Consider the following 142,387-nt stretch of genomic DNA (forward strand, 5'->3'; position numbering starts at 1 on the left):
ATAGCACTGAGGAACATGTTTCAGACACCAGTGCACTGTTATTACAGTTAATGAAACAAATTGGACAAAGGCTACAAAAGTTAGACACAACGCTTGAACAAAATCAGAAACAAATGGGACAAAACCTTCAAAAGTTAGACACCTTGGAACAAAATCAGAGACAAACACAGCAAAAGCTTCAAAAGTTAGACACAATGGAACAAAATCTTCGGAAGTTAGACACCACACTTGAACAAACACGTGAAGATTTAACTACTGAGTTACATAACATTGAATCGAAATGTGTTACATAACATTGAATCGAAATGTCAAAAAATCTGTAATAACGTAATAACACAAATTTGTGAGTATTTTCAACCTATTTTTTCGCGGCATGAAAATGCATTACAGTATTACGAAGCAGCCATAAAACAACTGCAAACTATTGTTTGTGAAAATCACGACACCTTGCAAGCTAAAATGGACTCAGTTGCATCCACCGATTGGGTTACGCAACTTGCAAGAACTCAGGAAAACTTAAAGGACACAGTAGATTAGATTTAAACACAAATGGACACTCTGAAACTTGGTTTAGAAAACACACTGAGGAAATGTGTTCACTATCGGAGAAAGTAGCCGAACTTTCGGATCAGTTCATTAACTTATCTGCCAAGGTAGATGATGATCTGAATGACACAGAGTGTGAACAAATTAGGAAATTCAAACAAAATCAGAATCAAATAAATACCCAACACCAAAGAGAAATCCGGAAGTACAAGATCAGCTGACACAGGTAATACAAAAATTACATATTTTAGAGGACACTCGCGCTCCAACATGGGAAGAGGAACTTAGAAATACGGAAAAGCCACAAAATAGTAACACAGGGCATTTCGGAAATCATGAAAGTAATTGGCAAGGTGCACCGAATTTTGAGATGGAACCGCCGACACGACGTAACAATGATCGATATGCTACTAGCCGACACGATGATTTTGACTAAGCTGTTCATTACTGCACGTAAATTCAAAACATTTAAGAATTCTGCAAACGACATTCATCCACAAGCGTGGCTCCATCAATTCTCTCATTGTTTTCCTCCCAACTGGCCATTGGAGCACAGGTTAGAATTTGTGTCGCTACTTAGAGAATGAACCAGCTGTAAGAATGCGATCGGTCATTCACGATTGTCACAGTGAAGGAGAATTTTATCATGCCTTCCTCTCAGCATATTGGTCTCAAGCTACACAAGACCGAATAAAACATAGCATCATAAAGATGAAACATTTCGAACTATCTGAATTTTCCAGTCTTGTGAAATATTTTGAAGACATGTTGCACAAGAATCAGTACCTGTCAAACGCATACAGCCCCTCAGAACTCATCCGCATTTGCTTAACTAAATTACCTGAACATTTAAGACATATTATTTTGGCAGGACGTTGCAAATACGACATTGAAGCTTTTCAGGGACTGTTAAAAGAACTGGAAATTGACACTGACAATCGCGGAACGCGAAAGCAGGAACACAAAAATTACAGGTCACACCTGTCACAATTCCACGATGACAGACATAATACACAAGGCTGTTCGTACAACGTAAATCGTGACCAAAACAGACACCAACCGTATGACAACCGTTGGCAGAGTAGTAATAATTACAGGGAAAGATCACCTCTCCGCGGTAATGACTATCACAGAGACAATCAGAGAAACAGACAATATGGAAACCAAAATAAATATTATCAGGGGAGACAGAATAACTTTAGACGCAACGGATACTGGCAGAGGTAAAGCTGTGAGTACCGGGCGTGAGTCGTGCTTCGGTAGCTCAGATGGTAGAGCACTTGCCCGCGAAAGGCAAAGGTCCCGAGTTCGAGTCTCGGTCGGGCACACAGTTTTAATCTGCCAGGAAGTTTCACGTTTGAGGGAGATGACACTATTGAAATGAGCAGAGAATTTTTTAGGTTTTGAAATTATTGCAGAAAGCTAAAACTTTAAGATTTGGTTGGGTTTTTGTGATATTATAATGATGACAATGTGTATTATGCTGTTGAGGTATGTTTATGATCAATAAGCTGATGCTATATGAGGAATTTTATTGTGCTACATATTTATTATGATGAAATATTGAAGTGTCGACGAATATGTATATGTGTAATAAGGTAAGGAACAATGAGTAGTGGTTAGGGACTCTGACTCGTGAGAAAGGATGTTGGAAACCAAGAATCGTACTTTAAGAGTTATGAAATGTGTGTAAATGCGTGAATATACCACAGTGCCGACGAAAATTTTTGGACACTGTTATACATATACAGGCTTTTGTTTCTACACATTTGTAACGCAAATTCTCGACCTGTGAAATTTTTATATGAGACTGTCACTGTAGCGCAAACTGCTATCGTAAATATTTCGGTAGGAAATTTAAGTGACCTTCACGTAATGCGTGGTGGGCATCCAGCTGCGCGATAGTCGCCTGGGAAAAAGCCATTAGTGTGTGCCTTTCAGAGGCACAGGTGGAGGAAGAAAAAGACCATTAACCTCGCTATTGACATTCCTTTGTAGAAAGCATCGCAAATATGACACGCTCATTACTTGAAAACATATAATTACTCGTACTTTGCGGAACTTACTGAAATGCTTATGAACTGATGGTAAATATTCGTACATCTGCACATCTGATTATGACAAGTGTCTTTCTACGAGAATTGAGAGAATTTCTACTAACTTATGAAATGCCTCATGACTACTGAATGATTAATTTATGCTTTACTTTGTACATAGTTGATTAATTTATTTGATATCTGTTTTCCAGGTGTGTTGCATCATTGCTTTTATAAAATAAAATTAATTGCATTTGCTAATGTGAACACTTTGTCAACAGATCTGTTAGATAATAATTTTATGATCCACATTCTTCAAAAAAATAAAAAATAAAACGAGCACTTGGAAAGGAAAGAATAGTAAGAAGGGACTAATAACAGTAACTGCATACATAACTTACTTTTCAAGTACTTGGTAATTTTTATGGTAGAATAAGTTGTGGTGCACCACTTCAATTATATAGACATTAAGAAGTGAATATACATCTCCCTTATCTGCATTGTTGTCTTTAGTGTACTATTTTTTCTGCTTCAGCTTTGTCATGTTTAGATATAAGTTATTGCATGTGCTGCTGCTATTTGCCAGGCATAATGTTACTGAATTTGACTTTGTATTACTCTGTTAAACCAGTTTTACTACGGATTTATTTTTCTTGTTTGCTGTGCATTGCCTTATATTAGTTTTAATATTGCTGCTTGCTTTGACAACTTCCATTTTTTTCATTGCTCTTTGTATTAATTGTTTTGTGCTGCTGCATTGCCTCGTCCCTTAGTTTAGCATCTGAGCTCAGTAGCTTTAAGTTAGCTTAAGATGGGGTAGGCTATTAAAGAGAACGAGTTGTGACGAATTGGAAGAAATGCATTGAGAAGCTATAAGAAAATGATTTGGCCAAAAAAGTAGTGTACAGTGGAGAAAAACTACTTTTGAAAGAGGATGTGAACAAAATACAGAAAGCATGCTTGGATAGGATATTTTTGGTGGAAACAAATGTTGAGATATGACGAAAGATAGACAGAATGAAGTTTTGGGTTTGACTGCAGTACCAAATGTCACACTGAAAACAAACCCTGTCCTGTATTTTGTGTTATTACGCTATGTGAATCTGTGTTTGTCCTTTTTTGTGTTTAGGTAATAAGATTTCCTTTATATAATTTTTCTGATAATATGTTATTTTCTTTGTAAAGATGTATAGACATTATTTATTTTGTTCTGTTTTAATGCTCATGTGTGAAGCTGATGTTTCAAGTTATTCTGATGTATATGGATGTACTTATGTCATAATTATTGTAACACTGATGTGCATGTTTATTTCTATTCTTTTGTAAAGCCTGTTTTACTACAAATGTTATCTGTATTATCTTTTAATGATGTATTTTGTACCTTTATTATTGTATTCTCATGTTATAAAATTATAATTGACACCAGTCCATCAAATTAAGTAACTTATAAGTTACATTTCACCGCACACATTTCTGTTGGTCATAGTATATGAACAATGTGTAAGAAGTAGGGACTGATAGTGCTCCCACGTGTGTTAATAATTCAGCAAGAGACTGGATAACAGCATTGCTGATTCTAAGGACATTCCAAAAAAAATTTTTTTTTTGTGCTCAGGTGGTGGTTCATGTACTTGTTATATTCTCCGCAAGACTCTTCGATGGTAATTGTGCACTTGCACAGCCGCAACAGATGGCTGCTGGCCGTCGCTACAAGGACTACAGTGGGTCTGCAACTTTGATGGCCCACCAGTACCATTATTTCTACAAGGACTGCACTGGGTCTGCACCTCTGGTGGCCCAACAATACCATTATTTCTATAAGGACTGCAGTGGGTCTGCACCTCTGGTGGCCCACCAATACCATACTCTCTACCAGGACTACAGTGGGTGTGATGACCTACTTAACAATATTCTTCAAAATGTAAACTGACTCTTCTGTGGGTTTGCTCTATTGTGGCATATTACCTGTGTGCATGTCAAGAGAGCACTGTCTTTCCATTGGAAGGACAACACTACTTCTTCAAGACTGCATGGAAATCCACTACTTCCATGTGCATTTTCTTTTACTGCTCAGACATTGAGCAAAAACACTATTTTACTGTGATGAACGATCAGGACTGTCTTTATAGGCTGTGAGAAAATTTTAGCTTTTGACCAACATTGTATTAATAAGTGTGTGCATTTCATATCTTTGTCAGTGTAATTATGAAAAATTTTATCCATTTTGTATTGGGCACTGCCCAAAACAATTTGTAAATTTTTTTGTGGGGAGCATGGGGGCTATGTAAGTAGGCTGTTTAGGTTTTTTATTGGTAACGCCACATAGCGTTCTGCATGAAAAATCACTGGCTGTGGTGTGTGCAGTCAGTGGCTGGTTGGCATTGTTGTAATACTCGCCATTGTAGCGTTGGGCAGCTGGATGTTAAAAGCGCGTAGCGTTGCGCAGTTGGAGGTGAGCCGCCAGCAGTGGTGGATGTGGGGAGAGAGATGACGGAGTTTTGAAATTTGTAAGAAAGGATGTCATGAACTGATATATATATATATATATTATGACTATTAAGGTAAATAGATTGTTTGTTCTCTATTAAAATCTTTCATCTGCTAACTATCTCTATCAGTAGTTAGTGCCTTCCATAGTTTGAATCTTTTATTTAGCTGGCAGTAGTGGCGCTCGCTGTATTGCAGTAGTTCGAGTAACGAAGATTTTTGGTGAAGTAAGTGATTTGTGAAAGGTATAGGTTAATGTCAGTCAGGGCCATTCTTTTGTAGGGATTTTTGAAAGTCAGATTGCGTTGCGCTAAATATTGTCAGTTTAAGCACATTCGTGTATAATTGTTCAAAGGGGTTTTGAGATTTTTTGTAACAATGTTTTCCTATTATTCTATATATATAAATTTATGTATGACATATATTTAAAAACAAATGAAAACACTATGTATACCCGTTAAACATTGCCCCAAAATTTCATGCAATCAGTCGAAAACTTTCGAAGATTTGCAATTAGGAAAATCTACATTTTCGATATACATTATGTGTTCAAAAGTATCCGCACACTTGGCCAAAAATGACTTACAAATTCGTAGTGCCCTCCATCGGTGGTGTTGGTCCAAAGTTAGCCTTGAAGACAGCTTCCACTCTCGAAGGCATACCTTCAGTCACGTTGTGGAAGGTTTCTTGAAAAATGGTAGCCCATTCTTCATGGAGTGCAGCACTGAGGACAGGTATCGATGTCTATCGGTAAGGCCTGGCACGAAGTCTACGTCAGAAAACATCCCAAAGGTGTTCTATAGGATTCAGGTCATGACTCTGTGCAGGCCTGTGCATTGCAGAGATGTAAATGTCATATAACCATTCCGCCACAGGCCGTGACTTATGAACAGGTGATCGACCGTGTTGAAAGATGCAATCACCATTCCCGAATTGGTCTTCAACAGTGGGAAGCAATAAGGTGCTTAAATATGAATGTAGGCCTGTGCTGTGATAGTGCCACGCAAAACAAGAGGTTCAAGTCCCCTCCACGAGAAACACGACCACACCATAACACCACCGCCTCCGAAGTTTACTGTTGGCACTGTACACGCTGGCAGATGACGTTCACCAGGCATTCGCCATACCCACACCATGCCATCGGATTGTCACATTGTGTACCGTGGTTCGTCATTCCACATAACGTTTTTCCACTGTTCAATCGTCTAGTGTTTACGCTCATCACACCAAGAGAGGCGTCGTTTGGCATTCAACGACGTGATGTGTGGCTTATGAGAAGCCCCTCGACCATGAAATCCAAGTTTTCTCACCTCCCGCCTAACTGTCACAGTACTTGCAGTGGATCCTGATGCAGTTTGGATTTCATGTGTGATGGTGTGGATAGATGTCTGCCTATTACACACTGCAACCCTCTTCAACTGTCCGCGGTCTCTGTTAAGCAACAGACAAGGTCTGTCTGTGCGCTTTTGTGCTGTACATGTCCCTTCACGTTTCCACTGCGCTATGACATTGGAAACAGTGGACGTAGGGATGTTTAGGAATGTGGAAATCTCGCGTACAGACGTACGACACAAGTGACACCCAATCACCTGACGACTTCCGAATTCTGTGAGTTCCGCGGAGCGCCCCTTTCTGCTCTTTCACGATGTCTAATGGCTACTGAGGTCGCTGATATGGAGAACTGGCAGTAAGTGGCAGCACAAAGCACCTAATATGAAAAACGTATTCTTTGGGGGGTGCCCGGAAACTTTTGATCGCACAGTGTAAGGACAAATCTCGTGTCTTTAAAATCTCAAATCTCCAAAAATTCTCCATATACTGCTTTGCAATTTTGAAACAACGTTTCGTTCGAATACTCAAGTGTTTTGATACCTCTTGCAGTGATATGTAATATATACATAAAAGCTATAAAAATATAAATTTGGTTTGTTCAAAATCTTTAATTTCCGAAAGTTCTTGACCAATTTGTTTGAAATTTCTATAGAACATTCAACTGTTGAACATTGTTACCAAAATTCTCAAAATATATCATTCGATCGCCTTCAAAATTTTACAAGTTACTGTAATAAATGTTTAGACATATACAGTCTACAACACTTTGTAATGAAGTGTTGTTAACAAACAAGAAAGTTGTATTTATGTGAAACCTGGTAGTCAAGGGAAGGCAGGATTCGGTTACGATTGTGGACGGATCGTAATCAGTTACTACAGGTTGCCTTTTACAGTTACACACAGTTTATTTTAAACCAGTAATTCCAGACTCAACAATAAATGAAAATAACAAACGTTATTAATGAAGGAATAAACAACTGTGTAAATAACATTGTTTTCAGTGAGATACAATTTAGCAAGTCACCATTAAATACAGATACAGCAGATAATGTTTTGAAAGCAAGCCATTGTGATTTGGGCAGAAGGCCTTATGCACCAGGAATGGCAATAAATTAAGAATTGCTTAAAACTCGCTGCAACTTACAAATTGCAGGTATTGAAATATTAAAGGCAAGTCGCCGCAAACACAGCAGAAGGCATCGGACGCCAAGAATGGCAATAAATAAGGTTTTAAATGATTACTGCGTAAATACAAATACCAAATTATAATTTTAAGGGAAGTGACCACAAACACGGCTGAAGGCCTTCTATGCCAAGAATGGCAAAAATTTAGAAACCTGCTGTAAAACAGCAAGTACAGTAGCAAAGGTTAATTTGAAAAAAGCAACTGATCATCTAACGGGTGAAATAAGATGATGGTAAACTTTGTAACACAATCCTTAACATCCACTGGCGGATAACTGGGGTAGGTTGGGGACACGAAGGTCGCCGAAATGCCATCCAATAGGAAAGCTTGTACCAGGCTGTTGAGCCAGACGAAGTTTATTATATATTCTTCATTATATATTCTTTGTGCCCATACTCCTCCCATTCATTTGCTGTGGGCTTCTTTTCTTTCTTGAGACAACTTTGTTCCAGTCTTCTTCTTTGGTTTCTCCTCTTGGTCAACTTGCCACTCGTGAATTTTGGATCTGAAGATTTCCCTGTTTTGGATATCCTCTAGTGTAATTCCTGCTTGTTTCAGATCTCAAAAATGGTTCAAATGGCTCTAGGGCACTTTGGGATTCAACATTTGAGGTTATCAGTCCCCTAGACTTAGAACTACTTAAACCTAACTAATCTAAGGACATCACACACATCCATGCCCGAGGCAGGTCTAGAACCTGCGATCGTAGCAGCAGCGCGGTTCCGGACTGAAGCGCCTAGAACCGCTCGGCCACAGGGGCCGGCTGTTTCAGATCTGTTTTTATTTCGCAAATCCATTTCATTGGATTTGTGTTAGACTTACTCCTGGTTTGTTTTAGATTTACTCCTGGTTTCATACAATTCAACTATTTGCTTTGTGAGTTTGTCTGCATTCATTCTTTTGATGTGTCCATAGAATCTTAAGTTGCGTTTTCTAATGTCACTACGAATATCTTGTCCATTATAATTATCCGGGCTGTTCTGCCGTGGTCGGTTGATGAATTCTGTGGTGATTCCCAACGCTTCGTCTCCGACTGCGGGAGACATCTTCAAGGGGGTCCGTAGCTCGATGGAAAGTCTAACACACACACTGGCTCGCTACTGTGTGTTGGACCTTCCATCGAGCTACGGACCCCCTTGAAGATGTCTCCCGCAGTCGGAGACGAAACGTTGGGAATCACCACAGAATTCGCCAACCGACCACGGCAGAACAGCCCGGATAATTATCATGGACATGATATTTCCAGCCGTGAAAGTCTACATTTTAGTATGTGAATATTATTGTTTGATTTCCTATTTGCCTCTAAGTCGATACTGTTCATCTACAAGTTTTGCCATATTTTGTCTCCATGAATTTTGCCGCTTGTTTGTTTCAAGTCATATATTCCGTCTTTTCAAAAGATACTTACAGGCCGAAGTTTTCCGCAGTTTCTTTCAGGAGTTCAATCTGTTTTTTAGCTGTTGAAACATGGCGAGTTAAGATGGATAGAACGTCTGCAAATGCTTAGCAATCTACTGTTAATTTTCCTCTTCCGAGAGTAATTGGTTGGTCAATCTTGAGGACTGATTTCAGTTTGCGCCAGTCTTGCACCACCTTTACAAGGACGCTGTTGAACTGTAATGGAGAGAGTTCATCTCCTTGTCTTACTCCTGTTTTGATCAGAAAAGGTCCAGAGATTTCCCTCATAAATTTGACTTTAGATTTTCTGTCTATCAATGTCTGTTGCATGATTGCAAGTGTTTTCAGATCTTAACCCTGTTCATTTAATATTTGGAATAATGATTGACGATCAACAGAATCGTAGGCTTTTTAAAGTCAACAAATGTGCAAACTACACCTTTGCCACTTATTATCTGCTGTCTTAAGATTAGTTTTAAGTTCAGAATTTGCTCTGGACATGAACGGCCTGGTCTGAATCCTGCCTGATATTCTCCAATTTTTGTTTCTAGTTATTGTTGTGCTCTATCTAGAAGTCACTGGGATAGAATTTTGTAAGCTACTGATATCAATGAGACTCCCCTATAGTTGTTTACATCCGATCGATCTCCTTTCTTGTGTAGAGTGTAAATTAATGAATTTTTTCAGTCGTCGGGAATTCGTACTGTTTGCCAAATGTCTTGTATTATTTCGGTGATTTCTTTTATAGTATTTGGGCCTGCTGACACGAGGATTTCAGGTACATGGAAATTGCTACATGGTCAATTTGGAATTCACCAATGAGTGAGTTGGGTGATCTCCATGTCATTTGTTTTGATAGTTTCTTCTTGAAATACGTTAACATGTTTTTAAGGTTGAATATCCTGCTGAATTCGACAAAGTTATTATTATTATCATTATTTATTATTATTATTATTATTATTCATAAACATAATTAAGTTCGTACAGAACCCTCAAAGAGCGAGTCCTGCTCGCATGTTTCTGGGTATTTCTTTATTCTGTCCAGAAAGAGTCTGTTAATAAGTAGGTAATAGTTCATCGTGTGACTGACCCGTCAGGTTATCTGACAGCGCTAATATGCTGGGTAGGAGCGACGGCCCTGGATCGAATCCGCCTGGCGGATTACCGACGAAGGCCGGTGTGCCAGGCAGCCTGGATGTGGTTTTTAGGTGGTTTTCCACATACTACTAGGTGAATACCAGTCTGGTCCCGCGTCCCGACTCAGTTACACAACTCGCAGACATTTGAACACATTCTCACTATTCCCTTGATTACACTAGAGGCAGACAGGTGGGGTACACAAATTCTGTCCCAAGGGGGAGGGGGGGGGGATATAGGGTAGCGGTGAGAAGAACATCTGGCCACCCCTTAACATTAACCTTGCTAAATCTGAACCTAACTGTGCAAACCCTGTGACACCACAGGATAAAGGCACAAACAGAAGTGGTTCATTGTGCAACTAAACTTTTCATGTGGAATAATTAAAAAACCATTGGATATAGCTTATAAAGAACGGGAACATTCATAGTAAAACAAAAATAATTAATTTATCTCTTGCATACAGTTTAAATTTCCTCATGTAAATCGTCGAGTTTAATTATGGCTTCATTAAGCCTCGCAGTGGACTAATGCATTAAGAGTATGATGGCTTCTTTCTGTTTCCTCCAGTTCAGCGATAATGCACACATCAAATTAATATAGCTCGTTCGTAGGCATTACCTTTAATTCCTTACGATTTACTTAAACTTATGGAATGTTTGATGACATAGTAATATAAAAATTTCTAATTAATCTCGTGTACAATTTTGCTGTGGACGAATTTTGAAATGTCTGATTGCTCACTGTCAAACACATACATAACTGACTTGTAAAATGGTCTGTGATACTTACAATACTTACCTTTTCGAAATATCTCTCACATCACACAAATAGAGATTTTAATGAATAGGGATTTTTAAATTTATTAACAACATATGAGAAATGAAGAACAGAAGTCTCAGCAATCGACGATTGATAGTCCTCGAGAATAATAATCGCTCAATTAGAATAGATTATCAGATGAAACCCACTTCTGCGTATCTAGATGATGATGATGATGATGATGATGAGTTTGTGCTTAGGCGAAGCTCTGTCGTTATATTTTCAAATACCTTCTACTTAATGCTGAATAGTTAACTTAAGTACTTCCGTCAGATATCAGTGTACAACGCTGCTTGAAATTAGCGTTACATTAAAGTTGTAAGAATATTCTATTGTCACCTTGTTCATCTCTTAGTACCTTTTGCAGGCTTCCAGTTATTACTTACATTTGCGTACATGCCTAATTGTTATTCATCATAGACATCTTAGCAATCAAAATCTTGATGAAACAGTGTACCTGTATGGTGATTCTGAGATAGTGACGGCAAAACTTATTTGAGTGTATATTGAAACAGTATTATCATCACTTGCTTCAAAGTTCGCTGACGAGCTATCCATCTGTTAGGTCGTTTAACGTAAAATATCCATGTCCACTATTTAGACTTTATGGACTGTTAAGGATTTCACTCAGAAGAGTACTAAAATATAAAAAGTTTACCCAAAGGAAACATAAAGAAAACGAGAGAACTAAATTGTGTCGTTTCATTATAAATGTATTTGCTCTCACATTTACGACCATCGAAATATCTCGCAGATATCGCTCATACCAGGCTTTTCCACAAAACAGGGAAAGTGACAAGATAAAACACGTCCCATTACCTTGTTTCTTCTGACAATGCTTGAAAATTAATAACGAGTCAAGGATATAGTCGTACGAAAACAATACAGTGTTTTGTAATTCGGCGTGTTTTAATCTATTATTATACATATAAAATGGATACACAAAGTGCCACCACACTGAAAACGGTGTTGGTCGATATACTTTCAGATAGTTACGCAAATTAGCCACGCAGATTGGACGCCTCCATTCTAGCGATCTTCGGGTAAGAAGATTCTTCAGGATACCATAAGCTGAAACAGGAAAAGGTAATGTTATCAAATTGCAGGAAATTGAGTGAAACTGAATTGAACATCATTAACTGACTCTCTATGGACACAGCCACTAGCTGTTCCCTAATTCAAGTGCAAATGGTTCAAATGGCTCTGAGCACTATGGGACTTAACTTCTGAGATCATCAGTCCCCTAGAACTTAGAACTACTTAAACCTAACTAACCTAAGGACATCACACACATCCATGTCCGGGGCAGGATTCGAACCTGTGACCGTAGCGGTCGCGCGGTTCCAGACTGAAGTGCCTAGAATCGCTCGGCAACCCCTTTGAGTGTACGTTAAAGACGGTGTTAACATCAGTTGCATCTAAGTTCACTGACATAACACTCCATATGTTAGACCTTTTAATATAAAATATTCGTGTCCATTATTTAGACCTTAGACAACCCAACAAAAGTGAAGTTGACGTTAAGTGAAGTCCGTCCTTGTTTTTACAAATTATTTGCACTGCCGCGAAATCTTACGAAGTACTAGGTGAAACGCCATCTGCATTGTTTATATAAGGAAAGATTACGAAACGATTTCCTAATTCAATACCTGCGTTTTAATGTTGTCTGCTTGTGAGAAGGTTGTGGTGCGCTTCGTGTATGAAGCAAAACGCCTACCACTACCTATACCAACCCTGTAGCGACAGCATCATCGCCTATTGAGAGTGCGCTTCACCGTTCTGCGATGTTGCCTGGAACCCACAACTGTCGTGCAAATCTGAAATCTACGGGTTCAAGAGAGTCATAACGTCATCCATGGTCTCAACAGCACGATGCGTCTAGCGTCCGAAATGACAGAAATACACTGACGGAAAAAAAATCGCAACGCCAAGAAAGAGTTGTACGACATAAACGAAAGCCGGTAAGCGTCTTTCTACATCTGTTCCAATTTCTTATCAGTCGCGTAAGAGCGGTGGATGCAAATCAGGTTTGCTTTAAATACACTTTGTAACGGTCGTGAGCGTTAGTTACCTTTGAGTCTGGACTTAGTGAGTTTACGTTAAGAGTGCGTTAAGGCGACCAAGACCCCATTGTCAGGTACCTCACTTAGCTTGAACAAGTTAATGTAATTGGGCTACGAGAAGCTGGACGTTTCTTCTGCGACATTGTAGAAAGCCTTCGCAGGAATGCAACCGCTGTATCTGATTGCTGGCTACGGTGTTCACGGGAATGTACGGTCTCAAGAAGGCCGTGCTCCGGACTGCCAAGTAGAGAGGGAAGCTCATCGTGTTCGGCGTCTGGCTCTGGCGCTTCGTGCTGCATTTGCAGCAGCAATAGGGGCAGCAGTGGGCACCACACTGAGTCAACGAACTCTTACAAATCGGGTACTTCAAGGACAGCTCCGATCCAGCCTTGTATCGTGCATCCTACTAACCCCAGACCACCGCCATTTGAGACCTACTAACCCCAGACCACCGCCATTTGAGACTTCAGTGGTGTCAAACGATAGTTCTTTGGAGGGCAGAGTGGAGGTCTGTCGTGTTTTCTGATGGAAGCTGGTTCAGCCTCGGTGCCAGTTATGGCTCAGTGGTGGTTAAGAGGAGGCAATTTCAAGGCCTGCGACCAATTTATCTGCGTGCTAGACAAACTGGACCTACACCTGGACTTATAGTCTTGGGTGTGATTTCGCGTGACACCAGTGGTTATTCCACGCACCCAGACTGCAAATTACTATATGCGATTCCACCAGTTGCGCTACCACTTATGAAGAGCGTTCCCGGGGCTGTTTTCCAAAATGACAGCGCTCGCCCACAATCAGCTGTTGTAACCCAACATGTTCTACAGAGTGTCAGCATGTAGCTTTCGGCTGCTTGATGACCAGATCTGTCTCCAATCGAACACATATGGCACATCATCGGACGACAACTGCAGCATCATCCACAAACAGCATTAACCGTCCCTGTTAACCGACTAACAAGGGAATGGTCAGACTTGTCCTGCTGAAACATGTATTTTTTTTTTTTAGCACTGTTATTTAACTGTGCAAAAGGTCAGTATGCAAAATTTTAGCTGCTGACATGAACTGGAAGTCACCTAAAAAAATCACGAACGAGGCTGTTTTTCCTGCTTGGCGCTTGCAGTGACGGCTGGCCACCCCTGGAAATGGCGAGTCGCGAGCGTTGGGCGCATGGCCGGGAAGTGCGGCCGTCTTACCGCGGCGTTCACTGAAGAGGAATACCGCTGCACGGTTTTGGTGGAAAGAGGAAACGAATATTCGTTTCTGTGGCATGCACGTGCTTTTAATTTCTGGTACGTATTTCGAAACATACCGTCCTGAGACTGGTTAGAGGTGTGAAAGATGTTCTGTACATGTTCATCTATACTCCGCAAGCCACTTTACGGTGAACATTCAATCTCCGCTCACAGGTGATGGTGAACCCTGTAAATGTTTTGCTGCTTGCCATTGAGATATACCACAGACGCCAAATGAAGCAATCAACAGAAAACGCGTGAAGACTATGTGTTGGGCGACATGGTTGTTAAACTTCTAGACGAGCATGTAAATGGCGCAGACATGTGGCTAGAAACAACTGAAACACTCGATATAGCAGACTGTGAATCTACAGACGGCGAAGACATCTACGAAAGTTGCACTCATGAAGACTTTTCGAGTGATAGTGCCACGTACCATCATCAATTATCTCCGAAGGTGACACCCGCAACTACAATTACCTTATCAGACAAAGAAAAAGTGGTGACGTATTGGTTGAAAGAAAGTGGTAAGAAACGCCTACGTGTCAGTACTGTTAAAAATAAGTATCGCTTTGTCCGTTCTGAACGTGAATTGTATAGATGGAAAAAGGAAGTCGCTGGACGACGTAAGAGTCGACTGGAAATTGCGACGGAGATAAATGCGCGATTTCTTGAGCAATTTACCGACGCCTGACAACAGTCATTTAGTGTCAGCGATACAACTTTGCATGATTGGGCGTTAGAGATTGCCAACGCGATAGGCGCTAAAGAATTTACAGCTTCTCAAAGTTGAATTAGTCGCTTCAAAAGATCACACAAAATTGTGGCAAGAAAAATAACAAAATTTGTATCGAGAATCAGGTCGGAAAATGAAGTGACACAGATCGAAATGATAGAAGCTTTTCTTACGAATTCAAAAAAATAAGATCGTTAGTTTTAGTGAATAGTACGTGTACAGTGCAGATCAGTCAGGTTTTCAAAAAGAAATGCGTGCGAAAAGAACACTCGTTCAAAGGGGAAAAATATATTGAGGCGACTGCGCAGTCCACTCACCCATTCATACACTATAATGCCCATAATTAGTCTGGATGGTTCATTGCTGCCTAAACTATATGTGTGTCTTCAAGAACCAACTGGACGTTTTGGACCAGGGGTCAACAATGTTATACGCAAACAATCTTGTGGTAGACGCATCGAAGTCTGGAAAAATGGGAAATGAAAACGTTACACTTTTCATGTCATGCTTTTCTTCCGTTCTGCGGGAACAAATCTCTTCGCCTCCTAGATTCGTGGTCAGGTCATAAAAGGTCTGATTCATTAAAACCTGTATTTCGAGCCCACCCAACAAAGAAGTAGAGATACTTAAGATTCCACCCGGTACGACGAACGTAATTCAACCTTTACACAGAGAATTTTTCCGTCAGTGGAAGGCATTTTACACAAAACTAACAAGGAAAATTATTGTGTGCAGATCACTGCAATTTCCTGTCTATCACCGTGACAATATTCTCAAGCTGCAATCAGTAGTACATTATCAATTTTCCTCCCCACGGTTTCGGAATTTGTTTAAATATGCGTGGCACTCCTCGAAATATACTCATACTAAGCCTGATTCATTCCTAACACCAGCCCAGTTTTGTCTACGGACATGTAACAAAGTCTGTGATTCGCAGGGCTGTCATATATCGTCTTTGCTTGTATGTTCTTGGTGCATAAAAGACCTATGTTTTGAACATTGTATCAATATTTCGCTTTTTTTCGGTAATTACAAGAAATAAAATTTGGACGTGTTCTCAACCGTATATTTATTTGTGTCTATTTCATAGCTATTTGGAAAGAATGTTGTAGATAACATATCAGCCATATTTGTCAACGAATGTTTGATTATCATACGATCGCTTTCACTGGGGAATCAGCTCTCTCACTGCTGTGGCAAGAGACTGGCGCGTAGCTAACGCCACCTTGTCCGTAGATGGCGTTGGTATAAAGTAGCGAGAGAGGCCAGGGTTGTACAAGAGGCAGTTATAAGCGCGGAAACCATGCGACAATTATGTCTTACTTCATAAAATTGTTTACAGACTTCCAGGTCACGTCAGCAGCTAAAATTCTGCATACAGACTTTTTGCATTGTTTACTCACAGTGGTAAAAAAAGCAACACAGGTTTCGACAGCACAAGTCTGACCATTCCCTTGTAAGTGCATCAGGCACATAATTTCCCCCCCCAAAACTGGTATCCGGCACCCACACAACGTAATGCATGCACATTTGCATGCTTGCACTCAACATTCTGACTGTTCATCGGTTATTAATGTACCAGCATTTTACATTTGCAATGACTTACCTCGTGTTTACAATAACCTGTGTTCTTGAATATGTTACCTGGACAAATGTATTCCCGAAATTTCGTTACAATACATTAATATTTAATGTTGCGAGTTTTTCATTCAGTGCATTGTCTCGGCCATGCAGCATCGTTCAGCCACGTCATGTACCTTGAGTCAATAAATGGGCTTCTTTGGTACTGGATGTCATGTCCTTTAGCCAGGAAACGTATTATTAAAAGCTTTTATATTTTTCACTATTCCTATTTACAAATTTGTCACCTGGATTTTAAAGAATAAAGAACGTGCAAATGAAAGGTCTGTATAATGAATTACAGACAATTGGAAGGTATGTTTGACGTGGGATACTTTTCACTTCCTTGTCCATGCGGATGGGTCTGTATCAAGACATCCTTATCAAGACTTCATAAAGACGATATGCCTATCAGGTAAAGGTGCATATCCACAGACAGACTGAAAAAATTCGACAGCCCATTGCTGGAACTCGAAAACCACAGGAAGGCAGAGGGGCCTCTAAGAATCGAAATATGACGGTACAACTATTTATGCCGACCGTTAAATTCAACTTCATACGAGGGTTGGAACTTTCATAGTGGCATCTATTCATTTACAGATCGTACAAAATAGACACGTGTTTCAAAGTTTTACTGACCTCAAACTAGTCACCAGCACTGTGTATAACCCGTTGCCAGCGATGTGGAAGTCGTAGGATTCTCTTAGCAGTGCCAGTTGTGTTGGCAGTTCGAGTTGCGCGGTTTATTGCCCAACGAATTTGTAGCAGTTCTGAAGCGAATGCCGTGAAGAGTTTCCTTCAGTGTAGAAGTCGAGTTGAACTGACGAGGGCTTAAGTCAGGGGAGTGCAGTAGGTGGTATAGCACTTAGCAACCACATAAGTCAAACAAATCAGTAACAGCTTGCACTGTACGTGCTTCAGCATTGTCCTGGAAAATGATGGTCAGGTCCTGCCGAAAGTGTCATCACTATTCTCTCTACGCTGTTCATTTTTGGAACACAACCTGCGACCAGCTTAGAGACGAGCTGTAAATAAATCGTTGCCACTATTAATGTTCCAACCCTCGTATATACCAAAAGTATTTTATTTATAATAATGTGTTGTGTTACACAATAAAAAAATCGGCAAGAAAAGAATTTGAGTACTGTTGAATGAACATCTTGTTTCCTGATTTACCAACCTGTGTTTCTTATGTTACAATGAAGAGCCAAAGAAACTGGTACACGTGTCTAATATCGCATAGGGTCCCCGCGAGCACGCAGAAGTGCCGCAATAGGACGTGGCATGGATTCGACTAATGTCTGACGTAGTGGTCGAGGAATGGGCACCAAGAATCCCGCACGGCTGTCCATAAATCCATAAGAGTACGAAAGGGTGGAGATCTCTTCTCAAAAGCACATTGCAAGGCATCCCAGATACGCTCAATAACGTTCATGTCTGGGGAGTTTGGTGGCCAACGGAAGTGTTTAAACTCAGAGGTGTGTTCCTGGAGCCACTCTGTGGCAATTCTGGGCGTGTGGCATTGTCCTGCCGGAATTGCTCAAGTCCGTTGGGATGCACAATGGACATGAATGGATGCAGGTCATCAGACAGGATGCTTACATACGTGTCACATGTCAGAGTCGTATGTAGACGTGTCTGTCCAACTGCACATGCCCCATAACAGAGCCTTCAGCAGCTTGAACAGTCCCTTGCTGACATTCGAGGTCCATGGATTCATCAGGTTGTATCCATACCCGTACACGTCCATCCCCTCAATACAATTTGAAACGAGTCTCTTCCGACCAGGCAACGTATTTACTTCCATTCATCAACAGTGCAACGTAGGTGTTGACGGGTTCAGGCGAGGCGTAAAGCTTTGTGTCTTGCAGTCATCAAGAACACACGAGTGGGCCTCCGGCTCTGAAAGACAATATTGATGATGTTTCGTTGAAGGGTTCTCACGCTGACACTTGTTGATGGCCCAGCATTGAAATATGTAGCGATTTGCGGAAGGATTGCACTTCTGTCACATTGAACGACTCTCTTCAGTCGTCATTGGTCCCGTTCTTGCAGGATGTTTCAGAGATACGATATTTTACAAGGTTCCTGACATTCACAGTACACTCATGAAATGGTCGTACGGGAAAATCTCCACTCATCACTACCCCGGAGATTCTGTGTCTCATCGCTCGTGCACGAACACCATGTTCAAATTCACTTAGATCTTGATAACCCGCCAGTGTAGCAGCAGTGACCGATCTAACAATTGTGCCAGACACTTGTTGTCTTACATAGGTGTCTGTTTACAAATCTCTTTACCAGTTTCTTTGGAGCTTCAGTGTATTTTGGTTATTTTCTATTTGGATTACCTATTTCTTGTGGCAATGATCTTATAGTATACTGATGTTACTTGGATGATTATTATTAAGTGAAAGTTTTTATATATGTCAATTCAGTTCCTGTAACATTTCACGCTCCTGCAACCAGATAACCAAACTAGTGAGAACAGAGCGATTAGCATTTGGCTCAAAATTCTACACTTTGTGCAGGCATTTGAACTCAGTGATTTTAAGTAAGATACGTCGATATTTACTTGTACACCTATCATCGACCTGCCGAACTAACAATGTCTTATTACGCGCTTAAACGAAACTGGTGTCATGGCCAGCATATTGAGATATTGTCGTGTGGCTCTGTGTCTTCCCGTGTAGAGGAAGCTTTTGTTGTACACACGATACCAAAGAGTGGGCATTAATTAATAATGTTACCTACCGTATAGTGGGCCTGACTTCCTTTTCTACAAGTAAATTACTGGTACGTTATGATCACTGGAGAAGCTTACCAGCCATTATTGAGTAGTTAAGGAGGCGGCGAGGAGTAACGTCCGGCGAAGAGAACCAGTCGCGTCTGCTCGTGCAGTATGAAGAACAGGAAGGGGTGGTCAGCCTTAAACACGATCTGCTCCGAACGTCTAGCTCCCACGGAAGTGATTGATGAGTAACTAACAACTGCAGACAAAAGAATAGAGGAATTAAACAATCTCATACGTATAGGATACAATGGTAAATAAGAATCACATGGCGGCTGCATCAAATGGTTCCATGGCTCTGAGTACTATGGGACTTAACATCTGAGGTCATCAGTCCTCTAGAACTTAGAACTAGTTAAACCTAATTAACCTAAGGACATCACACACATCCATGCCCGAGGCAGGATTCGAACGTGGGATAGTAGCAGTCGCGCGGTTCCGGACTGAAGCGCCTAGAACCGCTCGGCCACCGCGGCCGGGAGAGGCTGCATCACACAAGTAGGCCGCCTCAAATGCTTTACAAGTATCGACGCCGATGTTATGTTTTATATCGTTACAATGAGTGCTTGCTTGTAATATTTTCTGCATTTCTTTTCTAAACATATATATCGTGATTTCTGCCGGTCATGATAGGGAGTGAGCAGTGAACCACTGCACAACTCGATGAGTGGTTTTAAAGAATTATGTTAGGTCTTGTGAGCCGTATTTTTTTAAATTTTTCCTACTAAGTAGATATTCCAATACTGTTGTACCCCAAGAAACATCTAATGAATGCATGAGAAAGGGAAACCCTTAATGTACTGCCAAAGATGCCGAATTTTTCGGAGTGGTGTGCTGATCAGTTCATGTGCTATAAAATTGTTTGCTAAAAATATCACTAACTTCTAACGTATTGCCCCAGTCGTTATGACCCGTCCTTTCCACTTGCCATGCACGGAGATATCTGACAGATTAACGTGCCTATGAACCCAGGCCCTGCAAGGAAGGGAGATCCTGGATGAAGTCACAGAATAACAGTCGTCATAAATGCCCTCAAATATTTCAGTAAGGAAGGGGTAGTCTCTACTCTAGTATACACAAAAACTATTACCTGTACCAAATCTTTTTATTACAGAATCACCGTACACATTGGGTTCAAGTTTGTAGTTGGTGACGTTGGAAAATCCTCTATAAGTAGGAAGATCGTGACAATGAATTCACAAACTAAACGAAAGTAATAGTGATAAACATGAACACGTAACAAACTTTCAAAAGTGTTCCAACATGAGAAAAGAACCCCTAGTGTAATTGTAATCTGGTAGTCAGGAAGAGGCAGGATAAGGCAACGATTGTGGATGGGGCCGTAACCAGCTACCGTTGGTTACAGTAAACACATACACTTTATTTGAAGAAATAACTTTCAACAGTCATTTTAACAGATTTTGCTACACTGACGGCTGAAGGCCTTACTAAGAAAGAATTCACTTTTTTTTTCAGGTGACGGCCACAAGCAACTTCAGAATAGTCAATAACTGAAGGTCTGAATTACAAGTGAGGAAGAAAGTTAAATACGAACATTTACTAGACATTTTCTCCTTAAACAATCAAAAAACTGTAACAAGCTATAGTAATGGCCTTATTAATAAAGAATTGCATATTTTTTGCCGACTGAAGGCCACAAGCAATGTTACACACAATCAACGGCTGAAGGCCTGATTAAGAAAAAACTTCAAAATTATTCGTCGCCTGAAGGCGACAAGCAATTTCAGAATAGTCAACGGCTTGAAGGTCTGTATTACAAGTAAGGAAGGCAATAACATGTTAAAAACACTAAAATCTTCTTTAAACAATCTTAAGCAACTGTAACAGGTGTAAGTAGGCTGTTTAGGTTCTTATATTGGTAACGCCACCGCTACGTAGCGCTCTGTATGAAAATCACTGGCTGTGCTGTGTGCAGTCAGTGGCTGGGTGGCATTGTTGTAATTTGCTATTGTAGTGTTGGGCAGTTGGCTGTTAGGAGCGCGTAGCGTTGCGCAGTTAGAGGTGAGCCGTCAGTAGTGGTGGATGTGGGGAGAGAAATGGTGGACTTTTGAGAGCGAATGATCTGGACGTCTGTCCATCAGAGACAGTAAATTTTTAAGACTGGATGCCATGAACTGCTATATATATTATGACTTTTGAACACTTTTAAGGTAAATACATTGTTTTTTCTGTATCAAAATCTTTCATTTGCTAACTATGCCTATCAATAGTTAGAATCTTTATTTAGCTGGCAGTAGTGGCGCTCGCTGTATTGCAGTAGTTCGAGTAATGAAGATTTTTGTGAGGTAAGTGATTTGTGAAACGTATAGGTTAATGTTAGTCAGGGCCATTCTCTTGTAGGAATTATTGAAAGTCAGATTGCGTTGCGCTAAAAATATTGTGAGTCAGTTTAGTGATGATCAGAATAAGTCTGAGTACGTGAAGTTTTGCTCTGCTGTTTGAAAATCAAATAACGTAAGGGCTTAATCAGCACAGCAATTCATGAATTTTTCCAAGGGGACGTTTCACTGGCTACAGTGAAGGCTGAAGGCCTTATTAAGACAGAATTGAAAACTATTTGTCGGCTGAAAGCCACAAGCAATGTTACAAACAATTAACAGCTGAAGGCGTGAATTACCAGTGAGAAAGGCAATTACATGTTATAAAATTAGGGTAAATTTTAAACAATTATGACAACTTGACCAAGTAAGATGGAGTGATCCACAGACAGTGCTCCCTGAATCGACCTGAGGAAGATCACTACAGCTGCGTAAGCGGTGAGACAGGGAGCCAAGAGTAATGTTCCCCTAAGGACTCAAACTAGAGACGGTTTAAACGCCGATCAACCTTCTTAGCAAATCCACCTAACGCCAGATAACCATCACAACAGTGCAATAATTCAGGCGAGAGCGAAGCTAAAGACAGCACTGCATCTCCAGAATCCGGTGTTTAAAACATCAAAAGGTAGAAGGAACCACTATAACACAGGTAGACAAGGAAAACAACTATCCATACCCCAATCAAGGAAGCTGTCAAATTACATGCCATGGCGGAGAGCATCGGCAACACGAGGAAAAGTGCACTGCCGCAAAATACGCTAGCCTCCAGGGCAGGTAACTGAGGCGTTAGCGACCACTAGGCAGTAAGATACCGCTGGTTGCACTGCAGTAATAACACTAAATCCAAACTAACACCAAGTAGTAGAAGGCGGCTAACAGCTTCTGCCAGCCTGACAGACTCCACGTGCTGCAATTGGTCTCACCGACCCTGGGAACAACAACATGCAAACAACAGTGAGATCTCCAACAGTGGAGGTTTCGCCACTGGATAAGGTTCACTCGACTTGAAACGTCCTGGGTTCGGTTGTCGGCTGCAGCCCCTCGATCCGACAGTACCCGTACGGCGCCAGCGGTCCCGGCCTGCCCTCGCACTAAAGACTAGAGGCGGTTTAAAAGCCAATGAACCTTCTTAGAAAATCCACCTAACGCCAGATAAACAGTACAACAGTGCAATAATACAGGCGAGAGCGAAGTGATAGACAGCACTGCATCTCCAGAATGCTGCTCCGTCTGATGCCGAACTGCCTGACACACATGATGACCTGGAAATACTGGCTGTGACACCAAAGATAGTGCCACACTGCTGGCTATCGATAACTGTTGCTGCTGCCACTCACAGAGAAACAATACTAGCAAACTCAGTGGCGCCATTAACACGAGAAGGAAACAAGATGCCACTATCGCTATTTTAAGACACCAAGTTACGAACGGCATGTGCACGAACCGCATATGGCTCAGTAACTTACAGTACAATGATCACAAAAGCAATTAACCCTCCAAAGTATTACACTCACAATACTCCAATGTACCCTATTGTCTATGCTATTTTAGCTGGACAATAATGTATACACTACTGGCCATTAAAAGTACTACACCAAGAAGAAACGCAGATGATAATGGGTATTCATTGGACAAAAATATTACACTAGAACTGACATGTGATTACATTTTTACGCCATTTGGGTGCATAGATCCTGAGAAATCAGTACCCAGAAGAACCACCTCTGGCCATAATAGCGGTCTTGGTATACCTGGGCATTGAGTCAAACTGAGCTTGGGTGGCGTATACAGGTACAGCTGCCCATGCAACTTCAACACGATACCGCAGTTCATCAAGAGTAGTGACTGGCGTATTGTGACGAGCCAGTTGCTGAGCTACCATTGACCTGACGTTTTCAGTTGGTGAGAGATCTGGAGAATGTGCTGGCCAGGGCAGCAGTCGAACATTTTCTGTATCCAGAAAGGACCATATAGGACCTGCAACATGCGGTAGTGCATTATACTGCTGAAATGTAGGGTTTCGCAGGGATCAAATGAAAGGTAGAGCCACAGGTCGTAACACATCTGAAATGTAACGTCCACTGTTCAAAGTACCGTCAATGCGAACAAGAGTTGACCGAGACGTGTACCCAATGACACCCTATACCATCACGCCAGTATGGCGATGACGAATACATACTTCCAATGTGCGTTCACCGCGATGCGACCATCATGATGCTGTAAACAGAACCTGGATTCATCCAAAAAATGACGTTTTGCAATTCGTGCACCCAGGTTCGTCGTTGAGTACACCATCGCAGGCGCTCCTGTCTGTCATGTAGCGTCAAGGATAACCGCAGCCATGGTCTCCGAGCTGATAGTCCATGCTGCTGCAAACGTCGTCGAACTGTTCGTGCACATGGTTGTTGTCTTGCAAACGTCCCCATCTGTTGACTCAGGGATCGAGACGTGGATGCACGATCCGTTACAGCCATGTGGATAAGATGGCTGTGTTCTCGACTGCTAGTGATACGAGGCCGTTGGTATCCAGCACTGCGTTGCGTATTACCCTCCTGAACCCACCTATTCCATATTCTGCTAACAGTCATTGGATCTCGACTAACGCGAGCAGGAATGTCGCGATACGATAAACTGCAATCGCGATAGGCTACAATCCGACCTTTATGAAAGTCGCAAACGTGATGGTACGCATTTCTCCTCCTTACACGAGGCATCACAACAGCGTTTCACCAGGCAATGCCGGTCAACTGCTGTTTGTGTATGAGAAATCGATTGGGAACTTTTCTCGTGTCAGCACGTTGTAGGTGTCGCCACCGGCGCCAACGTTGTGTGAATGCTCTAAAAAGCCTATCATTTGCATATCACAGCATCTTCTTCCTGATGGACACGAGGGAATGAGAAGAAAATACGTAACACAACTCCAATGGAACTGAAGTGCACACACACAAGCTAGCGACTCCCTTATTGAGCGCCTGAGCAAACACGGTATTTACAGTGCTTTACGGCGGCTGCTGTGCTCGGCAGTGGAGGATGGTGACGGCGGCGAGTCGACGGTGTGCGGACCTGTAAACCTCAATACTATTCTGGCCTTGACTGTATCAGCTGTCGGAAACTGCCCTGAGTTTTCGTAAGCTAAACTATTGGCAATCCCCACTCGCTCTGGCTTAGCGACGTGTGCACCTCTGACCTCTTCAACTGTTCGACAGGATGTACCTAACCCGGGTCGAAAACCGACCGTTGTGGTCGATCGGTTCTAGGAGCTTCATTCCGGAACCTAGCTGCTGCTATGGTCGCAGGCTCGAATCCTGAATCGGGCATCGATGTTTGTGATGTCCTTAGGTTAGGTAACTGATGACCTCAGATGTTAAGTCCCATAGTGCACAGAGCCATTTGAACCATTTGAACTCGGATCGAAATCCGTAATCTCCACTCCAGCGATGTTACCAGATTTTCGAGCCCTGTCAACGCAAGTGTTTACTAAAAAGCTCTTCTAGACCCACAGAACAGTAAGTGTTTCGTCTACCATGGCCCTGGTCTGAAGAGGCCTCTCTCCCTTCTACTCAAGGCCCCAGTCTGTATACATTTTTTGTTCCCCCCACTGTACCTTTCGTTCATCCCCTACCACAAGACGTAGCGGCCAATGTTGATTGTGGTGAGACTTGCATCGTTTCTTGGCCCAATGAAGCTTGAGAAGCGTATTGGGGGTGGAAACTACTTTCCTTCTGGCCTATAGCATTCATATTTCGCTCGTATACCCTGAGACTCCGCCCATACGAAAGCTATCCATGTGCAACCTCGTGTTCTCCACGCTTTCATTAAGTGGTATCCGAGTATTTGTTAAAAACAGCAGTGCCTTCCACTCTGGCCTGTTTTCCGTTTTGAGAAAAAAGAAACATAGCGACAATATTTTTCGTGCTTTTCAGAGACCTCCTGATGTTATTCTGAAAGCATTCCTTTCCTAGAAGCTTCCCCAGGCATCAGGTGTGGTCTTTCTACGCATGTTCTGTCTCGTCGTCTCTGCCCCGCCGTTAACTTCATTCTGTGCGACTCAGCATGTTTGATAAACGCGAATTCCGTTACGGGTCCTGTAAGAGCGGCTACTCGGGCCCCCTGCTATGCTGAGATGTTTCTTTCCGTTCGACACAGGCGTGAATCAGAGAAGCTCGCTTAATGGGTTATTGTTAGCTAATGGTGCCTGCCTGCCCGTTGCAAGGGCTCGGCTTTTTTATGTCCCCTCTCGAAATGCGTTCCGTGTTCTACTTCTCTCGACGGCTACGAACTCCCTGCGTCCTCTTCAGTTCAAAGTGATTGCGATACTACGTGACTATTAAACTGCAAGGTAGGGAATGCTTCTTAGTATCGAGTTCATGTCGGGCACTATAGTGTCCCTTTTGAAATATTCAAGCCGATATATTTGAGGTAACTAATAAAAGGACTCTGAATAATATTATATGGACATAAACGACAAATTAATTATGAAAATGTATTAAATTAGCTTCAAAGAAAGACTATATCGATTGCAATGTAATAAAAAGACATTATTCATACTAAATGAGATCGTAGTGCATAACTTTCTCGAAAATAACATTATTATCTCTGTCATTATATATCAGAGAAAAAAGATATTTAAAATCACTTCGAGTCAGATCATTTCTTCTGCTGTATGTAAGGTATGCTTGCTATTGTAAAGCGGTAGCTTTTGTTCTATTTGTTCTCGTACGTAGCGAATAATTCAAGTGTGTATTCTGTGCTTAGTGGAAATATATTTACAAATAGTGAGCGCATTGTGTTGCTTAAAGAACCCATGCAAACAATTCTTCCTGAATTAATAGTTGCAAGAAGTCATTTAGCATTTTTTCAGTCTCTGCGAAGCAAGCAGCAGTGATCTTTGACTGGCAACAATTGGCCGCCATTACGCGGCGTATTTAAATTTATGTTTTTGTGTAACGTATCACCACAGACGGAGCACAAAGAACCATTTCAAGTTATTCAATTAACTAAAGTGCAAAGCTTCACTAATTTTATTTCGTCAAAAAATGCGTACTTTCAAAGATACGATTTATTCTAGGTCAGTGACCTTAGCCTGCATTACATTTCGCCAAAAGCATTTGAAATATATATATATATATATATATATATATATATATATATATATATATATATATATATATAATCCCTTTCTTGTATTTTACTTAATAATAATTATTATTAATAAAGGAAGGGATAACATACCATATATGAATGGTTACTCTCTGTACTATGTAAATTTGTATCACTTTATTTGAACTGGAGCATGCGTAGTATCAAACTGTTTGACTTCATTAGTAGATTACGTATCTATATTTAAAATGTGTTAAGGGCAAAATTATACCGCCATCTTACAAACTTAACGTTAGATGAATTGAAATTATTGGTGATCTAGGGTATTTGAATCTTCTCGCTTACCATATTTTCTTCCTGCGCAGCAGGATCATAGTGGGTCAGACCAGAATCTTAAAAAAATATGTAATATATGGTTTAGCGTAGCCCTTTTTCCGAAAATTGAAATTTTACTGCCCCCACCCGCTAATCCTGTTCCAATTAAGAAAACACAAGTCTGCCAAATTTCTACTCAGTCGAACAACGACTAGGTGATCCACAAACGCCGTGCAACTGAAAAACTATATAAGCATCTATTAATTTTGTTCAAACAGTGCCTCCGTTGGCAGTGCTCATACGTTCGACCACCAGCTTGGGTAGTTAAAGGTGTGTGCTTCGCTAGGTTCCTCGCCGCCTAATGGAAGACCATAAAGACCAACGAAGAGCTATATGTCCGTAATTACTTGCTCGTTACGAGGATGATCATGACATTTTTTGTCGATTATCATCACAGGTGATAAGATATGGGTTCACCAGTTCGAACCGAAAACAAAACAGAAGTCCATGTAGTGGCTCCAAACCACTTCTCCTTCGAAGAAAAAGGTCCAAAGCCCTGCTCTGTCAGCTGGGAGAGTCATGGCGACGCTCTTGTAGGGTAATGAAGGTGTTATACTGTTTCATATCCTCCCTCATGGTGCAACAAGCAACTCTGAAATGTCTTCTGCTATCCTCAGGAAATAGAAGAAACGACTTCATTGTGTTCATCGCCACAAAAATGCAGACGAACGTCTTCTTCTCCATGATTACGCAAGGCCTCGCACACGTCTGCGCAACTTAGAGGAGCTCACAGTACCTCACTGAACAATTCTTACGAGTCGGCACGTGGAATGTCAGGAGCTTGAACGTGACAGGGAAGCTAGAAAATCTGGAAAGGGCAATGCAACTGCTCAATTTAGATACAGTAGGGGCCAGTATATGAAATGGAAAGAAAATAAGGATTTAAGGTCAGATGAGTATAGGGTAATATCATAGCAGCAGAAAATGATATAATGGGATAAGGATTCGTTATGAACAGGAAGGTAAGGTGTAAGGTGTCAGGCAAATCCAACACCTTCCATGAAAACCCTGACATGATAAGCAAATCGAGTAGTATGTCACATAGCTCCGAATAAATCGTGACATTAAATTAACCAAAGTAATACGAGTAACGAGTGAGCAAATGGAATACCACAGACTAACACAAGAATGTCTAAATGCATGTCGTACCTTCCCACCGGGAGGCAGACGCAGTTCCGAGGGGAGAAAGAACAGAAGCCGAGAGCAGAACCGTGTTAAGCTAGAATGCCCTACGATAAGGGACGGACTGGACACCCATGTCGCCAGCTAACCACTAGGGCACACAACCTGCACATTTTAGCGTGAGACTGTTTCGCGTCTCTGTTACGTCAAGGACCACCCCCCAGCCCGTGTTAAAAGATAGAGCCCTCCAGAACAACGGTATAGATCTTACGATAACGCTAAAAGGACCACACCAGCTGCAAGTTTTAGCGTGAGACTTTTTCGCTTCTCTGTTACGTTGCAAACTTTAAAAACATTGCCCCACCACGAAAAGTATAACGTTTCTCATTGGATAGACAGAATTTTTGTAGGCGGAGCTTAACGTTAAGATTGAGACCCTGATTGGTCAGATGAAAACACAGCCAGATAGTTTTTTTAAACCAACTTCGGTAAACTGTAGTAAGGAGAAGTTAGGAGAGGAGAGTTAGTTCCGAGACGGCGAGCTGGATGGCTGCTGCGCCGTCGCCGCCCCCCTGACGAACACCGACAAGGTAATGAACGCACGCGATGCCGCATAACAGCGCATAAAGCTTCACTCAGAACTGCAGAAGTCTCATCTGTTACACCCCCTTTTTGCATAATACTAGTGTCGATCGTAAATTAAAGCTCATGGTGTTAACATTTGCCACTTGAAGTAAAAGTCTGAAACGCGATGATTTCTCTGTTATATAGTTATTGAGAAGCCACATCAGCCACTGTAATTTACGACAAGTTAGATAAGTAATTAAAGATAATTGAGGGTCGCTGTAGACCATTTTGATAGTTTTTCTCTTTTGTAAAACTTAATTTAAACCTAGATTATAGATGTGACATGGCATAGGTCATCCTTAAATCCATTGTAGAACTTGGAAACCCATTCAGGGAATATTCGTTCACATTTTTGTTGAACGCAGTTGGTTTTTACCATCCTGTATTAAAACACTTCCTTTTATCAACAGTGCAATTTATGAACAATGTTTTCTGAGTAGAATAAAATTTCCAATGGTAAACTTAACTGCTTTTTCGACGTTATTTTACCAGCTAACTAAAAATAGGAAAGCCTTGAACCCCTTCCACTAAATTTAGTTAGTATTAAGATTCTTTTACAGGGAGTGCAGTGGAGCTGACGCTGAGATCATTTAGTATTTGGTTATATCATCGCTAGTCTCACTGAACTCTTCTGAATTCTACATGTCATGTGTGGTCTGGCGTCTCCTTACAAACAACAGGTCCCAGGTTCAAACTAGTCAATTCCCTAAAATAAGAAAAAACGCTCAGAGCGTCGTTGCGCGGAAGTGGTAGGGAGACACGATATAGAACAAACAGACACCACCATGAATGTTTAGAAAGGGCTCAAACTCTGACGTGCTGAGAAAAGAGAAATCATGGAAGTAAAACTCGTTAAAAGGCAAGATAATTTAATAACAAAATACCATAGGAACGCAAAGAAAAATAGAGGGCATAATTCAGTTACCAAAAACCTTAGGCTAAGCTGTAACAACAGCCTACTCCGTACATGAGAATTAATTATAATATTAGATGTCAAGGATGCCGGGGACTCTAATCATCAAGAAATATTTATTACAAAACTGATAACTGTGAGGAACGACTACAGGGATGTAGAGTTACAAAGTCTAGAATAAGACATATGGGAAGGACTTGAAATACAGGCCCAATATTCCAGTGAATATTTTAATGAACCACTTGAGTCAGATTCAGTTTACTTGGGTCGAACTTGTAGAAACTTTGTCTCCAGGTTTCGTGAACACACTTACAAATATGATTCTGCCCTTGGTTGGCATTTATCACAGGAGGTGCTTCTTTAAACGAACAGCTGTCTACTAGACGCAAGTGGTTCTCCAAAATATTCAGTGAAATATTGGGCCTTTAGTCTCAAGCATTCCATATGTATTATTCCAGTCTTTCTATCTTTATCTCCGTGCTGCTGCTGCCCATACGTATCGTTTTGTTATACGTATTTCTTCAGGAATCGAGTCTCCGACGTCCTTGATATCTAATATTATAACTACTCCTGATGTAGCGAATTGGTTGTTGTTACCACGTAGCCTAATGCATTTGTAAACTTTACTATGCACCCTTTTTTCTTTGCTTTTCTATTGTTTTTTATTATTAAATTGTTGTATCTTTTAACGAGTTTCACTTGCACGATCTTCTTCGCCTAATCTAGCGAAAGTTTGAGTCCTTACCCTATCTTAAGACTAACAATTGGTTCAAATGGCTCTGAGGTCATCAGTCCCCTAGAACTGAGAACTACTTAAATCTAACTAACCTAAGTACATCACATACATCCATGCCCGAGGCAGGATTCGAACCTCCGATCGTAGCAGTCTCGCGGTTCCGAACTAAAGCGCCTAAACCCGCAAGGCCACTGCGGCCGGATAAGACTAACACTTTGCTAACATTTGCAAAAGTTTCATTTTGTATGCTACATTTCTTATGGAAAAGAACAAAAGGGGTTCTGTTTAGTCATTACGTGGCACTACTTTTGTATTCATCACCGCCCTCTGGTGGCCTAAGTCGTCTTCCTGGTTATCAGGTTGTAGCTAGTCAGTTAATTTGCTTTGTTTGTTAGATACTGTCTTTACAGATCTGATGACCAAGATGTACATGGTGTGCGTTTCAGCTGTTTGATTTCGACGATATTTGCTGTGAATTTGTGGTTTGCAGACAATCTGAGGATGGGTTCTATCCGAAACGCATCAAATGAAGTCATTGGTTTATCAGCTAGTGGCTTCTTGTTTAGTGGCAATACAGCAGTTGTACAGTTCTACTATTGATTTGTTGTACTGTGGCTTCCCACAGTCTAGAGGTGTTAGGTTACATGGTTATTTCCGTTCTTACGCAAATGGAATAGGTGTTCATCTTGGCTTAACAGTTGCATACCAATGGATGAGGTCAGCAACTGACCCCAACAAACTTTTAGGCTAAAACTCTTGCCGTGTTCAGAAGTTTATTTAATAAATTAGTGACGTTTATCGTAATTATAATTGCTATAATTGACAATAAGAACAGCTTTTGGTTTACACTTATTGTTGAGTTATAGCGATTGTTATAACTGAAGGTGTAGCAGCTCAACGATCACCACTCGCAGTCAACCGGTAAACAATTGTGGAGAGTGGAAGGTAATATCTTTGTGGCATTTGACAGAATGTACAAGAAGATGAAATTGACAGATGGCGAAATTAGAAATTTGCTTGAGAGTTCAGACAATGAATGTAATGGTGAACTATCCGAAAGCTCAAAGAGTTCAGGGAGAAAGAAGTACCTGAAAGATCTTGCTCGTGAACTTTGTGACGTCAACATGAAAAGACGCGCTCAAATTGCTGAAGGCCTACACTCAAAATACACTACAGCGTTATCAACCTTTGGGTATGAGTGTAATCAAAATCAAGGTGCTGTGAGCAGAGGAAACAACGTTACGGAGCCGCGATGGAAAGTAACAAACGCAGCTGTGCATAATATGCCAAAGAAAGGACGCTGTTACTTATGCGCCAGAAGCAGAGATCGTAAGTACATTAAGGCTTGCACTTCTTGCAGGACGTATATCTGCCCTGCACACACCAAGAAAGAAGTATTTCGTATTGTAAAGTGTTCTGAATGTGAATCTGAGTAATCCTTGTAATTGTGAAATTAATACAAATAAATGTAACTATTTACTTTTTACTAAAAATGTCCCAGAAACCCTTTCCCAGTAATAATAATCAACATTTTAATCTTCTAATCTCCTAAAATAATGGAAATACATAAGTGATTTATCCTAGATAGAGAATGTGTGATGGTTGTGGGGTCAGTTGCTGGCCCCTTCCACTAGCGTAGGCCAGTGCAACATACAGCATTGGTATGCAACTGTTAAGGGACAATGCTCGATGGTAAATATTTCTTCTCGTTGGTGAAGGTAAAAGAAACATGTTCAGTGCATGGACATATATTAAACGTCACGTGGTCCGGACTCGTGCTACAGGGCGTAACTGTGGTGAGTCATCCCATGCAGCACAAATTAGTCCCCACCACCATTCACCAGTGACTCAGACCAGTGAATTCACTCACCTGTAGCAGCCGCTGCCTCCGTTCCTTCTTCGCCGACCTCGATGAAAGCCTTGTGCAAGACCATGTCCACGTGTAACGGCTCACTTTTCGTAATTCCAGTGAAGTTCGCCTTGAGCCCGCTGAACATGTCGGTCATACCAAGCTGAAAAGCGAGATGTGCAATATTACCTATATAGCCGTAACGAAAATGTACCCTGCAAATATCAATCGCTAACCTGTTGTATGGGAGGAAAACTTCTTGTCTGATACTTAAAATGTGGTAGAGTTATTTCATTTTCCGTCTCAATCTCATTCCGGAATGTAAATTTTTATAGTAACTTAAGATTATGCAGTAAATGAAGTGCCTTAGGGCTGATAAGTAACATAAAATTTTACATTTATTACTGCAGTCAGCCTCAAAATCAGACCAATAGTTTCAGTTCTAACCAGTTTTAAAGGTAGTGCAGCAGCGAAATTTAGAAACTAACAAAGGAGCCATTGTTGAAGGGTCACGAACAAAATAGGCTATCGAAGTTACATAGAGCCCACAGAGAAAATTTTTCTAGAGAATCGGCATTTCATTTGGCGCCACTCCCTCCCTCCCCCCCCCTCTCCCCCCTCCCATCCTTTTCCCTCCTACACTTTCATTCATTCCAGTTTTCGCTGCTAATTGTGGTACGCATTGTACAGGGGGCGTTGAAAAAGAAAAATGTCCAGACACTCTGTGACCAAAATGGTACTGAAACAGAGGATGACAGACTAAAGGCCGAAATACTAAAAGTCTTCTTCCAAAGCTGTTTCACAGAGGAAGACTGCACTGGGCTTCCTTCTCTAGATTGTCGCACGGTTGACAAAATGGTAGATATCGAAGTAGACGACAGAGGGATAGAGAAACAATTAAAATCGCTCAAAAGAGGAAAGGCCGCTAGTCCTGATGGGATACCAGTTCGATTGTACACAGAGTACGCGAAGGAACTTGCCCCCCTTCTTGCAGCGGTGTACCGTAGGTCTCTAGAAGAGCGAAGCGTTCCAAAGGATTGGAAAAGGGCGCAGGTCATCCCCGTTCTCAAGAAGGGACGTCGAACAGATGTGCAGAACTATAGACCTATATCTCTAACGTCGATCAGTTGTAGAATTTTGGAACACGTATTATGTTCGAGTATAATGTCTTTTCTGGAGACTAGAAATCTACTCTGTAGGAATCAGCATGGGTTTCGAAAAAGACGGTCGTGTGAAACCCAGCACGCGCTATTCGTCCACGAGACTCAGAGGGCCTTAGACACGGGTTCACAGGTAGATGCCGTGTTTCTTGACTTCCGCAAGGCGTTTGACACAGTTCCCCACAGTCGTTTAATGAACAAAGTAAGAGCATACGGACTATCAGATCAATTGTGTGATTGGATTGAGGAGTTCCTAGATAACGGGACGCAGCATGTCATTCTCAATGGAGAGAAGTCTTCCGAAGTAAGAGTGATTTCAGGTGCGCCGCAGGGGAGTGTCATAGGACCGTTGCTATTCACAATATACATAAATGACCTGGTGGATGACATCGGAAGTTCACTGAGGCTTTTTGCAGATGATGCTGTGGTGTATCGAGAGGTTGCAACAATGGAAAATTGTACTGAAATGCAGGAGGATCTGCAGCGAATTGACGCATGGTGCACGGAATGGCAATTGAATCTCAATGTAGACAAGTGTAATGTGATGCGAATACATAGAAAGATAGGTCCCTTATCATTTAGCTACAAAATAGCAGGTCAGCAACTGGAAGCAGTTAATTCCATAAATTATCTGGGAGTACGCATTAGGAGTGATTTAAAATGGAATGATCATATAAAGTTGATCGTCGGTAAAGCAGATGCCAGACTGAGATTCATTGGAAGAATCCTAAGGAAATGCAATCCGACAACAAAGGAAGTAGGTTACAGTACGCTTGTTCGCCCAATGCTTGAATACTGCTCAGCAGTGTGGGATCCGCACCAGGTAGGGTTGATAGAAGAGATAGAGAAGATCCAACGGAGAGCAGCGCGCTTCGTTACAGGATCATTTAGTAATTGCGAAAGCGTTACGGAGATGATAGATAAACTCCAGTGGAAGACTCTGCAGGAGAGACGATCAGTAGCTCGTTAAGGGCTTTTGTTAAAGTTCCGAGAACCTACCTTCACCGAAGGGTCAAGCAGTATATTGCTCCCTCCTACGTATATCTCGCGAAGAGACCATGAGGATAAAATCAGAGATTAGAGCCCACACAGAAGCATACCGACAATCCTTCTTTCCACGTACAATACGAGACTGGAATAGAAGGGAGAACCGATAGAGGTACTCAGGGTACCTTCCGCCACACACTGTCAGGTGGCTTGCGGAGTATGGATGTAGATGTAGATGTAGAATAATTACAGAAAGCACTACCTATATGTCAGAAGTATTGACTCTGGCTGTTGAGACACTTATCCCACTGTCACACAAGGCAGTGAATGGTTGTCTGATAAAATTCTCGGAGTTGCGATGTGAACCAGTTCTGCACATACAGCTTGAAGTCGTCGTCCGAGGTGAATCGTTTGCCCCTATGCTGACGTTCTTCTTTGACCAAGCCCCCTCCTGATTCACATATTGCAGCACGGGGCAACAGTGAATGCCTAGCGTTACTCGCAAACCTTGACCACCATGCGCCAAGCGATGATATCAAGCGAGGTCATGCTGCTCCACGGCAATGCAAAGCCTCATACGGACAACACAGTCGCGGCACTCTTGCAGAAATTCAAATTGGAGGTCCTCGGCCACCGTACATACAGTCCGAACCTCTCTCCTTGTGATTATGCCATTTTCGGTCCCCTTAAAAAGGCTCTGAGAGGCAAAGGATTCACCTCGGACGACGACGTACAGCTCTACGTGCGGAACTGGTTCACATCGCAACACCCCGAGAATTTTATGAGACAGCCATTCGCCGCCTTGTGCCACAGTGGGACAATTGTCTCAACAGCCAGGGTCAATTCTTCTGACGTACATGTACTGGTTTCTGTAATTATGCCTCCAGCACGTTTCATTTTGAACGGCCCTTACATAAAAAAAAGTACACTTCTCAGTTCGGCGCGTTATGACTCTACTGGTCATTCAAATTGCTACACCAAGAAGAAACGGAGATGATAAACGTGTATTCGCTAGACAAATATATTATACTATAACTGACATGTGATACGCCAGTATGACGATGACGAATACACGCTTCCAATGTGCGTTCACCGCGATGTCGCCAAACACGGATACTACCATAATGATGCAGTAAACAGAACCTAGATTCATTACATTTCGGTGCATAGATCCTGAGAAATCAGTACGCAGAACAACCACCTCTGGCCTTAATAACGGCCTTGAAACGCCTGGGCATGCATGGCGTATACAGCTACAGCTGCCTATACAGCTTCAACACGATACCATAGTTCATCAAGAGTAGTGATTGGCGTATTGTGACGTGCCAGTTTCTTGGCCACCATTGACCAGACGTTTTCAGTTGGTGAGAGATCTGCAGAATGTGTTGGCAAGGGCAGCAGTCGAACATTTTCTGTATCCAGAAAGGCCCGTACAGGACCTGCAACATGCGGTCGTGTGTTATACTGCTGAAATGTAGGGTTTCGCAGGGATCGAGTGAGAGGTAGATCCACGGGTCGTAACACATCTGAAACGTAACGTCCACTGTTCAAAGTGCCGTCAATGCGAACAAGAGGTGACCGAGACGTGTAACCAATGCCACCCCATACTATCGCGCCGGGTGATACGCCAGTATGACGATGACGAATACACGCTTCCAATGTGCGTTCACCGCGATGTCGCAAACACGGATGCGACCATCATGATGCTGTAAACAAAACCTGGATTCATCCGAAAAAATGACGTTTTGCCATTCGTGCACCCAGGTTCGTTGTTGAGTGCACCATCACAGGCGCTCCTGCCTGTGATGCAGCGTCAATGGTAACCACAGCCATGGTCTCCGAGCCAATAGTCCATGCTGCTGCAAACGTCGTCGAATTGTTCGTGCAAATGGTTGTTGTCTTGCAAACTCCCACATCTGTTAACTCAGGGATCGAGACATGGTTGCACGATCCGTTACAGCCATGCGGATAAGATGCCTGTCATCTCGACTGCTAGTGATACGAGGCCGTTGGGATCCAGCACGGCGTTCCGTATTACCCTCCTGAACCCACCGATTCCATATTCTGCTAACAGTCATTGGATCTAGACCAACGCGAGCAGGAATGTCGCGATACGATAAACCGCAATTGCGGCAGGCTGCAATCCGACCTTTATGAAATTCGGAAACGTGATCGTACGCATTTCTCCTCCTTACACGAGGCATCAAAACAACGTTTCACCAGGCAACGCCGGTCAACTGCTGTTTGTATATGAGAAATCGGTTGGAAACTTTCCTCATGTCAGCATGTTGTAGGTGTCGCCACCGGCGCCAACGTTGTATGCTCGCTCTGAGAAGCTAATCATTTGCATATCACAGCTTCCTCTTCCTGTCGGTTAAATTTCGCATCTGTAGCACGTCATCTTCGTGGTGTAGCAATTTTAATGGCCAGTAGTGTAATTGTGAACGCCCTGTATACAACTTTTACAGATATGGTGAATCTGGCGACGCTCTCAGCTTGACTGCCCCAAATGGTGGCTTGTGTCGCTCGTGCCTTAAAGTGGCCCTGACTGGCCAGTATAATTTGCACTCACATAATAAGCTGTCGAGATGATTGACACTCTTGCCTTATCCACTGTCAGAGATCAGAGGCCTAGTCAAATTTTCCTGGTGTTTATGGTTTCTACTTGGTTCAAACGGCTCTGAGCGCTGTGGGACTTAACATCTGAGGTCGTCAGTCCTCTAGAACTTAGAACTACTTAAACCTAACTAACCTAAGGAAATCACACATATCCATGCCTGAGGAAGGATTCGAACCTGCGACTGTAGCTGTCGTGCAGTTCCAGACTGAAGCGCCTAGAACCGCTCGGCCATTACGGCTGGGTATGGCTGCTAGTACCTTGGGTTTCTGTACTTTATCTCATAAATGTGTACTTCCTTTTTGTGTGTGCGCTCACAAAGAGTAAATAAAATGGGTGTTAATTTTGTGGTATCATGTATTGATACCAACCTACCAGAGTATCGCAGTTGGCAACAGAATTGCACGTTTCTGTCCAAAGCTGATACTGAATGTAACTCCATCCTCTGTCTGGAGTGTGGGATAACGGGTGATCAAAATCCAGTAACACAATACCACTCGCCGTTATTTAGGTTTTATTTTTTAGGCTACCAGTTTCGACGATATATTACGTCACTTCAGGCCTCCTTAAATCGAGTAACTTTCGTGTTACAAAATATATGGTCCTAGGACAGCCGTCAGTAACTGATGACTGCTAACGGCTGTTATAGGTGCCGTATGCCGGTGATATTCTTCACAAGAGCAGTTAAAAGTGCTGCTGTATTTTTTAACACGAAGGTTACTCGATTGAAGCAGGCCTGAAGATGGCGTAATGTATCGTCGAACTGGTAGGCTAAAAGTAAAACGTAAATAACGGCAACTAGTTTTGTTTATTGGAAAGCTAGTACTGGTCCTGCGAATCCAATGGAACAGACCTGCTTAGCCACTTCCACTGCCTCTGGACTACGAGCACCATCTGCTGTTGCAATATAACACGTCTGGTGGCAACGATGTAGCACAGTCGCACTTCGAACCACTTCACTACGGGACGCTACAGAGAAGCTACGTAGTCACTGCTTCGACTCCATCGTTGTTGTTGTTTTTGTCGCAGCTGGACTCTATTTCCTACTGCGTTATTTTTGATATTCTCAATCGTTTGGAGAATTACGGGATAAGTAAATCTTCTGTTTCATGTGTTACCTTGTTTACTAATCATTTCTGTTCCTGTCCAGCCTTCCTATGACGACAATTCCAGCACCAATCTCCAATCAGCCTCTCCTTATCGTTGTATATAAAAGTTCTCTTCTTGAGAAACGCTTTCCTTGCCATTGCCAGTCTACATTTTATATCCTCTCTATTTCGACCATCATCAGTTATTTTACTTGCTAAATAGCAAAACTCCTTTACTACTTTAAGTGTCTCATTTCCTAATCTAATTCCCTCAGCATCACCCGATTTAATTTGACTACATTCCATTATCCTCGTTTTGCTTTTGTTGATGTTCATCTTATATCCTCTTTTCAAGACACTGTCCATTCCGTTCAACTGCTCTTCCAAGTCCTGTGCCGTCTCTGACAGAATTACAATGTCATCGGCGAACCTCAAAGTTTTTATTTCTTCTCCATGACTTTTAATATCTGCTCCAAATTTTTCTTTTGTTTCCTTTACTGCTTGCTCAGTATACAGATTGAATAACATCGGGGATAGGCTACAACCCTGTCTCTCTCCTTTCCCAACCACTGCTTCCCTTTCATGCTCCTCGACTCTTATGACTGCCATCTGGTTTCTGTACAAATTGTAAATAGCCTTTCGCTCCCTGTATTTTACCCTTGCCACCTTCAGAATTTGAAAGAGAGTATTACAGTCAACATTGTCAAAAGCTTTCTCTAAGTCTACAAATGCTAGAAACGTAGGTTTGCCTTTTCTTAATCTTTCTTCTAAGATAAGTCGTAATTTCAGTATTGCCTCACGTGTTCCAACATTCCTACGGAATCCAAACTGATCCTCCCCGAGGTCCGCATCTACCAGTTTTTCCATTCGTCTGTAATGAATTCGCGTTAGTATTTTGCAGCTGTGACTTGTTAAACTGATAGTTCGGTAATTTTCACATCTGTCAGCACCTGCTTTCTTTGGGATTGGAATTATTATATTCTTCTTGAAGTCTGAGGGTATTTCACCTGTCTCATACATCTTGCTCACCAGCTGGTAGAGTTTTGTCAGGACTGGCTCTCCCAAGACAGTCAGTAGTTCTAATGGAATGATGTCTACTCCGGGGGCCTTGTTTCGACTCAGGTCTTTCAGTGCTCTGTCAAACTCTCCACGCAGTATCTTACCTCCCATTTCGTCTTCATCTACATCCTCTTCCATTTCCATAATATTGTCCTCAAGTACATCGCCCTTGTATAAACCTTCTATATACTCCTTCCACCTTTCTGCCTTCCCTTCTTTGCTTAGAACTGGGTTGCCATCTGAGCTCTTGATATTCATACAAGTGGTTCTCTTCTGTCCAAAGGTCTCTTTAATTTTGCTGTAGGCAGTATCTATCTTACCCCTAGTGAGATACGCTTCTACATCCTTACATTTGTCCTCTAGCCATCCCTGCTTAGCCATTTTGCACTTCCTGTCGATCTCATTTTTGAGACGTTTGTATTTCTTTTTGCCTGCTTCATTTACTGCATTTTTATATTTTCTCCTTTCATCAGTTAAATTCAATATTTCTTCTGTTGTCCAAGGATTTCTAGCAGCCCTCGTCTTTTTACCTACTTTATCCTCTGCTGCCTTCACTACTTCATCCCTCAGAGCTACCCATTCTTCTTCAACTGTATTTCTTTCACCCATTCCTGCCATTTGTTCCCTTATGCTCTCCTTGAAACTCTGTACAACCTCTGGTTCTTTCAGCTTATCCAGATCCCATGTCCTTACATTCCCACCTTTTTGCAGTTTCTTCAGTTTTAACCTACAGGTCATAACCAATAGATTGTGGTCAGAGTCCACATTTGCCCCTGGAAATGTCCTACAATTTAAAACCTGATTCCTAAATCTCTGTCTTACCATTATATAATCTATCTGATACCTTTTAGTGTCTCAAGGATTCTTCCATGTATACAACCTTCTTTTATGATTCTTGAACCAAGTGTTAGCTATGATTAGGTTATGCTCTGTGCAAAATTCTACCAGACGGCTTCCTCTTTCATTTCTTAGCCCCAATCCATAATCACCTACTATGTTTCCTTCTCTCCCTTGTCCTACTGACGAATTCCAGTCACCCATGACTATTAAATTTTCGTCTCGCTTCACTACCTGAATAATTTCTTTTATCTCATCATACATTTCATCAATTTCTTCATCATCTGCAGAGCTAGTTGGCATATAAACTTGTACTACTGTAGTAGGCATGGGCTTTGTGTCTATCTTGGCCACAATAATGCGTTCACTATGCTGTTTGTAGTAGCTTACCCGCATTCCTACTTTCCTATTCATTATTAAACCTATTCCTGCATTACCCCTATTTGATTTTGTATTTATAACCCTGTATTCACCTGACCAAAAGTCTTGTTCCTCCTGCCACCGAACTTCACTAATTCCCACTATATCTAACTTTAACCTATCCATTTCCCTTTTTAAATTTTCTAACCTACCTGCCCGATTAAGGGATCTGACATTCCACGCTCCGATCCGTAGAATGCCAGTTTTCTTTCTCCTGATAACGACGTCCTCCTGAGTAGTCCCCGCCCGGAGATCCGAATGGGGGACTATTTTACCTCCGGAATATTTTCCCCAAGAGGACTTCATCATCATTTAATCATACAGTAAAGCTGCATGTCCTCGGGATAAATTACGGCTGTAGTTTCCCCTTGCTTTCAGCCGTTCGCAGTACTAGCACAGCAAGGCCGTTTTGTTTAATGTTGCAAGGCCAGATCAGTCAGTCATCCAGACTGTGGCCCCTGCAACTACTGAAAAGGCTGCTGCCCCTCTTCAGGAACCACATGTTTGTTTGGCCTTTCAACAGATACCCCTCTGTTGTGGTTGCACCTACGGTACGGCCATCTGTATCGCTGAGGCACGCAAGCCTCCCCACCAACAGCAAGGTCCATGGTTCATGGGGGGTAACTTGGGTTACACCTAATTCGCACTTTTATTATTTAACAGCATAGCAATAATCCGTGGTCTGGAGATACTGTCCTTGACTGCTAAATAAAAACCCGCCCCCGCTTAAATTTTTGATGAAGATCATCAACAACTGCTACCGAAGACATCCAGAATAAGAAGTCGCTCTCATTCTTATGACGGCCTTTTTAAAGAGTTCGGAGGAGCAGACAGAGGCTCAGGGCACTCCGTTGACATTGGCGTGGGGAACTGTGTCTGAAGGTGGAAGAATCAACAGTGATCAAGAGCATGAGGATGCAGAAGGCAATGGAAACCACTGCGACACATATTGTGTATCCATGGGATATATGGCCTGTAACTGATAATTATCAAGATGATCTCTCCATTGGGAAAAAGATTCCTGAACAGTCTCCCGTTCGGATTTTCAGGAGGAGACTGCCCAGGTCGAGGAGACCATGAGAAAAAGACTGAACAGCCAACGAAAGGATAACGTAATACGAGATGGGGCGAGGAATGTCAAAAGTTTGAACGTGCTACGGAAACTAGAAAATCTGAAAAATGGAGATGCTAAAGTTCAATGTAGATATAGTGGTGGTCATTGAAGCCAAATGAAAAGAAGACAAGGATTTCTTATCAGACGAGTGTAAGGTAACACCAGCATCATCAGAAAACGGTATAAGAGGAATAGGTTTCGTTATGATGACCTCTCCATTGCCATAAGATTTGACGTAACTTCGGCGACTTGCGCGTAGATGAGGATGCAATTATGATGATTAGGACTACATAATACCCAGTACTTGAGTGGAGAAAATCTCCGATCCAGCCGGGAATCGAACCCGGACCGCGAGGATTCACATTCTGCCGCGCTGACCACTCACCTACCTGGGGCGGACGCTGTAGAGGGTAAAAACGATACAGGAAAACAGGAAAGCTGGTGACTGAGGGTGTAGGTCGCACGTGCTACTCTGGGATGAAGACATTGGCACAGGACAGGAATTCGTGGTGTGCAGCATCAAACCAGTGAGAAGACTGATAACCCAAAAAGCAAAACGATAACTGAACTTCACACAATTTTTTACAATGATCCACATGGGAATACTTTGTGACATCTTTTATCATTGTCTCTCTCCCCAGAAAAGTTTTTATTTACAGTTTCGTAAACAACGGTATCTTCGAGATAAACCCTGAATATATATAACTGTACACGAGAAATATCACGCGAGTTCTCTATGTCAAACGGTTCTGTACAGTGTTCAATAACAACGTATGACTACGTTTTCTGTTTGACCCTAAGTTTTATTGTATTCGTTTTGAAGACTTTCAGCCTTGCCTTGTCTGTTTGTGTTTCCTACATTTTGTTAAACAATCAAGGTGCAAAAAAAAGTATATCGTTTACGTTACGTCCATATCAATTATTTTGTCCCAGTGTTGAAATTTTGTGTGTGTTAGAATGAGAAGTGCTTGCAGCAGACCATTCCATGTTAGGTGAAAAGTGAATCGGGTGCCTAAAGTGTGATTCAGTATGTGACTGGTTGACAAAGAAGTCAGATTGTACAATTAGTAAATGATTTTGCAATTTATTACGCCAAATTTTCAATGTTTGCTTCTGACTTCGCGTTTCCGACATTTCCAGGAACCGTGGTATAATCTTGTAATCGAAGCAACCGAGAGACCGTTGTGTAGTAGATATCTGTAGATCAACTACAGATTCTGCCGTTTCGAGAGCTCAGGATCGTCTGCGATGCCTTCATCGTGCTCTCGAACGGGGTCACAGAGTTGGGAGAAGGGGATAGCAGTAAACGCATTAGTGAATGAATGGAATAAATTTTTAATTGTAATAACAATAACGGTAGAATTTGGAAGTCAATGGAACATTTACAAGGCTGTTGAGGGTGTCTACATAGTAACTGTGGAATTCAAATGTTCAGGATTGTAAAGTGTGAAAGAGTGACGGTGAAATAAAATGACTACATTTATAAAGCTTCTTTAAAAGAGTCAATGGGATGTCCTAGATGGTTTCTGTTTTGTAAATGGGAATAAAGCCTTTATGTAAACACATCAGCAGTAAGGGTGAGTAAGTGTTGGTAGCTCTTGGATTAAGTGAGAGGTTTTTGTTAAGCTAATGATGCTTCGGCATGGCTATTCTCCCAGTTTCCAAACTATTCCGTTGTCTTGGGGTATGGAGGTCCTATACAAACGTGATTAGTCATTTCCCACCATGGTCTACCTAAGTATGCCACCACCCATACATCTAGTTTTTTTTTTTTAACGCCTGAAAATCATTAGCCACGTTTTATATTTCAGTTTTGTTGCACCAATCTGTGTGATGATTGAGTCAGTTTATAAAATTCTGTATTTGTGTCATGAGTAATGATTGTGAGGATCGAGACGCTGACGCCTATCATATTTCATTTTTTAACTAATTATCTAGTTGCCTGTATCTTTAGTTAACGAGTTGCACATCTCCGCACAAGAAATGGATGAGCGTTGGAACTGGTGGAAACCCATTTATGTGGAGCAGGTGTGTTCCTAGGAATAGGGTGAATTGTAAAAGCAGGACCATCTGAGAATAGAGCAGTGCTCTGACCAGTACTCGGCAGCTAGGATCTGTCAGCCACGCCACTTTATCTCAGTGGTGCTGGCAGGTCGCATATAACTCCAGGTCCTTAGAATTGCGAACGTCCTCTGGTACAACTGTGGTGACTCCCTTAGAGACTTGGTTTGGGAACTATGTTGTGCGTCCAGAAAAAGCAAAATAAAATTTTTATGAAAAAGTTTGACGGAGGCATCCTGGGCAAAAGAAAGAGACCTCGCTGTTCTCTTGTGGGAAAGCTACATTGTGGTAGTTCCCTCGTCCTGCCCCTCCCCCCCCCCCCCCCCCCCTCACACCCGCTGAGTGGATTGAGTGGGTCGCTGACCCATCTCACAGTGTGTGTACACACTTAGAGTACATGGTGGACCCTATCTGCTCCCAGTCGAACAGCTTTTCCCATGCCAAAACAGAAGGGAAACGTCGGAATATAGGGGTTATAGGTAACAGGTAGCGCAGACGACGCACCCAAACTACCGACCCAGCCACTAACAAATCGCCTACATGCTGGGGCAGACCTACTCAACAGGGGCAGTTGGTCGATTGATTGGCCCATGAGTGGATGCCTTCAAAATTTTTCTTCCTTTTGCAGGAGGGGGAATAGCGCAATCCAGACTCTGAATAATGTGAACAACATGTTTCTCTCCCAAAACTTGAGAAAGCACCTCACTGGGTGGCTTAAAAAGTACCTGCTAGGTGGGATGTTCGAGTTTTGTAAAATTTCACTGGAGAATCTTTCACCGAGCTTTCCCACCGGTGAAGCATAGTCTGCACGGACTATAGTGAGAGACTCTGTAGCAGAGAGGTATAGAACATTTTTAGAGAGACTTGTTTATGGGATGTGGAGGAAGACACTCGACTGAAAGACGCGGGTGAGAGATACGGAACTGCATTGGATAATCAGATCATCATCCATGACTGATGAGTTGTTGCTGCCAGTTGGGCATGGGGGATGCAGCTATTTTCGCTCTGAACTGTCGATTCTGGTGAGAGCAGCTCATAGTGTGGGAGTAGAATGATTAGGGGTTTCGATTTGTTTCTTTTCACCTTCATTGGAAGTCACTTTATATTTCGTTTAGCAGCAGAGTGATCATCCATGAGCGGTTTAGATGTCTGCTTGTGGAACCAATACCTTGTTTCCTGCTAGGACCGGAGTAATTACGGCCCAAGGAGTGATTATGTGTCTTAGGGGGACAACCTGTTGGGGTGATTGCCACTCTTGTTATCCATGCCTTGGTGCCTTGTGGGCCCTTCAAGCGTATCACCGACTCTATTACAGTGTCCTGATGTTCACGGCTTGTATTCCCACTGGCTTTTGTATTTTATCAATCTCATTAATGTATGCTTCCTTTTTGTCTGTGCGAACCGAAACAATAAATAAAATTGTTGTTAATCTGGACCAGTGTTGTCAATTTAGTAGATAGGTAAGTAACCCCTATCAACAGTAACTCATTTACAAGTACATATCTTTTCTCATTGCGTGCTCCAGTGTGCGACAAATTCAGTTATATATCGGAGTTCATGGGGAGTGATCTGATTCTGGGTCGGTGCAGCTGGAACAGATCACAAAAAGAATCAAGAAATTTCTAAGTCGCGTCGGCGCCCTCCACATTTTGCATAAATGTTTGAAGGTTATCGAATCTAAAGATCCACAAGTCTCTGATATGACAATGCCGTGTAGTAGACAAACAGCAGATTCATGATAATTATAAACGGGATATTATTTAGCAAAATGCTAAACAGTTACTTGGAAAACATGAAGTACTTATATTTTCATAGTTCCCTAAACAAAGCTTGCTTTCTTGTTGTACTTTATTCCGTTATTTATCATCAAAGTGGAAAAAAATGGTTCAAATGGCTCTGAGCACTATGCGACTTAACTTCTGAGGTCATCAGCGCCTAGATCTTAGAACTAATTAAACCTACCTAACCTAAGGACATCACACACGTCCATGCCCGAGGCAGGATTCGAACCTGCGACCGTAGTGGTCGCTCGATTCCAGACTGTAGCACCTAGAACCGCACGGTCACTCCGGCCGGCTCAAAGTGGAAAAGCTGAATTTCAGTCAAGCAGCATGCAGCAGTTTGTGTCAAAGATTTGCAAAAAGTGGTCACTATGGATATTGACATTGGGCTACAGTGTAGTATATCCAGATCTTGCGTTCGACAAGTCTACGTTACTTTTCCATTCCATTGTATTCTAATCCACTTCATTGGGATTCCACATTTACGCTTAGTAAAAGAATAAGGAAAAATGTACAACTTCTATTAAGGGAAATGTATGAACCTTATGACGCTTATATTTTCGAGCAAATATTTAGAAGTTTGCTAAATAATACCTCATTTATGACTCTTATTAATCGACTGGTCATAATTGCCTGTTATGTAGCATTGTTTCTTCAGCGACTTCTACTTTCGTAGCCTTCATAGCCATGAACCTTTAGGTGACCTGCTTGGTCACCTGTTCCACCTCTTCTGTTTCTGATACACTGACGTAGTTGGAAACGCCGAAAATTATTGCCGGAATGCTCGTAAGTTCCGCAGTTTACGCCATGGCTACACGCAATACTTTATTTAGGTCAGTGGCTATACACAGTGGTTTCTTTAGACCTTACATGATTCGCTGCCAGTTCAGAGGAATGTGGACAAATCACAGGTGTTACCATTTTAGAAACAGTATTCTCCTTAATCCGAAAGCTGAAGATTACCGTTTGCTGCGACTCAGATAACTAGCTTTCTTCATCCTTTACAGCAATGCACACTGGTACACTCTCAAACGTTTAATAATACCTGGTCTGCAACTGTTCAATTGTGACATGCATCACTAGCTACAATCAGAAAAATAACAGATAAGGTGTCGTCCTACGTGATTCTACAGCGCATGTCCAGTGCTTCTGCAGCAGACTGCTTCATATTAGTGTCATTTCATGACTGTTTTGGATAATTGTAGGTGACGGACACTCCTCAAGATCCCGAACAAAGTACACTACATTCTAAATCCCCTCAGACGAATATTCCATCTACAGATGTGACACCATATAACGAACGACCTTGACAGCTTACATTCCTTCACAGCTGCATTTTCACCTTCCAGCCCCGATAGGTTCGTGTTGCAACCAACATAATATGTTCCCATTTTACATAAGCAATAAACTAAGATGACCTGTGCTTTCGCAACTTCCTGGATGGCTAACGCAATTGACGATGTGATGTCGGCATAGGTATGCACTAAATTTCCTACTCATCATCATCATCATCATCATCATCATCATCATTTAAGACTGATTATGCCTTTCAGCTTTCAGTCTGGAGCATAGCCCCCCTTATAAAATTCCGCCATGATCCCCTATTCAGTGCTAACATTTGTGCCTCTTCTGATGTTAAACTCATTACTTCAAAATCATTCTTAACCGAATCCAGGTACCTTCTCCTTGGCCTGCTCCGACTCCTCCTACCCTCTACTGCTGAACGCATGAGTCTCTTGGGTAACCTTGCTTCTCCCATGCGTGTAACATGACCCCACCATCTAAGCCTGTTCGCCCTGACTGCTACATCTATAGAGTTCATTCCCAGTTTTTCTTTTATTTCCTCATTGTGGACACCCTCCTGCCATTGTTCCCATCTACTAGTACCTGCAATCCTCGTAGCTACTTTCATATCCGTAACCTCAACCTTATTGATAAGGTAACCTGAATTCACTCAACTTTCGCTCCCATACAACAAAGTTGGACGAAAGATTGAACGGTGCACAGATAACTTAGTCTTGGTACTGACTTCCTTCTTGCAGAAAAGAGTAGATCGTAGCTGAGCGCTCACTGCATTAGCTTTGCTACAACTCGCTTCCAGTTCTTTCACTATGTTGCCATCCTGTGAGAATATGCATCCTAAGTACTTCAAACCATCCATCTGTTCCAACTTTGTTCCTCCTATTTGGCACTCAATCCGTTTATAATTCTTTCCCACTGACATTACTTTCGTTTTGGAGATGCTAATCTTCATACCATAGACCTTACATTTCTGATCTAGCTCTGAAATATTACTTTGCAAACTTTCAATCGAATCTTCCATCACAACTAAGTCATCCACATATGCAAGACTGCTTATTTTGTGTTCATATATCTTAATCTCACCCAGCCAGTCTATTGTTTTCAACATATGATCAAAAAATAATATGAACAACAGTGGAGACAGGTTGCAGCCTTGTCTTACCCCTGAAACTACTCTGAACCGTGAACTCAATTTACCGTCAACTCAAACTGCTGCCTGACTATCCATGTAAAAACCTTTAATTGCTTGCAAAAGTTTGCCTCCTATTCCATAATCTCGTAGAACAGACAATAACGTCCTCCTAGGAACCCGGTCATATGCCGTTTCTAGATCTATAAAGTATAGATACAATTCCCTGTTCCACTCATAACACTTCTTCATTATTTGCCGTAAGCTAAAGATCTGGTCCTGACAACCTCTAAGAGGCATAAAACCCACACTGATTTTCATCCAATTGGTCCTCAACTAATACTCGCACTTTCCTTTCAACAATACCTGAAAGATTTTACCCACAACGCTGATTAAAGGGATACCTCTGTGGTTGTTACAATCTTTTCTGTTTCCATGTTTAAAGATTGGTGTGATTACTGCTTTTGTCCAGTCTGATGGAACCTGTCCCGACTCCGACGCCATTCCAATTATCCTGTGTTGCCATTTAAGACCTGACATTCCACTGTATTTGATGAGTTCCGACTTAATTTCATCCACCCCAACTGCTTTATTGCACTGAAATCCATTGACCACTTTCTCCACTTCCTCAAATGTGATCCTATTTCCATCATCATTCCTATCCCATTCTACCTCGAAATCTGAAACATTACTGATCGTATTTCTGCCCAAGGCATCCACCGGATTCACCAGCAGTTTTCCTGACCTGTCCAACATATTTGTCATTTCCTTCTTACCTCCCTTTCGAAGACTGCTAATTATATTCCAGAATGGTTTTCCAGCAGCTTGACCCAATGTCTCCAACCTGTTTCCAAACTCTTCCCAAGATTTCTTCTTGGATGCTGCAATTATGAGTTTGGCTTTGTTTCTTTCTTCAACATAACTTTCTCTTTCTACCTGAGTTCTAGTAGGTAGCTGTTTTTGATACGCCTTCTTTTTCCTTTTGCAGGCTGCCTTGACTGTGTCATTCCACTGTTCCAAGAATTTCCTACTGCCATTATAAAATTAACTTATGAATTGACATATTCTCTTCAGTTTTACTATGTCGTTCATAGTAGTTCCTTGGTGTTCAACACAACAACCTTGCTCATATGTTGAAAGCAACACGCAATACTCAGAAGAAAAAAAATCTGGTTATACGTACCTGTTGCAATGGTCCATTAAGCTCTTTGTTATACTCCATTTTGAACTTAGGTAAAAAGACAAGTACATCATTTTCGTACATATTACTGGTGACATCTCTCAGATTTAACTCTGCAAGTTTAGTCTCAAGGTTCCTCAGACCGTCTGCTTGTCTTGGTAGTAATACAAGCATGATGAATTTGTTTCCCTGTTTAGAACAAGACGAGAGGAATGTGAAATAATTTAGCAGGAGATGCATACGTTCGACAGTGCAAAAAGCAAATACATTGTTACTAAAATAACATCATTAACGATAAAGGGTTTTGGACAGCGTATAAAAAATAGTTACAGTAGTTAAAAAAAGTTTTAAAATTACTCTCGACATTTTTCTTAGCAGAGGCTACTCAATCTGTTTCAGATATTTTACAAACAGAGTTTCCCATGACGCAAGGTAATAAGGTCCTAATTCAGAAACATTGCATTTAATAGCAGGTTTAAAGTCACAAAACGTTACCCCCCAAAATAATATTTTCAGAACATCATAGGTTCACATTTTGTCTGAACATAAATGATTACTTCCGCACAATACCTTGTAAGGAAGGGCGAGGACCTGTGCATCCAGATCGTACCTCATTGCGTACTTAAAATTGCTCTGCATCTGCATCATATCAACATTTTTCGCGGGGCCAGCATCCGAGAAGAAACGTCTGGGCGCAGTGTTCATTTTATTGAACTGTTTCTGCCACTCTGCTTTGAAGTAGACTGCATTCACTAGCACCATCCGGGTCTGACCATCCAGAATTCCTAGAAGAAAGCACAGACTTAGTGTAGCCACATTTTGTTTCCTCCATTCTATGAAATGTCAGCAAAAAACAAAAACTAACTTGCACGAGTCTCTTCTCCGTTCTCCAGTTAGATAATGTGTGCGAGATATTGCCAACCGTAACTGATTTCTGACATTTCTTCCAACTATATGGTTGGGTACGGCTACCTGTATCGCTGAGGCACGCAAGCCTCCCCACCAACAGCAAGGTCCACAACGGAGGGGTATCTGTTGAGAGACCAGACAAACGTGTGGTTCCTGAAGAGGGGCAGCAGTGCAGCCCCTCCAGTAGATGCAGGGGCAACAGTCTGGATGACTGACTGATCTGGCCTTGCAACATTAACCAAAACGGCGTTGCTGTGCTGCTACTGCGAACGGCTGAAAGCAAGGGGAAACTACAGCCGTAATTTTTCCCGAGGGCATGCAGCTTTACTGTAGTCACGGTTGTAGCCTCTCCCCGATGTTATTCAATCTGTATATTGAGCAAGCAGTGAAGGAAACAAAAGTAAATTTCGGAGTAGGTATTGAAGTCCATGGAGAAGAAATAAAAACTTTGAGGTTCGCCGATGACATTGTAATTCTGTCAGAGACAGCAAAGGACTTAGAAGAGCAGTTGAACGGAATGGACAGTGTCTTGAAAGGAGAATATAAAATGAACATCAACAAAAGCAAAACTACTATAATGGAATGTAGTCGAATTAAGTCGGGTGATGCTGAGGGAATTAGATTAGGAAATGAGACACTTAAATTAGTGAAGGAGTTTTGCTATTTGGGGAGCAAAATAACTGATGATGTCGAAATAGAGAGGATATAAAGTGTAGACTGGCAATGGCAAGGAAAGCGCTTCTGAAGAAGAGAAATTTGTTGACATCGAGTATAGATTTAAGTGTCAGGAAGTCGTTTCTGAAAGTATTTGTATGGAGCGTAGCCATGTATGGAAGTGAAACATGGACGATAACTAGTTTGGATAACAAGCGAATAGAAGCTTTCGAAATGTGGTGCTACAGAAGAATGATGAAGATTAGGTGGGTAGACCATATAACTCATGAGGAGGTAGTGAATAGGATTGGGAGAAGAGAAGTTTGTGGCATAACTTGACTAGAAGAAGGGATTGTTGGTAGGACATATTCTGAGGCATCAAGGGATCACCAATGTAGTATTGGAGGGCAGCGTGGAGGGTAATACTCGCAGAGGGAGACCAAGAGATGAATACACTAAACAGATTCAGAAGGATGTAGGTTGCAGTAAGTACTGGGAGATGAAGAAGCTTGCACAAGATAGATTAGCATGGAGAGCTGCATCAAACCAGTCTCAGGGCTGAAAACAACAACAACATATGGTTGGGTCAACTGTGTCACCTCGCAATTTGATATGCTGAAAGGTACTGTAGCCTAGAGTGCTGTGACGATGAATTCACAAGTCTGTGTGCGGTGTTTAGCTTTTTATTCGCTCATTTTGATCATGTTTGAGGAATCCACAAGGCTGGGTAGTTATGGAGGAAGGTTGCGGTTTACCGTGAAGGAAAGCGTGTGGGCGTGTAAAGATCCCTGAGTGATCCTAGGAGGTTTGTCACAAACACTCTGGTGGAAGAAGACCGGACTCATTGGTATTGCTTTTCGCGGAATGCGGCTGGTCCCGGAGGAGGTTCGAGTCCTCCCTCGGGCATGGGTGTGTGTGTTTGTCCTTAGGATAATTTAGGTTAAGTTGTGTGTAAGCTTAGGGAGTCCCATAATATTTCACACATATTTGAAATATTTTTTTTCTTTTTTTTTTCGCGGAAGCGTCTGTAGTAATTCCCCGGCCGTACATTAAGGCTACGAATGCGGTTTTCTCCTTTCAAAGCAGTTGCCGACTAGGCCCCAGAGAATTGCCATACCCAAAGAATTCACCTTCCGGTCTACAGAAAACAGATGGCGCCGCTAGCCTACTGTGGGAAAACTCGTTGTCTTTCTTCCAAGCCGGCCGCGGTGGCCGTGCGGTTCTAGGAGCTCCGGTCCGGAGCCGCGCTGCTGCTACAGTCGCAGGTTCGAATCCTGCTTCGGGCATGGGTGTGTGTGATGTCCTTAGGTTAGTTAGGTTTGAGTAGTTCTAAGTTCTAGGGGACTGATGACCACAGCAGTTGAGTCCCATAGTGCTCAGAGCCATCTGAACTATCTTTCTTCCAAAATCCGATTATCCAATCATGTGAATCTTGTCCGACACCGTGATTTGGTGCGGAGGACTTGGCCAAAGAGTAGAACCTGACAGGGAGTCAGTACAAACCTTCTGCATACTAAAATGCATTAAGTTAGCCAAGAATGGTAAATTTGTGCAGGGTTCCCGTGTGTTCTAGAGAAGAACTCAAGGTTATCGTTGATCACACTGGCAATTCCTGGAGATCCTCCCCTCCGGATTGAATCGTTCGAGATTTAGAGAGGCAGTTGGAAATGAGGATTGCGTTTCGGGACCTGCTGTGGAGAGGACCTCTGGACCTGTCCCAAGGTCTGTGGCCGCTATTTCCGGTCGCCATCTCACCCATTTTGCATCCAGTGCTGACTGCATTGGGGCACATGTTCGCTGAGTTCTAAATAAGTTTCGCATTTCGCATTTAGAGATGTCCATTATCTGAGCAGCTCACAATTTGCGGGTTTTGCAGCGCAGACTGGGTTGCTTGATTACTTATTTGACGAGTCTTGCACTCGATTACTTTGCAGTTTGTGAGATGTGCAGATTGCGAAAGTTCGCTGCGTTTCCCAAATAGTCTTCCAGTTAAATACGATGTAGCCACGGATGTGTCGGGGATACATTAAGATGTAAATAAGCTTCTAGCGGTGTTCTCCGTTAGTGTTCAGAGAACTGATTATTCACTACAGTAACTGCTTATTACTCATTCTGTTTGGTTCGTGTAGGACTTTTTTCACAATAAACCGATATTGTTCACTGAATCCCTGCTTTGCAGTTATAAACCCGACATCACTACAACTAATCATAAGTAGGCAAGTCGTAAACAATAAATACAGTTAGTTACTTGCGTAACTAATTTGACGTCTCACTGTGACGGTGTGCTCATGCTTTGGAGATTTTGATTAAGTTGTTTAAATTAATGTACAATGAGCATTGAACCCACTCGCCTAACATCGCTGAAGTCGTAAGTGAAATAGGCGGAGAGCACATACAGCTGCCGAGACCGAGCACAATTTCGACATAATGTCTCAGCCGGATGCTAAAAATTTAACACCGTAATAGTGGTAAATTTCAATGTTCAGAAAGTCACTACTTTTCGCCATTTCCGATAACTTTCTGATTTCTCCACTGATCATCCTAAGTATTAGTACGCTTCTGGCCATCAAAATTGCAACTGTATGAGGAATGCTAAACGCTTTGATATGGAGGTGCGTGGAATTTCCTCGTAACTACAGTTATGCCGTCTGCACTGTCTCTGAAAGAATGGTTTTTCAGCGAGCTGTCCTGAACCACCTCAACACAGAGGCTGTTCGACTATTGCCGTGACCAGCACGCTCTCCAAGTCTCTGGCCCACTGACAAAACATCTGGTCATGGGCTTCTGTGAGACTGGCCACAGCTGTTGATGAGTTGAAAAATGCCGTATCCGTTCCTGTCATCTAAGCTCATTTTGACCCAAACCCCAGCTGGGGTTAGGGCATTCTGCTGTCAGAGACAGCGTTTCTGACGATTAATTGTCGCACTCTGTATGCCAAATGACTTGCAGATTTAAGATCGTATTTTTCCTGCTACACAGTATGCGCACAATAAATAATATTTCGTGATTTGTTATCCTTCCCAGTGATTTAGTTTCAGTGGCCAATAGTGTATGTGTAAAGATTACCTTGGCGTCTCAAAATTTTTTTTCGTTGAGAACACATCTCAGCCAATGAACATCGTGTCTCTAAGAGTCGTTGTACACTCACTGGACAACAAAAGTACAAAGTTAATCTGTGCTGGGCCCACAGCTTGCATCAAGTCACAATATGACATCTTCTTTGCACTTTTGACAGAATTAGTTGCTAATTGTTTATTTCTTATTGATTACATAGGTTAACGACAAGCTTATTTCGGCGTATCTTCCATTTTCTGCTGAAATTAAATTTATATAACATTTTATTCTACGTCTATGCGACTATTAATCAAATTGCGTGCATATGGAGTATCGTCTCAGTTGTGTGACAGGATTCGTGATTTCCTCTCAGAGAGGTCACAGTTCGTAGTGATAGATGGTAAATCATCGAGTAGGACAGAAGTGATATCTGGCGTTCCGTAAGGTACTGTCATAGGCCCTCTGCTGTTCCTAATCTACTTAAATGATCTAGGTGATAACCTGAGCAGTACCCTTAGATTTTTTGCAGATGACGCTGTAATTTACCGTCAAGTAAAATCATCAGACGATCAATTCCAATTACAAAATGATCTGGAGAGAATTTCTGTATGGTGCGAAAAGTGACAATTGGCACTGAAAAAAGAAAAGTGCGAGGTCATCCATATCGGCACTCAAAGACATCCGATAAATTTTGGGTATATGATAAATCGCACAAATATAAGGGCTGTCAATTCGACTGAGTACCTAGGAATTACAATTACGAACAACTTAAACTGGAAAGACCACATAGATAACATTGAGGGAGAGGCGAAACAACGTCTGCGCTTTGTTGGCAGAACACTTAGAAGATGCGACAAACCCACTAAAGAGACAGCCTACATTACACTTGTCTGTCCTCTGCTGGAATATTGCTGCGCGGTGTGGGATCCTTACCAGGTGGGATTGACGGAGGACATCGAAAAAGTGCAAAGAAGGGCTTCTCGTTTGGTTTTATCGTGCAATAGGGGTGGGAGTGTCACTGATATGATACGCAAGTTAGGGTGGCAGTCACTGAAAGAAAGGCGGTTTTCTTTGCGGCAAGGTCTATTTACGAAATTCCAGTCACCAACTTTCTCTTCCGAATGCGAAAATATTTTGTAAACATCAACCTACGTGGGGATAAATGATCATCATAATAAAATAAGATAAATCAAAGCTCGAACGGAAAGATTTAGGTGTTCCTTTTTCCCACGCGTCATTCGAGAGTGGAACGGTAGAGAAGTAGTAGGTAAACGGTTCGATGAACCCTTTGCCAGGCAGTTGCTTCTGGATGCCGTGAAGAGCACAGGGCGCAGCCAACTCACACGGTGGCTCGTATCAGATATAATGATGAGCCGTGGTAAAAATTGCTGTTTTGAAGAGCGCGCTGTAGCACGTAGTGTGAAGCAGTCGCCCTCCGTTTCTGGCGGTGGCGCCGCTGTGGCAATCGCAGCTTTGGTGTCTCCCTCTGATGGGAAAGGTGAAAGGTTTCTTGTTCACGTGCATTTAAGGGGTGCTATCAGTTGGTCAGTCTCTCCGCCTCGCCTATCGCATCCGTCTACCCTCCCCCACGCGGATCCTGTATGATCTCATCCCATTCCCCCACCTCCTCCTTTTCCTTGAGAGGCTACGGATCCAGTTCACCTCACACAAACTCGATCCTCCTCACCCGCTTGTCTCGCCCATCCTCTCCCGCCCGCGCCCGCTGCCTTGCCTGTATTCCCACTTCCCACCCGGTCTCCATCTCTCTACCCTCCTTACCGTCTCCCAAGGTGGCTTCCGCCAGCTCCCCCTCCCAGATGATGTCCTCCTTCCCTCCATATACCCCTCCTACCAACTTTGATCCTCCTTCCCTCTTCCTGTCTCTGTTCCTTTGGGCATCCTCCCTCCCTCATCCCTTTCTCCCCACTCCTCCCCCGGGCTTCCCCTCCCCTGTCCCTCTACTCCTCCTCCTATGTCCTCAGCCATTGGCGTCTTTGTTCTCCCCTCTCCACCCCCCCCCCCCCCCCGCCCTTCTTCCCCTCTTGGCAGGTCCCCGGACTCGCACACGCTACGGCTACATGGAGTTTCGCGCGCCGGAGATAATCGCCATCAGTGTCTCGTGTGTGCCGTCGTGTTTAGTGTTCAGTGTTCACCGTCGCACTCCATCGTTCACCTGTGCGACTTCCGTCTTCCGTGTTTGTGCGTCGTGTCACCAGTTTTAAGTGTGGACTATCGTCAAGTGTTTGCCTTTCTGTGTCAACTGTTTTCTTGCCCACCGTTCTGTAACCTATGTGTAATCTTTCTGTTTTATCTCATCTTGTATCCTCTGGCTGAAGAGCGTCATAGAACGCTGCTGACAGCCTGCCTGTGGTACAGGTTTTAAAATTACAATAAAGAAAAAAAAGTTGGTCAGTCGGGGTGAGTCGGGAGTCAGTCTGGGCCTGTTTCTCGTCCGCATTTGTTAGGCGGTTAGTATCTGTCTGTCGTTCGGAGTCAACCCGACTGGTCGGTAGCGCACATCTGTGTCTGCGCGTTAGGCCACCAGTCTGCTCGAATTTGCCCATGCAATGGACATTGGCGGTTGGACCGATCGGTTCTTCGGTCGCGCACTGACACACAAGATGACTTGTCCGTCTTAGAGCGTCGGCGCATGTGAGGTCGCCACGTGAGGTCACCAGTGGGCCGCGCCGTATAGCGAGCGGTAGTGGCTTCGCGGTCGACACGAGAGCAACAGGAGTCAACCCATCACATCAGTCTGGCCTGTGCGAGCTGCGACGCCGTGGTGTAACTGGTTCTCCCAACGCTTCTGGGCCCGCTCAGTACCATCTTGTGGAGCTTGGCTCGGTCCTTTCCTGGTGCAGGGATGTCGTTTTGCCAGTGGGCGTGTTTCCTCTGCATGGTTGGGTCCGAGCCAGTATTTCCACTGTCGTGTGTCTGGAAGTGAGTGGGAGATGCACCAGTAGTGCAGTCGCGACGGAGCAGCAGTCGCGGACGGAGCAGTGGGCAATCGGTCGGTTGGTGCGGACCAGGAAAGACGGGAGATCGGCGCGCCTTCCTGCGTCCGTTGAAGCAGCTGGCAGCGGACGGTTCGGGAGAGCGATTTGGGGTGCTGCGCCAGGTCTACTCGAGAAATCGCTGTTTATTAGAAGTTAAGTGACTGGTGATATGTTCTGTGATTTACTCCTGTTAACTTCTTCTTGTTTTATTGGTCAGTCTCCCGTCCCCAGCTTGCTCGTCTGTCTCTCGTCCTCATTTGTTGGGCAGTTAGTGTCTGTCGGTCGTTCGGAGCTGCCTCTGTCGTGTTTGTCGGATTTGGTGTGTTAACGAATTTATTGCTTGGAGTGTAACGGCTGAATTCCTGAAACATGTTTTGATCTTGCCTACCATCTTGAGAGGCGGTATCTGTGTACTGTAGAGCATTTTAGCTTGTTTGGCCGAACCTGTAGTATTTTATATAAAGTTGCCACTCTTTCACCGTAAGACTTTTCTTAGAAGTTAAAATCAAGTTGCAGCTTTGGTGCAATTTTAGTGTTTTGCACCACTTCCATATCTCATAAGGGGTGCATAGATTGTGTGCTTACGTGAATTGTTTAAACTTTAACTTTAAGGTAATCTGGTGTGTTGCAGATTTGCACCAGTGTAGTCTTTCAGAGGTTGTTGTGAGCAGTCGTGACTACGGCCGTGTCAAAAGGGAGCGGCAATGTTCTCAGCTCGAAAGCTCATACACTGAAAAAATTTCTTTCTGCCTCTGAATAAATTGTAACTTGATATTTAGAGGGTGCTTTCTGCTCATAATTTTAAATCTGTTTCTTAAAAAAACGGCTTTTAGGAATAAAATTCCCATTTGTTAAAAGAAATTTGATTTTAATTTCATCAGTTACTCCCTGGCAAGTACTTCCACGCTCACATAGTGTGATTAAATGTGTTAATGTTCTTGGTGAATCGCTAGTAAATAAAGTAAATTCTTAAGAAAAGGTTTTGAAAGTAAGTACACGGTTCAAACGATGTTAACGAAGTGTGCCGCCTTGAATCGGAAGAGATTCTCTCTGGTGTCAGGTGGCTAGATGAAGTGGTAAATACTGCCAGTCTTGCTTGCGAGATGAAGGCAGAGCTCACCGTCCATAGCGTCGTCGGCAGCACCAGCTGTGTAACTTATAGAACCGAGTGTGGGGTGTCTGCATCAGTGGCTCAGAGGGTTCTGCCGCCATGTCCTCGACTTGCGCCGTTGTGTGGTGGGTTTCCATGTTCCGCTTAGTAGATTAGAGGTCAAATACACAGAGGAACTGGTTGTTACACGGTATTGGGGGCAGTGTGAAGGTGGCTTGCGGCGGAGGGTGGTGGGCTTCTATTTCCCCTTAATAGGTCAGGGGTCCGCTACACAGGGGAAGCGGCTACATGGGTAATGGGCGCTGCGTGGAGACGAGGATATTTAGGTCAGAGGGTCTCGGGAAATTAAAGAAAGATCGTCGGTTTAAAAGCGTGCAGTGCATACACAGGAAGGTAGACACAGAAACAATCAGTACTGAAGTTGTAAACGGTCATAGCTGTTTTGGAAAAGAACCAGAGCTCAAAGCACTAATAGACACTCAAATCGTTGTAAGTATGGAAAGCTGACTAAATCCGGAAATACATCTACATCATACTCCGCAAGCCACCTAATGGTGTGTGGCGGAGGGTACTTTCGGTACCACTATCTGATCCCTCCAATCCTGTTCCACTCGCGAATAGTGCGTGGGAAGAATGATTGTCGGTAAGCCGCTGTATTGGCTGTAATTTCTCGAGTTTTCTCCTCGTGGTCAATAAACGAGATGTATGTGGAGGGAAGTAATATGTTGTCCGACTCCTCCTGAAAAGTTCAAAAATGGTTCAAATGGCTCTGAGCACTATGCGACTTAATTACTGAGGTCATCAGTCGCCTAGAACTTAGAAATAATTAAATCTAATCAACCTAAGGACATCACACACATCCATGCCCGAGGCAGGGCCTCGACCGTAGCGGTCGAACCTGCGACCGTAGCGGTCGCTCGGCTTCAGACTGTAGCGCCTAGAACCGCACGGCCAGTCCGGCTGGCTCCTGAAAAATGCTGGACCGAAATTTCAGTAGTAAATCTCTTCGTGATGCACAACTCCTCTCTCATAACGTCTGCCAGTGGATTTTGTTTAGCACCTCCGCAACGCTCTTTCGCCAGCTAAACGATAATGTGACGGAACGTGCTGCTCCTCGTTGGATCTTCTCTATGTGCTCTATCAGTCCTACCTATCCCAAATGGATGTACAATACTCAAGAATCGGGCGGGCAAGCGCCTTATAAGCCACCTGTTTCGTGGATGAGTTACATTTCCTTAAGATTCTTCCGATGAATCTGAGTCTGGTGTCTGCTTTTACCACTATCTGTTTTATATGGTCGTTCCACTTAAGGTCGCTCTGGATAGTTACGCCTAAATCTTTCAAGGCAGACGCGGTATCTAGCTGTTTGTCATCAATAGTCTAGCTGTACTGTAGTGGATTTCTTTTTTCAACCGAATTTTTTACAAAAAACCTAACAGTTTCCAGTAAGGCTAGATTGAATTCAGTTAGCGATGAAGTGTTTATTGGTGTTAGAAGTTGATTCCCATGCAGGGAAATTGAAGTAGATAGTTCCTATGACTTAGTATGGGCAGCGCTTAAGGTTGTCAACTGGAATAAATCAATACACTCACGGAAAAATAAACACAACAGCAAAAGACAATTAATGTAGAGTAATGATATGTTGGGAATATATTTATCTAGGTAACATGTTTAGGTGATTGACATTGTAAGATCACTGGGAATGTAAGCGCGAGATGAACCATTGCAAATGCGAAACGCTGGTACATTAACAACCGGTGTAACAGGCAGAATGTTGAATGCAAACATGCAGACTTGCACGAACTGCGTTGTTCAGGTGCCGGATGTCAGTTTGTGCGGTGAAGTTCCATGCGTATGGCACTTGGTAAGTCAATATAGGGACGGTTAATGCTTTTAGTGGATGACGCTGGAGACGCCCGATGATGTCCATACGTGCTCGATTGGAGAGAGATCTGGAGAACGAGTAGTCCCAGGCAACACGTCGGCACTATGTAGAGCATTTTAGGTTAAATCAGCGGTAGGTAGGCCAGCGCTAAGCTGTTGGAAAATGCCCCATAGAATGATGTTCGTAAATGATAACACAGCAGGTAGAATCACCAGAGTCATGTACAGATTTGCAGTCATGGTGTGTGGGATAGCAACGAGAGTGCTCCAGCTGTCATTTGAAATCGCACCCCAGACCATAACTACAGGTGTAGGTCCAGTGTGTCGAACACGAAGACTGGTTGGTAGGACGCCCTCATCTGGCCCCCCTAACCAACAAGCGGCCTTCACTGGGACCGAGCAGAACCAGATTTCGTGAGAAAATGCAACAGAACTCAGCTCTGCCCTTCGAAGAGCTCTCGCTTGACATTAATGAAGTTGCAAATAGCTGTGGTTTGGGGTCGGTAGAATGGACGCTACAGGGTGTCTGCCTCGAAGCTGACATTTTCATGAGAAAATGCAACGGAACTCCACCCTCCCCTTCGAAGAGCTCTCGCTTGATATCGCTGAAGTTGCAAATAGCTGTGGTTTGGGGTCAGTAGAATAGACGGTACGTGGTGTCTGCCTCGGGGCTGACCTTGAAGTAACCTGTTTGTGACGCTCCATTGTCACTGTTGTATCAACTGCTGCTCAAATTGCTGATACAGATGCCCTTACAATGCGCCAGAGCAATACGTCAAACACTATGGTCTTCTCTTTCTGTAATGCCATGTGGCCGTACAGCGCCTGGTTTTCTGGCGATCGTGTATTCTCGCGACGATTGCTGCCAGCAATCATGTACAGTGGGTACATTCCTGTCAAGTCTTTTTACGATACTGCAGAAAGAACACCCTGAATGTCGTCGGCGTACCAAGGACCTCGTTCAAACTTAGTGAGACGTTGATAATGGCATCTTTGCCACGGTAAGGCAGTCTTGATTAACGTCAACTCTCCACGTCCGATCTCAAAGGTAACAAATGTTTACGACCGTTTTACGATAACCAGATTGTGCCATGCTAATTGTGACTAGTGTGAAATTTTGGGGGGTTGTTCTGAGGGAGGAGACCAGACAGCGAGGTCATTGGTCTCATCGGATTAGGGAAGGACGGAGAAGCAATTCGGCCGTGCCCTTTCAAAGGAACCATCCCGGTATTTGCCTGGAGCGATTTAGGGAAATCACGGAAAATCTAAATCAGGATGGCCGGACGCGGGATTGAACCATCGTCCTCCCGAATCCGAGTCCAGTGTGCTAACCACTGCGCCACCTCGCTCGGTGTGAAATTTGAATAGATATTATCTTTCAGATATAGAAACAGCCAACCAACGTTCGCTTCTGTCGCACAACTCCTTCGTAGTGTTCTGAGTTTTTATCCGTCAGCCTAACTGGCTAACTGGTTCGTTTCACGCACCCCCCCTCCACCGATTCACATAATACAGTTGCAGAACTGTTCAAAGAGTGTCATTTCAAGTAGGTACCCCATTCATACGACTATAGCTGGCGGTGACCTCAATTTACCCTCGATATGTTGGCGCAAATACACGTTTAAAGTCGGTGGTAGGCACTGAACTCGTCCGAAATCGTACTTATCAGAAAATTACATTGAACAGTTAGTCCAGCAGCTCACTCGAAGTGTAAATAGTTGGGAGAACATACTTGACCACTTTAGCAACACATAATACGGAGCAAATAGTGAGCATCATGACAGGTACAAGAACTATTTTTTATTTTTGTTTACACGCCAAGTTCCTTAGGACCAAATTGAGGAGCAAATCTCCAAGGTCGTGGAACGTGTCAGTATATGAAATTAAAACATAAAAGTAATAACAGATAAAAATAAAATTTTTATGAACCGGAAAAAATTTATTCTATAATTTAAGTAAACGCGATCAGCAATACAACAAGAATCAGGTTAATTTTTGAAGCAACTCCTCGACAGAGTAGAGAGTAACCCATGAGTAAACTCCTCAGTTTCGATTTGAAAGCGCGTGGATTACTGCTAAGATTTTTGAATAAGAGTGGTTGCTTATTGAAAATGGATGCAGCAGTATACTGCACACCTTTCTGCACAAGAGTTAAGGAAGTACGATCCAAATGCAGGTTTTATTTCTGCAGAGTGTTAAGTGAATGAAAGCTGCTTATTCTTGGGAATAAGCTAATATTGTTAACAAGAAATGACAATAAGGAATATATACATTGAGAGGCCAATGTCAAAATACCCAGACTCTTGATCAGGGGTCGACAAGAGGTTCGCTAACTTACTCCACTTACTGCCCGAACCGCCCGTTTCTGAGCCAAAAATATCTTTTTAGAGTAGGAAGTGTTACCCAAAAAAATATCATACGACAAAAGGGAATGAAAATAAGCAAAGTAGACTAATTTTCGTATCGAACGATCACCGTTCGAGTGCTAAAAATGGCAGCATTAAACCTTTGAACAAGATCCTGAACGTGGGCTTTCCACGACAGTTCAGTTTCACTAATCATATGCCCATTATGTGAAATTAAAACGTGAGGTTTTGTTGAATTGTGTGTTAGAAGCTCTAAAAACTTAGTCTTACTGTGATTTAGCGTTAGTTTATTTTCTACAAGTCATGAACTTAAGTCCCCGTAATACTAGAGGGCATATCATTTACATAAGACGGCCGGGGTGGCCGAGCGGTTATAGAGGCTTCAGTCTGGAACCGCGCGACCGCTACGGTCGCAGGTTCGAATCCTGCGTCGGGCATGGTTGTATGTGATGTCCTTAGGTTAGTTAGGTTTAAATAGTTCTAAGTTCTAGGGGACTGATGGCCTCAGATGTTGAGTCCCATAGGGCACAGAGCCAGCCATTTATACAAATAAGGAACACGAGTAGCCCCAACTTTCATCCCTGGGGCACCCCCCCCCCCCGCCCCCCCCCCCACTTGACTGTACCCCACTGAGACCCCACATCACAGCCATTCTCGTCATTGTGAATAATGACCTTTTGCTGTCCGTTGCTGGAGTGACAGGTGAACCAATTGTGAGCTACTCCCCGTATTCCATAATGGTTCTACTTCTGGTTCGAAACCTTTTGTTCAACCCATCTAGTACTTAACAGAGAAAAGAGAATATAGCATTTTCAGCTGTTAAACGTCTTCTAAAGCCGAACTGTACATTTGATAGTAGATCGTATGATATAAAACGATCAATTATCCTAAAATACACAGCCTCTTCAATAACTTTAGCAAACAATGATGGCATAGAAATAGGTCTAAAATTATCGACATTATCTCTTTATTCCCTTTTATAAAGCGGTTTTACTACTGGGTACTTTAATCGTTCAGGATACTGACTATTCCTAAAGGAAAAATTACAAACGTTGTTGTAGAGAGACAGAATACCGTAACGTCCAAATCCATGAAAAATTAAAACAATCTATATCTTTTTTTAAAAAAAGCAGATAAAACTTCGCAAGACGCCTTTCGAAGAGAATATCTCTACTCTTTTAGAACAGACTATGTAACCAGATGTGGTTTAAATTCAAAGAAATGGTATCGATAGTAATTCAGAGACATGTACGCAATAAATTAGTAAGAGATGCTGCTGATTCCCCAAGATACGCACAACAGGTCAGAAAACAGCTGCAGAAGCAACTAAAAAGCGTGCAAAATGTAAAAGAAAACAAAATCCCAAGATTGCAGAAGTTTTAAACAAGCTCGGAATTTATCACGAGATGCTCTTAATATCTTGCAGAAAATCCGAACAGATTCTGGTCGCATGTAAAGAACACCAGGAGCAAGACGTAGTCAATACCCTCACTGCATGATATAAATTTTGGTGTTACTGATGACAGTGCCGCAAAAACAAAGTTACAGAATACTGTTTATGGAAATTACTTCACCAAAGAAGGCGAAGTAATTATTCCAGAATACGAGTCAAGAACAACTGCCAACACGATTAACTTAAAAGTACATATCCTCGTTGTAACGAAGGAGCTTAGAACACTTAATAAAAGCAGGGCCTACGGACCAAATTGTATACGAGTCAGCTTTCTTTCAGAGTATGCTGATATAATAGCTCCATACTTAGCAATCACATAAGACTGGGGGGGACTGATGACCTTAGCTGTTTAGTCCCCCTTAAGCATCCCAACAACAACAACAACATAAGACTGCTCGCTAGTTGAAAGATCCGTAGATAAAGACTGGAAAGTGATACAAGTCACCCCAACACCGTAAAAAAGGAAATAGGAGTGGTCCGTTGAATTACAGACTCATAACGCTAACGTCGATTTGCAGTAGGCTTTTGGAACACACACTGAGGTGATAAGTCGTGGAATACCTCCTGATATCGTGTCGGATCGCTTTTTGTCCAAACTAGTCCTATATTTCGACGTAACATTGACTCAACAAGTCGCTGGAATTCCCCTGCAGAAATACTGAGCCATGCTGCCTCTATAGCTGTCCGTAATTGAGAAAGTGTTAACAGCGCGAACTAAGCGCTCGATTATGTCCCATAATTATTCTGTGGGATTCTTGTCGGACGATCTAGGTAGCCAAATTATTCACTCAAACTGTCCAGAACGTTCTTCTGATTGCGAGTGATTAGGGCCCGGTGACATGACGCATTGTCATCCATAAAAATTCCATCTTTCTTTGGGAATGGGAAGTTCGTGAATGGCAGCAAATGGTCTCCAAGTAGCAGACATAACTAGTTCCAGCCAATGATAGGTTCAGTTGGACAGGAGCACCAAGTCCTTTCTATGGAAACCCAGACCACACCATTACGAACCCACCACCTGCTTGTGCAACGTCCTGTTGACAACTTGGGTCTATGGCTTCGTGGGGTCTGCACCATACTCGAACCTTACCATCAGCTGTTAAAAAACTGAAATCGGGTTTCTAATCAGCCCATGGTTTTCCAGTCCTCTAGGGTCCAAGCGATATGGTCACAAGCCCAGAAGACGTACTGCTGGCGATGTCATGCTGTCATCAAGGACACTAGCGCCTCTCGTCTACTACTGTAGCACATTAACGCCAGATTTCGCCCCTCTGACCTAACAGATACGTTCGCCGTACTTCCAGCACTGATTTCTGGGGTCACGAAATGAAATGAGCGTGTGGCATTGTTGGCCGGGAGGCCCCATCTGGGAAAGTTCGGCCGCCAAGTGGAAGTCTTATTTCAGTCGACGCTACAGTGGGCGACTTGCACGCCGGTGATGAGGGTGAGATGATGATGACGACAACACAACAACCAGTCCACCAGTGGAGAAAATATCCCATACAGTCGGGAATCGAACCCGGTCCCGCTGCATGGTCCCCAAGCACGTTAGTACTCAGTTAAGCAGGCGGACACTTCAAACAGTATTGCTTATCTTCTAGCACTTGCAACTACCCACAAACATCGTTGCTTTCAGTCGTTAAGTAAAGGCCATTGGCCACTGCATTGCGCGTGGTGAGACACTATGGACCTCAGGATACTGAGTTCCCTAACTTTTTCCGAAATGAAATGTCCCTGCGTCCAGCTCCAACTCCCATTTCGCGTTCTATGTTTATTAACTCCCGTCATGTGGCCATAGTGACCTCGGAAACCTTTCCACATGATTCATCTAAATACAAATGACAGCTCCGCCGATGCACTGCCTTTGAGTAGGCGATCTACCCCCATCTATAAGTGTGTATTTCGCTATCCCATGAATTTTGTCACCTCATACAGACTGTGTTCCAAAATCATGAATTACCTCAAAGACAATGATTTATTGAGCAAACGCCAACACGGATTCAGAAAATATCATCCTTCAGAAACATAACTGGCTCTTTTTCCTCACTGTTGCATGGCAACCATGTATAGCACAGAAAACGTGTAAAACTTTCAAAGTGCCAGAGCGAAGCTGTATGACTGTATTATGACAGGAGGCGTCCGCCTGCGTAGATGGGTGGTAACATCTACATCTACACTACGCAAGCCAGCCAAAGGTGTGTGGCGGAGGGCATTTTACGTGCCACTGTCATTACCTCCCTTTCCTGTTCCAGTCGCGTATGGTTCGCGGGAAGAACGACTGTCTGAAAGCTTCCGTGCGCGCCCGAGTCTCTCTAATTTTACATTCGTTATCTCCTCGGGAGGTATAACTAGGGGGAAGCAACATATTCGATACCTCATCCAGAAACGCACCCTCTCGAAACCTGGACAGCAAGCTACACCGCGATGCAGAGTGCCTCTCTTGCAGAGTCTGCCACTTGAGTTTCCTAAACATCTCCGTAACGCTATCACGGTTACCAAATAACCAAGTGACGAAACGCGTCGCTCTTCTTTGGATCTTCTCTATCTCCTCTGTCAACCCGACCTGGTACAGATCCCACACTGATGAACAATACTCAAGTATAGGCCGAACGAGTGTTTTGTAAGCCACCTCCTTTGTTGATGGACTACATTTTCTAAGGACTCTCCCAATGAATCTCAACCTGGTGCCCGCCTTACGAACAATTAATTTTATGTGGTCATTCCACCTCAAATCGTTATACTCCCAGATATTTTACAGAAGTAACTGCTACCAGTGTTTGTTCCGCTATCATATTATCATACAATAAAGGATCCTTCTTTCTGTGTATTCGCAATACATTACATTAGTCTATGTTAAGGGTCAGTTGGCACTCCCTACGGCAAGTGCCTGTTCGCTGCAGATCTTCCTGCATTTTGTTGCAAATTTCTAATGGTACAACTTCTCTTTATACTACAGCATCATCCGTGAAAAACTGCATGCAACTTTCGACACTGCTTGCCTTCCATGCGCTGGGCCCGGGTTCGATTCCCGGCCGGGTTGGAGATTTTCTCCGTTCGGGGACTGGGTAATATGTTGTCCTCACCAAACTTTCATCCTCGTCATCAGTGCAAGTTACCCAATGTGGCGCCGAATGAAATAAGACTTGCAGTTGGCGGCCGAACCCGAGTAGGACATCCCGACCCACAACGCCATACGATCATTTCATTTTCAGACACGAGGTGGCTGTAATGACAACATTTCTCCACCGACACTGGGTCAGGTTAAAACACAAGATCGGTGTTTCTGGTGAGCCAGGAAGCAGTTTCGAGCGGAATGTAATGGGGTTAGAGCAACTAAACAGGGTCGCGTCACCTTCGTTGTGTGACTAAAGAAATGCTAAGGCAAATGCAGCGAACGTTACCAAGAGCTCTTTTTCTATAACAAACTCGTTAAGCAAGTACAGCAGAAAGGAAACTGCTGATACCTACGTAATAACAAGCCCTATGCGGTCATGACGAATAATGTCGGTAAAACCCTAGCGCTCCGTTAATACCACAGCAGTTCACCTCTTAAGGCAGTCACTCGGATGGGGCGAAAGCGTACGTGACAGTCTCAGTCGATAACCTGATCGCAAAGAAATAGTGTCTGGCACAAGCCCGTTGTAGATTTCCTACACGCTACGGACAACAACAGCCACTGCTGGGAGAGATGGCTACCTCGCCGTGATCACCAGTAGCAGAGTTCAGCACCACAGTCTGCCTCTGTCGCTGATGGGAGTCCCTGGTGGTCTTTCTCTCCCACCACCATCAGAACACCAGCAGACTGAACAGGGACAAAATCGTCAAAGTTCACAGCTTCGCGGGAACCGTCAGCGTGGTTAGACGGATGACGAAGAAGGGTGGTGAGAGGGAGGGTACAGAGTACCTGCCAATACACGCGCCGCAGCCACTCACCGCCGCGGCGTCACAGTCCAGCCGGCGGGAACGAAGTGTGCGGTGTCAGCTGCCGTGAGCGGGCTGAAGGCCGCTTTCAGCACGATTTCTCATCGGGCATTGACAGACGATGAAAACCACGAGTCACGACGCTACATCTACACAAATAACTAATTCTGAATCTTCCTTCACTACGCCTACCGGCAACCACAGCTCACTACCATCCTTCCGAGGAAAACTGACGAAGAATTGACGGTAGAGTGCTTCCCGACAAAGAACCAAATCTGCTCATTCCCTCCCGATAGTCATATCACGAAATAATGAGTGCTGTCGACAGAGAATGTGAAACTGGTTCCATATTTTTAGATTTCCAGTTGGCTTTCGACACCGTGCCTCACAAGTTGCTTCTGATCCAATTGTCTGCTTAAGGTGTTCCGTCTCAGTTGTGCGCTGGGTTCGTGATTTCTGTGAGAAGGGTCACGATTCGCAGTAATGGACAGAAAATCGTTGAGTAAAACAGAAGTAATGTCTGGCGTTCACCAAGGCAGTGTTATAGTCCGTCTGTGGTTCCTTAGCTACATAAACGACAGAGGAGACAATCTGAGCAGGCTTCTGAGGTTTATGCAAATGATGCTGCCATTTAGAATCTCGTAAAGCCATCAGATGATAGGAACCAACTGAAACATGATGTAGACAAGATATCTGTATGGCCCGAAAACTGGCAATCGACTCCAAATAATGAAGGTGTGAAGTCGTGCGACGATGGCCTCCCGTCGGGTAGACCATTCGCCTGGCGCAGGTCTTTCGATTTGACGCCACTTCGGCGACTTGCGCGTCGATGGTGATGAATTGATGTCAATAAAATTCTTCTGGGTTAGAGACCGCATTGTCATTTATAAAATTCCAACGTTTCGGCGTCTGTTGCAAGACGCCTTCCTCAGGGTGTGTTGCTAACTGCGTGATGAATTGATGATGATTAGGATAACACAACACCCAGTCCCTGAGCGGAGAAAATCTCCGACCCAACTGGGAATCGAAACTGGGCCATTAGGATTGACAGTCTGTCGCGCTGACCACTCAGCTACCGGGGGCGGACAAAGTATGAAGTCATCGACATGATGTCCGCTAAATTTCGGTTACACGAAAAATCACATTAATCTAAAGGCTTTCAATTCAGTTAAATTCCTGGGGATTACAATTACGTACCATTTAAATTGGAAAGATGACATAGACAATGTTGTGGGGCAAGCGATATTGGGCAGAACACTTAGAAAATGCGACAGATCTACTAAGGAGGTTGCTTACACTACACTTGTCCATTCTCTTCTGGAGTAATGCTGTGCGGTGTGGGATCCGTAGCAGATAGGATTAATGGAGGACATTGAAAAAATCCCAAGAAAGGTAGCTCGTTGTTATCATCGCAAAACAGGGATGAGAGTGCGGCATACGTCATACGCGAACTGAGGCAGCAAAAAAAAAAAAAGTTTTTCGTTGCAACAGTATCTTCTCACAAAATTTCAATAATCATTTTTATAATCATTTTGCTCAAAAGGATGTGAAAATATTTTCTTGGAGACCATTTACATAGGGAGAAATGATAATCGTCATAAAGTAAGAGAAATCAGAGCTCACACGGAACGATTTAAGTGTTCGTTTTATGAATGTGCTGTTAGAGAGTGGAAAGGTAGAGAAATAGTTTGAAGGTGGTTCGATGAACCCTCTGCCAGGCACTTAATTGTGAATTGCAGTGTAATTACGTAGATGTAAATGAATGAGGTACAAATATCTTGTTAACGTGGTTGATATAAGGTATGACCCGAAGATGTGATGACAAATTATCCCGTCCATACATTCACACTTAACCTACGTTGATCGTTTCTAACCATTGACTCACTGATTTTCGTGTGCCTAAATATGAGTCTTATGCGAAAATGCCCTTGCTACTGAACACGGAATTGTCGATGAATACCATCAAAGATGGTAACTGTGGCTGCAGTAGACGGCACTGTTGATACTGTTGCACAAAGTGCACCAAATGTCTGTAGTTCTGCACTACTATAGTCTGGACCTCCAGCAGTTGTTCAAGAAAAACACACCACAGGTAAGCATGATTGCTCAAAACTTGCGACACTTCCTGTGTGCTGGAGCACAGCTCCTCTCTGAAGTTTCTCAAAAGTCCTTCTCAAACACGATCTGGATAATTGCGATACCTGTGTACTGGACAGGTCGTGACGACGTCAACAACGTTACTGCTTTGTTACATATCACAACTGTCCTTGCATGACAACAATAAAGGGTAACAGGTGTAAGTAGGCTGTATAGGTTTTCTTATTGGTAACGCCACATAGCACTCTGTATGAAAAATCACTGGCTGTGCTGTGCGCAGTCTGTGGCTAGTTTGCATTGTTGTCTGCCATTGTAGTGTCGGGCAGCGGCAGCTGGATGCTAACAGCGCGTAGCGTTGCGCAGTTGGAGGTGAGCCGCCAGCAGTGGTGGACGTGGGGAGAGAGATGGCGGAGTTTTGAAATTTGTAAGAATTGATGTCATGAACTGATATATATATTATGACTATTAAGGTAAATACATTGTTTGTGCTCTATTAAAATCTTTCATTTGCTGACTCTGCTTATCAGTAGTTAGTGCCTTCAGTACTTTGAATCTTTTATTTAGCTGGCAGTAGGGGCGCTCGCTGTATTGCAGTAGTTCAAGTAACGAAGATTTTTGTGAGGTAAGTGATTTGTGAAAGGTATAGGTTATTGTTAGTCAGGGCCATTCTTTCGTAGGGATTTTTGAAAGTCAGATTGCTTTGCGCTAAAAATATTGTGTGTCAGTTTAAGCACATTCGTGTATAAATTTTACAAAGGGGACGTTTCATATGTCGACCCTGCCAGGATACCTCACTGGAATCTTCTGATTTTTTCTTGTAGTTTGTGTAATTAGTGTAGCTTTTGTTTATTGCAAGGGCGTAATCATAGAGAGAATTTCCTTTGTAGTTGCAGTCTTTCATTTTTGTACAGTAAAACAGTTTTGGCATGCATGTAGTTTTGCACGAAGTATTTCGCAGCTGCGCTTGCAATTAACTAGTTATTATTTTCAGTGCTATGTTAATGTGTTTTCTTATTTTGCTCTTCAAATTGTGCTTTTCTGTGTTGTCGTGTGAAATATTGTGACTATAATGGCGTGTGAAAAACGTAATACTAGGCTCCAAAGTAAACTGAGAAATGACAGTGAAGACGAAAGCAGTGTGTTAGCGCCACCACGTAATGAATTAACTAATGTTCAAAGTAGTAATATGGTAATTGTACATAGGGAAATGGAGCGGGCGTCAAATAATGGTGTAGACAGTGAAGCAGGTAGTGAACAGGGAAGCATTATCGATCGATCAGTCGGCAACAGCTCGTCTCAGGATTCCGAAATGACAGGAAACATTCTTGCAAATACTGTACATTCAGGTTTTGTGTCCTCACCGTTTTCTCAAATAAGTCAAGACACATTTTCTGTTTTTCAAACTGCGAATATTGCCGGTTCAAATGCATTGCCGAATAGCACTAAGGAACATGTTTCAGACACCAGTGCATTGTTATTACAATTAATGCAACAAATGGGACAAAAGCTTCAAAAGTTAGACACAATGGAACAAAATCAGAGACAAACACAGCAAAAGCTTCAAAAGTTAGACACAATGGAACAAAATCTTCGGAAGTTAGACACCACACTTGAACAAACACGTGAAGATTTAACTACTGAGTTACATAACATTGAATCGAAATGTCAAAAAATCTGTAATGACGTAAAAACACAAATTTGTGAGCATTTTCAACCTATTTTTTCGCGGCCTGAAAACGCATTACAGAATCACGAAGCAGCCATAAAAGAATTGCAAACTGTTGTTCGTGAAAATCACGACACCTTGCACGCTAAAATGGACTCAGTTGCATCCACCGATTCGGTTACGCAACTTGCAAAAACTCAAGAAAACTTAAAGGACACAGTAGATACTCTGAAAATTGGTCCAGAAAGACACATGGAGGACATTAGTTCTTTATCAGAAAAAGTAGTTGAACCTTCGGATCAGCTAAATAATTTATCTACGAAGGTAAATGATAATCTGAATGACACAAAACCGGTAGTCTTTAATGACACATAAGAGTTCGAACAAATTAGGAAATTCAAACAAAGTCTGAATCAAATTAGTACGCAACACCAAAGAGAAATCCGGGAAGTACAAGATCAGTTGACACAGGTAATACAACAATTACGTATTTCAGAGGACACTCGCGCTCCAATACGGGAAGAGGGACATAGAAATACGGAACAGCCACAAAATAATAACACAGGGCACTTCGGAAATTATGAAAGAAATTGGCAAGGTACACCAAATTTTGAGATGGAACCGCCGAAACGACGTAACAATGACCGACATGCGACTCGCCGACATGATGATTTTGACTATAAGCTGTTCATTACTACACGTAAATTCAAAACATTTAAGAATTCTGGCAACGACATTCATCCACAAGCGTGGCTTCATCAATTCTCTCATTGTTTTCCTCCCAACTGGTCATTAGAACACAGATTAGAATTTATGTGTGGCTACTTGGAGAATGAACCAGCTGTAAGAATGCGATCGGTCATTCACGATTGTCACAGTGAAGGAGAATTTTATCATGCTTTCCTCTCAGCATATTGGTCTCAAGCTACACAAGACCGAGTAAAACATAGCATAATGATGATGAAAAATTTCGAACAATCTGAATTTTCAAGTCTTGTGAAATATTTTGAAGACATGTTACATAAGAATCAGTATCTTTCAAACCCATACAGCCCGTCAGAACTCTTCCGCTTTTGCTTAATCAAATTGCCTGAACATTTACGGCATATTATTTTGGCAGGCCGTTGCAAAGACGACATTGAAGCTTTTCAGGGACTCTTACAAGAATTAGAAATTGACACAGACAGCCGCGGGATGCGAAAACAGGAAAACAATCACTACAGTTCACATCCGTCACAATTCCGTGACGACAGAAACAATAACTGGACATGACAAGTCTATTCTTACAACGCAAATCGTGACCAAAACAGCCTACTTACACAGGATTACTCAGTGCATTCGCAGTCCGTGCTTCCACTTTACAGTAATGGCTAAGGGCAGCACAACTATTTACACTGAAGAGCCAAAGAAACTGGTACACCGACCTAATACCTTGTACGGCCCTCGCGAGCACGCCTCAGTGCCGCAACGCGACTAGGGTCTGAAATAGTGCTGGAAGGAATGGACTCCATGAATCCTGGAGGGTTGTCCATAAATACGTAAGAGTACGAGGGAGTGGAGATCTCTTCTGAACAGCGCGTTGCAAGGCATCCCAATAATGTTCATGTCTGGGGAGTTTGGTGGCCAGCGAAAGCGTTTAAACTCAGAAAAATGTTCCCGGAGCCACTCTGCAGCAGTTCTGATGGAACTGCCCAAGTCCACCGGAATGCACAATGGACATGGAAGGATCAGACAGGATGCTTACCTACGTGTCACCTGACAGAATTGTATCTAGACGTATCGGGGTTCCCATATCACGCCAACTGCACACGATGCACCTGGCATACAGAGTCCAGGGATTCATGAGGTTGTCTCCATATCCATACACGTCCATCCTCTCGACAGAATTTAAAACGAGACTCGTCCGACAAGGCAACATGTTTCCAGTCATCAACAGTCCAATGTCGGTGCTGACGGGTCCTGGTGAGCCGTAAAGCTTTGTGTTGTGTAGTTGTCAAGGGTGCACGTGTGGGCTTTCGGCTCCGAAAGCCCATATTGATGATGTTTCGTTGAATGTTTCTCACGCTGACTCTTTATGGCGCTCCATTGAAATCAGCTTCAATTTGCGGAAGCGTTGCACTGCTGTCACGTTGAACGATTCTCTTCAGTCGGCGTTGGTCCCTTTCTTGCAGGATCTTTTCCCGGCCACAGCTATGTCGATGATTTGATGTTTTACCGGATTCCTGATATTCACGGTACACTTGTGAAATTGTGCTACGGGAAGATTCCCACTTCATTGCTACCTCGAAGATGCTGCCCATTTCTCGTGCACCGACTATAACACCACTTACTTAATCCTTGATAACCTGGATTGTAGTAGCATTAACCGATGAACCCTCTGCCAGGCACTTAGGTGTGAATTGCAGAGTAACTATGTAACAATGCGCCAGACACTTGTTGTCTTATATAGGCGTTGTCGACCTCAGCACCGCATTCTGCCTGTGTAACAAATCTCTGTCAACATTTTAAACATGGCTGCAACAGCAACTGTTGAAATTCTTCACGATAAATTATTTTTATCCTGCAACTGTTTTTGGCTGTCATCCTTTATCGTGAACAAATCTCTGTATTTGAATATGCCTGTACCAGTTTCTTGGTGCTTCAGTGTATGATACCGCACATAATTCGAGGAAACATCGATGCCACAATTATTAAACTCCAACAATCAGCAGTGTCGAAATATCTTTGTAGAGGGGTTCCCTCTTCAAATACGACCAGTTTTCCACCCGCATTTTCTTATAACATTTTTCGGTGCTCTTACTACACACTCTCCAGAATCTGACACCCAAAAGCTGGTTTTGGCATTAAACACCTTCAGTTTTCGCAGTAACTTTTCGATATTCGTACTGATAAATGGTCAGTTCCTCTTTGCCGTTTTCTTCTACGTAAACAAATGTGGCAAGTGCCTTATAATTCTTTTGAGTATCTGATAAATCCTTCACGTATTTTCTCTCCAGAAATACATATTCGGTGTCGGCTAGTCATGAATATTGTAATTACGTTTATGTCTTATTTTAGTTATATTCCTTAGTTTTTCGTTCAACACCAGTGATCGTAGATGCTATAATATCATAGCTGATTTTCACTGTATAAATGGCAGTTTCGCCACAGACAGACTTTTCGAGCGTGTACTGTAAGAACTCGACAAATCTTTTATATATTACACTGGAATTAGTTTTCACTCACATGAGAGAGACGCTGGCACGGTTCGAAAATGAACGGACTCATTCGAAATTAAGCAGCATTAAAGAATATTTATATCTATGACAGGAAGTAAATAAATAGCAAGACACACTGTTTCAGAAGCACACCGAGCCATTTGGAATTTTTCGTAATACATGAAACATAAATAGTGGTGTGAGGCACAAATTGGATGTTCTGCAGTAAAGCTTAGATAATCAGCATTTAAGATCCAGTTTAATTCGACTTGCATCTGTTAAAAATAATATGCGGGATGTTGGAGACCAAATTTTGAAGTAAACTTTGGTTAACTGCAAATAGAGCTAAGTTTCCACAAGTTGTGTCTCTTACCTTCAGGGATTAAGTTTTGTATCTTATCATGTGTCTTCTTTGCGACCCAGTCATTAATCGTTTTCCTTGCTACGTCTGATTGATGAAAATTCACTTTTTCGACTCCCGCTATAAATTTATCTGCAGATTGTAGAAATTCTTTCCGTAGTTCAAAACCAGCCTTCAGAAATATTCTATTAGCTATGTCGAGCAGTATGTCATCGGATGCCTGAAAAAGTGTATTCTCAGGGTAATGCTGACATAAAATTAATAAACTCTAAAATTTGCACATAACATTTACAAGGACAGACATGTCATGAGGTTACACATTTTTGTTTAACATTTGGTAACTGCTCACAAGGAAAAAGGGGTACTATTGCTGCATACAACATCTTTAAAAATGCACAGACAGAATTTTCCTGAAAATGACACTCACTATAAGGTGCTAATAAAATGCAGGAACAACAGAAGGTACTTGTTAGGAGCACAGAAAAAGAATAATAAGTAGAAAACAATATGGAATCAGCGTCTGCTACAAAACGTGCAATATCTGACATGAAATCCACATGGAGCAAAATTAATTAATGTTTTAATGAATTAAGTATGGGTACACCTTCCTGCAAGTACACAATTTATTGTTTTGTTTTACCATTCAAAAATGTTTCACGACAGGTGTAGCTTCCTAAGTGGGTTTTTCTTTTTTTTCTGAAGTGGATGCATACAGGTTATTTTTATTTTAAGGAAATTGATACATCAGATTCTTTTGTCCTTTAAATTGTGTGTGCACTTAACGTTTTATTTTACAATGTGTGCAAGCTCTGTCAACCAAAATCAGTTACAGGTCGAAGTTAGGACACCATGTCATCTGCAAATGAGGGATGTTATAATATCATCTACATAGATTTTTTAACATCCCTGACGTGGTGTCCTAACTTAGGCCTATAGCTGCACTGATTTTTTAACATCCCTCACGTTTGGACATGACATGGCGTATTAACTTTGACATGTTTTTAATTTTGGTTAACAGCCACAGGACGCGTGCGGTCTAAAATAAAAAGTAAAGCCCACATACAATTTAAATGACAACCGAATCTCATGAATCATATTCCTTAACCTAAAAATAAGTTCCATGTATGCGTTTCAGGAAAATAATAAAAAAACCACTGAGGATTTCATAATTGTGGTGACACATCTTTGGTTGTTAAAACAAAACAATAACCTGTCTACTTGTAAAAAGATGGACCCAACCTTAATTCATTATAATTTTTCTCCAAGTACGGGAATTGAGTTCAAAACTTCAATATGATAATTACTATTCGTCATATTTCAACTAATTTGACCAAAGACAAATGATGTGAAAGCATTCAAGAGTAGCAACAATTATAATATGCTGCTCTGTGTGTATGTCCATCGCAACTCTGTGTTGTAGATGAATTTCGAGCAGTTTGTCCCGTGAAGTTCTTCACACCTTAGTTTGAACATTCGCAAGGTCACATATTCCAGAGTTTCTATGGCACAATTCAACCCGAGACATGATGCTCGAACCATTGCTCTAGTCACCTATATACACACTAGAGGTCCCTAGGATAGTTTTAAAAGTGCTTTATCATTGCGTGGGGAGCATGGAAGAACTCAACAAACGACTGGAAAGTAGCGGAATAAGGCACGTGGTCCGTTCGCCATAGAATTAAAAAAGTCAGTAGTCCTTCATTAGGCACTGTTCCCACCTAATTTATAGACTTCTGCTACTCCAACACATTCTGAAGACTGTATTCTCGTATTGTCAGTAATATTTATCGGACACCTTTCAATATGATTTAGGGCTGCACTCCAGAAGTAAACTTAGCTAAGCTAAAGTCTTAAAGTGAAACAATTCCCTAATAATGACGATTCATAGGTATTTGCAAATACCGCCTGCACTGCGTTTCTGTAGACATTGCACCTTTGGAGTAGAAGCAGACATTCGAGGGTAAGTCAATTATTATCCACAATTTTGTTATATTTTTGTTTATTTTGACAGTGCTGTCGTTTTACGTCGACGAAGCATTCTTTATTTATTGTTTGTTATATCTTTGCAATTTTCAAGTTGTTAGGTTAGTTTCGTTATCGCTGCCGTGCTGTTAATCATGGCTGCTCCGTTGTCTATTTGTATCAAAGAAGAGCAACGTTCAATGATCCGTTTTCTTGGTCGGAAGACGTATCAGGAGCCGAAATTCATCGAAGACTTTCGGTACAGCACAGGAACAGTGTTCTGCCACAACGGAGTGTCTACGAATGGATTGAAAAATTTCGAAATGGTCCCACAAGTGTTACACACGATGAAGGAGCCAGACTGCCGTTTACCGCCACAAATGAAGAAACAATTGAGCGTTCACGTGAAATGATTCTCTTGGATAGACGATTAACTATTGACGAAGTGGCACATTAGTCACGGTTCTGCCACTAAATAACCCACAACAGACGTGGATTTCATAAAGTTTGTGCAAGATGGGTCCCAAAACAACTCACACATTTGCATAAACAAACGCGCTTCGACATTCGCGAAAAACGTTTGGATCTCTACGGTAACGAAGGGGACAAGTGCTTAGACAGGATCATTAATGGTGACGAAACACACAGATCCATCAATCCGAGCCGGACAGTAAACGGTACAGAATGGAATGGAAACATCCAAATTCGCCGTGCACGAAAAAGTTCAAAACCCAACTGTCCGCAGGAAAACTGATCCTAACGGTTTTTTGGGACGCACAAGATCCAGGACTGGAACATTATGGGGAAAGGGGCACAACAATAAACAGTGTATGTTACAGTGAGATGCTTAGTGCCACGCTGAAGCCTGCAATTCGAAGCAAACGCCGAGGATTGCTGTCAAAACGTGTTGTGTTGTTGCACGACAATGCCCGTCCGCATACTGCTGTCCACACTGCTGAAACGCTCCATCTGGATCATCCTCCATATAGTCCTGATCTCGCCTCGTCTGACTATCACTTGTTTGGTCCACTCAGAGGCATTTAGGCGCCGTCGATTTGCCTCGGACGAAGCACTGAAAGAAGCGGCGCATTCCTGGCTCGCAGCTCAGCCGAGAATCTTCTTTTATGAGGGTATCAATAAGCATGTACAACGATAGACCAAGTGCGTTGAAACGCAAGGAGACTATGTCGAAAAATGATGTTCTTATAAGTTTCCTGTTTGATTACAACAAAATTTTATAACTACTTTGCGGATTATAATTAACTTATCCTCGTATTTCAGTAATACACCGAGATGACAAAACCATGCGGTACCGCCTAATGTCGTACCGGATCTTCTCTTACCCGGCGTAGTGCAGTAGCTCTAGTGGCGTGGACTCAAAAAGCCGTTGGAAGTCTCCTGCAGAAATGTTCAGTTACGCTGCATCAATAGCCGTCCATAATCTCAAAAGTATTGCCAGTGCAGGATTTTGTGTACCAACTGACCTCTCGATTATGTACCATAAATGTTCTATGGAATTCACGTTTGGCGATCTGAATGGCCAAATTTTTCGCTCGAATTGTCCAGGATGGCGCATTGACATCCATAAAAATTCCATCGCTGAATGGCAGCTGATGATCTCCAAGTAGCTGATTTCCAGTCTATTATCGGTTCTGTTGGATCAAAGGACCCAGTCCATTCAATGTAAACACAACCCACACTATTATGGACCCACCACCGGCTTGTGCAGTGTCTTGTTGGCAAGATGGGTCAATGGCTTCGTGGGGTCTGCGCCACACTCGAACTCTACCATCAGCTCTTACAAACTGAAATCGGAACATCTAACCAGGCCACAATTTTTCGATCATCTAGCGTGCAACGGCCAACGCCGGCCGGTGTGGCCGAGCGGTCCTAGGCGCTACGGTCGCAGGTTCGAATCCTGCCTCGGGCATGGATATGTTTGATGTCCTTGGGTTGGTTAAGTTTAAGTAGTTTTAAGTTCTAAGGGACTGATGACCTCGGATTTTACGTCCCATAGTGCACAGAGCCATTTGAACCCTTTTTTCCAACGGCCAACGGCCCTCTCGCGGTAGTAACGCTGGTTCCCGTCAGATCACCGAAGTTAAGCAATGTCGGGCTGGGCTAGCACTTGGATGGGTGACCATCCGGTCTGCCGACCGCTGTTGGCAAGCGGGGTGCACTTAGCCCTTGTGAGGCAAACTGAGGAGCTACTTGATTGAGAAGTAGCGGCTCCGGTCTCGGAAACTGACATAAGGCCGGAAAAGCGGTGTGCTGACCACGTGCTCCTCCATAACAGCATGCAGTGACGCCTATAGGCCGATAATGACACGGCGGCCGGTCGGTACCGTTCGGCCTTCATGGACTCTTCGAGAGGAGTTTAGTGTCCAACGGATATGGTCACGAGGGGAGGAGAAGTTCTGCAGCCGATGCCGTGCTGTTAGCGAAGGCACTTGCGTCGGTCGTTTGCTGCCACAGCCCATTAACGCCAGTTTCGCCGCACTGTCTTAACGGATACGTTCGTCGTACCTCCCACATATTGATTTCTCTTGCTAATTCACGCAGTATTGCTATTCTGTTAACACTGACAACTCAACGGGAACTCCCTGCTCTCGGTTGTTAAATTAAGACTGCCGGCCACTGCGTTGTCCGTGATGAGAAGTAATTTTTTGGTATTCTCGGCACGCTAGTGACACAGTAGATCACGGAATATTGATTTCCCACATTTAAAATCGTAATTCCCGTCGTAGGGCCATAATCACGTCGGAAAACGTTTCACGCGAATTATCCTAATATAAATGACAACTCCACCAATGCATTGCCCTCTTATAGCTTCTCTACGAGATGCTACCACCATCTGTATACGCACATACCGCTATCCCACGACGTTTATCACCTCAGTGTAAGACACCCAAGGGAAGTGTGACGAAGGTGAACGTGAGAAAGGTACCTTTCGTACAACATCACGCACGTGCGCAGACCTTTCGGTTGATCAAGCAGTGTGGAATCAAGAACCAAAGACTTTCTTTGAAGAAAGTAGGGTACAGGAGGAAAATTTGACCAATTAAATTCCATAATCTGAAGTAAGAAGGTATTGCCAAATTCAGAAATCACAGGTTCACTCTCCATTGCCGGTGGTGAACTGGAGCCGAGCTCGCGGCCGCAGACTATATGTACCTGACGCGCCAACGTCCGAGGGCTTCTCCGCGGTCATTTCCGGTGCGGTTCTCCTCTTGCTACCTGCGACGGTCGTTCGCTGCAGTACGGGAAGCCAGGATCCGTTTACCTTGAGGCTTTCCTCTTTCTTGTTGAAACTGTTCGCGTGTTTTTGTAGTTTTACAGCTTCTCTGAACAAGCGCGTGTGATAGTGCTTCTGTACAGCCAGAACTGGCTGTATTTTATTAAGTGGTCGGTGTCACTCAGTGCGTGCTCTGCCACGGCCGATTTCTCCACCTGCCCCAACCAGCAATGTCGCTTATGCTCTTTGATCCTGGTGTTAATTGACTAAATGGAAGGCGAAACTTTGACAATGCCAGCCACTCGTGCTGGCAAACCGGCAGTAAAATCATTAGATGAACGTCGGCGGAAGAACCCGAGACAGAAGCGAATAGGCAGTTTGTCAACAAGTGGCACCAAAAGCCTTAAATATTTTGTCAAAAATCACATTTTGTATGGGGCTGCGACACATGCAACATGTGAGAAGAAGTACCCGCTTTGCAAAAACGGAGACGTCAAACAGACGAACAGCACACACACACATCCAGGTGTTCATCAAAGGCGAGCCTGTAATCTCTTCTAGATGGCTAACTAAATTAATATACTTATGCTCAACGATGCCCAACGTATCACGCATAAAGGCAGAGTACAGACTAAAAAGTTACGCCCAACTACAAGAACGCCATATATCGAAAGTAACCAATGCTATGGACGTTTACAAAACACTAAATAAAATTCAAAACCACGTGTTCAACAGCAAAAATATCATAGAAATGGGTATAAACGAAAGAATAGCCTCAGGGTCAAGATGTCTGTACTCACTAAGCAACCAACTCAAAAGTAAAGGTTTCTCAATCACCACAAAGGTGAAGATATACAACACTATCATCTACCCCCATATATTGTACGGTTCAAAAAGTTGAATGCCTATAAAAAATGCAAGAGAAAAATTGAATGTTTTCGAAAGAAAAGTGATGATGAAAATCTGGCACCTATGTTGGAGAATGGCGTATGGAGAATTCGAAAGAACAACGAAATTTATCAGTTAATGAAGCAACCGACCATCATCCAGAAATTAAAAAGTAGGAGACTACAATGGGCTGGACATGTGGCTAGAATGGAAAACAACAGAATCACCAAAAAAGCATTTGAAGGAACTCTCCAGGCAACAAGACCATTGGGCCGACCTCGTACAAGGTGCAAAGATGTCGTAGAGAAGGACATCGCAGCATTAGGAATTTCCCCAGGGTGGAGAGAGACTGCGAGAGATAGAAGGCGATGGAAGCATCGTCGATGCAGCGCATGGACTACAGGGCCTGTTAACGGCGAGAAGAAGAATATGTTACTGCATTTAAACGAACTAGAAGGAGGCCCGTTAACCCATGGCGTTGACAGTGACATCAGCTTGAGGGAATAAACAAGAATCTCTTCGAATAGCCTAGCCTGTCAGTGGCCTCAACTCGATGAAATCGTAACGTAGGGACAAATAACGCAGACACTCACTGGCAACGTGGCTCCCGTACCACAAACGAAACATCCCTGGGTTTCCTTTACAAGTGAAGGTTGAATTATCAATATTATCACTTGCCGCAAACATCCTCATCTACACTCCTGGAAATTGAAATAAGAACACCGTCAATTCATTGTCCCAGGAAGGGGAAACTTCATTGACACATTCCTGGGGTCAGATACATCACATGATCACACTGACAGAACCACAGGCACATAGACACAGGCAACAGAGCATGCACAATGTCGGCACTAGTACAGTGTATATTCACCTTTTGCAGCAATCCAGGCTGCTATTCTCCCATGGAGACGATCGTAGAGATGCTGGATATAGTCCTGTGGAACGGATTGCCATGCCATTTTCACCTGGCGCCTCAGTTGGACCAGCGTTCGTGCTGGACGTGCAGACCGCGTGAGACGACGCTTCATCCAGTCCCAAACATGCTCAATGGGGGACAGATCCGGAGATCTTGCTGGCCAGGGTAGTTGACTTACACCTTCTAGAGCACGTTGGGTGGCACGGGATACATGCGGACGTGCATTGTCCTGTTGGAACAGCAAGTTCCCTTGCCGGTCTAGGAATGGTAGAACGATGGGTTCGATGACGGTTTGGATGTACCGTGCACTATTCAGTGTCCCCTCGACGATCACCAGAGGTGTACGGCCAGTGTAGGAGATCGCTCCCCACACCATGATGCCGGGTGTTGGCCCTGTGTGCCTCGGTCGTATGCAGTGCTGATTGTGGCGCTCACCTGCACGGCGCCAAACACGCATACGACCATCATTGGCAACAAGGCAGAAGCGACTCTCATCGCTGAAGACGACACGTCTCCATTCGTCCCTCCATTCACGCCTGTCGCGACACCACTGGAGGCGGGCTGCACGATGTTGGGGCGTGAGCGGAAGACGGCCTAACGGTGTGCGGGACCGTAGCCCAGCTTCATGGAGACGGTTGCGAATGGTCCTCGCCGATACCCCAGGAGCAACAGTGTCCCTAATTTGCTGGGAAGTGGCGGTGCGGTCCCCTACGGCACTGCGTAGGATCCTACAGTCTTGGTGTGCATCCGTGCGTCGCTGCGGTCCGGTCCCAGGTCGACGGGCACGTGCACCTTCCGCCGACCACTGGTGACAACATCGATGTACTGTGGAGACCTCACGCCCCATGTGTTGAGCAATTCGGCGGTACGCCCACCCGGCCTCCCGCATGCCCACTATACGCCCTCGCTCAAAGTCCGTCAACTGCAAATACGGTTCACGTCCACGCTGTCGCGGCATGCTACCAGTGTTAAAGACTGCGATGGAGCTCCGTATGCCACGGCAAACTGGCTGACACTGACGGCGGCGGTGCACAAATGCTGTGCAGCTGGCGCCATTCGACGGCCAACACCGCGGTTCCTGGTGTGTCCGCTGTGCCGTGCGTGTGATCATTGCTTGTACAGCCCTCTCGCAATGTCCGGAGCAAGTATGGTGGGTCTGACACACCGGTGTCAATGTGTTCTTTTTTCCATTTCCAGGAGTGTATTTGTAGGATATATTCCATTGCCTGTCTTCCCCTACAATCTTTACTCTCTAGTTCCCCCTAGTACCATGGAACTTATTACTCGATGTCTTAACAGATTTCCTATCATCCTGTCGCTTCTTCTTTTCAATGTGTTCCACATGTTCCACTCCTCGCCGATTCTGACAAAGGAACCCCCCCCCCCCCCCCGTCACACCCCTTTGCCCCTCAGATTTATTGGTAAGATGGCCCAATGGAAAGCCTGTCAATAACTGAATACTGATCAAGCATGAAAACAAGAAGTTGCACTGAACTGGATAAAAATGCAAAGTAGAAACAGTGAACGGTCCAGGCTTAGCAAGTCCAACATCGAGCGCAGTGCCACAAGCACGGCGTCGTGTTTAGATGGTCATGGTGCTGATTGCAAAGCGGCCGAGTCTCTTTCAGTAGTCCCTCGTGCCATTTACTTTTATATAACTTTTTGCGCAGCACTATGAACTGCTCGCCCGGTCATTGAATGGTTGGCAATTGTTATGCTACACATTGGTTACAGAATATCAGTCATGTGGTAAGAATGTGCTGAATAGTGAGAGCAGGCGAGATATCACATAGACATTTCACAGAAATGAACGCAACAAATAAACGGATGTAAACTATGTTACAAGAAAGGAATTCAAGAGTCAAAACTTCCAAAGTGGAACGCAATTTCAAAAACATTAAAAACATATGTTTCGACAGACCACAGATCAACTGTTGATTTTGAAACTGTTGCACTCATTTGTTGCAGCTTACGTGGCAAACTATTATGCCTTCATCATTTCCTTGGGAATTATCACATTCACATCCATACGAACAACTAAATTTGCCAAGGAGGATATCTCACTCATTCACCAGGTTTACAGATTAGGTGCGTCGATAAGAGATTCTTGTCACATGACACACATACCGTTAGTAATGCGGTATATGACACATCAGAGCCGGCCGCGATGGTCTAGCGTTTCAGGCGCTCAGTCCGGAACCGCGCGACTGCTACGGGCGCAGGTTCGAATCCTGCCTCGGATGTGTGTGATGTCCTTAGGTTAGTTAGGTTTAAGTAGTTCTATGTTCTAGGGGACTGACGACCACAGATGTTAAGTCCCATAGTTCTCAGAGCCATTTGAACCATTTTTGACACATCAGACGTGATTTCCGCTGGAGGATTCGGTTGACAAATGTTTGCAGGTCCCATTCGAAAGCCACTTCCTTTCGGCTTCTAATGGAATATTTTCGCTAAATCAACATTTAATATAGGTCCCCTCCTTACACCTCGCTCTTACAAACGGACGTTACATCACGACACACACAAAAAAATTTTAATACAGCAAACACCGTAAAATTGACATGAGGGAGTTTGGAACACGGCTCGCCAGGTTTGTAGTTTAACATTGTGATCACTTCACCATAACGCTGTGGCTCATCCACATTGCTCCATGTAGTACTTCTTTTGCTTGGACTGTTCACTGTTTCTATATTGATTTATTTCACACTACAGTAAATCTACATCTACATCTACATTAATACTCCGCAAGCCACCCAACGGTGTGTAGCGGAGGGCACTTTACGTGCCACTGTCATTACCTCCCTTTACTGTTCCAGTCGCGTATGGTTCTCGGGAAGAACGACTGTCTGAAAGCCTCCGTGCGCACTCGAATCTCTCTAATTTTACATTCGTGACCTCCACGGGAGGTATAAGTAGGGGGAAGCAGTATATTCGATACCTCATCCAGAAACGCACCCTCTCGAAACCTGGCGAGCAATCTACACCGCGATGCAGAGCACCTCTCTTGCAGAGTCTGCCACTTGAGTTTCCTAAACATCTCCGTAACGCTATCACGGTTACCAAATAACCCTGTGACAAAACGCGCCGCTCTTCTTTGGATCTTCTCTATCTGCTTCGTCAACCCGATCTGGTACGGATCCCACACTGATGAGCAATACTCAAGTATAGGTCGAACGAGTGTTTTGTAAGCCACCTCCTTTGTTGATGGACTACATTTTCTAAGGACTCTCCCAATGAATCTCAACCTGGTACCCGCCATACCAACAATTAATTTTATATGATCATTCCATTTCAAATCGTTCCGCATGGCTACTCCCAGATATTTCACAGAAGTAACTGCTACCAGTCTTTGTTCCGCTATCATATAATCCTATAATAAAGGATCGTTCTTTCTATGTGTTCGCAGTACATTACATTTGTCTATGTTAAGGGTCAGTTGCCACTCCATGCACAAAGTGCCTATCCTCTGCAGATCTTCCTGCATTTCGCTACAATTTTCTAATGCTCCGACTTCTCTTTATACTACGGCATCATCCGCGAAAGCCGCATGGAACTTCCGACACTATCTACTAGGTCATTTATATATATTGTGAAAAGCAATGGTCCCATAACACTCCACAGTTGCACGCCAGAGGTTACTTTAACGTCTGTAGACGTCTCTACATTGATAACAACATGCTGTGTTCTGTTTGCTAAAAACTCTTCAATCCAGCCACACAGCTGCTACGATATTCCGTAGGCTCTTACTTTGTTTATCAGGCGACAGTGCGTAACTGTATCGAACACCTTCCGGAAGTCTAGGAAAATGGCATCTACCTGGGAGCCTGTATCTAATAATTTCTGGGTCTCGTGAACAAATAAAGCGAGTTGGATCTGACACGATCGCTGTTTCCGGAATCCATGTTGATTCCTACAGAGTTGATTCTGGGTTTCCAAAAACGACATGATACGCGAGCAAAAAACATGTTCTAAAATTCGACAACAGATCGACGTCAGAGATATAGGTCTATAGTTTTGCGCATCTGCTCGACGACCCTTCTTGAAGACTGGGCCTACCTGTGATCTTTTCCAATCATTTGGAACCTTCCGTTCCTCTAGAGACTTGCGGTGCACGGCTGTTAGAAGGGGGGCAAGTTCTTTCACCTACTCTGTGTAGAATCGAACTGGTATTCCGTCAGGTCCAGTGGACTTTCCTGTGTTGAGTGATTTCAGTTGCTTTTCTATTCCTTGGACACCTTGTCCCGTGCTTCATATGTATTCAGCTGTCCACTAAGACCTCTTACCACTAAATCTGAGGGACGGGGGGTTATGGTATGTTTCTCTTGTTAAGAGACCCTACTCATTTCTTATTTTGCTGCTCTACTTAATTTCCAACACCCTCCTATCGTACCATATCCCTAACGCTTAGATTCCCTTCATGCCGGCTTTTGCACAGTGAAGATTTATAAATGATTGTAGGGGACTTATTTTGGCAGGAAATGCTAGTCTGCTTCTTATATCCTTCTTTAGTCATTCATCACATATTAATCTTCCTCCAATTCAACACAATTCCTTCGCTTCGACTACCACATGATCCGCGATTTGTATGCTGTAATTAGTCTCAATTATAATGTTCGTTTATATTTTCACTCTTTTTATTTACTCCGAGTCTACATTCTGTGCTCAGTAGGCAGTACAGTCCGTTCAACAGACTCTTTAATGCGACAGTGACATCAGCATATCGTTGATATCCTTCCACACAGTATATTGAATCACACATCCACACACCTTAATTTATTTCCTTTAATTAGTTTCTGCATACGTCGAACAGCGAAGAAGAACGATTACGTCCCAGATATGCGCCATTTTTGTACCTTGATTCACATCAGTACAGCACTCTTCATGTACGTTTTCAGGAATTTCTTTCTTAAGGTCTATATTTGATGCTGGCAGATTTTACTTGAGTCTTAGTTATTGTATGTTCGACTGATCAGTAACATGGTTGCGGGAGATAACAAGTGACAGTTCTTGCTTTTATCTGTCCTTTATAACTTCAGGATTGTGAGTAAGATGTTATTCTAAAAAAGGCTGACGGCATTTCTTTGGTGTTATAGGCTCTACACACTAAAATCACAATAATTTAGTTGGCACTTACCACAGTGACTCTACAAATTAAAGTATTAATGGAACTGTTGCGGAGAACAAACATGGGACATAATCTGCAGAAATGTTCAGCGCAACTGCTACATTAAATTGAAGAGTTACAAAGCTTTTACAACCCCGTCTTTTGTACTCACGTTTAACTCACGCATTGTAGTCTCGATGCCTCTCCCTATGACATCGTCGTTAGCATGTAAACGGAGACCCTCTCGGATCTGCCGAGCTGTTTCACCTTCCGCACCAAAATATACAAGTGTAAGTATCACATGTATGCTGAGAGGAGAATAAAAGATGTTTCCTCCGTCCATCGTCTAGAAATGATAGAAAATATGAACATAATTAATACTTATTGGCTTGTATTTAAATGGGATTGCCTAAATTAAAGGAAGTTGAAATATTTGACACGGGTTGTTCAAATTATTTTTATTATTTACACTTAACTGTGATTGGCAGTTTCAGTCTCTACACAATTTTTCCAACACTCGGAATGCATATCAATAATCTAAAACCAATAGAAAGCTATAGGAAAACAAAGACAAAAACACAGAGACCTTACACAAAAATTATGTGAATAGCTACACAGTGCCACTGACTGTTGCACAATCGTTTCTCATTTAACTGTTATTTACATGACCTTTACTGGGGGTGTGTTGGCAACAACTTACCGTGTTTAAGCAAAATCTAAATGAGGCAGCATAAGAACATGTTTTATAGCAATGTATAGTGCGTACTGTAGAGGAACCATTCGGTGACTATGACTGCATCGTGGTGACAATCTACTCTGTCATAAACCAGCGTCTGTGAGGTAATGGTTTGCGGACAGTAACATTTCCGAAAGGGATTGGCCTGTCCATAGTCTTGGTGTCAGCCCAATGGAACGCCTTTGGGATGAATTAGAACGTCGCCATCTCTCCAGACCCCAGTGTCCAACATCACTACAATCCTGGTTTCTGCTCTTGAGGAAGAATGGGTTGCCACTACTCCACAGACCTTCAGACGCCGTACTGACAGTGTTCCATGAGGGCACAAGCCTCAACAAAGGTGAATGGTGAATACACCCCGCATTAATTTTCCCTAATAGGTATGCTCATTCTTTTGATGAGGTTGTGTAAACCAAGATAGAGAGCATGTCGTTCCAGGATTTGGAAGGAGTGACAGGAGGAAGTTCATGCTGCATTGCTATGGGTATCGATGGGTCGGGTGATGGCTTTATAAGTGTGGATGGTGGATGTGGCAGTCAATCCCCATGTTTGGCCAGCTAGTAATTTTAAACTATTGTGTGCTGCTTTGGATGGTGATTAGGTGAGGACTGCTGGTTAGTTTTTGGCCGGCAATTAGTGTAACACACTGTACTTTTTCAGTACGGTAGATGGGCGATGAATGGAAGCCGGTCTGGAACACATAGGACAGCCAATATTGCAGTGAAAGTTTGACAGAGCTTCGGAAGACATAGAATGACTTTTATCTTAATAATATGAATATTTATATATGTATTTGGAGAGAGAGAGAGAGAGAGAGAGAGAGAGAGAGAGAGAGAGAGAGAGAGAGATTGATTTTTGATTCAGATTTTTACTTTAAGTCGTAACTGGTACCTGAATTTTGGTTGCTGCCTCCTTGAATGATCAGCTTCTGCACCAATTGGTGACGTATTACAATTTGGAGGAAGTTATTGTTCTTTAATGTTTAAAGTACGACTCTATTAGTTACTTGGCCGTATTGCGGATAGCACTGAGCCCAAGTTTTCGTACTTTTTCATACCTATGGTACCACAGTTGTAACTAAATAAGATCAAACAGAAATCTGTTTTTCGTGAGAAAAGGAGATTGCTTGGCACACAAACGTCCTTCAAACTACACGTCCTGCTACATGAAAATTGGTCAGTGGAGTTCATCACCATACTATTGTACAAGAACATAATCCAATTACTGTAATTAAAAAATTATGAGAAGTTTTTACTTATTGAATGAAAACTGTAGAGAACATTTCTTTTCCTGAATTTTAGTGAACTTTGAGGACTTACAATTCTGTCGATTGATAGACGGCGACGAAAATGAAGTTCACCTCCTTTCCCGAAACAAGATTTTTTGTTCTTCACTTCCAAACAATTTGTATACATAAATGTTTGGCAATTGTTACATATTTTACTCGGTTTTATCACTAAAATATCAATTTTCATTAAATGTAACAATACGTTCTGAGCGACGGCATAGCAGCACGTCCGCTTTCAACAAGATACCGTTTAACAGTCCTCTTTTTTTAATAAATCAATTGTCTTTTTTTTAGAGTCCATACTCAAAGATTCACAACTACTATCGTTGCGGGGATTGCACGCTGAAGAGTTTGTTGCTGTCCAGCTGCGCTTCACTTCAAGTACTTTTTGAATCAAATTTACACTTACGGTATTTATATACATTACGGAGCTTCTCAGAATAAAGTCAGACACAAATTAGTTAAAAAAGGGGGCAGTGAGGCTCACATAACATTACAACTTGCTATCATATAAGGCAGAAGACATAGATAACTTTCCTTCGAAATCTCGGTAAACTATTTTTCACATACTTTCCTTTGCTGAAATGAGGAATTAAAATGAATTCTTGGAAGTAATGCACTTAAAATTGCATTTAGAAATGCATTGGATCAGTCCTAAATATTACGTTTTCAAGACTTTTGTACTTAGATGACTTCGCCATAAGAAACGATATCGTGACTAAATTTCCTTGAGTTGTCGTGACGAAAGATTTAACTATTTTAAAACTCTGGAACTTACCTTATGCAAGTCGAATGCAAAGTTAACGTTGGATTCTGCCATGGAGTGCAGAGCGGTATCAGCGCTTGCTTGATTCATTTTTCTGGGCCTGTAAAGAAAAAACATTGAGCGAGTTCTAGAGTTTACCTCAACTAGAGTACCAACAAACGATATTCAGAAAACTTTCTTTCTTACATTTTTGGAGAAAATTGTTACGAACGGAATCCACATAGAAGTTAAAAGATTTGGACGAGTGATTACACTTGGTAAGTATTAGTGCAGTAATTCACTATTCCTGTTTTGTGAGAAACCATCTCTGAAATCGGCTGATGTAAGTAAGACAACTGCGTTACTTTTCACATCATTCCTCGTCCAGATTGTCTGCCTATCGCTTTACTGTTCTCCTATAATAGAAACTCTATTTACTTCTGTTGTTCCCTTCAGATCTCCTCACATTAAATAGTGTGAATATTTTGTCGAAGAACGATTCATACTTTCCATAAGGTTTCTCGAACAATTTCTTCCCAGACCGTCAGCAAGACTGGATGCACAGTACTCTGAACAGTAAGCTTAACGGAGCATTCTCTGTATTTGGCACGCATTTGAAAGTAAGCACCTTCTTTAACTGTTTCGTGTAATGGATTAACCAGAATCGTTCACGACAGACGGTAAACGGAGCTGCTATGCGTGTATGTACAGAGTGTTTAAAAATTACAGCGACGGACTTCGAGGGGATGTAGAAGGTGTCTTGAGAGTGAGTGTAGGAAACTGTCCAGAAAAGTCATCCGTCGACGATACAGGGTGTCGAAGTTGTAGGAGTCGGCGCGTGTAAATGTATGTACTCGTACATACAGCGTACTTCTGTGTTGAAGTTATAAACTTTCGAGGATGTTGGAGAAGGAAAAACCTATCGATTTGAGGCAAAGTCAATGCACTGGAAACGGATGAGTCGAAAGCTATAAGCGAAAAACGTTCTGATACGTCAGACAGTGGAATACGTGTACCGGTAATGATGTTGCTGAGATTGTAGGGTGGGCAACTTTCATAGGCGGTAGTGTGTATCAAAACAAGGCAAAATGACTAGTAAATATGGGCTCTAAAATGCATTCCTTAAGATCTATGAGCACTTGCTCAATGGAGGATATGTGTTTCACACCAGGCGAAGATGAAGCACCTCAGGTATGCAATTTGGCGCCCACTTTTACTAGACACTTTTTCTAGTCTTGGCCCATACTATCACCTCTGAAAGTTGCATACTTTAGATTCTTAGCGACAACAGTGCCGGTATATGCACTCCATTGTCAGCGGTATCAGAATGATTTTCGCTTATAACTTTCGACTCGTTCGTTTCCGAACTAGGGACCCTTTACTCAAAATGATACATTCATCTTTCTCCATCATTCTTGAAAGTTGTTAGCATCACTACAGAATCACCCTGCACATATGTACATCTACAGCGTTGTTGGATGACGTCTCTCGACATTGGTTTATATATAAAACTTGATCTAAGTCCACTCTACAACCTCTATACGTATGTAACATGACCTGTGAAACACTCTGTACATACACATAAAGGAGCTGGTGCATGTAGCTCTTACACTCTGTAGTGTCATTGGGTGAATTCTGTGGACATGGGCTCCTTTTCTTATTTTGTTACTTAAGACACCTTCTACACTCCTTCGAAGTTTGTCGGTGTAATTTTGAAACACACGGTAAAAAAGAAATTGAAGTTACAGTGGCATCAAGGATAGGCAATAACGAAATTTTATTTATTTTGAGTATACAGTAATGAAGGAAAAATACGATTAAATTTGAAACATCGCCTTAGAAAAAATTATGAATGACTGTGTTCGTAAACTTCTTCGTTATTTGATACACAGACGGCTGAGCAAAACTGAACGTACTCAGACATTTCTCTCTTTACTTGTTCTGATCAACAGTAAACTGAAACAATTTTTTTTTTAGCCCAACGCAATCTGACTTTCAATAATCCCTACAAAAGAATGGCCCTGACGAACAATAACCTATACCTTTCATGAATCACTTACAACACAAAAATCTTCGTTACTCGCACTACTGCGATACAGCGAGCGCCAATACTGAAAAGATTCTAACTACTGAAGACACTAACTACTAGTTAGAATCTTTTCAGTATTGGCGCTCGCTGTATCGCAGTAGTACGAGTAACGAAGATTTTTGTGAGGCATCCATCTTCACAAATTCCATTTTGTAGCGGACACATGTCCACATCGTCCGCTTGTAGTAACCTCTAAAAACTCTTGGCATCTCTCTCTCCACATCCACCTCTGCTGGCGGCTCACCTCTAACTGCCCAAAACTACGCGCTGTTCACATCCAACTACCCAACACTACACAAGCGAATATTCCAACTATGAGTCCAACCATCCACAGACTGCACACAGCGCAGTCAGCGATTTTCATACAGAGCACTACGCGGCGTTACCAACATAAAAACCTAAACAGGCTACTTGCAAATTCTGTAAGTGATTTCTCGGTATAAAGGTTGCCAAATTTAGTTCACAGGGCAGTCATCTCTGGCAGCAAGTTTGTCTCTAACGTGGCTGGGGATAAAGCCAAACGAGGTTTGGACAACAGATACGAGTATGCTTCAGCTTTATGTCAAGGTTCTACAGTCACAGTGGCTGCCTAGTGTTGGTACGCCAGTCTCTTGATGGCCCTTAACGGGATATTTTCAGTGTGTGAGAGATCTGGCCGGGGCAGCAGTCGAATACTATCTGTACTGAAGTAGGTCAGGTCAGGACAGCACAGAAAACGTGCAGCATTGCATTATCTTGTTGAAGGATAATTTCACTGTTATCTGTAAGAGAGCGCAAAAAAAAAAAAACGATCATAACAAGCCAGATATGTAACGTCCACTATCCAAATTATCGACTATGTGTACCACAGGAGACCATGTTGTGTACCCAATAGCATACCACGCCATCACGTCCAACACTGGACCTGTACGACAACGTGAAACGATATTTGACATCTTTCAATCTCCTCTGTAGCTCCACACTTTGATACTTCCGTCGTGATTCTGTATGGAGAACCGAGTCTGCTGTCAAAAGTTGATGCACTAACATTGCATTTCCAGTGCTCTTGTTGGCCACACCATCGTTGACGCCTTGGCTCTGCTTCTGCGTCAACCGCAATGGTTGTTGTGCTGAGAGTTGTAGTTTAATAAATATGTAATGTACTGAATCGACTGTGAGAAAGCTAAGTGGCAAAGACGTATTATATCGTCGACTCGGAATATTACTCTCTCTGTGGTTTACTCGTAACTAAGGGTAACTAGAGTTTTCTGTTCCTTCTTTTGATGTTATGTGGAGAATTGTACAAGAGACACAATAAACCGTTATTATTTCATGAGAACAAAGGTGAGCGTCACGACCTTTATTAGTATTTTTGGAAGTACTGAAAGAGCAGAATTGTTTCAGATTGAATGCGACGTGTACGGGAAGAGACGTTGACAACAACACTCGAACCTGCAATCTCATGTATGAATGGTTGCTAAAAATATCTAGCCGTCTCTCCCAAGACTCTTCATACGCGCTACAAACAGTAATTCTTTTACCAGCACTATCAGAGACAATTTTATCACGTTGTTACGACCTTTTACTGCGAGCATAATGCATCGACAACAGACAAACAAAAAAATAGACAAACACATAAAAGAATCTACCACAGAGTCCATGCAGCTAGCTCCACGCTGTTACTGTTGATATTGTATGGCTTCAGAAAAAACCATTTCTTCAGTCAAGGTACGTGACGTGACTGTACCATTCCGTATGGCAGAGCTGACGATATGACACTCCTCTCGGGCGGCAGTCGCTCAAGGCCACTGAGTTCTTACGTTGACTGAATATTAACACAACTGACAGGGATATATATTGTAGGAACGACGAACTGCAGTATCATCAGGCCGCTATCCTGCTGATGTCGAATTCTGTCAGGTGCTCGCAGAAGTTCCTGCTCACACAAGCCATAACAAGATCTTCACACAAATAGCCAAAATTCAGATGTGATGAACCAGCTATGTTATTTTTTCTTAAATACAGACTGTAGGTGATGTTATGGTGTGGTTGTGCTGAAATGTTAACCTTGAGTACACTTCTGCATCTGCTTCAGATTACATAAAATTCTGAATGCATAGATCAGGGGCAGGAAAGGTTTCGGCTTGTGGGCCGAGCCCTGGTATGAGTGCCACAGCGCTCAGTCTTGTTGTACATCCCCCCCCTCCCCCACCCCCACACAATGCTCTCTGAGCGCTTCGAAGGGGGGGGGGGGGCGATTGATAGCAAACACACCACAATTAGGTGGGGCAGTGCAGTAGCACTGTACAAAACTTAGTCTTATATTTCACATTTCTCAACAACATAAATCGCAACAAAACGAATTTTTAGTATTATTTAATTATTTTGGTATGCTGAAGACATTATATAATTTCTATCTGGCACAGACTGTCGGCATACTGACAAATGCAGACAGTTTCAGAAATGTTGGTACTCAAGTTGTCACTTAATTGTGACTTATTTAGTTTCTTAATACAAAAAAGGTCTTTCACGCAAATGTGTCGTTCGAAATATTGTAGCAGTTTTGCAACCTCATTGTAGAGACATGGAAACTGTACTGTACTCTAACATTATGAATCACCTTGAAGAAAATGACTTATTGATACGTAAACAGCACGGATTCGGAAAATATCGTTCTTGTGCAACACATCTAACTCTTTATTCCCATGAGGTAATGAGTGCTGTCGACAAGGGATTTCAGATCGATTCCATATTCCTAGATTTTCAGAAGACTTTTCATACCGTTCCTCACAAGCGACTATTTATCAAATTACGTGCATATGGAGTACCGTCTCAGTTGTGTCACTGGATTTGTGATTTCCTCTCAGAGATGTCACAATTTGTAGTGATAGACGGTAAATCATCGAGCAGAACAGAAGTGATATCTGGCGCTCCGCAAGGTAGTGTCATAGGCCATCTGCTGTTCCTGATTTACATAAATGATCTAGGTGATAATCTGAGCCGCCCCCTTAGATTGTTTTCAGATGACGCTGTAATTTACCGACTAGTAAACTCATCAGACGATCAATTCCAATTACAAAATTATCTAGAGAGAATTTCTGTACGGTGCGAAAAGTGGCAATTGGCACTAAAGAAAGAAAAGTGCGAGGTCATGCACATGGGTACTAAAAGAAATCCAATAAATTTTTGGTATACGATAAATCGCACAAATCTAAGGGCTGTCAATTCGACTAAATACCTAGGAGTTATAACTACAGGCAACTTAAATTGGAAAGACCACATAGATATACTGTGCGAAAGGTGAAACAAAGACTGCGCTTTGTTGGCAGAACACTTAGCAGATGCGACACACCCACTAAAGAGACAGCCTACATTACAGTTGTCCGTCCTCAGCTGGAATATTTCTGCGTGGTGTGGGATCCTTACCAGTTAGTACTGGCGGAGGACACCGAAAAAGTGCAAAGAAGGGCAGCTTGTTTCGTGTTGTCGCGCAATAGGGGTGAGCGTGTCACTGATATGATAGGCGACTTGGGGTGGCAAGTACTGGAACGAAGGCAGTCTTCTTTGCGGCGAGAGCTATTTACGAAATTTCAGTCACCAACTTTCTCTTCAGAATCTAAAATATTTTGTTGACACCCACGTACGTCGGGAGAAATGATCATCATAATAAAATAGGAGAAATCAGAGCTCGAACGGAAAGATTTAGGTACTCCTGTTACCCACGCGCCATTCGAGATTATGTAGTATGACAAGTAGTATGAAAATAGTTCGATGAACCCTCTGCCAGGCACCTGAGTACGAATTGCAGAGTAACCATGTGGATGTGGAAGTAGAAACTACATGTGGAAAACAATGTAGAATTCCTGGACAGTTTTAAAATAAAAGGATATGTCATTAAAATGGGAATTACCTTTCAGGTCAGTCAAGTTCATCGCTATGTTCTCAGTGGCGCTTTCAATTAAAACAGCAAGCTGTCTTGGAAACAGCTCTAAAACAGAAGTTAGATTGACAGCGTCCTCAAAACATTTAGGAAACTATTCGAATTTGCCAAGTATTGCGATTTTCTTCAATGACAGTAAACACTCTGTTTGGCAGAATTGGTCCCTTCCATAACGCGATTTTTCTTTTAAATGCATCTCCTTGAAATCAGAAAGAAGTTGCTTGTTTCTTGCAGTGTCTTACTGTGGGCAGTGTGTAGCCAAGTGCACTTGAAATACTACGTCTCCAACCCATTACGGATGTTCTAGTTTTCGTTCCTGCATTCTTTTTTCCTCCATAACTTCAACAAGAGTGAGTTTTAATTCGAAAACTCGTTCCACGAACGTCCCTTGAGTTGGCTAACGTACTTTTCAGTAATACACTGAAGCGCCCAGGAAGCTGGTCTAGGCATGCGTATTCAAATACAGAGATATGTAAACAGGTAGAATACGGCGCTGCAGTCGGCAACGCCTACATATTAGACTACGAGTGTCTGGCACAGTCGTTAGATCGGTTACTGCTGCTTCAATGGCAGGTTATCAAGACTGAATTGAGCGTGGTGTTATAGTCGGCGCAAGCGCGATGGGGCACAGCATCTCCCAGGTACCGATGAAGTGGGGATTTTTCAGTACGATCACTTCACGAGTGTACTGTGAATATCAGGAATCTGGTAAAACATCAAATCTACGAAATCGCTACGGCCATAGAAAGATCCTGCAAGAACGGGACCAACGACGATTTAAGGGAACCGTGCAACGTGACAAGAGCGCAAACCTTCCGCAAATTGGTGCAGATTTCAATGCTGGGGCATCAACAAGTGTCACCATGCCAACCATCGATATGGGCTTTCAGAGCCGAAGGTCGACTCGTGTACCCTTGATGACTGCATGACATAAAGCTTTACGCCTCGCCTGGGCCCGTCAAGACCGATATTGGAGGCCGGCCGAAGTGGCCGAACGGTTCTAGGCGCGTCAGTCTGGAGCCGAGCGACCGCTACGGTCGCAGGTTCGAATCCTGCCTCGGGCATGGGTGTGTGTGATGTCCTTAGGTTAGTTAGGTTTAAGTAGTTCTAAGTTCTAGGGGAATTATGACCTCACATGTTAAGTCCCATAGTGCTCAGAACCATTTGAACCATTTTTGAACCGATATTGGACTGTTGATGACGGGAAACATGTTGCCGGGTCGGAGGAGTCTCGTTTCAAATTGTAACGAGCGGATGGACGTGCACAGGGATGGAGACAACTTCACGAATCCATTTACCCTGCAAGTCAGCCCTACATAAGCATACTATCTGATCACCTGCATTCATTAATCTCCATTGTGCATTCCGACACACTTCCTGAATTACTACAGAGTGGCTCCAGGAACACTCTTCTGAGTTTAAACACGTCCGCTGGCCAACAAACTCCACAGACATGGGATGCCTTGCAATGTAGTGTTTAGAAGAGATCTCCTCCCGCTGGTACGCTTACGAATGTCTGGACAGCCCTGCAGGATTCATGGTGTAAGTTCCTTCCAGCACTTCTCCAGACATTAATCGAGTCCGTGCCACGTCGTGTTCGGCAATTCTGCTTGCTTGCTGGAGCCCTAAACGATATTAGGCAGGTGTAACAGTTTCTTTGGCTCTTCAGGGTATATCTCCATGCTCATCGTTCAGTTACACAGAAAACTGAAAGTCGACTAATGTGTGCGACTTTATAAATTTTGTAATTCCTACCACAAAGTTCTTCATATGCTGCGAGAGCGAAAATTTAGAACAAAGTTCTTCTTGGTGTACTGAACAATGAATCCTGTCGTCCGATCATTGTAATTTTTTGCTCTTTAATGTTCAACTATATCTTTAAATTATTTCTGCTTGCTATTGTAATATTGTTTCACAGTACACTTGCAGTATCTTAGACTTTTGCGACTGCATAATAGATATCGAGAATTCTCATCCCTCTCTTCTGTTGTTCCCGTTCGTTTTTAAAGGCTTGTGATGATAGCTCACTAGACTTCCAATTTTTTTTTTTGCTGACAGTCCCTGGACCAATGAATGTCCATCGTACCATGGACAGATATCAAAAGGTAAACAGCGATGACACCGCGATTCCGCGAAACAGAAGAGAATTGTACCGACAGAAAAATGCCACACTGCAACACTAAATGAAATGTCGCGCCCTACCGAATACTTCCGGGAAGGAACGAGCAAAGCCGAGGCCGGCAGAGTCGTGGCTTTCAGGCGGCCTGTAAACTCGGCCCATGTGTTTTGGCAACCCTGACATACATGATCGGATGACCACGTCAAAAGATTCACTTTCAACCGTCAGTGCAAGTAGCAGCCGTATATAACTTTTTGTGAGAATGGGAGGGAACTGCATTATATTTGACGAAATGGTAAACCATGTGCTGCGACTGTACCATTACTAGCGAACGCCCCGTCTTCGCCCGGGTAACACTGAACAAGTAAGGCCGGGCGGCTTGTCTGGCGCACATGCAAACGGTCTCGTCAAACAGTCTATCTATTAGTGGAAACCGTATCAAAATTCATGCAAAGGTTCCTGAGATTATCTGTACTCTCAGACAGAAAAACAGATGGTTCAAATGGCTCTGAGCACTATGGGACTTAACTGCTGAGGTCATCAGCCCCCTAGAACTTGGAACTACTTAAACCTAACTAACCTAAAGACATCACACACATCCATGCCCGAGGCAGGATTCGAACCTGCGACCATAGCGGTCGCGCGGTTCCAGACTGTAGCGCCTAGAACCGCTCGGCCACTCCGGCCGGCACAGAAAAACACGGCGTGGGGACTTTTATTTGTAATATGTCTGCAGAGGGTCCCAGAAATGATGCGACAAACTAATAGGGGAGGTGTGGCGTATCGTAAGGATTAAGAATTGCATAGCATCCCCGGGCCGCAAACGACATCGTACGGTGATAGGTGATGTTGTACACGCGAATGCTGCCTTCACCCTCACCGGATTTATCAAATCCTGATACCTGTATATATCAACAGCCATGAGCTCTCTCGTGTATCGCGATCCTGTCGAGACTGAAATGGATCTCTTACCAAGGGTTGTCTGTGAAGCTGGTGCCATCAAAGAAACTTCTGGCGTCTTTTGATACCGTGGGCAATCAATCCTCCTTCGGTGTCAGGCATGCGTGGTGTCTGATGGTGCAAACTTCGAGCATCCGTTTTGACATTACAATTATATTGACGTACCTGACGGATCAACACAAAAGTTCAGTTTCAAGTACAGATAGTGTCGAGGATAAGTGGATAAAGTTCAAAACCATCGTACAATATGCATTACATGAGTGTGTACCAAGCAAGCTCGTAAGAGATGGAAAAGAGCCACCGTGGTACAACAACAGAGACAGAAAACTGCTGCGGAAGCAAAGGGAACTTCACAGCAAACATAAACATAGCCAAAGCCTTGCAGACAAACAAAAATTACGCGAAGCGAAATGTAGTGTGAGGAGGGCTATGCGACAGGCGTTAAATGAATTCGAAAGTAAACTTCTATGTATTGACTTGGCAGAAAATCCTAAGACATTTTGGTCTTATGTCAAAGTGGTAGGTGGATCAAAACAAAATGTGCAGACACTCTGTGACCAAAATTGTACTGAAACAGAGGATGACAGACTAAAGGCCGAAACACTAAATGTCTTTTTCCAAAGCTGTTTCACAGAGAAAGACTGCACTGTAGTCCCTTCTCTAGATTGTCGCACACATGACAAAATTGTAGATATCGAAATATACGACAGAGGGATAGAGAAACAATTAAAATCGCTCAAAAGAGGAAAGGCCGCTGGACCTGATGGGATACCAGTTCGATTTTACACAGAGTACGCAAAGGAAATTGCTCGCCATCTTGCAGTGGTGTACCGTAGGTCTCTAGAAGAGCGTACCGTTCCAAAGGATTGGAAAAGGACACAGGTCATCCCCGTTTTCAAGAAGGGACGTCCAACAGATGTGCAGAACTGTAGAGCTATATCTCAAACGTCGATCAGTTGTAGAATTTTGGAACACGTAAAATGGGCGAGTATAATGACTTTCCTGGAGGCTAGAAATCTACTCTGTAGAAATCAGCATGGGTTTCGAAAAAGACGATCGTGTGAAACCCAGCTCGCGCTATTCGCCCACGAGACTCAGAGGGCCATAGACACGGGTTCCCAGGTAGATGCCGTGTTTCTTGACTTCGCCAAGGCGCTCGATACAGTTCCCCACAGTCGTTTAATGAACAAAGTAAGAGCATACGGAGTATCAGACCAATTGTGTAATTTGATTGAGGAGTTCCTAGATAACAGAACGCACCATGTCATTCTCAATGGAGAGAAGTCTTCCGAAGTAAGAGTGATTTCAGGTGTGCCGCAGGGCAGTGTCATAGGACCGTTGCTATTCACAATATACATGAATGACCTGGTGGATGACATCGGAAGTTCACTGAGGCTTTTTGCAGATGATGCTGTGGTGTACCGAGAGGTTGCAACAATGAAAAATTGTACTGAAATGCAGGAGGATCCGCAGCGAATGGACGCATGGTGCAGGGAATGGCTATTGAATCTCAATGTAGACAAGTGTAATGTGCTGCGAATACATAGAAAGATAGATCCCTTATCATTTAGCTACAAAATAGCAGGTCAGCAACTGGAAGCAGTTAATTCCATAAATTATCTGGGAGTACGCATTAGGAGTGATTTAAAATGGAATGATCATATTAAGTTGATCGTCGGTAAAGCAGATGCCAGACTGAGTTTCATTGGAAGAATCCTAAGGAAATGCAATCCGAAAACAACGCTTGTTCGCCCACTGCTTGAATACTGCTCAGCAGTGTGGCATCCGTACCAGATAGGGTTGATAGAAAAGATAGAAAAGATACAACGGATAGCAGGGCGCTTCGTTAGAGGATCATTTAGTAATCGCGAAAGCGCTACGGAGATGACAGATAAACTCCAGTGGAAGACTCTGCAGGAGAGACGCTCAGTAGCTCGGTGCGGGCTTTTGTTGAAGTTTCGAGAACATACCTTCACCGAGGAGTCAAGCAGTATATTTCTCCCTCCTACGTATATCCCGCGAAGAGACCATGAGGAGAAAATCAGAGAGATTAGAGCCTACACAGAGGCATACCGACAATCCTTCTTTCCACGAACAATACGAGACTGGAATAGAAGGGAGAACCGATAGAGGTACTCAAGGCACCCTCCGCCACACACCGTCAGGTGGGTTGCGGAGTATGGATGCAGATGTAGATGTAGATGTAGACGTCGTACGCCATGTGTACTCATTACGTCCAACAAATGTTTCAAATGAATGACGCCTTTGTTTTCTTTCCGGTCTTCGATCTCTGCTACCACTTATCGCTGACGTTTACGGCTATGGGGTGTTCTCGGTCCTTACGATGTGCCCTACCTCTCAGAGAAGTTTGTCGCGTCCTTTCTGGGACACCCTGTAGGTGCTACCAGTGTGTATACGTTATGTGGCTAGCCATTGGTTGAAACACGACAATCTTATTTTTTATAAAACAATACGGCACTCGACATACAGTCACCAAAATGCTGTAATAATTAAGTCGTACACGGGTGAAAACGAGAAACGCCTATTAACTTAAATAAACTTGCGAATAGTTGCTCCGTTAATTCCACAAAACGACAAGGCTCCTAAGAAAGCTACTTATTTGGCTCTCAGAATTCCCTCTAAACTCTTCCGCCACAGATATTCCTCAGTAGGAACGAGTTGAAAATGGAATTATTGGCAACGAAATGGGAAATCACACTCACTTGAAGAAATTAACGGAATGTCAAAGCGCAGATTGTGATCCGTTCGTCGGGCGAGTGTATTAATCTTGCTATGTCACAGGCGTAGGCTGTTTGCCGGCAGTGGGTTCGCCATCTCCCTTCTCTATCGTTATCGACAGATTAAACACAGCACTGGGGACGAAGTCATCTACTTCACACCCTATGATCATAGCAATCCACGCTAAACACTTAATATACGCGAAGAAGGAAAAGCATTCGTATTCGGAGACTAAACCTGTCTCTCAGATGTTGTTTGGTCAACAATACTGCGTTAGTAGCAAGACGTGTTGGTACGTACCGATGTGCAAAACAGCACGAGCTGGTCTGCCTACACGGAACACGACTGAGTCCCGCTGAACTACACCTGTATTTAAGCACACTCCCACTCGTTGGCTCTGCCGTTTCACGCCAGTAATCGTGACGTCATCCGTTCCCGCGAACTCTGTCAAGGTCGAAGGTTCTCGACCGCGAAAAACATTCATTTGCGTTTTAGAAAATCGCGTTGTCAGCGTCCACAGTACTCTTAAAAACCTCAGCGTTTCGTGTAATACACTATGCCATTCAAAATATCACGTCGTTGACTTTTCTGCATTCACAGGGCAGTATTTACAGCGAAACAGCTTATCCAACAATGGAATGAACAAATTGACGCAATAGTTGATTCTCTGAAAATGTATTGAGCGGTCGTCAAATTTTAAGTTTTCTGTGTTATCTTGAAGGAAATAGTCGGGATCGCTCTTTCGGAAACGCCATGGTCGATTTAATTCCCCATCCCTACCCTATTCGCGTTGTTTCACCTCTAACAACCTCGCCGCCTGTGGTAAGTTAGAAACTGTTCTTCTTCTCCCTCTTCATCATGAGAAAACAGCGCTGAATTTGTTCAGAGGAGGTGACAACTTGCTGAGATGTATTTATTAAGACCTTTTGTTAGTCACAACTAGGTGAGATTTTTCTATATTTTACCGGCCCATAATTCGTGCCACTCCTATGAGATTCATATCTCTCGTATTAACCGATTGCCGGCCAGAGTGGCCGAGCGGTTCTAGACGCTACAGTCTGGAACCACGGGACCGCTACGGTCGCAGGTTACAATCCTGCTTCGGGCATGGATGTGGGTGATGTCCTTAGGTTTAAGTAGTTCTAAGTTCTAGGGGACTGATGACCTCAGAAGTTAAGACCCATAGTGTTCAGAGCCATTTGAACTATTTATTAACCAATATTTAGTGACGTCAACCTAAACTAGGTGCTTTCAGGAGTCATACTGCACGCTGGAGCTCTACGTTATTTGGAAAGCTCGTCTGAGGACAAAGTTAACTTTGTTGCGGGTTTCATCTAAACATTGATGTACGTGGCAAAGTAAATTACTGTTGTAATTTAAGTGGAACCATAACATTTTCTTGATGGGTCAATATAATTTTATTTTTCAGACAGTCATGTATCTGTATTCATTGTGATTAGTTTTTAGGAAACCGACTAAGAGAGAATACCAAAGTTGCCAATAAGTTTCCCGTATTGTACCTGTACAATAAGTGAACTTTAAAATTGCATTTACATTATTAGTACAACATACACTAAGTTGGCAAACGCCTTGACATACCTTCTAATATCGTATCAGACCTCCTTTTGCTCGACGTGAAATGGGCCCAACAAGTCTAATGTGTCAGACACCGCGTTACTGACAGTACGTGTGTGATATGACAACTATCTCTTATCGACGCACCTAATCTGTAAGCCCGGTGAGAGTGAGATAAGCCTCCTTGCCCGATTTAGTTGTTCGTGTGAATGCGATAACTCCCAAGGCAATGATGAAAACGTAATAGTTTGTCACGTAAGCTGCAACAAATTAACGCCACAGTTTCACAAGCAACAGTTGATCTGTGTTCTGTCAAATAAATGTTTTTAATTTGTTTGAAGTTGCGTTCCACTTTGGAAGTTTTGACACTTGAATTCCTTTCTTGTAACATAGTTCACACCAGTTTATTTGTCGTGTTCTTTTCTGTGAAATGTCTATGTGGTATCTCGCCTGCTCTCACTATTCAGCACATTCTTACCACATGACTGATATTCTGTAACCAATGTGTAGCATGACAATTGCCAATAATTTCAGTGGCCGGACGAGCAGTTCATAGTGCTGCAAAAAAAATAATATAAAAGTAAGTGGCACGAGGGACTACTGAAAGAGACTCGGCCGCTTTGCAATCAGCACCATGACCATCTAAACGTCCGCAGCTCGTGTTAGTGAAGTAGCGTTCTCGCTTCCCGCGCCCGGGTTCGATTCCCGGCGGGGTCAGGGGTTTTCTCTGCCTCGTGATGACTGGGTGTTGTGTGATGTCCTTAGGTTAGTTAGGTTTAAGTAAGTCTAAGTTCTAGGGGACTGATGACTATAGATGTTAATTCCCATAGTGCTCAGAGCCATTTGAACCATTTTTTTAACCATTTAAACAAGACACCGTGGCTCTGTCACTGCGCTCGATGTTTGAATTGCTAAGTTTGGACCGTTCACTGTTTCTATTTAACTTCCTTTTCACAGTTCACTACACCTTCTTCTTGTTTTCATGCTTGATCTGTGTTCAGTTTTTGACAGGCTTTAAATTGGACCATCTTACCAATAAATCTGAGGGGGAAGAGCGTGCGACCGGGAGTTTCCCTTGTCAGAATCGGCGAGGAGTGGAACATGTGGAACACATTGAAAAGAAGAAGGGCCAGGATGATAGGATATCTGGTAAGACATCGAATAATAAGTTCCATCGTACTAGGAGGAACTGTAGAGAGTGAAGATTGTAGGGAAAGACAGGGAATGGAATACATCCTACAAATAGTGGAGGATCTTTGCGGCAAGTGCGCCTCTGAGATGGAGAGATTGTTAGAGAAGAGTAACTTTTGGAAGGCTGCATCAAACCAGTCAAAAGATTGATGATTCAACCTTCACTTGTACAGGAAACCCAGGCATGTTTCGTTTATGGTACAGGTGCCACGTTTCCAGTGAGGGCCTGCATTATTTGTCCCCATTGTACGATTTCATCGAGTTGGGGCCACTATGACAGTCTAGGCTATTCGAAGAGATTCTTGTTTATTTCCTCAAGCTGTTCTCACTACCAACGCCATGGGTTAACGGGCCTCCTCCTTGTTCGTTTAAATGCAGTAACACATTCTTCTTCTTCTCCTCAGCGTTAACAGGCTCTGTAGACCACGCGCTGCACCAACGATGCTTCTATCGCCTTCTGTCTCTCGCAGACTCTCTCCACCCCTGCGATGTCCTTGTCTAGCCCATCTTCCCACCTTGTACGAGGTCGGCCCAATGGTCTTGTTGCCTGGTGAGTCCTTCAAATGCTTTCTTGGTGAATCTGTTGTTTTCGATTCTAGCCACAAGTACAACGAAACGTCCCCTTACGAAAATTAATGAATTACTGTGCTGATAAACCTCTTACGTTATTTGATTTTTAAACAGCTCAGCAGAACTGGGCGTACTCAGACATTTCGCTCTTTACTGATTCTGATCAGCACTAAACTGACACACAGTATTTTTAGCGCAACTCAATCTGACTTTCAGTAATCCCTACAAAAGAATGGCCCTCACTAACAATAACCTATACCTTTCATGAACCCTTACTTCACGAAAACCTTCGTTACTCTAACTACTACAATACAGCGAGCGCCAATACTGCCAGCTAAATAAAAGATTCTAACTACTGAAGGCACTAACTACTGATAAGCAGAGTCAGCAAATGAAAGATTTTAATAGAGAACAAACAATGTATTTACCTTAAAAGTATACACACATCAGTTCACGACATCCAGTCTTTCAAATTTACTATCTGTGTCCAGATCATCCGCTCTCAAAACTCCGCCATCTCACTCCCCAGATCCACCACTGCTGGCGGCTCAACACCAACTGCGCAACGCTACGCTCTGTTAACAGCCAACTGCCCAACACTACAATAACAAATTACAACAATGCCAACCAGCCACTGATTGCACGCAGCACAGCCAGTGATTTTCATACAGAGCGCTACGTGGCGGTGGCGTTACCAATATAATAACCTAAACAGCCTACTTACAGTCCAGCCCATTGCAGTCTCCTACTTTTTAATTTCTGGATGATGGTCGGTTGCTTCATTAACTGATAAATTTAATTGTTCTTTCGAATTCTCCATACGCCACTCTCCAACATAGGTCCCCAAACTTTTCTCATTACTTTTCTTTCGAAAACATTCAGTTTTCTCTTGCATTCTTTGTAAGCGTCCAACTTTCTGAACCATACAGTACTATGGGGCAGATGGTAGTGTTGTATATCTTCATCTTTGTGGTGACTGACAAAGCTTTACTTTTGAGTGTGTTGCTTAGTGAGTTCAGACATCTTGACCCTGAGGCTATTCTTTCGTTTATATCCATTATTATGATATTTTTACTGTTGAAAACATGGTTTTGAAGTTTATTTAGCGTTCGACAAACTTATCCATTAGGAAATTGCGGTGAAATTTGGCTTTAATGGACTACGGTAGCAGACGGCCGAAGAGAGTGCTTTTGCTGACGTCACGACATCGCCTTCAGCGCATCTCGTGGGCTCGTGACCATATCGGTTGCACCGAAGACGATTGGGAAACCGTGACCTGGTCAGATGAGTACTGATTACAGTCGGTAAGAGCGGATGGCAGGGTCTGAGTGTAGCGCAGACACAGTGAAGCCATTGACGCAAGTTGTCCACGCTGCACGGTGCAAGGAGATGGTTTGTCCATGATGGTGAGGACTGTGTTTACATGGAATGGACTGGGTCCCTTAGCCCACTGAACGCAAATGGTTCTGCTACGTGTAGACAAGTTGCAGCCGTTCATGGACTTTATGTTCCCAAACATAATATGTTCCCAAAGAAACCCAATTCTTAGCAAAGAAGGGAAAGCAGGGCGATGTACTTGAGGACAATATAATGGAAATGGAAGAGGATGTTGATGAAGATGAAAAGGGAGATACGATACTGCGCGAAGAGTTTGACAGAGCACTGAAAGACCTGAGTCGAAACAAGGCCCCGGGAGTAGACAACACTCCATTAGAACTATTGACGGCCTTGGGAGAGCCAGTCCTGACGAAACTCTACCATCTGGTGAGCAAGATGTATGAGACAAGCGAAATACCCCCAGACTTCAAGAAGAATATAATAATTCAAATCCCCAAGAAAGCAGGTGTTGACAGATGTGAAAATTACCGAAGTATCAGTTTAATAAGTCACAGCTGCAAAATACTAACGCGAATTCTTTACAGACGAATGGATAAAGTAGTAGAAGCCGACCTCGGGGAACATCAGTTTGGATTGCGTAGAAATGTCGGAACACGTGAGGCAATACTGACCCTAGGACTTATCTAAGAAGAAAGATTAAGGAAAGGCAAACCTACGTTTCTAGCATATGTAGACTTAGAGAAAGCTTTTGACAATGTTGACTGGAATACTCTCTTTCATATTCTGAAGGTGACCGGGGTAAAATACATGGAGCGAAAGGCTATATACAATTTGAACAGAAATCATATGGCAGTTATAAGAGTCGAGGGACATGAAAGGGAAGCAGTGGTTGGCAAGGGAGTGAGACAGGGTTGTAGCCTCTCCCCAATGTTATTCAATCTGTATATTGAGCAAGCAGTAAAGGAAACAAAAGAAAAATTCGGAGTAGGTATTAAAATCCAGGGAGAAGAAATAAAAACTTTGAGGTTCACCTATGACATTGTAACTCTGTCGGAGACGGCCAAGTACTTGGAAGAGCAGTTGAACGGAATGGACAGTGTCTTGAAAGGAGGATATCAGATGAACATCAACAAAAGCAAAACGAGGATAATGGAATGTAGACGAATTAAGTCGGGTGATGCTGAGGGAATTAGATTAAGAAATGAGACACTTAAAGTAGTAAAGGAATTTTGCTATTTGGGGAGCAAAATAACTGATGATGGTCAAAGTAGAGAGGATATAAAATGTAGATTGGCAATGGGAAGGAAAGCGTTTCTGAAGAAGAGAAATTTGTTAACATCGAGTATAGATTTATGTATCAGGAAGTCGTTTCTGAAAGTATTTGTATGGATTGTAGCCATGTATGGAAGTAAAAAATGGACGATAAACAGTTTGGACAAGAAGAGAATAGAAGCTTTCGAAATGTGGTGCTACAGAAGAATGTTGAAGATTAGGTGGGTAAATCAAATAACTAATGAGGAGGTATTGAATAGCACTGGGGAGAAGAGAAGTTTGTGGCACAACTTGACTAGAAGAAGGGATCGGTTGGTAGGACATGTTCTGAGGCATCAAGGGATCACCAATTTAGTACTGGAGGGCAATGTGGAGGGTAAAAATCGTAGAGGGAGACCAAGAGACGGATACACTAAGCAGATTCAGAAGGATGTAGGTTGCAGTAGGTACTGGGAGGTGAAGGAGCTTGCACAGGATAAATTAGCATGGAGAGCTGCATCAAACCAGTCTCAGCACTGAACACCACAACAACAACAACAACGTGTTCCCAAAAAAAAGACTGAATTTTTATGGATGTCAATGCGCCATATCACCCAGCCATAACTGTCACGATTGGTTTAAAGAACGTTCTGGAGAGTTAGAGCTAATGAAATGGCAACGCACATTACTCAAGCGTCATTTATGGAACATAATAGAGAAAGCAGTACGCGCTTAGAATCCTCCACAGGCAAACATATACAAAATGATTGAAATGGCTCTGAGAACTATGGGACTTAACTTCTGAAGTTATCAGCCCCCTAGAACTTAGAACTACTTAAACCTAACTAACCTAAGGACATCACAGACGCCCATGCCCAAGGCAGGATTCGAACCTCCAGACTGTATCGCCTAGAACCGCTCGACCACTCCGGCTGGCAAACATATGCAATTATGAGCGGCTACAGAGATGGCATGGGATAAGTGACTTATAAATCAATAACCAAACATCACCCACTGGGATATTTTGTGATCTCTCAAAGGCTTTTGATTGTGCAAATCAGGAAATTCTTCTAGATAAGTTTAAGTATTGTGGTATGAGTGGGACAGTGCGCAAATGGTTTAATTCATATTTAACTGGAAGAATGCAGAAGGTTGAAATTAACAGTACAGCTAGTCTGCAAAAATCTGCAGAGTCCTCTAACTTGGGAAGTATCAAGAATGGAGTCCCACACGGTTCAGTCTTGTCTCCCTTATTGTTCTTAATATACAGTATATTAACGACTTGCTACTTTGTATTCATGAAGATGCAAAGCTAGTTCGTTTTGATGATGATACAAGTATAGTAATCATATCCAACACACAAGAATCGGCTGAGGAAATTGTAAATATACAATATATGCAATTCTGTACTGTAAATAGTATGACACCATTAATAAATATAAACTATGGACAGAAGATTGTTCCTACGGCAGAATATTCCAAATTTCTGTGTGTGTACATTGATGAGGAATTGAACTGGAAGAAACACATCGATCATCTGCTGAATCAGTTAGGTTCATGTACTACGCTATCAGGGGTTCTTGCAAATTTTGGTGACAAACATATCAGTGAATAAGCCTACTATGTCTATTTTCATTCATTGCTTTCATATGGCATCATATTTTGGGGCAATTCATTATAAAAAGAAAAAGTATTCGTTGCGCAAATTCGTGTAACAGAATAATATTGGAGCCCACCCAAGGTCACCTTGTAGACATTTATTGAAGGGACTCGGGATATTCACAGCACCTTCGCAATACATATATTCACTTATGAAAATTGTTATTAATAACCCATCCCAATTAAAAAATAACTGCAAAGTGCACATCTACAACACTAGAAGAAAGGATGATCTTAAATCTGACTTTGGCACAGGAGGGTGTGAATTATGCTGCCACAAAAATTTTTGGTCATTTACCCAATAGCATTAAAAGTCTGACAGATAGCCAACTAACATTTAAAAACAAATTTAAAGAATTTCTGAATGACAACTCCTTCTACTCAAAAGACGAATTTTTAGATATGAAGCAGTAACGATAAAAAAATGAATTATTTTATGTAAAGAAAACTTATATTAATGTAACAAGTTCCACATGATTACGAAATGTCGTGTTTATGATCTGTGGAACAAGTCTTAATGTATATATTTCAATGTATGTGTGTATGTATGTACGTAATAATTTGAACGCCCTCCAGAGGTGATCTACTCTAAGATCTCTAGCCCAACTGCTAACTGAATGGGAACCATAGAGTAAAAAGCCCCATGCAGAGATAGCCGCAGCTGTTTAAGCCTTTGCGTGGATATTAGCCAAGCGCACACACTTCCAACTTCTCATCATATTTAAAAGTGTATATTTAATGTTAAATACATTTATCATATCTGAATTTTCACTTAAATTTCCTCAGCTTTGCAGCGAGGTTCATAGTTTTCCTCTAAGTTAACTAGTTACACTCGTATATTCTATCCATGTCTATTTATTAATGCTGCGGCTATTTACAAACTTTCACATCTTATTTATACGAAAATTGTGGTTCTCAAGCGTGGAATGTACATTCCGGCTTGTAATTGAAAATAGGTAATGCTTGTAAAAATCGCTAAAGGTGTTGTCGAGGTATTAACTTTTCAAGTTCATTATATAAGTTACATAAAACATCCAATATGAAATTACTTGAAACCTACACTTCGCCCTCTAGAGCGCGTTTTCATCCACGCACTCGTCATGATGTTGTCATCGCGTCGATGTTACTGTCACTGTCACTAGTTTTATTGGATTTGGTCTTATTTGTTATTACATTCTGGTCGCTCAATCCAGAAATGGTCGCCCCCCACTCCCCTCTATGTTTCACACTAGTATTTCACTTCATTTCATTTATCGTATATTTTAAGAAATGCTGCCTGATATTTCAAAAAGCAAGTCTTACATAATAAAGTTTACATGTGATAGTACATTGTTCCACATTACTAGCAAAATTAGTTTTGACCAATAAAACAAGGATAATAACGATTACCCAGAAAATTAAATTAGCTGTAGGAAACAGAGTGGCGAGAAAATTTTATACCTAGTGAAGCTATTATAGCAGAGATTAAAGCCTTAGTGATAGTCTTGAATGTCTGGGTCATACATCTGAGATTACCATTGCTGAAAGTTTTATTCAAAAGTTTCTTCCTACAACTTCAAGTAAGCAGAAATGAGTCGAACGTGCATAGTTAAGAAAAGCTAAAACACATGATCAGAGCTAAGTTCGATACAACAATAGCTAAGTTCGATACAACAATTCCTACGACGTCTGTTCTACTTCGGTATTGAATTTCATCATCGACAGCGTACATCGTTCATTGCTCTCTGTGCAAGGAGCTACGTTGTCCACAAGATGTCAAGTACCAAACAAGTTAGTTGTGTTACGGGAAAAGCCACGGTCGTGAATAATATAAACTCAAGTTACATTCGGTTCAATTAGCTTAGAGGTCACTTGTACGATGTTACTACGCAGAAATCCGTTAAATATCGAGTGGTAGTACGCGAGGCTGGTTAGACCTAGTATAACTAGCTAGAATAGGTATTTTGCGGCACACACATTATCTCGGACACTCCTAATTGTGTTAGCCCCTCATCCAGTTGCTCATTCATTTCGTTCATCTACACGGGGCCCAGATAACATCCCCATTAATCTTCGAAAGACGCTCACAATGAAGCTTTGCTCTTAATGTGGTCGTCAGAAATGAGGTATGCTGTCCTGTTATGAAGACTGCACATGTCATTTCACGACATGGCTTCCAGGAAACAACATATGTATTTATTAGGCGCTGGTAGAGGCATGATATTTTCGCATTAACTATAAACGCGACAGAAGATATTTTGAAGCGATTTTACGATATCTTTACATATCATATGTTTCTGATGATCTTATTTCCTCGAATTAAAGAGATAAGGTAGTTTTAAAACCAAATTCACTTACCTTGCGATAAACACTAAACGAGCTTGAAATTTTGTTCCAAGATTATAGGTATGAGGAGAAAGGGAAGACGTAACAAATATTCCTCAACGGAACAGAAATACATGTTATCTTTAGTATTTCGAAAAATGTCTTTAGGACATCACAAAAGAGTGAAAGGGCTAGGTGTATTCTAAGTACGTCGGCACAAATATTGCCGACTTTGACTCCAGGCTTCTTGCGGAACGAAACATTTAGAATGTTGTTCTTGGGGTGGCTGGGAATCCCACCTCAGCCTGTCTTCTGTTGCTACAGTGCTAATACTCTTGGAAATCCCTAATGACGTGTACTGGCTGTACGGGTGACCATACAAAGGAATTGCATGAAACGTCGTCGCAGCTGCGAATATAGACAACCATTAGCTGTGTAATGGAACGATGACAATGAAAATTTGTGCCTGACTGGGATTCGAACCCGGATTCCCTGCTTACCATGAACGGTTGTCTTACCTTCCCCCTTTTTTTTACCTTCAGGCTACTCGACTAGAGCTCATAGGCACCCCTAAAGTTTCATGTGTCCTCAGCCTTGTGTCTACAACCAGCACTCGTACATTAATTGTGTATATTACCATACAAGGGAGATATTTTAATTGAAAATCGCTTGCCTGGTGTCGGCATGCATGTCTGAAGGAAAATTGCAACGTATTTCTGAACAAGACAGGCACTGCACTATCGTAATTACAAAGGCTGGTGTATTTACGTGGTTCAGGTAAAATAAATAAAGTGATCAGGTAGCCACATTAACGTTAGTGGGCAGTACAGATTCACACATGAAGTTTTTAAAAGGCGAGTTTTACTGATCCTCGTCTTAGTTTCAAGTGTGCACATTCCTGTTCTGACAGTAAAAGTGTTGAACCATTAAACAGGCAAGCACCAACAATTTCAGTGTTACTGGGCCTCGGAAATGATTATGTAATGTCTTTCAGGTCCCTAGGTGTTGTGATTATCTTTAAAGTATTTCACGCCGCAGTTCGCTAAATCAAACATTACTTTGCGACGGTTGTTTGAAAGTAACTTTAGTGAACTTTATTGTACCGTTTCGATGATGGTGCGTCTTTAAAGAATTGTTGTGAAATAATACCTTAATGTTAACTCCATAGTCATAAGTGCTTGTTCTGCTGAACAGTATGTTAGTTTCAACTACACAGGGTATAGTTTGCAGTGTACCACAGTGTTGTACGAGAAGTCGAGGCGAACAGTTTGATATAAGACGCTTGCTGTCTGTCTGTCTGAGCATCACATTGTCACTGATATACAAAAGGTTAGCATCAGTTGGTACAAATTAGCTGCACATGTAAGTAGAGATAATATGATGAGAGGAGGAGTTGCCATATATGTCAAAAGCTTCCACAGTGTAAAAAATTTAGAAACTAAAACATTTTATGTAAAGCAACATATGGAAGCATGTGCCGCTGAACTTAAACTAAATGATGACACTTTCACAATTGTAACAGTGTATAGGTCCCCCTCAGGGAATTTCCAGCTATTTCTACAAAACTTGGATGTTTTGTTGTGCTATCTGTCAGATAGGGGGAAGCAAATTATCATTTGTGGGGATTTAAATGTTGATTCCCTGAAAGAGTGTAATAGGAAGAATGACCTTGTAGTATCACTCAGTTCTATCAATTTGAGCTCCGTCATTGATTTTCCTTCTCGGATAACAAAGAACAGCAGTACATCGATAGATAACTTTTTTATAGACCAAGATAATTTTAAGGACATAAATGCTTATACTGCTGAGAATGGTCTTTCAGATCATGGTACACAGCTAGTTACAGTATATCAAATCAGACTTTCAAAGCAGTGCGTGCAATTAACAATATCAATATTGCAAACTTTAGGGAAAGCCTACAGCAGCTAGACTGGGATAAAGTGTATAAGGAACCCAACGCAAACTTGAAATATAACTTATTTCACAATACATTTTTAAGGGTATTTGAAAATTGTATTCCTAAGAAAATAGTTAAACATAATTCCAAGAAAACATATAAAAAACCTTGGCTAACTAAAGGAATAAGAATATCTTGCAACCATAAAAGAGGACTGTATCTAACAGCAAGACGGAGTACTGACCCCGACATTGTTCAATATTACGAAAAGTATTGTGTGGTACTAAGAAAAGTTATTAAAAAGTCCAGAAGCATGTGTATCATGTCTGAGATCAGTAACTCTGATAATAAAATTAAAGCAATTTGGAATATTATTGAAAGGGAAACAGGGCAACCAAGAGCACAGGAAGACTTTAGCGCCATAAAACTGAATGACAAGTGTACTACCAAAAAATCAGAAATTGAAAATATTTTCAATAATCATTTTTTAAATGTTGTGGAGAAAATAGGATCTAGATCTTCACTAGAACAGGCGAGGCTACTAATAGAAGACGCCATACCTGTGCAGTTTGAAACAACTGTAATTCCACCAACCTCTCCCTCAGAAATCAGTAAAACAATAAACTCACTGAAAAGTAAAAGCTCTTACGGAATTGATGGCATTTCCAGCAAGGTACTTAAAGCTTGTTCCCCACAGATAAGTAGGATTCTCAGCCACGTATGTAATAGCTCTTTGGAGCAGGGTGTTTTCCCCAATAGATTGAAATATGCCATTGTTAAACCATTGCATAAAAAGGGGGATACTTCGGATGTCAACAACTACCGCCCAATCTCTCTTCTGACATCTCTATCAAAAATTTTTGAGAAATTAATGTATTCAAGAGTAGCCTCCCATATTTGTAAAAATAAAGTACTAACAAAATGTCAGTTTGGTTTTCAGAAAGGCTTTTCAACAGAAAATGGTATATACGCTTTCACTGATCAAATATTAAATGCTCTGAATAACTGGACATCACCCATTGGTATTTTGTATGATCTCTCAAAGGCCTTTGATTGTGTAAATCATGGAATTCTTTTAGATAAGCCAAATCATTATGGTTTGAGTGGGGCAGTGCACAAATGGTTTAATTCATACTTAACTGGAAGAATGCAGAAAGTTGAAATAAGTGGTTCATGTAATGTTAAACCAACAGCTGATTCCTCAAATTGGGGGGGGGGGGGGGGGGGGCTATCAAATACGGGCTCCCAGAGGGTTTGGTCTTAGGTCCTTTACTGTTCTTGATATACATTACCGACTTACCATTCCACATTGATGAAGATGCAAAGTTAGTTATTTTTGCTGATGATACAAGTATAGTAATAGCATCCAAAAATCAAGAACTAAGTGATGTAATTGTAAATGATGTTTTTCACAAAATTATTAAGTGGTTCTCAGCATACAGACTCTCTTTAAATTTTGATAAAACACAGTATATACAGTTGTGTACAGTTAATGGCACAACTGCAGTAATAAATATAGAAAGTCTGTAGTTAAGGTAGAATTTTCAACATTTTTAGGTGTGTCCATTGATGAGAGGATAAACTGGAAGCAACGCGTTGATGGTCTGCTGAAACGTCTAAGTTCAGCTATGTATGCTATTAGGGTTATTGCAAATTTTGGTGATAAGAGTCTCAGTAAATTAGCTTACTATGCCTACTTTCATTCACTGCTTTCATATGGCATCATATTCTGGGGTAATTCATCGTTGAGTAGAAAAGTATTCATTGCTCAAAAACGTGTAATCAGAATAATTCCTGGAGCCACCCACGGTCATCCTGCAAACATCTATTTAAGGATCTAGAGATAGTCACAGTATCCTCACACTATATATATTCACTTATGAAATTTGTTGTTAATAATCCAACCCAGTTCAAAAGCAATAGCAGTGTGCATAGCTATAACACCAGGAGAAAGGATGATCTTCACTATGCAGGGTTAAATCTGACTTTGACACAGAAAGGGGTAAATTATGCTGCCGCAAAAGTGTTTGGTCACCTACCAAACAGCATGAAAAGCCTGACAGATAGCCAGCTAACATTTAAAAATAAATTAAAAGAATTTCTAGATGACAACTCCTTCTACTCATTGGCTGAATTTTTAGATGTAAATTAAGGGAAAAAAACTTATACATTAGTGTCATGCAATATTTTGTGTAATGTAATATCTTGTAAAGACATCTTTTATTAACCTGACATGTTCCACATCATTATGAAGTGTCGTATTCATGATTTTTTGAACAAGTATTAATCTAATCTGTTAAGCTGATACACGAATCCAAATTGGACTACAAAAGCCACGTAAGCTACAGAGCGTAAGCGCCGCAAACGGTTTCAGCTAAAATCGTCCTTGAATATTAAAACTACTTGTCCTTGCACTTGCAAAACACAAAATTGGCGTTTGCATAAACTGTAACTCACGATTTTGTAAATTAATATTTATTTCCGGAATTCTGATTTCCGTCAGGCGACCATCTTCAAGACTCAGCCTAAAACTACATCAAGTATGAGGAAGCTCCCTTGGAGACAAACAAATAAATCTTGTTTAGTTGCAATACTTGTACACACACTTGCATCTATTATACATTTACCAGCAGCCAGAAAGTACAAAAATCTGCAGACTATTGTGGTGTAAAACATGTTGTTTGGTCATGTTCTTGATTCTATGATGTGTCCCTATACGGGTTAGTCCTAAAACAGTGCAGCTCAAAACCAGTGACATTAACTGGTAGCAAGACAGAGGAATGTGGAGGTGTGACGCCTTATATCGCTTCTGTGTAGAACCTGTGTATCGTCAGAATGACTCATGCGTGCAAAGTGCCAGGTAGTCTGAAGCGGGTTCAGTCGAGTATGTAGTTCTAATTTGCACCTGCTAGAGAACAGTAGCAGACAGGCCTAAATAGAAGGAACAATAATGTAGTCAAGAATTTTGACCGGCTGAATCCAGTAGGGCATAGAGACGTTCGAGAAGTAGGTCAAGAGAATGTTTCTGTGAATTCTTCTGTTTACTTCTTGAAGGCTTTTTTGTTTATTTAAGTTTTTAAAGTTTTGTATATGATTTTAGTAGTGTGAATAATGCTTGAATGTGGTCTAAAGTAAATATATAGATCCTTGTTCTACTAATGAACGCTGTACCAACTAGTGTGAGAAAGTCTTAAGACGATGTGAATTAGAGTAGGGCAACACGATTCTTTTTCCCGATTCGATTCCTACCATTGAATCTCACACTATTCCTTCCCGATTCTTTCACGATTCATTTTAGTCTGCGATGACACGATTCTTACGGTATGCAAAAAGTTCTACATCTTACTAACAGATGGCAGGAAATGTCTGAAATCGTGTGTATTGGGAGCTGTGTACTCGCTGTATATCGTTTCTGTCATCACTAGTTCTTGTATTGCTCGCGCAAACCAAGCTGACGTCGGCGCGGTGGCTGATGGTAGCGATAGGAAATGGGAAATGCCTTTACGCTCGTTCCCGTCAGCCACTGCTAAATGTCAGCTTGGTTTTCACGAGTAATATGACTGCCCTTGAACTTCGTTTGTTCGTTCCAAGCTTCCTTTGTTCACTCGCATCCTCCACTTGACTGCCATCTGCCGGTCGTAATCATTCGGCACGACTCGGCATGATTCGGAAGTTGCCTTCGAAGCATAGCGTACTAAGAATCGATGAATTGTTGGAACTTGGAATCGTCACGACTCGGAAACACGCAGTCGTTCTTACGATTCTTTTGAATGACGATTCGCCTGTATCACGATTGGATTCTTACGATTCTTTATTTAGAGTTGTTGAACGACTCATTCACGAATCGCCACAACTCTAGTGTGAATGCAGACGACGGGGAATTGTGTACCAGGACTTGCTAAGTAAGATAATGGCAAAAGGAAAGCTAATTCTATTGCAAAGGAAAATAGTTAATAACGTAAAGTATATACAAAATATCAGAATATTACATATTTATTTCAGGAAAAAGTAGAGTTAGAAAGTGTGTTTTTTGTTGATTGGTTGATCATGAAAATCGCGGACTAGCGCGGGAGAATAATGTTTTTCTATAGGTCTTTAAGAAAACTGACCAATCAGAACGGAGTATTCTTCTCGCGTCTCGGACATACAGAATACTGAAAACAGTCTAAGCGAGTCGGAGTCCAGCCTCAGAAGTGAAGAATGAGCTCCGAAGGAAGTTATAATGTGCCGGTTTTAGTTGTGCTACATGTTTCAAAAGTGTTTTAAAGAAACGGCATATGTATTCTAGTGTTTTTTTTGAAGCACTGTTTTTTAAGTAATTTTGTGTATGAGAAAAAGACAGTAATTTCGAGTGACATATTGAACAGATCGGTGACTAAAAATTTGAGTGCGTTAGGCACCGATAAATTTAATAGTATGGCGATCATTTTCATTTAAGAACAATCCTTTCTTAGTAGCTGTTCAGATTTCGAAAAATGCATTACTATAAACTTGCTAACGTGAATGAAAGGGTTTGTGAATGACTGCGTTAAGATTAGCAGGGACTTGGCAATGAACGTGTACAACTCAAGGTTAAGAATATACCGAAGTTTTGCCAGTATTTTCACCTTTCATTCAAAATTAGGACTTTTCCCGATTCTTAGGATAGTTACGTTGCATGCAGCCTGGTGCGAGTTGCAGTACGGTAGGTTTCTGCTCGGCTTTCCTACCGGCGATCTGCTGCGAAGAGTTTACATGTAGGTGCAGGTAATGGACGAACGTAACCGCGCCGCCGCAATGTCTCCTACAATTTGATAGTCTTCCTGTGGTTTCACTTTGACTACGGCTGTATGGTCTTCAGGTCTGAAGATTATAATAGCTGCAAATACTGTACCCATGAATAGAAAAGGAGGATGGGAACAGACGTGATTAACCCAAGATTTACACTACTGGCCATTAAATTTGCCACACCAAGAATAAATGCAGATAATAAACAGGTATTCATTGGACAAATATATTATACTAAAACTGACATGTGATTACACTTTCACGCAATTTGGGTGCATAGATCCTGAGAACTCAGTACCCAGAACAACCACCTCTGGCCGAAATAACAGCCTTGATACTGCTGAGCATTGAGTCAAACAGAGCTTGGATGGCGTGTGCACGTACAGCTACCCATGCAGCTTCAACACAATACCACAGAGTAGTGACTGGCGTATTGTGACGAGCCAGTTGCTCGGCCACCATTGAGCAGACGTTTTCAGTTGGTGAGAGATCTGGAGAATGTGCCGATCAGGACATGCAACATGCGGTCGTGCATTATCCTGCTGAAATGTAGGGTTTCGCAGCGATCAAATCAAGGGTAGAGCCACGGGTCGTAACACATCTCAAATGTAACGTCCACTGTTGAAAGTGCCGTCAAAGCGAACAAGAGGTGACCGAGACGTGTAACCAATGGCACCCCATACCATCACGCCGGGTGATACGCCAGTATGGCGGTGACGAATACACGCTTCCAATGTGCGTTCACCGCGATGTCGCCAAACAAGGATGCGACCATTATGATGCTGTAAACAGTACCTGGATTCATTCGAAAAATGACGTTTTGCCACTCGTGTAACCATGTTCGTCGATGAGTAGACCATCGCAGGCGCTCCTGTCTGTGATGCAGCGTCAAGGGTAACCGCAGCACGGTCTCCGAGCTGATAGTCCACGCTGCTGCAAACGTTGTCGAACTGTTCGTGCAGATGGTTGTTGTTTTGCAAACGTCCCCATGTGTTGACTCAGGAAGTTATACGACGTGGCTGCACGATCCGTTACAGCCATGCGGATAAGATGCCTGTCATTATCGACTGCTAGTGATACGAGGCCGTTGGGATCCAGCACGGCGTTCCGTATTACCCTCATGTACCCACCGATTCCATATTCTGCTAACAGTCATTGGATCTCGACCAACGCGAGCAGCCGTGTCGCGATACGACAAACCGCAATCGCGATATGCTTCAATCCGACCTTTATGAAAGTCGGAATCGTGATGCTACGCATTTCGCCTCTTTACACGAGGCATCACAACAACGTTTCACCAGGCAACGCCGGTCAACTGCTGTTTGTGTATGAGAATTGGGTTGGAAACTTTCCTCATGTCAGCACGTTGTAGGTGTCGCCACCGGCGCCAACCTTGTGTGAATGATCTGAAAAGCCAATCATTTGCATATCACAGCATATTCTTCCTGTAGGTTAAATTTCGCATCTCTAGCACATCATCTTCGTGGTGTAGCAATTTTAATGGCCAGTAGCGTATTAGCAGCCAACTTCTGTCCTGACGGTGGTAGGGCGTGAAACTTCTCACTTTATAACAAATTCCGTAATACAAGCGTTTTCTTATCACCCCGGTCTTGTCCACCCATGGTACGATTCACCTTGTTGTGCAGTGGCTGTTCACTTGGTTTTTAGGAGTCGGTCCTAAAATGAGTTTTCTGAGTAATCTAAGGATCTGTTGTCTTGAGGAATAGCAAATGGGGCTTAACAAGTGAAGAACTCCCTCTTAAGTTTCTGGTCCCTTATTGTTCTCCAAGTGAGGCAAAATGTAGCGTACATAAAACTGATTCGCAGCTTCTCTGGCTGGGAGTTCACGCCCCCCACCAGCACAAAGGCGGAGTCCAAATTTGGTGTCGATGGCGAGAGACCGAAGCGACAGTGCCTAAACCGTTTGCTGGGGAAGGGGGGGGGGGGGGGAGGGACATGTCGGCAGCGCGGCTCGCGGCCGCAGCTCGTGATCTAGTGGCTAGCATTCCTGCCTCTGGATCACGGGACCCGGGTTCGATTCCCGGCCTGGTTGGAGATTTCTTCTGCTCGGGAATTGAGTATGTTGTCCTCGTCACTCACCATCGTCATCGGTCGTGACAATGACTAGAGTGGACAGTGTACAAATTGGACAGTGTACAAATTGGGACTTTGTACAGGCGCTGACGACCGCGCAGTTGAGCGCCCCAGAAACCAAACAAACAGCGCGGCCCGGTCTCTCTCTCTCAACTTTCGCTCTTCGCGAAGGTTAACTCGCCGATTAGGACTGTTCCGTGATATGTTATGACGAACTGTGCTGGTTACTGAACTTGCCTTCACTGTTCTCCCACTGTTATTTGTTCACGTGTGTGTGTGTATGTTGTGTGGTGTGTTTTCGCTCTCGTTGTTATTGCTAGCGTAACAACAATGGATGAGATAAAATATGTTGCTCCGAAGAGTGCCCTCAAATACTTTTTAGGGATGCTGTGCTGTGACTTTCTTCGGGTCATTAATTTTCAACAAAACAAAATATATTATGTTCTTATTATTCTGGATCTGACTTTCTACAAAAGGGACATTGTTTCGTTACTACAACTCGCTATAAAGGTCAACATGTCTTTCTTACTTTACAGTTATTGGAAAGGTTACTGAAAATTATTTCGTTATCAATACCGATGTTACAGTACGCAATATTTATTCAGCATCAAAATATTGCAGTGGATTTTTGCTAACATTAAAACACCAATAAATATCACGACTAACACGAGAACATGAGACTATTATCAGAGAAAAATTGTTTTTACTATGTTTTCCAAACCTGAACTACGTACAGCAAGACTCATTTTATGTCATGAAGGTAAATAATCGTTTTTCGCTGTTAATAATATAATATCATCCGCAGCCCGTGTCCACGTGTAAAACACATAATAAAATCTGCTGCTCTCCCCTGCAATTGCGAAAGCTGAAAGAAATAATTTTAGTTCACTATTACCTTTCCGCTTCTTTGCGGTATGATTGGTTTCATTTAATGCTGTTTGAATGCACCGCGGCAGCGGCTCGTTCGTCCTAGCGCAGCTCTGCACTACGAATAATACTGAAGTAGCTGAAAATGTCTTAAAGGGATGGGAGAAAATACCAGGTAAGCTTATTACAAACCATAATGCAAGTTTTCACTAAGTAATTCTATTCAAAACATTTACACAGATTAAATTCTTACACACCTTTACAAATCAATGCCCAATGGCGTCCTTCTCTCCACCTTGACAAAAGAATGCTACACAAGCACACAATATAGCCCGTCACAGGCTCTTCCTACTCACGTATCTCCAAAAAGACGACTGAGACACTAATGCTAGGTCACTACTATTTATACTCGGTTTAATATATTTACATCTTTGTTTGATATTTAATAAGTGTTCGTCTGTGGCCGTTCCAGTACTCGCCGACACAGATATTATCTTTAAAAAAGCGATACATAACTCTCTACAAGTGTAAAACATGACAAAGAATGGTTTCTCTTTATTACATAACTTTCCCACAATCCTGCAGGAATAAAATTATAATCGTCCAGTTCAATTATTTTTTCTCTCTTTTTTTTAACATATAATATGTGTTTTGCCAGGAGACGTTACAATGTGCGTGCGTGTGTGTGTGTGTGTGTGTGTGTGTGTGTGTGTGTGTGTGTGTGTGTGTGTGTGTGTGTGTGTGTGTGTGCGGGTGTACACTACATTGTTCTATTGTACAATGTTCATGGTTATCCTTAAGTACGAGGGGCGTTCGATAAGTAATGCAACCCACATGGTGCCACTCTACTGGTACAGTCCGGAGCCATTGTTTTGCTGCATTGATAACCTGTCCATCATTCACGTACTGTTTCCTGCAGAGATCATCCTTCATTCATTGGGCTAACATACGAAAGTCGGAACTTGCGAGATCTGGGTTTAGTGTGGCTGAGGAAAATCATTGTAATGATGTTTTGTGAGCTCCAATCAGGTGAGCAGACTTGTGTGAGGTCTTGCATTGTCGTGAGAGGGAGAGGTTGGTTTGCATTTCTATGGCGAGAACACGTTGAAATCGTTCCTTCAATTAAAACATATTAACATTATAACTTATTTAATAAACACATAGTAGTGATCACATTCAAGTTGTTAATTTTCATCTTGTAGATGACCAGTTTTGTGCTTCTAAGAAATCGTCAACATATTTACATTCTTTGATGAACGTAGGAATAGCTGGCGTGGTACAGATCCGTCCGAACTGGCGTGGAGAACACTGCAGTTCTCTCCCCTCCCCCCCCCCCCCTTTCAATGTACTCTTTCTACATGTCTGCTCTCGCCTCTGCATTTAACAGTGCAATTCACATCGCTCTCTTAATATTACCACCCTTGCTTTTAATTTCATTGAAGGTTGATTTTACTTCTCTGAGTACCGAGTCAGTCCTGTCGAAAGTCATTCCTTTTTCGATTTCTTCACGTTTTTCATGCAACCATTTCCTGTGCACTTCCTGTTTATTTCATTCCTCATTGACCTGTATTTCTATGTGCCTGAATATCCCAGAACATTTTTGTTTTTCCTTCTTTCGTCTATCAACTCTAGCATTTCTTCTGTTACCCAAGGTTTCTTCGCAGTTATCATTCTTTTTCCTACATTTTTCTCTCCTACTTCCGTGATTGTCCTTTTTGAGACATGTCTATTCCTCTTCAGCGAACTACCTATTGATCTATTGATTATCGCTGTATCTGGTTCTACCCGGGGACTGGTGTTTATGTTGTCCTCATTATCATTCAGACAGTGGCTAGATTAGATTGTGAAAAATTGGACTGCGTGAAAATTGGGACGTTGTAGAGGCGTTGATGACCGTGCAATTGAGCGCCCCAGAAACCAAACATCATCGCTCTATCTGGACCCTCAGAGAACTTCAAGTGTATCTCTTCATTCTTTAGTCTTCCGTTTCCCATTCTTTGCGTGTTCATTCTTCCTGATTAGGCTCGTAAACTTCAGCCTGCTCTCCATTACTACTAAATTGTGATCTGAGTCTATTTCCGTTCTTGAGTATCTGATTTCGGAATCGCTGCCTGATCGTGATGTAATATAACTTAGACCTTCCCGGCCTTTTCCAAGTATACCCTCCTCCTCTTATGATTCTCGAATATAATATTCACTATTACTAGTTTGAATTTACTGGAGAACTCAATTAGTCTTGGTCGTCTCCCATTCCTACCTGCAAGCCCATATTCTCTCTCACTCGTTTCTTCTACTCCTTCCACTACAACCACATTCCATCTCCTTTTACTTACTGAATTACCCGATCCATATCCTCATGTACTTTCTCTGTCTCTTCGTCTTCCGCTTGAGACATTGGCATGTATACATGAACAATCGTCGGTGTTAGCTTACTGTCGAGTCTGGTGAGAACAACCGTACCACTGAAATGGCGACAGTAACTCACTTGCTAACCTACTCCATTATACCATTTTCTGCTGCTGTTGATATTACCTTATATTCATCTGACCGGCAATTCTTATCTTCTTTCCATTTCAATTCACTGACTCCCACTGTATCTATACTGATCCTAGTGATTTCCCTTTTCAGATTTTCTAGCTTTCCCACCACATCCAAATTTCTGACAGTCCATCGTCCGGCTCGTAGAACGATGATTTTCCATTGTTTATTAAATCTTTTTCTCATGGTCACGTCCACCTTGGCAGTCCCCTCCTGGAGACCTGAAAGGGGCACTAATTCGGAATTTTTGCCGATGAAGATATCATCATGACACTTTTTCAGTGTGCTGTGGATACACATTACGTGTCTTTAATGCAGTGGTTTCCATTGCCTTATGATCCTCATGTCGGTGATCATTGCTGGCTCTTCGACCTTTACGGGCAGTTTCCTACCCCAAAGGAAAGAGAGAGTCTTTCGCTGAACGAGAGAGTCTACTTATGATGAAGTCTTCTGCCGCCTTTGCTGATAATTGTTATTCAAAATATAATCAGTGGTGGGGTTCGAACCCAGCACCATGTCTTTACAGCTACTCAAAGACACTGTCGGCTCCCCTCCCCCTTCCTTTTTTTAATCTTATTTTGTTCATTGCATTTGTTCCGGGCGGACGTCCCATGACATTCGTTAAAGTTCTTCCTTGATCAATTCACTCAGATTTTTTTTCTTACAGAAGGCAGATGACCCTCTGCTCGAACATGCTGAGCTACCATTCCGCCTCCCGTAGACCATGGATGGTTTTAAACCCTTAAAGTGATTTCAACTAAAGATATGTCAGATGACAGCATTGTACTACAGCTATCATATCTGAAAGCTGCTCACCTCTACCTAATTTACTTTTGTTGTTTTACGTATTTGTATCTTTTTATTAGTCAAATTTTTCTCAGAACGTCGTTTCCACCATAATAAGAGAGTGAATGAATTCAGCATGGAAACCTCGTATCTTGTCATACTTGTATAGTTATTTAAAAATGTGGTATCATTTTCGCTAGTAACTTTACTGAAATGTATTTACAGCCAATGTGAAGAAAACCAATGTAATTTAAAAGTGCTCAATCGCATGTGCTAACTGCGACCACTATTGAAAAGATGTCAGAAGACGCTTGTATCGAGTAGAAATAAATATTTGTTTAAATAATATTGAACGGCAATACTTGTCATTTAATTCTGGGTATTAATAGCCGCTCCAGCTGTATTTGGTCCTTCATTTCTGTATCATTACCGATTTCGTGGCGCTAAAAGCCACACCTTTATGTTCGCCGGTAGTGATACAGTAGTGAAGGACCAAATACAGCTGGAGCGGCCATTAATACCCAGCGTGGGTACTCATAGCTGTGTCTGCCCCACCTGCAAGGTCGTCTGATTGCCATTTAATGTAAGTGCACTTGCACCAGAACACTACATTATTTATCTGTCAACAAACTATTATTTTTATTTATTGTAAATGATTTGAGTGTGACCAAGTGCTAACAACATTTATTTGTTTTAATAGTATTTTAATAGATTCGTTTAGAGCGGAAAGTAATCAAGTTTACCCGAAATCATGTCTGTAGGAGAAAAGAAAGATGTGTTTTCGGTGGGTTTAACCTTCAGCCAATGAGAGTTCGACAGTGGCGGAACGCTAGTGGAGTCAAGTGGAGACAGATTCTTTTAGAGTGGTGTGCTCAAGAGACATTTTTCGTTGTGACTGGTGGAAGGAACACCTGTCTGTGGTAACGTGGGTTATTCAGTCGTGTGGGCCATAGATACTGGGTGGTGTACAGCTGGTGCAATATTATAATTTTTGAAGGGACTCTAGCTTTCGGGAGATCTAAATGTACTCCAGTATTACCACCAAACCTTTGTAAGTGGTGATCTGGGCATCCTTAAGACAAGGATGAACATTAGGAGATGGAGAGGCAGATTAGGGATTTCGTTTCGAGCTGCAGTTGGTAGGCCAGCATGGAATACTCGGCAAAAATTCCTCGCATGGAAAGTAACGAATCATCCCATGGAGAGAACGAACGTCAATTAAGCCTATGGGGGGCCTTTCCCATGTTCACGAGAGGGAAACCGTTACATGATTGCGTGGACACAATTACGCGTTTGGTTGATCCTACATCTACATCTACATCTACATCCATACTCCGCAAGCCACCTGACGGTGTGTGGCGGAGGGTACCCTGAGTACCTCTATCGGTTTTCCCTTCTATTCCAGTCTCGTATTGTTCGTGGAAAGAAGGATTGTCGGTATGCTTCTGTGTGGGCTCTAATCTCTCTGATTTTATCCTCATGGTCTCTTCGCGAGATATACGTAGGAGGGAGCAATATACTGCTTGACTCTTCGGTGAAGGTAGGTTCTCGGAACTTTAACAAAAGCCCGTAACGAGCTACTGAGCGTCTCTCCTGCAGAGTCTTCCACTGGAGTTTATCTATCATCTCCGTAACGCTTTCGCAATTACTAAATGATCCTGTAACGAAGCGCGCTGCTCTTCGTTGGATCTTCTCTATCTCTTCTATCAACCCTACCTGGTGCGGATCCCACACTATTGAGCAGTATTCAAGCAGTGGGCGAAAAAGCGTACTGTAACCTACTTCCTTTGTTTTCGGATTGCATTTCCTTAGGATTCTTCCAATGAATCTCAGTCTTGCATCTGCTTTACCGACGATCAACTTTATATGATCATTCCATTTTAAATCACTCCTAATGCGTACTCCAGATAATTTATGGAATGAACTGCTTCCAGTTGCTGACCTGATATTTTGTAGCTAAATGATAAGGGAACTATCTTTCTATGTATTCGGAGCACATTACACTTGTCTACATTGAGATTCAATTGCCATTCTGTGCACCATGCGTCAATTCGCTGCAGATCCTCCTGCATTTCAGTACAATTTTTCATTGTTGCAACCTCTCGATATACCACAGTATCAACTGCAAAAAGCCTCAGTGAACTTCCGATGTCATCCACCAGGTCATTCATGTATATTGTGAATAGCAACGGTCCTATGACACTCCCCTGCGGCACACCTGAAATCACTCTTACTTCGGAAGACTTCTCTCCATTGAGAATGACATGGTGCGTTCTGTTATCTAGGAACTCCTCAATCCAATCACACAATTGGTCTGATAGTCCGTATGCTCTTACTTTGTTCATTAAACGACTATGGGGAACTCTATCGAGCGCCTTGGGGAAGTCAAGAAACAAGGCATCTACCTGGGAACCCGTGTCTATGGCCCTCTGAGTCTCGTGGGCGAATAGCGCGAGCTGGGTTTCACACGATCGTCTTTTTCGAAACCCATGCTGATTCCTACAGAGTAGATTTCTAGTCTCCAGAAAAGTCATTATACTCGAACATAATACGTGTTCCAAAATTCTACAACTGATCGACGTTAGAGATGTAGATCTATAGTTCTGCACATCAATTCGACGTCTCTTCTTGAAAACGGGTATGACCTGTGCCCTTTTCCAATCCTTTGGAACGCTTCGCTCTTCTAGAGACCTACGGTACACCGCTGCAAGAAAGGGGGGGGGGGGGGGCAAGTTCCTTCGCGTACTCTGTGTAAAATCGAACTGATATCTCATCAGATCCAGCGGCCTTTCCTCTTTTGAGCGATTTTGTTTCTCCATCCCTCTGTCGTGTATTTCGATATCTACCATTTTGTCATCTGTGCGACAATCTAGAGAAGGAACTATAGTGCAGTCTCCCTCTGTGAAACATCTTTGGAAGAAGACATTTATTATTTCGGCCTTTAGTCTGTCTGGATATTTTGTTTTGAGTCATCTACCGCTTTGACATAGGACCAAAATTTCTTAGGATTTTCTGCCAAGTCAGTACAAAGAACTTTACTTTCGAATTCATTGAACGCCTCTCGCATAGCCTTCCTCACACTACATTTCGCTTCGCGTAATTTTTCTTTGTCTGCAAGGCTTTGGCCATGTTTATGTTTGCTGTGAAGTTCCCTTTGCTTCCGCAGCAGTTTTCTAAGTCGGTTGTTGTACCACGGTGGCTCTTTTCCATCTCTTACGATCTTGTTTGGTACATACTCATCTAACGCGTATTGTACGATGGTTTTGAACTTTGTCCACTGATCCTCAACACTATCTTTACTTGAGACAAAACTTGGTACTAGGTTCCAAATTACTGTCAAATGCCTTCAGTCAATATTTGGAACATTTGGTCCATGTAGGATGCTAGTTTCTGATAATACTCCGAAGTTCACCTTTGCTGTTTCTTGAAATTTCTGTTTTCAACCTGGCATCATAACAACGGCGTATTATCTAAATCATTCGCCCGCTGAACGGGTCAACTTGCGTGCGGCCTTCATTGCCTTTCACCACAGTCACCATACCCGTTGGGATAGCTCACTACCTTGTTAGGGTATGCTTTCAATACAGCTTTTTACGTGGCAAAAGAACGAAAATTGGACGCCATGGTGCTTGCTTTTAGGCAAAACACCCGTTTACCCAATTTATGGACGCTCAACGACCTGTTTCATGAGAAAGTTGACGCTGCGCAAATTCGGCCAAGCCGGAAGAGAGCGAATAATACTCTGAAGCTCGCCGATGGGAAGCTATGATGCTGGCAGGTTGCTGATCTCATTACTTTCGGGGGACACGATCTGGATTAAGAAATTTGGGGCTGTTACCAGGTGATAGGCAATTACAGCACAGATTGGAAGGGCCGGTGCACATTTTGCACTTAATGACGCCAGTGACATTGGTCGTTGAAAATCCTAAGACCAGAGGAATTTTTGGAGTCCCCCTTTCCAAAACTAAACCCTTTAAAGAGTGTGGCCTTCCTAATAAGCACTGAGATGTTTGGTAGTCTTGTGCTGGAGGTAGTTAGTTCAGACATGGTCACAATTTTACGTTACAAGAGGAACCTATTAAGATGTTGTAAGTAATTGGTGAATCGATTTTTGAAAACCCCTTGAAAGATTGGAGGTGGAGGTCGTTCTAACGTGGTGGAATAACATTGCATGCTGGTGGTGTGGTAAGCGGTGCGAGCTGGTTGTGACCACATTACTAATGTATATGTACAAGTTTCAGAGTTCTTCTTCGCGGGCCTGTGTGTCTAAGGAGGGGTGAGGGGAGGAGGATGTGACGGTTCATCACCATGTTATTGGCAGAACACTTAGAAAATGTAAAAGATCTACTAAAGAGTCTGCCTACACTACGATTGTTCGCGTTCTTTTGGAGCACTGCTGCTCTATGTGGGATCCTTACCAGACAGAATAAGCGGAGCACATTGAGAAAGTTCAAAAAAGAGCAGCAAGTTTTGTATTATCGTGAAATAGGGGAGGCAGTGTCACTGACATGATACAGGATTTTGGGTGGACATCATTAAAACAAAAGCGTTTTTCATTGCGGCGGAATCTTCTCACCAAATTTCAATCACCAACTTTCTCCTCCGAAGTCGAAAATACACTCCTGGAAATTGAAATAAGAACACCGTGAATTCATTGTCCCAGGAAGGGGAAACGTTATTGGCACATTCCTGGGGTCAGATACATCACATGATCACACTGACAGAACCACAGGCACATAGGCACAGGCAACAGAGCATGCACAATGTCGGCACTAGTACAGTGTATATCCACCTTTCGCAGCAATGCAGGCTGATATTCTCCCATGGAGACGATCGTAGAGATGCTGGATGTAGTCCTGTGGAACGGCTTGCCATGCCATTTCCACCTGGCGCCTCAGTTGGACCAGCGTTCGTGCTGGACGTGCAGACCGCGTGAGACGACGCTTCATCCAGCCCCAAACATGCTCAATGGTGGACAGATCCGGAGATCTTGGTGGCCATGGTAGTTGACTTACACCTTCTACAGCACGTTGGGTGGCACGGGATACATGCGGACGTGCATTGTCCTGTTGGAACAGCAAGTTCCCTTGCCGGTCTAGGAATGGTAGAACGATGGGTTCGATGACGGTTTGGATGTACCGTGCACTATTCAGTGTCCCCTCGACGATCACCAGAGGTGTACGGCCAGTGTAGGAGATCGCTCCCCACACCATGATGCCGGGTGTTGGCCCTGTGTGCCTCTGTCGTATGCAGTCCTGATTGTGGCGCTCACCTGCACAGTGCCAAACACGCATACGACCATCATTGGCACCAAGGCAGAAGCGACTCTCATCGCTGAAGACGACACGTCTCCATTCGTCCCTCCATTCACGCCTGTCGCGACACCACTGCAGGCGGGCTGCACGATGTTGGGGCGTGAGTGGAAGACGGCCTAACGGTGTGCGGGACCGTAGCCCAGCTTCATGCAGACGGTTGCGAATGGTCCTCGCCGATACCCCAGGAGCAACAGTGTCCCTAATTTGCTGGGAAGTGGCGGTGCGGTCCCCTACGGCACTGCGTAGGATCCTACGGTCTTGGCGTGCATCCGTGCGTCGCTGCGGTCCGGTCCCAGGTCGACGGGCACGTGCACCTTCCGCCGACCACTGGCGACAACATCGATGTACTGTGAAGACCTCACGCCCCACGTGTTGAGCAATTCGGCGGTACGTCCACCTGGCCTCCCGCATGCCCACTATACGCCCTCGCTCAAAGTCCGTCAGCTGCACATACGGTTCACGTCCACGCTGTCGCGGCATGCTACCAGTGTTAAAGACTGCGATGGATCTCCGTATGCCACGGCAAACTGGCTGACACTGACGGCGGCGGTGCACAAATGCTGCGCAGCTAGCGCCATTCGACGGCCAACACCGCGGTTCCTGGTGTGACCGCTGTGCCGTGCGTGTGATCATTGCTTGTACAGCCCTCTCGCAGTGTCCGGAGCAAGTATGGTGGGTCTGACACACCGGTGTCAATGTGTTCTTTTTTTCCATTTCCAGGAGTGCATTTTATTGACGCCGACCTTCATAGGGAGAAACGATCATCATAATAAAATCATGGAAATCGGAATTTGGAATTTGTGGTAAGGTCTGATGGGTCCAAACTGCTGAGGTCATAGGTCCCCAAGCTTACACATCACTTAATCCAACTTAAACTAATTTACGCTGAGGATCACACACACACACACACACACACACACACACACACACACACACACACACACATGCTCGAGGAAGGACTCGAATCCCTACGGGGGGGGGGATCGTGACAGGACGCCTTAGACTGCGCGGCGGGAAATCGGAGCTCGCACAGAAAGATGTAGGTATTCGTTTTTTTCCGTGCTCTGTTTGAGAGTGAAATAATGGAGATTTATTGTGAAGGTGCTTCTATGAACTCTCTGCCAGGTACTTAAGTGTGATTGGTAGAGTATCCGTGTAGAAGTAGATGTAGATGACGGATGTAGGTGTATTTGAACCCCAGCTCAAGCGCACCGTCGCGGCTAGCACACTCCGAAAGAGAGGGTGCTTCATGACCGCTTCGGCGCTGCTGCCTTCTCGGGCGATCCCCGATGCTGTGTGGCGGCCAGCAAGTGAACATGGCAGACAGAACTTGAACTGGATTTCTGGACTTCTTGCTGGATGTGCCAACCTGACGCGACCTGGTAGACGTTAACGGGATATAATTCGGTACTTGAGCCTGCTCTGTTTTTTTCTTGTCTTTATGCAATGATTGACTTCATGGAAAACTGTACAGTGGCTAGCAGTACTGGGCTATTGACACTTGCGTTTAATCACACAAGAGGAATGTGTCCACTACAAACTGTAGTCATTTACCATTAGCTGACGCTAAGAGACTCTTGTTATCTTGTGTTGCCCATTGGATGGCTGTCACTGTGTGTTAATCGAAGAACATTCAACAGTATCAGTTGCTTCGTGCATTCATTTTTATCGCTGCACTCTTTGCTGCGCCCATTCACTTAAACTGAGGTTCTGTCGCATTTAACGTGGCGGGCCAATTTCAAGTGACTGGTGTAATTGTGTACTTGTTATTTAAACTTTATGGGAGTGATATGTACTGTTAATGTTAAAAGACCGTGCGAGCGAAAAATTATTTCCTAAATTTGCGCAACTTCATAAGTAATGGTCTTCTGTATAGTTTTAAACGATTGTACATTGCGGGAGCCATTTCAAATGTTCAATGTAAGATTATAAATCTCTGGCCCACCTTTTAATTGGTTGTTTGTTGAATGTTCTTAAGCACACCACCGAATACGGAATCACGTCTCTTCTGCCGTCACATGTTTCGTTCTTAAAGGCACCTTTTAGTCGGGTCTTTCATTTCATTACAGGTTATCCTGCCTTCGATGCATTATAATATTTATTTTAGTGTCTTTGAGGTCTTGCACTAACCAGTTCCAACGTATAGGGTGGGGCAGCAAAGACTATCCACATGAAATAAATGTATATACGAGGGCTATCCACAAAGTACATTACGTTTTCGTTTGTGTCCGTTAGGGGCTGGGCTTGCGCGTCCATCTTGGTGTCATGGCATTCCGCCGCTGCGTCAGCATTCTGCCGCTGGTGAGAGGTTCGTGCTGTACTCCGTTGAGTTACTGTGAGACTTTGAAATGTCAGCGTTAATTGAAAATTCCGCGAAATGTGAAGTGCATGCTGTAATAAGGTTTCTGACTGCAAAAAACTGTACAATGATAGAAATCTATCGGCAGCTTTGTGAAATGTATGGGGACAACATAATCACTGAAGGTGGAGTGCGTCAATGGGTCATAAAATTTAAAAATGGCCGAACTAACGTTCACGACGAAGAGCGAAGTGGAAGATCCAGCATAGTGACTGCCGAACTCGTCGAAAAAGTCGACGCCGCGGTCCGTGAAAACCGTAATTTCACAATAACGGAACTCTCTATGAGTTTTCCACAAATTTCACGAAGTTTGTTGCACGAAATCATTACCGAATAGCTTGGTTACCACAAGTTTTGTGCAAGATGGACACCAAAACTCTTGACAGAGGTTCACAAAAATCAGCAAATGGCTGCAGCGTTAACGTTTTTGGACGCTTACGAGAAAGATGGCGACTCATTACTCGATCGCATCGTTACTGGTGACGAAACATAGGTTAAGCAGGTGAACTGCCAGACAAAATTTCAGTCAATGCTTTGGGGCACACAAATTCGCCCCAAAAACCGAAGAAATGCATGCAGACAACGTCGGCAAGGAAGATGGTAGCGACTGTCTTTTGGGACAGAAAAGGTGCGATTTTTGTGGATTTCCTGGAAAGAGGCACTACAATAAACTCTCAAAGGTATTTCCAACCTCTGCACAACCTCAGAAGAGCAATACAAAACAAGTCCAAAGGAATGTTGGGCTCAAAGATCTTGCTGATTCACGAAAACGCCCGGGCCCACACGGTAAATGCCACTCGTGAAGTTCTCGAATCTTTTAAGTGGGAGTTGTTTCCTCAGCCGCCGTACAGTCCACTTATTCCCAGCAATGAAGAAGTGGTTGGCTATGTAGCGTTTTGAGGACGACGCACAGCTTCAGGAAGAGGTAACCACGTGGTTCAAGGCACAGGCGGCCGAATTTTACGACGAAGGAATTTCCAAGCTCGTCCGTCGCTACGATAAGTGCCTTAATTTACATGGGAACTATGTAGAAAAGTAGTTTTTAAGTGTGGCTTTCATCTGTATATAATAAAAAAATTCCAATACCTTATTTATTTTTAATTCCAAAACGTAATGTACTTTGTGGATAGCCCTCGTAGTTGCGGTTTTCACCCAACTAACCCGGACAATATGGCGAAATTACTGATATTTGCAAATAATTTTTATCGTTTATAGTCTTCAAATTGGGAGTCTAACTTCGTTTTTTATTTATTTTTTATAGAGCTGTATAGTTTCTTTTGTGGTATTTGAAAGAAGCTTCTAAAAGAGCTTCAACAACATAACATATGTGGTGCTTGGTCAACTAGTATGAAGATAACAGCGCCACGAACCACTGCCACGCCATGAATAGTTCCACAAACGTCTGCCCTATAGTACCAAATGCAAGCAGGTATGTAACTTAGGCATGGTTCTTACCTTTACCTGTGTTTTGCTGTTGTAGCAATCAGATAACTTGCTCGTTAAGCTATTTAGACGTTCAAGACGTATAAGACAATGAATGTAGTTCATGGCATATGTCTCCAAACTATTAGAGCAGTGGTGTCGTTGTATGCTGAAGAGTTTCCATATCGTACCAAGCACTCACGGTCTGTCCTCCCACGCGTTAGAAAGAAATTACTTAAATAAAAGTTTTTCCCTTTGACTATAAGGATTGTTCATTGTATTGTCCAGTCGTGAATTCGGCTTTGGCCGTTTTCATGTAAAGTAATGTTAAGCATCATCAGGATTCCGTAAGCGAAGTCATCGTCGAAATACACTGTAAGACAAAAAAAAGGAAAAAAAAGCGATGCATCACGCAGGAACTACCCAAGTGTGTCAAAAATTGCATAGGATTTGTTTACATTTTCTTATAGATTTTGACCTCCCAAAAACAGGAAAAATATTCAAAAAATTCTATCACATAGGTTTTTATGTATATTGCAGTATTTATGTTCATTAGTAATAAACCTGTGTTTTTAATTTAATAATTATTAAAGATTATACCAATTATAATTGATAAAATAAACTTAAATTTAAGAAATTTACAATGCTAACTATTCTTTGTTACCACTTGCAGGTTTTACCGTGAACTCCTTGGCGCCGAAAGCAAATGCAAACAATCTTATTGTTCATCTACATGACTACTCTGCAATTCACATTTAAGTGCTTGGCAGAGGGTTCATCGAACCACAATCATACTATCTCTCTACTATTCCACTCCCGAACAGCGAGCGGGAAAAACGAACACCTAAACCTTTTTGTTCGAGCTCTGATTTCTCTTATTTTATTTTGATGATCATTCCTACCTATGTAGGTTGGGCTCAACAAAATATTTTCGCATTCGGAAGAGAAAGTTGGTGACTGAAATTTCGTAAAAAGATCTCGCCGCGACGAAAAACGTCTATGCTGTAATGACTTCCATCCCAACTCGTGTATCATATCTGCCACACTCTCTCCCCTATAACGCGATAATACAAAACGAGCTGCCCTTTTTTGCACCCTTTCGATGTCCTCCGTCAATCCCACCTGGTAAGGATCCCACACCGTGCAGCAATATTCTAACAGAGGACGAACGAGTGTAGTGTAAGCTGTCTCTTTAGTGGACTTGTTGCATCTTCTAAGTGTCCTGCCAATGAAATGCAACCTTTGGCTCGCCTTCCCGACAATATTATCTATGTGGTCCTTCCAACTGAAGTTGTTCGTAATTTTAACACCCAGGTACTTAGTTGAATTGACAGCCTTGAGAATTGTACTATTTATCGAGTAATCGAATTCCAACGGATTTCTTTTGGAACTCATGTGGATCATCTCACACTTTTCGTTATCGTATTGCGATATGTCGACGGACGATTTGCATCTCACACGAAATGAAGAGAAACTCTCAGTAGACATATTGCTATTCAAGTGAATAGTGCTCTTGTTTCTGTCTAGTCATTGCTACAAGAGGTTGTGTTATTTCTCCAAACAGTTTTTGTTATATCTGTGGTGAATACACTATTAAAAGTCAACAGAAAAACATAAGTGATTTTGTGAGGAAAATTTATTTTGCTTAATTTAAATTAAAACTTGGTGATTAAGATAAACCATGGGCTCTGCATAAGGTGTGTAGAAGATATGAAGAAGATCTTCGTTTGTGGTTTAAGGTTAAGAAAAATGTATTTCGATTTAGAATTCCTATGGTATGGTGGGAGCAAAAACACCATATCACTGATTGCTACATCTGTTCAGTTGACATGATGGGATTCAATTCAAAAAACCAAAGAAGCATAAGTTATCCTAACCTTGACTCAGCTGTACGTCCACTGCCCCGTAGCTCTGAAATACCTATTCCATAGCCATCTTCCAGTTTGGATGAATACCCAAGTGAGTTGGAGGACGACATTACGTTGCCTCCTCAGGGTGAATCAAGCTCAAATTTTTCTTTAGACGAAGATGAAAGGATTTAGCTATTTTCGCAAAATAAGCTCAATGATCTAGAAAGAGATTTAGGTCTTTCAAAAGATACAGCCGAACTGTTAGGTTCCAGATTAAAAAATAAAAGCTGTCAAAAGCAAAGCTGGAAGAAGGAGTTTTCACTGGCCCCGACGTAAGAAAACTTTTAACTGTCACCCTCTTTGTGGAAAATATGAATGAGAAGAAAGAAGGAGATTGGGTATCGTTCAAGGATACAGTGCGAAACTTTTTGGGAAATACTGAGGACCCTGACTACAAAACCATTGTTCAACGGATGCTAGCAGCATACAAAGCTCAATACTGCATGAGCTTGAATGTCCATTTTTTACACTCCCACACAGTTTTCCTGAAAACCTGGGAGCTTACAGTGAAGAACAGGGGGATCGGTTTCACCAGGATGTCCGTGATATCGAGAGACGGTACCAAGGAAGGTGGGATATCACTATGTCTGCTGACCACTGATGGATGCTTAAGCGGCAAATTAAATTGGAAAAGGAGAAAAGATATCATAAAAACAGGAATAAGTTTAATAATTTTAATATATGTCTCAAAATGATCTTCCATTGGTTGTAAAAAATTATATAAACGAGTGCTTTTGCCAATTTTTTTGTTTTCCAGTTTGCAAAAAAAACCTTAAGTGATACAAAAAATGGACACCAATTCTGAAATCAGCGCATTACAAAACATGTATTTCAGTAAAACTATCTCTTGCAACTGACGAAAAAAAAATTTTTGCAGACCTGTGAAATCGGTAGCTGTGATATACATGTACAACAAACAAATTGTTAGAATATGAAAAAAAACTGAATGGTTTGTAAAAGAGAAAGAGCTTCACAATTTGAGCAAGTCATGTATAAATCCAACTTTGATCCTTATGCATGCCTTTATTCAGCTTGGGAATGATCGATGGTGTTATTGTGGATGCCGTCCTGTGGGGTATCATGCCACATTCTTTCCAATTGGTGCGTTAGATCGTCAGAATCATGAACTGGTTGGAGGGCTCTACTGATAATGCTCCAGACCTTAATTGTGGCGAGATCCGGCGACCTTGCTGGCCAAGATACGTTTTGGCAAGCACAAAGACAAACAACAGAACTCTTGTCGTATGAGGGCGATCGTTATCTTGTTGAAAGTTGAAATGTAAGCTCAGGATACCTGGCCAAGAGGGGCAACATAACGGGACTAAAATATCGTCGACGTACCGCTGAGCTGTAAAGATGCTCTGTATGACAAAGAAAGAGGTCCTGCTATGAAAAGAAATGGCATCCCAGACAATGGGGGCGACAGTCAGACTGGTATCTCACTACTGTCTGAGGTGTCTCTAGACACATCTTGGCTGATCGTCGCGGCTCAGGTAGAAGTGGGACTTATCACTAGAGACAGTTCTACTCCAGTCAGTGAGATTCAAACCCGAAGACCTATCTGGAGACTTCCTGGACAGTAGTAGACCAACGCGTTCCAGAATGAGATTTCCACTCTGCAGCGGAGTGTGCGCTGATATGAAACTTCCTGGCACATTAAAACTGTGTGCCAGACCGAGACTAGAACCCCGGACCTTTGCCTTTCGCGGGCAGGTGCTCTACCATCTGAGCTACCCAAGCACGACTCACGCCCCCTCCTCACAACTTTACTTCTACCAGTACTTCGTCTCCTACCTTCCAAGCGTTACAGAAGCTCTCCTACAGGAGAAGATAGGAGACGAAGTACTGGCAGAAGTAAAGCTGTGAGGAGGGGGCGTGAGTCGTGCTTGTGTAGCTCAGATGGTAGAGCACCTGCCCGCGAAAGGCAAAGGTCCGGGGTTCTAGTCTCGGTCCGGCACACAGTTTTAATGTGCCAGGAAGTTTCAGACTAACGCGTTATCGACTTACTCAGTTTGTGAAGCTCTTTCTGTCGAATAAATCATTCAATTTTTCTAAAACTATTATTTGTTTGTCCTGTATGTATTATATCACATCTACCGATTTCCTTACATTTCAGATTATACCTTCGTGGTGCATCGTTTTCTTCTTTTCCTTTCTTTTCTTTGTTAGAGTGCACTATCTTGTATTCTTGCTTTATTCTTCATTTAAATGTGCCACGCTACGTGAGCCATCACTTTTTCTTGCCACGGAGCTCAAATACGCTATTTACAATTACTTTGATAAACTGGCGCTCAACTGCAGAGTAGCCATCGAGAATTATAACCAATAACCAACAGCTCTATATATGCTAGCTAAATTTCAGGAACTGGACGCCAATATCTGAGTTGTGGTTGCCGTGCTTCGCTAGTCTACTATGATAATATGTATGACAGTAAGTTAATACACTCCTGGAAACTGAAATAAGAACACCGTGAATTCATTGTCCCAGGAAGGGGAAACTTTATTGACACAATTCTGGGGTCAGATACATCACATGATCACACTGACAGAACCACAGGCACATAGACACAGGCAACAGAGCATGCACAATGTCGGCACTATTACAGTGTATATCCACCTTTCGCAGCAATGCAGGCTGATATTCTCCCATGGAGACGATCGTAGAGATGCTGGATGTAGTCCTGTGGAACGGCTTGCCATGCCATTTCCACCTGGCGCCTCAGTTGGACCAGCGTTCGTGCTGGACGTGCAGACCGCGTGAGACGACGCTTCATCCAGTCCCAAACATGCTCAATGGTGGACAGATCCGGAGATCTTGCTGGCCAGGGTAGTTGACTTACACCTTCTAGAGCACGTTGGGTGGCACGGGATACATGCGGACGTGCATTGTCCTGTTGGAACAGCAAGTTCCCTTGCCGGTCTAGGAATGGTAGAACGATGGGTTCGATGACGGTTTGGATGTACCGTGCACTATTCAGTGTCCCCTCGACGATCACCAGAGGTGTACGGCCAGTGTAGGAGATCGCTCCCCACACCATGATGCCGGGTGTTGGCCCTATGTGCCTCGGTCGTATGCAGTCCTGATTGTGGCGCTCACCTGCACGGCGCCAAATACGCATACGACCATCTTTGGCACCAAGGCAGAAGCGACTGTCATCGCTGAAGACGACACGTCTCCATTCGTCCCTCCATTCACGCCTGTCGCGACACCACTGGAGGCGGGCTGCACGATGTTGGGGCGTGAGCGGAAGACGGCCTAACGGTGTGCGGGACCGTAGCCCAGCTTCATGGAGACGGTTGCGAATGGTCCTCGCCGATACCCCAGGAGCAACAGTGTCCTTAATTTGCTGGGAAGTGGCGGTGCGGTCCCCTATGGCACTGCGTAGGATCCTACGGTCTTGGCGTGCATCAGTGCGTCGCTGCGGTCCGGTCCCAGGTCGACGGGCACGTGCACCTTCCGCCGACCACTGGCGACAACATCGATGTACTGTGGAGACCTCACGCCCCACGTGTTGAGCAATTCGGCGGTACGTCCACCCGGCCTCCCGCATGCCCACTATACGCCCTCGCTCAAAGTCCGTCAACTGCACATACGGTTCACGTCCACTCTGTCGCGGCATGCTACCAGTGTTAAAGACTGCGATGGAGCTCCGTATGCCACGGCAAACTGGCTGACACTGACGGCGGCGGTGCACAAATGCTGCGCAGCTAGCGCCATTCGACGGCCAACACCGCGGTTCCTGGTGTGTCCGCTGTGCCGTGCGTGTGATCATTGCTTGTACAGCCCTCTCGCAGTGTCCGGAGCAAGTATGGTGGGTCTGACACACCGGTGTCAATGTGTTCTTTTTTCCATTTCCTGGAGTGTAGTTTATTAAATGATCTATCAGTAGTTAACTGTTTCTGCCTTCTGAATTTATACTTGCATACCCGAGGAGACTGTCCCGTTGCGCAGCTGGACGGAATAAGCGTAAAAATAACGCATCTTTGAAGTAATCTGTTACTTTCTTGGAACTATTTATTGCCCTAACCCATACTATATTAGATATGAGGGCACAGCCTTTCCAAAGCACTAATTTTATGTAAGTATGTTGCGTGTGAACACTTTGCATATATATTCAAGATAGACAGCGTTACTAACTTTGACCTCTTCGACATTACATTTGTGTTCTGCTTATCCTTGACATTTATCACTACCTTTTGAAAGAAGTCCATACTTCCCCAACGCACAGTAAGCTCACAAAACAATTGTTGCGATAGAAAAACCATCTGACCTTTTAAATGAGCCAATATGTTTGAAGTTATCAGAAAAGGGTTAGAGACGGGTAACATGCAGTAAGCAAAAGAAACAAGAGAGAATAATAAGAATGTAAGACCAAGGGAGAAGTGCCCGCGTGCTTGCATCAAAAATGGCGTAAGATAAATGTTCAGCATTTCTCCTCCACATATCAAACACTACGTCGAAGGAGTGCAGCAGCAGTAAAAAAAAATATTTAGAAGTGGCATTAAAATTCGGGGGGAGGGGGGGGGGCGGATATTAGCGACATGAGCCGTTAACGACACTGATGCTACTCCCTTTGAGTACAAGAAAGAATTACAAGAACTATGGTAAGGAAAAAAAGTTTACTGAGCAAAGAATATTCATTACGACTAATCCAAAGAAAGACGAAAGACATGAGCACCAAAAAAAGATTAGCTACTAACTCGACGTCATAGTTTTACAGAAGTTCGAAACATAGCGCGAACGTCAATGCGAGATGCTTTTAATAATTTCCACAACGAAATTCTGTCTCGAAATCTGGCAGAAAACCCAAAGAGATTCTGGTCATACATAAAGCACACCAGCGGCAAGACGCAATCAATACCTTCACTGCGCGATAACAACGGCGAAGTCACTGATGACAGTGCCACTAAAGCCCAGTCATTAAAACGGTTTTCCGAAACTCCTTCACCAAAGAAGACGAAGTAAATATTCCTGAATTCCAATCAAGAACAACTGCCAATATGAGAAACATAGAAGTAAGTATCCTTGGTGTAACAAAGCAGCTTAAATCACTTAATAAAGGCAAGGCCTCCGCTCCAGATTGTATACCAGTCAGGTTCCTCTCAGAGTATGCTGACAAAATATCTCCATATTTAGCAATTACATACAACCACTCGCTCAGAGGAAGATCCGTACTTAAAGACTGGAAAACTGCTCAAGTCACACCAGTACCCAAAAAGGGAAGTAGGAGTAACCCGCTGAATTACAGGCCCATATCACTAACGTCGATTTGCAGTAAGGGTTTGGAGCATACGCTGTATTCGAACATTATGAAGTACCTCGAAGAAAAAGATTTATTGACACATAGTCAGCTCGGATTCAGAAAATATCGTTCTTGTGAAACACAACTAGCTCTTTATACTCATGAAATAATAAGTGATATCGACAGGGAATGTCAAATTGATTCCATATTTTTAGATTTCCAGAAGGCTTTCGACACCGTTCCTCACAAGCGTCTTCTAACCAAACTGTGTGCTTACGGAGTACTGCCTCGGTTGTGCGACTAGATTCGTGATTTCCTGTCAGGAAGGTCACAGTTCGCAGTAACAGATGGAAAGTCATCGAGTAAAACAGAAGCAATATCCGGCGTTCCCCAAGGAAGTGTTACAGGCCCTCTGTTGTTTCTGATATATATTAATGACACATGAGACAATCTGAGTAGCCGTCTTAGGTTGTTTGCAGATGATGCTGTCATTTACCGTCTTGTAACGTCATCGGATGACCAAAACGAATTGCAAAATGATTTCGATAAGATATCTGTATGGCGCGAAAAGTGGCAATTGGCCCTGAACAAGGAAAAGTGTGAAATTATTCACATGAGTACTAAAAGACCTAAATTTTGATTACGTGATAAGTCTAAAAAATCTGAAAGCTGTAAATTCAGCTAAATACTTAGGGATTGCAATTACAAATAACCTAAACTGGAACGATCACATAGATAATATTGTGGGTAGAGCAAACCAAAGACTTGGAAGAACACTTAGAAGGTGCAACAGGTATACTAAAGAGACTGCCTACACCACGCTTGTCCGCCCTATTCTGGAGTATTGCTGTGCGGTGTGGGATCCGCATCAGGTGAGACTGACGGATGACATCGAAAAAGTACAAAGAAGGGCAGCTCGTTTTCTATTATCGCGAAATAGGGGAGATAATGTCACAGACATGATACATGTATTGGAGTGGCAATCATTAAAACAAAGGCCTTTTTCGTTGCGACGGTATCTTCTCATGAAATTTCAATCACCAGTTTTCTCCTCCGATTGGGAAAACATTCTGTTGCCACCCACATACATAGGGAGAAATGATCATTACGATAAAATAAGAGAAATCAGGGCTCGCACAGAAAAAATTAAGTGCTCGTTTTTCCCACGTGCCCTTCGAGAGTAGAACGCTAGAGAGACAACTTGAAGGTGGTTCATTGAACCCTCAGCCAGGTTATTGTGAGTAGCAGAGTAATCACGTAGATGTAGATGTAGAAAAGGGGGACTACGTAGGAGATTAACTGAAGGAATCCAACCACCTAGAAAAAAAAACTTCACGTTCGAAGAAAAGAGGGCGTTGGAAACAGGTTAGCAAAGGCAAAAAAGAGCATTCCTCTCAAAAGAAAACCAGAAAAATACAGAATCCATGCGTTTGAGATATGGTGTCACAAAATGATTCTGAAAATTAAGTTGACAGATGAGGTTATAGGTAGAATCGATGAGGAAAGGAAAACGGGAAGAACGCAAATTACAAGAAGAGACACGGTTACAGGATATGTGTTCCATGATAAAAGGAAGTCTTACAGGATACACACTGTAGGGAAATATTGACACCGGAACGCATGTATCTGTGTGTGCTGTTCTCAGATTAAGTGGCTGGCACGGAAAAGGAAATCATGGTGGATGAAACTTTTCAAAAAATAAATAAGTAAAAAAAAGAACATAAAAATAAAAACAAGAAACACTGAATTTTTT

General features: G+C 42.7%; 1 protein-coding gene across 1 annotated transcript; it reads right to left on the minus strand.

Annotated features, from left to right (window-relative positions):
• Positions 1–11,832: 11,832 nt before the first annotated feature.
• Positions 11,833–101,916, minus strand: LOC126335466 (serpin B3-like). The gene is made up of 9 exons (XM_049998778.1): positions 101,849–101,916; positions 89,756–89,843; positions 87,126–87,299; positions 74,861–75,068; positions 49,750–49,964; positions 49,183–49,368; positions 32,466–32,607; positions 19,417–19,582; positions 11,833–12,015 (listed from the first exon to the last, which is right to left on the minus strand). The coding sequence occupies exons 2-8, from the start codon at positions 89,831–89,833 to the stop codon at positions 19,434–19,436; spliced, it is 1,152 nt and encodes a 383-aa protein (XP_049854735.1). The 5' UTR covers positions 89,834–89,843; positions 101,849–101,916; the 3' UTR covers positions 11,833–12,015; positions 19,417–19,433.
• Between the last annotated feature and the right edge of the window lie 40,471 nt (positions 101,917–142,387).

Source organism: Schistocerca gregaria, chromosome 2 (genome assembly GCF_023897955.1).
Source record: "Schistocerca gregaria isolate iqSchGreg1 chromosome 2, iqSchGreg1.2, whole genome shotgun sequence".
In the NCBI taxonomy this organism is placed as follows: Eukaryota; Metazoa; Arthropoda; class Insecta; order Orthoptera; family Acrididae; genus Schistocerca; species Schistocerca gregaria.

Excerpts from the sequence above, each read along its gene's own strand:
- LOC126335466 (XM_049998778.1), bottom strand. The coding sequence starts at position 89,833 with ATGAATCAAGCAAGCGCTGATACCGCTCTGCACTCCATGGCAGAATCC. Across the intron at positions 75,069-87,125 it reads CTACAATGCGTGAGTTAAAC|GCATCCGATGACATACTGCT; the intron begins GTGAGTACAAAA and ends ACACTTTTTCAG. Across the intron at positions 19,583-32,465 it reads GGAGGCAGCGGCTGCTACAG|TTGTTAGTTACTCATCAATC; the intron begins GTGAGTGAATTC and ends TTTTGTCTGCAG.